This window comes from Actinia tenebrosa, unplaced genomic scaffold, assembly GCF_029948245.1.
Source record: "Actinia tenebrosa isolate PJP-AT-01 unplaced genomic scaffold, QUT_ActTen_1.0 PGA_scaffold5__44_contigs__length_20552954, whole genome shotgun sequence".
Taxonomy (NCBI): Eukaryota; Metazoa; Cnidaria; class Anthozoa; order Actiniaria; family Actiniidae; genus Actinia; species Actinia tenebrosa.
Window position 1 is genome coordinate 14,170,176 of NW_028292582.1, and position 121,896 is coordinate 14,292,071.

The 121,896-nt window shown below is 37.2% G+C and overlaps 10 protein-coding genes and 1 long non-coding RNA gene across 13 annotated transcripts in view; 3 read left to right on the plus strand and 8 right to left on the minus strand.

Moving 5' to 3' along the window:
* LOC116297081 (KH homology domain-containing protein 4) overlaps positions 1–7,006 on the plus strand; it is a 12,468-nt gene extending 5,462 nt beyond the window's left edge. The window contains exons 12-21 of the mRNA XM_031705230.2: positions 354–423; positions 1,040–1,062; positions 1,235–1,342; positions 1,828–1,894; positions 2,778–2,944; positions 3,043–3,086; positions 3,764–3,824; positions 3,966–4,016; positions 4,412–4,685; positions 5,735–7,006. Coding sequence (XP_031561090.2) covers positions 354–423; positions 1,040–1,062; positions 1,235–1,342; positions 1,828–1,894; positions 2,778–2,944; positions 3,043–3,086; positions 3,764–3,824; positions 3,966–4,016; positions 4,412–4,685; positions 5,735–5,982 — 1,113 coding nt within the window. The 3' untranslated portion in view covers positions 5,983–7,006. The remainder of the gene's footprint in view (positions 1–353; positions 424–1,039; positions 1,063–1,234; positions 1,343–1,827; positions 1,895–2,777; positions 2,945–3,042; positions 3,087–3,763; positions 3,825–3,965; positions 4,017–4,411; positions 4,686–5,734) is intronic.
* Positions 7,007–8,150: 1,144 nt separating this feature from the next.
* Positions 8,151–15,383, minus strand: LOC116297082 (kelch-like protein 20). 2 transcript variants are annotated; one of them, XM_089037396.1, is made up of 2 exons: positions 15,360–15,383; positions 8,151–11,539 (listed from the first exon to the last, which is right to left on the minus strand). In XM_089037396.1, the coding sequence occupies exon 2, from the start codon at positions 11,534–11,536 to the stop codon at positions 9,830–9,832; it is 1,707 nt and encodes a 568-aa protein (XP_088893522.1). In that variant the 5' UTR covers positions 11,537–11,539; positions 15,360–15,383; the 3' UTR covers positions 8,151–9,829. The 2 variants fall into 2 exon arrangements, with proteins under 2 accessions (XP_088893522.1, XP_031561091.2); XM_031705231.2 differs by lacking the exon at positions 15,360–15,383 and having other exon boundaries at positions 8,151–11,947.
* Positions 15,384–21,128: 5,745 nt separating this feature from the next.
* Positions 21,129–25,405, plus strand: LOC116297088 (galanin receptor 2a-like). The gene has a single exon (XM_031705240.2). The coding sequence runs from the start codon at positions 21,723–21,725 to the stop codon at positions 22,833–22,835; it is 1,113 nt and encodes a 370-aa protein (XP_031561100.1). The 5' UTR covers positions 21,129–21,722; the 3' UTR covers positions 22,836–25,405.
* A 3,850-nt stretch (positions 25,406–29,255) lies between these two features.
* Positions 29,256–44,439, minus strand: LOC116297079 (gamma-aminobutyric acid receptor subunit rho-2-like). Its single transcript, XM_089038089.1, has 14 exons — positions 44,388–44,439; positions 43,585–43,652; positions 41,783–42,000; positions 41,211–41,293; positions 40,527–40,649; positions 39,550–39,866; positions 38,982–39,226; positions 37,491–37,603; positions 36,555–36,622; positions 34,508–34,725; positions 34,359–34,441; positions 33,961–34,083; positions 31,290–31,657; positions 29,256–30,204 (listed from the first exon to the last, which is right to left on the minus strand). Exons 1-14 carry the CDS (start codon positions 44,437–44,439, stop codon positions 29,956–29,958), a joined length of 2,328 nt encoding a protein of 775 aa, XP_088894215.1. The 3' UTR covers positions 29,256–29,955.
* A 3,961-nt stretch (positions 44,440–48,400) lies between these two features.
* Positions 48,401–64,227, plus strand: LOC116297077 (uncharacterized). The gene is made up of 19 exons (XM_089038090.1): positions 48,401–48,562; positions 48,646–48,774; positions 49,928–50,190; positions 50,579–50,657; positions 50,872–51,030; positions 52,399–52,727; positions 53,668–53,811; positions 55,380–55,443; positions 56,313–56,575; positions 57,020–57,098; positions 57,363–57,521; positions 58,132–58,457; positions 58,964–59,104; positions 59,522–59,579; positions 61,296–61,558; positions 61,733–61,811; positions 62,000–62,158; positions 62,461–62,789; positions 63,118–64,227. Exons 2-19 carry the CDS (start codon positions 48,720–48,722, stop codon positions 63,262–63,264), a joined length of 3,096 nt encoding a protein of 1,031 aa, XP_088894216.1. The 5' UTR covers positions 48,401–48,562; positions 48,646–48,719; the 3' UTR covers positions 63,265–64,227.
* Positions 64,228–66,977: 2,750 nt separating this feature from the next.
* Positions 66,978–69,307, minus strand: LOC116297092 (gamma-aminobutyric acid receptor subunit rho-1-like). The gene is made up of 4 exons (XM_089038092.1): positions 69,226–69,307; positions 68,847–68,957; positions 67,515–67,789; positions 66,978–67,235 (listed from the first exon to the last, which is right to left on the minus strand). The coding sequence occupies exons 1-4, from the start codon at positions 69,305–69,307 to the stop codon at positions 66,978–66,980; spliced, it is 726 nt and encodes a 241-aa protein (XP_088894218.1).
* Positions 69,308–72,554: 3,247 nt separating this feature from the next.
* On the minus strand, positions 72,555–76,119 carry LOC116297075 (uncharacterized). Its single transcript, XR_016121423.1, has 4 exons — positions 76,080–76,119; positions 75,310–75,425; positions 73,890–73,957; positions 72,555–72,778 (listed from the first exon to the last, which is right to left on the minus strand). It is a non-coding gene; the product is annotated as an uncharacterized LOC116297075 (long non-coding RNA).
* A 1,621-nt stretch (positions 76,120–77,740) lies between these two features.
* On the minus strand, positions 77,741–81,868 carry LOC116297085 (gamma-aminobutyric acid receptor subunit rho-2-like). Its single transcript, XM_031705235.1, has 8 exons — positions 81,726–81,868; positions 81,064–81,176; positions 80,298–80,365; positions 79,769–79,983; positions 79,204–79,286; positions 78,850–78,972; positions 78,152–78,507; positions 77,741–77,985 (listed from the first exon to the last, which is right to left on the minus strand). The coding sequence occupies exons 1-8, from the start codon at positions 81,812–81,814 to the stop codon at positions 77,761–77,763; spliced, it is 1,272 nt and encodes a 423-aa protein (XP_031561095.1). The 5' UTR covers positions 81,815–81,868; the 3' UTR covers positions 77,741–77,760.
* Positions 81,869–84,993: 3,125 nt separating this feature from the next.
* LOC116297073 (galanin receptor type 1-like) lies at positions 84,994–86,347 on the minus strand. The gene has a single exon (XM_031705222.1). It carries the CDS (start codon positions 86,241–86,243, stop codon positions 85,095–85,097), a length of 1,149 nt encoding a protein of 382 aa, XP_031561082.1. The 5' UTR covers positions 86,244–86,347; the 3' UTR covers positions 84,994–85,094.
* A 5,580-nt stretch (positions 86,348–91,927) lies between these two features.
* LOC116297083 (QRFP-like peptide receptor) lies at positions 91,928–112,259 on the minus strand. Its single transcript, XM_031705232.2, has 2 exons — positions 112,181–112,259; positions 91,928–93,845 (listed from the first exon to the last, which is right to left on the minus strand). Exon 2 carries the CDS (start codon positions 93,808–93,810, stop codon positions 92,779–92,781), a length of 1,032 nt encoding a protein of 343 aa, XP_031561092.2. The 5' UTR covers positions 93,811–93,845; positions 112,181–112,259; the 3' UTR covers positions 91,928–92,778.
* Positions 112,260–114,732: 2,473 nt separating this feature from the next.
* LOC116297093 (somatostatin receptor type 5) lies at positions 114,733–118,948 on the minus strand. 2 transcript variants are annotated; one of them, XM_031705250.2, is made up of 2 exons: positions 118,696–118,948; positions 114,733–116,453 (listed from the first exon to the last, which is right to left on the minus strand). In XM_031705250.2, exon 2 carries the CDS (start codon positions 116,120–116,122, stop codon positions 114,974–114,976), a length of 1,149 nt encoding a protein of 382 aa, XP_031561110.2. In that variant the 5' UTR covers positions 116,123–116,453; positions 118,696–118,948; the 3' UTR covers positions 114,733–114,973. The 2 variants fall into 2 exon arrangements, with proteins under 2 accessions (XP_031561110.2, XP_031561107.2); XM_031705247.2 differs by having other exon boundaries at positions 118,593–118,948.
* Between the last annotated feature and the right edge of the window lie 2,948 nt (positions 118,949–121,896).

Sequence of the window (121,896 nt, forward strand, 5' to 3'; positions counted from 1 at the left end):
ATAATTCTTCCAACCAATTCAACTTACTTAATCTAATGAAGAAATAGAAAATGCGTGTGTATGCTACCTGTATGCTTCATGGTGATTGGCAGAGCACGAGAGAAGTGTTAGGAGAAGCACAACGTGTAGTGCAGTGCTTCTCGACACTTCTCGAGTGTTCTGTCAATCCCCAAGTGCTTTATAAAGCCACACAGCACAGCAAGCAAGTTTTTTATTTCTTTTATAAAATACAAAGGGCAAGTGCGTGCTGTGTGCTCTCATAAAGCATGCGCTCCCAACCAATTAGAATGCAAGATTCATGATTATAAATATGTCATTAGAGTAGTGCTCACTTGTCTACTTATAAACTATAGGTCAACCAGGAATATCAAACTTTTGAGCAAATGAAGAGAGGAATACCCCCTGGTTATCCACCCCACCCAGGTAAATAAATACAATACAATGTGTTCCAAATATGGATGGCTTTATCAGTTGGCTGTGTTTAAGTATTCACACCATTTATTATGCCATCCTACAATATTTCCTATGCAGACAATACTTTATGCACCCAGTACAGTAGGTGTGTAATATGCTTACTGCAAACAATACTCTATATATTTAAGCAAATGGCATTCCTTTATTACGACATGTAATTTGATAACCTAAGTGGAAATTGATCAAGAAAAATCTAAAATTAATGGCAAAAATAACAGCTGACACTCCCCCGTCATGATGACCAGCCAAATTAGTTTTAGCTCAGTCATGCGGCCTTATTTCTGGCCAATGTTACTGATCAAAATTAACAGCAAGACAAAGATTTGACCAGACACAAGGTCCAATGGACTACTTTGACGAAAGCTCGGAACATATTTATTAAATCTATGGTTGATAAGACAAATTATTATGAATGTAACAACAACCAACAAGGAACTATTTGATATGATGGCAATCTTGGATCACAAGGCATTTGGGTCGTCTAGGGGGCAAATCAATCATATAAATCTTATAATTGAGGTATGACTAGCTTATTCTGAATTTGATTTCCTTTATATTTTTCCAGGGTATCTACAGCCTGGATACATGGTGAGGATTGAGATTTAAATGCAATAGACCTTTTTAGCTTTGTATACAAATTGTTACATCCACCCCTGTCTCTGTGGAAATAATAGAGAAAGTATTTCCATTGCAAGTTATATCAGAGGTATATATCTTTAAAATGGTAACTATCATAGTAATGTTATATCTCTGTCGGCAGCCATATTCTTATCCACCTGGAATACACCCACCTCAACCTGGCTATCCTCCTCAACCAGTTGGTCCACCAGCACCCCATTATGGCCATCCCCTTCCAGTTCCTCCACAGGTAAGTATGAGGTTATGCATTTATTTTCCCTGTGTTGGCAGCCTTGCATCTTTCTCATAAGTAGGAGATATATAGCAATGGAATAATTTCTTTATCTTTGTTGTTGTAACCTTGGCCGTGAAAATAATTTTGAGTACATAGAGGATATTACATGGGCACGTGGAGATAAATTAATCTTCGAGTGTTAAAAAGATCTCTCACGAGTTGTGCGTAGCGAACGAGTGAGAGATTTTCAACACGAGAAGATAAAATTCCTATCTCCTAGCGGCCATGTAATATTCTGTTTATTATATAATTATCAATGAAGTATGTTTTGGCTTTTTCAGGCAATTCTTTCCTTGTATTTTTGAAGCATCGCAATGGTGTTATTTTCACGTGTGAAGATATCAATTTTTTGAAATAGAGAAAAATAGATATTTCATTGGTAATTATATAATAAATATGCATACTGACATCCTTCTGATTTTGTTGAATTGCTTTTGTAGCCACCAATACCACCACATCGACCAATGATACCTCCTCCAGGGTATGGAGCTCCTCCTTATCAACAAGGTACAAAAATTGCTGCCTCGTAGTCTTAATGGAAATAGTTAAATGTGCATACACTGGGTGTTATAGGCTTTTTCAGTTTTTTTTTTTGTTCCCAAACATAAATTTTATTTTCACAAAAATAAAACCTATGACCAAGAAGCACTAGAGCAAGACAGTCTCTAGCAACCATGGTATTATATGCATTATAAAATAACTAAGATATAATGTGTGCTCTGATCGGTCAATTACTGTTTCATATAACTCAACATAGATCATGAGGAAATGACGTCAGCAATGCAAGCAATGTTTTGTTTGTTTCTTATGTTTTTTTATTATTTCTTTTGAGTTAATCGTCAGTTACAGCATACACTCAATTGAAGAATTGTTGTCGGGTTCAGAAACATAGAACATAGAAGCTGAGACTGAAATGGCACATGGGAAGTACGTTAATTAGATGCATGCTGTGACCGGCGACCCGTGGCATCATCCACTGTTTTCAATACGCGTTTGGCATTCTAAAAATTATAATATAATTATGTCAATTCCCTTGTGCCATTTCAGTCAATGATTCTTCAATTGTGTGTATCTTAGTAATTTTATAAAAGAGTCATGCTTCTCCTAGCACTTCTCTCTGACTCACGCAATTTCCCGCGTGCTTGTATAACTCAACATAGCACGTGCGCTCGTTTTTTATCTCTTCATGATTGCATAAGTGGCTTTCTTTTATGTCTTTAATTTTTTGTATATGAGAGTTTTTTTACTTAATCATATATTTGTAATTTATGCAATGTAAGTTCTCAGTAAACGAATCTACTGTATCTATCTATCTATCTATCTAGAGCTATATGATCTATACACATATTCACAATCTTGCATAGCTCACTTAATTGCTATTTCTTGACAGCTCCTCCCTACCCAGAGCCGCCAATGCCTACTGCACCACCACAGAATGTTGGGCCGTCACCATATCCTCCTTCAAATGTTCTTTATCCTCCAAGACCTGATTTGCCTTCTGCAGCCTATAATAGTCCTCAGCAATCAGCACCTCCAGAGAATCAACCTTGTCCACTGGTTAGTGACTCTATACATTAATAATATTCATTGCTTTTATGCATAGAAAATGTCAAGACAAACAATATCCTTATTTGTGTTATATCTAAATTTTACAGCCACCTACAGAAAAAGAACCAAGTATTACTAATTTTAACGTGAGGTAACTTTACATATATGCTACATATTTACTGGCCAGGAGGTCCAGATAGGGAAAAACTGTGCCTAAGGTATTGAGCATACAGTATAAACCAAGGCAGTTTGGCCAAGATTCGTTTTTAACAGAGAGCACAGTCATTCCCTATCCTGTCCAACTTTAAGCCAATAAATAAAATTTGTCTTGTTCCTATTTAGTTTTCCACTTGTCTTGCAATTATTGTTTTGTTGTTTAACAATCTGTGCACAAGCTTTGATGGTGTAAGGCTTACGTGGGGATACCAGACTGCAGGCAGAGATAAGAAATAGTGCATGCACACACAGCCATTCAGAACGCACGCTTTTTAGAATACTTGACCGTGGAAAAAATAATATCTTCAATTTTCTAATTCATAATTATAGTTGATTTTATTAGGGAAGTATGGGTGGTGCATCGATGAGAGCACTTGTCTCTCACCAATCGAACTAGTTTTATTCTCAGACTCAGTGGTGTATGGGAGTAGTGTTGTGTGTGGCCAGGTTCTGTCTTGTCCCTCGAGGGATTTTCTCCAGGTACTCTGGTTTTCCTCACTCCGCAGAGTAAATTCTAATTTGACCTATGATGGCCACAATGAAAATTACCCTAGTATCTACAAAACTGTATAGTTTTGTATATCTTTTCTGATTTAATTTATCTTCAAATAGAGACCAAGTGGCACCTCCAGTTAATCCACAGCCAGAGCCTCGCAAGCGTCGGTTCAAAGAAGTATGTAATGTTCAATACAGTTGATGAATACAGTATATTGTTAATAATCATACTGTATGACGGAGACCTGTACTTACTTGCTGTTATTTTTCTATTTTCTCCTCCTGTTGTCCTCTTGTTCTTCAAACACTTTTCATCTAGGTACCTCACAGTGAGTCTCAGCAGTTATCCCAGCCCAGGACATCTATGAAGGTGCTTCTTTATTTCTACGCTATTAATATAACCACCAATAAAATAAGACATATTCTTTGTGCATATTTGAAGCTTTTTGTTGCATTGGTAGAGACAATAATTCACAGCTGCTCTTTTGAGCTATTAAAATATTTGAAATTGCTTCAAATGGAACACTAGATCTACAGTATTAGATATACAACAGATCTTCCTAGACTTACATGTATATTTTCAAACACTGTAAGGTTCTTTTGTTCTGCTGATTGGGATTTGTATCTCCACAGAGTTACTTGGTCAAAGACATTGGTGTTACTAACCATTCTTGTTTCCAGGTCTTCCTATAGTTACTGTTTTATTCATTTGTTGACATGTGCTTGTATTTTTCTTTTGGTCTGCTGACAATGCATTTGTTATAGGAGTCTAGCAGAGAAGCATTTTATTTAGGTATCAACAAAGACCAGAAATTTCCACATCCTGATCTTCCTCAACAATTTCCAAAGAAAGATGATATTGCTTCAATGCCACCACCACTACCACACCCTGGAGCACCCATATCACAGAAGCTACAACAACCTAAGATACTAAAAGACTTTAAAAAACCACTGGGATTGGCCAAGCCATTCACACCACCCCTCCCCCCTAAAGTAATTATTGGAAAACAGCAAAGTGCTCAAAAGTCCAGCATACCAGGTAAGTAATAAAACCTGAATAGAAAAGTGCAAATTGGTCCAGTTTAGTTGTGCAATATATGTACATTGTACAGTGTATTTTTTATAAACAATTATTATAATAATTATAATTAATAAAGTTATAATTAAAAATTATTATAATCTTTGTTATGTTTATTATAGAAACATACTTTTTTGTATCTTACCATACACTTAAATCCAAAATGGCGTAGGACTGGTTGAAAACGAGGCATCCAGGGCCAAACTTACAAATTTACAGTATTTTCTTATAATTTGATGCTGCAAAATTGTCGCGTTCGTAAAAGTAAGAAGAAAAGAAAGACAGAACAAGTGAACAAGTGTATACTTTGCATTGACACTATGTTATTTCTTTGCATTTGGCCCTGGATGCCTGGTTTTCATGTAACACACTCGGCCGTGCGCCATTTTGGACTTAGGTGTATAGCAACCCTGTATAAAATGAATGTGCTCCAAGTTTATTGTAGCTTATAGTAATAGTAAACAATATAGAAATCAGTGTTGGTAGGGTATTACAGTGCAACTACTATAACTGGTGCCACCTAGACTGCGAAAACCAATCAAATAATAGACAGTAAGTTACAGTGCATGTAACATCAGGGTCAAATTATCATTCTCCTGCAATCTAGGTTACTGATTGACTCAACTATCCAAAGTTGGAATACATTGTTTTCATTCTACATTTTGATTGGCTAACTGTGTAAGTGGCCCCAGTTATTGTAGTTGCACTGTAGTAGGTTTTTGTAAGAATGTTGGTAGCATGTTGGTTGTTGGTAGGTCATCTGTATGACGTTGGCTTATGACCTACTGACACTGATTTGGGGGTCGTATTCTTTACTATTACTGCACACACAAATATCAAAATGTACAACAGTTTTTGCTAATGACTGTTATCTGTTCTTTTTCATGTCACTTGCTCTGCTGCTGTCTGTGGACCCGATCTCACTGGTGATATAATTATAATTGCCTTTCATTCATTATTATCTTTGCTTGCTCTATTTTCTTTCTCCTCTGTGTGGTACATAATGTTAGGTACCAAGAAACATGGATTGTCTTCCTCAGCAGATAACCCTGAGCCCAAGAAAGCAAAAAAAGAAGTGCCAAAGGAAGTATCTTCCTTTTCGGCAATAGGTTCTTTAGTAGCTTATGAAGGAGATTCATCGGAAGAAGAAGAAGAAGAAAAACAACAGAAGCCAGTAATTAATAGTAAACAAGATGAAACTAGGTCTACTTCAAGGACTAAAAAACAAAATCTTCCATTCTGGGCAGTTCGAAATTAGTCACATTTCATATTCTATGTTTGTGTTTGTAATCAGTGTGAGTTTCCAATTGTGGTGTGTGTTGTAACTGTCCTGGTGAAGTAGTGCCGCATATCTTCATTTTTGTCTTTGTTCGTATATCTAGTTTGTTTCTCATGTTCTTGATGTTCTGTGCTTTCTGCTTTAAACTCTAAAACACTTACCAACAGTGACAACAAAGTGTTGCCTCTGACCATCAGTTCATACCATACAACCATTGCACCATATGGATGTATAAGATAATTACAGTGGTATGAAAGTGGTGGATGATACATGTACATACATATCATAGCTCTGTTCATACTTGTATATGACATCCATTGGTTAAATCCTATCCATAATATCACATGGTTTTGGTAGGTCCATCGATGATGGTGCCAGAGCCTCTGCACCATTGCTTTTCTAGTCAGGGCAAAATAATGGCTGGTCTTTGGACAATTTCCAGACAAAACTGAGTGTTTTCCAGTCAAATCTTTGCCTTGCCCATCATTTTGACTGGCAAAAAAACAAAAACAAAAAACAAAAAAAAAACAACAAAAACAAAACAACAAAACAACAACAACAACAACAACAAAAAACCCCAGAAAAACAACAGCTGACCAAGCTAAACCTCATTTGTCCAGTTTGACATCATGACTGGTGTCTTACTAGCCATTATTTTAACCCTCTTAGTTGTAATGGTGTTGATGATGATGATGGTAGTGGTGGTGATGATGATGATGATGATGATGATGAATGTACATATGGAATAATAGAATGTTATTACATTGGCAAGTAGTGGGCTTTTTGTAAGCTTTGTTACATTTCAAATTGTAAAATACCGACCACAAAGGGGGTGGGGTAAATAACATTTTAATTTTGAAATTCGAAAACTTTTTTTTTTTTTTCAATTGGCTTCAAATTTTACTTTTGGTAATTTTAAATACAAAAGTTGCAGCATATATTGAAAAAAAACCATACTACTGTACATAACTATTACTGTAATAAAATATACCATAATTATGAACTATTTCATGTTTTTTATGTCTTTAGAATAATTTTTTTATCTTAAACAAAGTGTCATGCACCATTTAAAATTTATGTACATTGGACCCGACTCTTAAAAGTGAGTGATTCGATAGTGAAAGCCAATAGACCCTTTTTGAATTCCAAATTACTGCTGTGTTTCTTGATTACAGACTCATTTGCACAGTGCTAGCCTCGAGTTTGTGCAGAATATTCATGTTACAGTCAAGGTCCGTCGAGTTTCAAAATGTTCGTATTGTTGAAGTTGTGCATTCTTTACTTTTCTGTTGGTATTTGTGAATATTTAGACACTGATACAAGGCTAACCCTGTGCAAATGAGTCTGTAATCAAGGAACACAGCAGTAATTTGGAATTCGAAACTGGTCTATTGCACCATAAGCCAAAGATAGGTGTATTAAAATTAATGAATTTGTTAGCCATTATAAAGCACTTTATTGTATACCATTTTTAACTTGTGGATACGTCAAGCGTAGAAACGAGTTATTGTGAGGGGTCTGATTTTTAAAGGTAGCAAGAAAGTGAAAGTTCTGGAACAAATGTTTATGTATAAAATGTTATATAAAAGGAAATACCAGAAAAATTTAAACATGTATTCATACTATGTATATGATAGCATTCATAATGATTTGTTCAAAAATTAAGGAAAAAACCTTATCTTTATCTCACACTACACTAAAAGATCTTATAAATAATTTGTCTCAATACAGATGGGTTGAATTGTTTCTTTATGAAAATCCACTTGGAAATCAGACCTTCAATCTCCTTAATTAATGACAAGCGTTGAGAGACAAATCAATTAAGACTGTCTATAACTACTTCCAAATGCCATAAGTAGACAATTTACAGATAAACCAAATATTCTAAAATAAGGTCAATTTTATTACTTCTAATTTGAAAGGAAGTATTTGATCAAATATTCAGTCTAAATAATTAGGATGTCCAACATTAAATTCACTTATCTTTTTTACACTGTTTTGCCAAAATAATACCTGTCTATTCCTAATAAAAATTTTGATTAAATTTTCTTAAATGACCCTTGGAGCAGAAGCTGTTTTCTTTCTCAAAGGCTGCAATACGAAATATAGTTGAATAATGATATAAATGGGATTGAACACAATCAAAATAGAATATATTCAATGTTTATTGTTCTGTATACAGTATAAAGGATTATCCTTCAGTCACATTCCAGTCTTTACTGGAGTCAAATATTTTTGAGATTACCATGTTTAATACAATAATATAAATTACTTATAATGTGCAGTAGCTGTACTAAATGATTGCTATTATGTTTCTTTTTGCCTTAAATATGTCCAAACACATCAAATAATGCTTGGCCGAATTCTATTTAGCAGTTAGAGTTAAGGTTTCCTATGCGTCTACTAGTTATATAGACAAAAATAATATTTAATAAATATAATTTGAAATCCTTTTAAAGAATATTGCCATCTGAAAAAATGGAAAAAAAATAATTAAACATTTATGTAATAAACATTGATAACATGACATTAATTTGGTGCATTCAAGAACCATAAATCTAAATGGAACCAATAATTGTTTAAAAATATTTTCTATATTTTTATTATTATGCCTTATTATACTGATTGGCTCATATTTTTTTATATTGGGGCTAGTAATTGCACTCTACAAAGGTTGAAAATGGTGTTATTGTAATAAGACCATTAAAGTGGATAAATAGGTCTAAATAGTAAAAAAAGGTATAAAATGCCATCTAAACTTACTCAAAAGTGCATTACATGGTTATAATAATCAACACTGTTTTAAACAGATAGAGTCCATTAGTGCCACGCGGTCCACATACTCTCTTCACTGTTTTAAACATGTAAATATCATTTATACTGTGTATTTACAACCAGGTGATTTGTCTTCTCAGCTCAAACCAATTAGCCAATCAACAGACATTTTTTTTGTAGCTCAGAATTTATAGTTCCAGGTTTTCAACTCAAAAGCTTTTACTTGAAAATGAAGAAAAGAAACTCGAATTAGATTTTAGAAGTAGCATATTTAGTCGTTGGTGGAATTAATATTTCATTTTTTTGTTACTAAAGGTTATAGAGAATACTTGGAAATTTTTGCTGAGACAAACAATGCATGGTGCACTTAGATTCCAAATAACTTGCATGCACATCTGCATTGAACATTTTCCAGTATCAAATATTGTCTATCAAAGTGGCTAAGATTATAGAGCTAAGAAGGTCATTCCTTAAAGTGATTGAAGATTGCTTGGCTAATATTCAGTGAGGGATTTTGAGCTCTTAGAGTGATTTTACTTGGCACAGGAAACAATATTGTATGATTAATGACTAACAGTCAAAGTAAGTAAAACAAAGCAATGCTTCTATGTACCTATTACATTGACTATTCTTTCATGGGCAAAGGAAAATCTCTGCCTTTAGTCTACAAGTTGGCCAACTGATTTGAAAAATCAGTTTAGCTAAGGGCCAGTTTAGAAAGAAACAATTCTAGTCATGCCAAGGGTATAATTGCCCACATAACCATTCTTGTGCAATATATGCCAACAAAATCTTTAATGAGACAGTTGACATTGACTGGAGTACAGGGCTTAAAATGATGGTACATATGTTGCCAGGTGTGACAAACCGGCCAAATAATATATTAGTTTTAACTCGGCTGTACCTGGTCTCTGGCTTACAATACTCATCAAAATGACCCACGAAGTAAAGATTTGGCAGGACAAGTTCCAATCCTTAAGCCCTGGAGTATTGTAAAATATCTATTAAGCTGTTATAATACCTGTATGTCTATATTTAAAGTCGGCATAATTTACATAAGTCTTAAAGCCACACAACCAAAATTACATCTGGAGTTCACGGTACCCACAACAGTCCATGCATTTTGGTCCTTGTCATAATACTCAATGCTATTTACGACTCTACCACCTACTACATATATAAGGTCATTGACAACAGCTACTCCTAGGCACCGTCGACCATTATTCATACTGGCAACTGAATGGCTCCATGTGTTAGTTACAGCATCGTACACCTCAACACTATTGCTATAAGATTCTCTGTTGTCAGAGCCACCAATAGCATAAAGATAGTCATCAAGCACTGCAACACCTAAGCTCCAGCGGGCAGTTGACATGGGTGCAATGGCCTCCCATCGGTTGTTAACTGAGTCATAGCATTCTGCAGTGTCGAGAGGTGCCCAAAGGTGATCAAGTCCACCGACAGCATACACTTTGCCTCGAAACACAGCAACCCCAGGGTAGTATCTTGCAGATGTCATCAGTGGAAGGGATTCCCATGACATTGTTTCTGGGTCAAACCTCTTGGCACACATGCTACTGTGTCCTCCCAGAACATAGATGTACCCCTCTGACTCACAGACACCTGCCCACTTACACTGGACATCTGGTCCATTGGCAACCTGGATCCAACTGTTGGATATTGGATCATACTTGCCTACCTTGTACCGACTGACTGTATACAGCTCATCATTCACCACAACTACTCTGAAGTAATCCTCTCTAGATACATGTGCAACACTCATACCAGCCACGATTGTCCATTCTAGTGTATCAACATTGAAACACTGAACACTGCTCAGTTTCTGACCATTAGACCATCCCCCAATCACATAGATCTCTTCTGAAGCCATACGAGGCCTGACTCTGAAATTATCAACTTTGGAAGAGGAATTACTCTCAATGAAAGACTGATAAATCCTGGCTTCTCGAATTAACTCTTTACAGACAGTATTCTCGCGTATCAATCTCCTTACAATGTCATTATCCACAAGAAAGTTCAGATTCATCAGAGGAAATCTAATATACTGCATTATGTCGCCAACATAGGCCTTACGGTTGTGGAAGTCGTGGTTTAACCACTGCCACGCAGCGTCAAATACAATTTCTTCTGCTTGCACTTTCAATGTGTCATCCCTGATGAAAGCTCTGAGATCTTGATATGGTAACAATTTGAATTCTTCCTCTTGGAAAACGTTTTGAAAGTTCCATAAAATGAATCGCTTTGCGTGGTCACACAGACCGTCAAGACAGAAGAGTTTGGCGAGAGAATGTAACCCCAAGCAATTGGAAAGCGACATATTCCTTCGTAGAAATGTCTCGCAGTGATCCACAAGGGACTCGAGGCGAAGAACAACGCATACTTTCAAAATATCTTCAACTGTATCGACGTCTATCTTCAAATAAGATGTGTAAAAATAGTCGATCACCGCTCCCAAGGCTTCTGCTGCCATGTCCTTCAGTTGGATACACTCTTCATTTGCCTCCGAGAAACCAGACAGAAACATTGCTCGAAAGTATGGACTACTTGCTGCTAAAATAGCCCTGTGGGCTGTAATAGTTGTCTTCTCAACTACAAGGTTGACATCACAAAGTTCTGTGTTCTTCCTCATGGAGTTTAACACTTCCAAAGTATCTTTCGATAGACAATCGTCGATGATCTCGACCGAACTGGTGTCGCTGTTGAGTTTCGTTACTTGTTCGGAAATTTCTGCGGCCATTTTTAACGATCAAATCCATAGCCGTGCCAGAAGCACAACGACAAATGAAAGTATGTTGGTCCTTTGTGAAGTAATCTTTGTTGTGTCACAAAAGCCGGGTCTTGTTGTCAACAATCCGGGGCCTGGGTTCTAGTCTTGTCTTTGCATTTGAGTCTGAAAATTGAATTCTTTAAGTATATAATATTTTACTTAGCTTTGTGTTTAGAGAATCGAACAGCATTTCTTCCTATTTACTCCCAGCAAAGCCAAGTTATTGATGATTCAGAACTGCGAATAAGCCCGTAACTTTCCAACACGTGATCAGCTTGTGTTGGGTAAGTTCAGTCCATATTATATTGTCTGTGATGGTATTTGACGGTAGGCGAGGGTAAAGAGGATATAGGGGCTATTCAATTACGTAAGGAGCAGCGCGGTGATATCCCTTACGTACACTGGAACATAGTTTAGTGAACACTTAATCTAATAACACCAACATGTTTTGTGCTGGCATGCACTCAGTCCGGCGGATAAGATTTCGCGTGTCAGTAAAGGTTTAACCGGGTCAAGTTAGCGGCTATTACGTACGATCAACGGGCGTAAAATAGGACGGAATTTATCTTCGAATAGTTCACAGGTTAGAATAGGCAAGGTTCCGGTGTTCCGCTCCGGTTACCACCCTAAAAGGTACGACACGGAGCAACCCGGCCTTTTCCAATCCACACCCTCCACCCCCAGGTGTTCTTTTTGGCTGCCGAAAGTGACTGTTCTACCCGGTGGCAAACTTCGTTGTCGTGTTCTTAAAAGGGGTATCAAAGCCGATTAGTTTCTGATAGTAAGCCCAGGTTTATATAGCCTGCCAACAGTTTGTGTTCGGATGCACGCAGACTAAGGTTTATTCCTTAAATTATCGTGTTAAAGGTATGTTGTTAGTAATTGGAGTCTAAAAAAATAAAAAGTACAAAAAAAAAAAAAAAAAAAAAAAAATTTTGCGGCTTCCGTTTCGAAAATAGTAGGAAAGTTGATAGCTGGGCATTTATGTTATCGCGTTGATAATAAAACCAATGGGTTAGTATATATTTAAAAGTGCGGGAGGTCATTTCTTGGATTATACCAAAACTTGTCTTTTCCCGTCCTGTGATGGCCCAGTGCCAAATGGACTAGTGATTAAACCTCCAATTAATGTTGTATAAAGGCGGATAAGTTCCAATAATAGACAAGAGTGGTGTGTTCATGTGTACGAGTTTGTATAACAACACAGCAGTCCACACAACATCCTGCTGAGTTAAAAGAATTAATCTATAAATTTTAAGCGTAGTTCCGTCGAAAAGGGGGTCCTGTCAGAGCATGCACAACTTGATTCCCAGAATATCAGCCCGATACCCGTTGGTCTTTAATCGATTTGCGCATTCCATATCATTCCGTAAAAAAACATCGCTATGAGATTCACATGTTATTAAAAAATAAACTGGTTGGCATTTTATCCCCACGGTTTGAAATCGTGATTGATCACAAGACGATCGTGACTTGCTCACGCCAAGAGCTATTAATGTATGCACTTTACGGGTAGCTTTTCTAGCCCCGATCAATAGTATTCGATTACAAAACGATATATTATGGTTTTCGTCATTTATTGTCGTGGTTATGAGCAACGACTGTCATGCCCCAAATATGAGAGGCGAGTGCACTACCGCTACACCACCTTTAAATTTTATTTTCTAATAGACGTGTCGATGAAAAAAACCTGCAAAAGCCTCTCGTTAAGCCTGGTGCAATGACAATCTGTACTGAGGCAGTATTGTGCAGACTCGCTGTTCTCTAATGGGTTCTTTGCCATAATCTGACTGAATTGTCTGATCCGTGAGAATGAAGGGGAGTGAATGAGAAGTTTCTCGAACAAATAAACATAATAATTAATAAGGATTTCAGAGTTCATTAACTCCAGTCGGATGATAGACTAATTTCAGTAATAATATCATTTCAGCCAGGTATTGATAGCAATAAAACTCTTCAACCGTTTATCCGTTAAACTCATCCGTGCTCTCTCTTAAAGCAATCGTATTATCTGCGCGCTTTTCAAGATATTCGCCTAACAAAGAACCCGCATTCAGACTTGGTATCCATATACATCTACAATGCATTGTGTCTAAATTATGTCTTATCATCTCGGAATATGTGAAATCTTTTACAGAAAATAATTGTCGGAGCCAAAGGTTATTCCAAGAATGAAAAAGTGTTAAAATTATTATTATCATAATTATTATTATTATTATCATTATTTATTATATATATTATATTATTTATTATTATTATATAATCATCGTTTGAGATCTTGAAAGCTGTAATTACATGCATTAGAGGCTCCCGCACTCCTTTTTATAAGAACAACGAAAGTGACTTTCTATTGGACTTTAGCATTAATACTAACCTTGCCGATATTAGATAATTTTAGACTTTTTTATAATGCTTGTTTTTCATTTTGTTTTTTTCTAGTTTTTTGTAAATAGTAACTTTTTCTCTTTAAATTTTCACAAAGTACATAATGTAAATATTCTTTTATTATTATTATTATTTTTTAATGATTTACAAACTTATTATTATTATTACATTATTGTTATTAAAATTTTATAGCCACTCTAAATCTATATGGTTCTTATTATCATAATAATAATAATAATTATTATTATCATTATTATTATTATTATTATCATCATCATCATCATCATCATCATTATTATTACTATTATTATTATTATTATTATTATTATTGTTATTATTATTATTATCATTATTGTACACACTAATGATCCGAGGTCAGTTTATAATGTATCATCGACTACAAACAACACTCGGGATATCATTCCAGCAATTATTGGATCTAGGAATGTCTATTGCTTTTGACTCCGAAAACCTTTTTTGGAATAGGCATATATCATGGTGTCATTCAACAAACGAACTACTCTTTCATCTGTATGCTATTTAAAGAAGATTCCTTGGAAGCTTTGAAATTCATTCAGTCTAACAAAGGGTCTAAAGCCCCGTTTACACTAGCGATTTTTGCGGCGATATTTGCATGCTGCGAATTTTTTGCGATTTTTTCCATAATAAATAATGGTAAAGAATTTACTTGTAAAGTTTTTTCAGGATACAAAGATTTTCCTAGACGAATGTCTCTTTTAAAGGATGACGCAAAAGATTTCATATTTCCGAAAATTGCCACAAAAATCGCCGCAAAAATCGCCACAAAAATCGCCAGCGTAAACGGGGCAAACGAAGCGGGAACTTAACTCCTGAACCAATATTGCAAAAGAATGAATGAATAAACATACGAACGAGCGAAGAGTCCGCAAACATGACCTAAAGGCGCTTCGCTTTTTTTCAGAAATATAAGAAACTCCCCCTGCGGCAAAAATAATGCATTTGAATACATTAGCGGTAAAAACTTGATAACAGTGAGAATGGAAAAAAAAAAAAAAAAAAAAAAAAAGATAAGACTCTAGAATCAAGTTGCACGTTTGGTTGTTCTTGAGTATTAATAAATTGAATGAGAGTTTCAATGACGAGAATATTTTGCAGGCGGATTATTTATTAACTCTCATCAGCTGTAGAGTTATCGAGCGCGTGTTGTTGCCTCACGCAACGGTCGACGATCATTTAACTGGAAGGACTCGTATTGATCTTACTATCGCGCAGTGCCGATCCTTTAAGCTCCAAGCATGGGGGCTTTCTATTTATTCCAGTTTGTATTTTGAAACCTGCTTCAAACATCTCTCATTAACAGTGCTGAATATACACAGCTGCGGCGAATGAAAATATATGATTAAATGATTTATATAGCGCTCCTATTACATGTGGATCATATGGATATGTGATCTAAGGTCCCATGTATACCGTTACCGTTCACATACTAAATGTTCAGAAAAAGGCGGGCCGATACAACCGATTAAAACTGACATTTTATAAACAAACAAAACAAAAACAAAAACAAAAACAAAAACAAAAACGAAAACGAAAACGAAAACGAAAACGAAAACGAAAACGAAAACGAAAACGAAAACGAACGAAACGAAAACGAAAACGAAAACGAAAACGAAACGAAAACGAAAACGAAAACGAAAACGAAAACGAACGAAAACGAAAACGAAAACGAAAACGAAAACGAAAACGAAACGAAAACTAAAACGAAAACGAAAACGAAAACGAAAACGAAAACGAAAACGAAAACGAAAACGAAAACGAAAACGAAAACGAAAACGAAAACGAAAACGAAAACAAAAAAACAAAAAACAAAAAAAACACGGAAAATATTCAAATCGTACGAAAAGAAAAGGAAAAAACAAATAAGAGGAAGAGTTATAAAATATTACTTGAACAAGCTGAAAGACGATAAAAACTGAGTATACGTACGATTACCAATAATACCGGGGAAAAATAAAAAATAAATAAAAAAAATTACAAAATGGACGGCAAAGGAAACAAAAGCACACCGTTTACTTCGGTGTTTAGTTCTTCAGTTTCCTTTGTCGATTTGGAAATTAGTTCTTAAGGTTATTTAGCTCTAAAGGAAGTGCATTAAAAAGGTTTAATGCCGTTTTACAGGATTCAATCAGGGGTTGATGGAGCATCAAGAGCATCTTCTGTATACATATTGTGAAATCTAGTTGGCACCTTTTGGAGTGCATTCACAAACTAAATCACCTCAAGGTAAGACCCTATGTCTTCATTTGGCCTCTTAATGGAAGGGAAAGAACGTGCTTATATGTTCTGCTAGTTAGCTCATATTGTTTCATTGTGAATAACCAGTCCTTTTCAGGGGCGGATCCAGCCAAAAATAAAAGAGAATGACACTACAAAAAAAAAAAAAAAAAAAAAAAAAAAAAAAAAAAACAAAAAAAAAAAAACAAAAAAAAAAAAATCAAAAATTGAAAAAATATATATATACTTTCTATTCCACTTCAAGAAACATAACCAACGTTCTGAAAGGGGTGGGGGGCTTTATCTCTTGCACCCCCTGGATCCGCCCCTGAAAAGGACTCGCAAATCCTTTAGTATCCAGTCCTATAAGTAAAGATGCATATACTAATATTCATTTTAAATTCAATTATTTTTGAGAACACGGGAATGAAAAAAGCGTAATTGATTTTAATGTAGAGCAGTGCTAGTAATACAATTAATGAATATCATAGCTGGCTAATAATGTGCTTAAATTAGTATAATACAACCGCTTCTGAATATTGTACTTCAGAGAAAACTGCGTGTTTTTAGTTGTTTCTGATTGGCTACTTAGAGTGCTGTAGACGTTCATTTTAGCACGTTCGCATTATCTCTAAAAAAATATTGAAATAAACTCCCGACTGTAGTTTAACTTGAATCTGCGTATCAGGTTTACTGGCAACCAACTGCAAACTACTTGTATAAACAAAACTAAGTAAATCAACTTAGTAAACGAGTAAATCTAGAACTTTGTGGGCAAACTTTAGGATTTGATAGTCGTCTAGCACAAATATGTGCAATAGTAGAGGACGACTTGGCAAACTTATTTAAAAAAAAAATGAATTCATGATTTCGGTTGAAAATGGAAATGAAAATTGAAAATGCCTACAATACAGCTAACCACAATTCATATCTGTAAGGGTTCCCTCGCCGGTATTTCGACTTTTCTATGGTAACGAAATCTTCAGATCTCCCGTTGCCAATATTCTGTCGTCGGCTTGTGTAAACTACAATCTCAGGAAGATCACAGTGTCTGACAGTGTTATTTTCCATGATGTAGCCATGTAGCCGCCATTTATATCATTACAGCAGACGATCTCTTTTTGTTCCTGACATTTTCCAATTCTTTTATCTGACAATTTCCCGCCTCTTTTTATGCTTTGTTTGACCGCGTCCACTTTAGTTCTGTCGTTCAAAGATACAATCGTGATCACATCGTTGTTTTAGTTAAAATCTTTATCCTTTCTTCCTTCCTTCCTTTCTTTCTTTCTTTCTTTCTTTCTTTCTTTCTTTCTTTCTTTCTTTCTTTCTTTCTTTCTTTCTTCAAGAATAATAACAAAAAGCAGCTACGATGTCAGATCTAGTGATATTTTAACTTCTTTAGGCTGGAAAAGCTTACAAAGAAGAAGAAAGGAGCATAAAGCAATAATGATGTTTAAGACTTTAAATGCACTTGCACCAAAATCTGTAAGGGAACTCTTTTATTTTCAAGAAAATACCTACGATCTTCGTGGTAGAGAGAAGTGCTTAAAGTTACCGAAACCCAGCACTGAGTTTTTAAAAAGAGCTCTCTCTTATGACGGTGCAAAAGTGTGGAACTCATTACCCCAAAGTGTCAGACTGTCCAATAATTTAAAATCTTTTAAGAGGAATCTTTCGTCTGTTGGTCCTTAACACTTTAATTACTATAATATTTTTGGGGGGTAGATGAGAATTTATTTCATAATTCTGTCTATATATTCTTAACGTTATTATTAATTTTTTATACATATTACCTATGAACTCGGTTTTCATGAAAACCAATTTGTACATTGATGAAATTTCCCGAGATTAAATAAAAGACATCTCTTTCTTTCTCTGGCGGGCGGGGGGGGGGGGAGAGAGAGGGGGGGAGCGGGAGGGAGGGGCGGGGGAGGGGGGGGCGGGAGGGAGGGCGGGAGGGAGGGAGGGGAGTGGGACGGGGAGGGAGTGCAGGGAGGGAGGGCGGGAGGGAGGGAGCGGGGGGGGCGAGGGGAGGAGGGAGGGCGGGAGGGAGGGAGGAGGCGGGTCGATGGGGGGCGGGTTTTGCTAGAGGCGCGGTCGGCGGGGGGAGTCTAGTTCTTTTCTAGTCTTTCGGTCTTCTTTTTTCTATCTTCTTTCTCTTTTTTCTCTCTTTTTTTCTCTCTTTCTCTCTCTCTCTCTCTCTCTCTTTCTTTCTTTCTTTCTTTCTTTCTTTCTTTCTCATTCCTATTTTTTAACACTTTCTCAGAACTGTCACCCTAAATGACTCTCGAAATAAAGTATCAATGATCCCTAATAAGTCATGGTATTTCACGGGATTTGAACTCTATCATATTGGTCTATGAAAACCAATACCCATGGCAAGTTCTTAAATTAAGGAGTAAAAATCTAAATATTTATGTAAAGAGCTCGTATCATTCCTAGAAATGCATAATGAAAAGAGTTTTATCGATAACTTCGGATTTAGGGTTTAATTCCTCGAATCTTGAGCTTAAATATATTTATGGAACATTCTAGTTGAGTTGACTATCATTGCATATATACTTGAACTACTACAGATTGAGGACTGGCGCGCTCAAACGCATCTGTATGTCTGTATGTGTTATCGTCGACATAGAAGTTGGCGGTATTCAAGATTTTGTTGAACAGGCTGCGTGTGGAAAAGAACCCTTTTCATATTAAATTTCATGCTATTAAGAAACACTTTGGAAAAACTATGATTTGAAAGTGTAGATTTATTTTATTTTATTTTATCAGCAAGAGAAAAAGAAAGATGGGCCAAAACCTGATGATAAAATTCGTACTTACTTTCCTTTCTTGTCGCCATCTGTCGGGTTTAGCTTAAGTTTTTATCTTGCCTCAAGGGTTCCCATACATTTATTAAGACTTTTGTTTCTTTATTCTTAGTTCCTTCAAGATGCACTATTGCGGAAATTGAAGCGAATGAGCGCAAAATTTTTCACAATAAACTTATTGGGAAATCTGTTTCATCTGGAAAATCGAAAAACGATGTCTTCAGGGACGTATTTACAAAGCTTTTTCTGTTAATGGATCCACGTATTTTTATCAGTGTTCATCAGATATTGTTGTATTGGTTTGTGATAATATTAAACAAAAATGACTCCATAAATTAGTTAAAAAACATAGTTTCCGGGAAAAAAAGTCGATTCCCGTCGAAGAAAAGAGATAGAATGAAATTTACTATCAAACGATTTCAAGTTATCGAAAAACGGTTGCTATGATAACTGTTGTCATAGCTACACGATCCAAAGATCTCTCCTGAAAAACACGCCATATTTCTTTTGAACGAATGCTACAAACTTGATTGATATGATAAAACTTCTAAGGCTATTCCGGAGCCTTGAGCTAGGGAAAAAAGGTGAATCTTATCATGCATGCTGACCCGAAGAAAATCGCCTAGATTTGAAGACAGCATCTGAGGTCGCATTTCAAAGCAGAATAGAAGGTTATTATCGGAGGTGTTGTGAGAAGATTTATCTAATTATGACTATTTCATAAGTAAATGGCAAAGTAGGTTCTCTTAGAGCGCATGAGTACTCGCATGGAGTGCCAGTTTCTATTGAATTTTTGCACTAGTAAATTCGGCCCCGGAAGCTTCGGCACTTGCCCACATTCACGAAGTTATATCTCATTTTCACGACTTGTCCTGTAAACATCAGTGTGCTAAAATCTGTTTCAGTTTTCATTCTACGTTTGACTCTGTCATGTGTTTACTTAACTTTTGATTTTATGCACTTCCGTATCATTGGAATTATATAATATTACAATATTAGACCACAGCTAGTTGCTGTTTATTTTGTTAGACCGATTTGTTCAAGCTTCAAAGAACTGAATGGCAGCTTCTCTGCGTGACTTCAGGATCCATTTTATTATTTTCCTTTATCAGTTATTCTTTTTCTTGTAAACAACTTACCCAACATCGGCAAATTGAACAAAAGTGTTGTTTTGTTGGAATAAAATTGTCTTTTTCGCGGTTCACGTTTGAAGTCTTAAGTTAATTTTCTTTGCATCTAGCTTTAAATTTTTGTTTTTACTTCGACATATCAATAAGCAAGGGTTTTCGAAATTGAGGTATAATATGTGATTAATGAGATTTTTAGAATTCTCCAATCCTTAAAAGTCAATTTGTAAGTGAAACAATGATTTTGGTTGCTTTGAAATCGCATCCAAATAATTATTGGCAGGCTTCGAGAAGGTACCACGCTTGTCGTGACTCACTGTAGTAAACATCATTTCAAGATGAACTGAATCTACTGTAAGCATGTTTGGTTTTTATTGGTCAGGTTTGTAAGGCCTCGATAATAAGACACAGAAGTCAGGATAGAACCTTGAAGTGCTTGCTAAGTGGATTTTTCTTCCCATCGCACACAAAATCAATAGATCTATATTCAAAGTATTTTGGCCACTAAAAGTCCCCTCTTCAGAATCGATCAAAAACAGTGACTTAACCTCCCCAGCGAAGCTAAAGGAGAATCAATTATTGATGGCTACTCTGAGCATCGTTAAAAGGTTTGAATTGTTTTTCCTCTCTAGCGTAAAATAATCCCCTTAGTTGACAAAAAGATTTCAACATGAAAAATGAAAAAAATCCATCAAACGACATCCATCCATCAAGGCTTGCGCAACTTACCGCTTGCCTTCGTCAAAACATTGAATTCAATTTTGGAAGGGAAAAAAAAAACACAAAAATTGCCGGAAACAGTTAATCTTTTAATTGTTGAAATCGATTTAAAAAGAGAAACGGTATAACAAAAGAATGAGATCCACAAAATTGACAGTTCCTGCCGAGGAGGCTCTTCAATATGTCGACTCGCCACCACTTTGATTAGTTAAATGGTCACGTGACAGGTGATTAACGCTTAAGCGGCATTTGCTTACAAACCAGTACAGTTCAATTCTAGAACATTTTCCTGTTAGGATTCCCTGGAGTTGTCGATCTGTGAGCGGTCCTCCTCGACGATCCCCCATGCACGTCATTATCCCATCGATAGTCAGGTATTTAAGACAAGTCGGCGAGTTCGTATAGTAAACAGCTTTTGGCATAGATGTGGGCGCACCACCAACATTTTCTCGAAAAATCGAGTTGAAATCATTAACTGTATACAAGATCAGACAGCAGAGGGTATTTAAGTGATATATAGTAAGCCGTCAAGGGAATAGGCACATTGCTGACCACGTAGTACTTATCGAGCTCGCTCTCTCTCTCTCTCTCTCTCTCTCTCTCTCTCTCTCTCTCTCTCTACCGCTCTACGTCCATCGTTATGGAAGTAAATCCCAAGAGAACCTAACACGGGTAAGAACAAATCAAGAACTTTTAACGCTAAGTATCGTCTGCCTCATTTCCACAGCACACGGATCTATCAGAAAAAGACAATTTGAAGATAGTAAAAACCTGACTTGAATATCTACACTCAACGCTTTCAAACTAGAACTGAAGAAAGTGACGTTTAACGATAAAACTATCTCTCAGCAAGAAATGAATGACACTAACGGTACGACACTAGTAGCGAACACCATCGAACATGAAGTCATTAAGGTGGTTTTCATTCTGGCTCTGTTATTTGGACTTGCTGGACATGGCTTGGTGTTACTAGTGGTGATCGGTAAAGGAACTCGACGAACAGCCAGCGATATGTTCATACTGAATCTCTCAGTATCAGACCTTGCATTTCTCATTCTCTCCCTAGCTATCAATAAAAGTATGTATGGTGGAACGTTCGAGTATTCCTTGTTCTACTGCAAGTTTGTGTGGCCAATGGTCACCGTCACTTTCTTTGCTAGTGTTTTTACGCTTACTTCCATGGCCCTTCACCGATGCTATGGCGTTCTGCTGCCGCTCAAAGAGAACCTAACAGCAAAACAAGCCATGCTGTGGGCAGGTTGTATATGGGTGATGTCGTTAGCAACAACTCTGCCATTGATCGTTATCACAGATCTAAATGAGAAAAAGTTTTGCAACGAGACATGGAGTGAATCAAGCTCGAAGACTTACACCGTCTTGTTGCTTCTTCTCCAGTACCTCATTCCTCTTTTCATCATCGCACTTGCCTACATACAGATCGTTCGTTGCTTAAGGCACAGGAAAATACCTGGTACCTTGCTAGACAAATACGGGCAAGTTGTTTCACAATCTGCACGCAGAGAAAACATTCAAATCATTAAAACTGTCGCTGTTATCGTCATTCTCTTCGCGGTCTGTATGTTTCCCCACCAATTGGCAGCCGTGCTGTTCTACTTTGGCAATGATGCACAAAAACAACAAGGTTTGTCTCTCATGAATTATTCGACGATTTTCCAATACATCCATAGCTGCCTTAATCCCATAGTTTATGGCATCATCACCCACCAATTTCGCAAGGAGTACAAAAAATACCTTCTGATGTTGGTTTGCTGCTGCAGATATAAAAGATTTACGAATTACAGGGCCGGCAGTTACACCAAATCAAGATCGACCTTAAAGTCCACCTTTAAGAAGCATGACACCGAGCAGAATATGCAAAACGCCAGTTCTTTTAGCCTCATTAAAAACAAGCCTAGAAAGTCCGATGAAACTGAGGGTTCGCAAGTCATCGAGGATACCAAGATTTAAGTGGGTATTACACTTCACCCTATAAACCTTTCTCCAAGAGGGTGCATACTACTGAAGACGAGTACGAATATATATTTAAATGTAGATGACCCATGAGGAATTATTGAGGTAACATAATTTAGCAGCATTAGTGCTGCAGATACCCTACCCCATATAGAGGGTGGAACTAAATACAACACGACCAAGCGGTGTTCTATGTGTGATATGTACAAACACCATAAAGAAATACAGACAAAAACCGAGCTATTTGTGTGCTGTATATACTGAGAGAGTGGCATGCCCCATACCAGGGAGTGGAACTTATTAATAATATATTATAACTGAATACGCTAGCTGTGCGCTGTATGTTCCAGAGATGTCCCGTTGGCATCAACAAGACAACGACATGTACTAGCTGAGTAGCTAGTAAAGATACCGGAGACATGCCCTGTAGGGATAATACATCAGCAGACAGCAAGATCTAGCCGAGTGCCGTAAGCACCGGAGACACACTATGACAATGTGAGAGCGATTTGGCGACAACATAATTTAAGTTATTTTAGTCCGACTGGATGTTTACAAAATAATCCAATTTTCTTCTTATTCGTTCAAGGAAATAATTATCTCTGGCCCTAAAGTAGGCCATCAAATATCACTATCTACAGCGCAAAGCTACTGAGGTACGACATTCAAGTTTCCTTTTTTTCAGTAGGCACACCATTTTTTTTTCAGTCATAATTCGCCCTTTAAACATCAAATATATTACATCAGCACTCAAAACCATGTTTCATGGCCTCAAAATGTCATACTTTTATATGTCATTAATTTAAAACTCGTAAATACTTAGTTCTCTCTTGAAGTTCAGTTAGTGTGTCGATATAAATCATATGCTGTTCTTTCGGCTGTTTACTATGATTTATGTAATCAGCTCATCTGGGAAAAAGAACTCTCTACTGTATTTGCCCACATTTAGGGCAAACCTCAGATAACAGTGAAGAGGTATGCTTTTGATTTAGATGTCACCCGACACTCTCCTAGATGCAGGTGGACTTAAATACACACACGTACTCAAGAGTCTTCACTTGTCATATAAAAACAAATAGAAAAATGCACTACTTAGGACGAAAATAGCCGGGGAAAAAATCACATTTTCTTAAGAAACAAGTCTGAGCCTATAGGCTTTTTTTATTGTCATTAGTGAAGAGCGGTGTCGCCATCAATCGAAAAAAGAAATGGTTTAATGCTTTCAAAGGGTAAATCCTCAAAACACGTACTGAGGCTGAGTAAGTCCGGTCCAAAAGACTGGTAAATGGGTCAGGAAGATTGTAAATAGAAAAATCAGATCTCTATTTATCCTTGCTTTGTTTTGTTTGACAAAGAGGAGACAAATGCTAATGAATGAAAAGCATACCTCCCACACTTAACCATAATTAAGAAGAAAAACAGCAACGCTGAGATATATATATTCATATTTAAAGATATTGAAATAATTAGTATATAAGAAATGTAGAAATCAATGAAATTCAGTACCTGAACAAGTTTATTTCAATGTTCTGTATATAGCTACAGCGTGTCTCGTATCTAAGCCAAACCTGATTTAGCCCAGATATAGACCTTGAAAAAGTCAATGTAGTTTATTTCAATGCTAGCTTAACATATAGCTATTGTGTGTCTTGCATTGTATCTTACCATACCGATTAGCCAAAAAATAGACTTTCTTGATATATTGGGTTAAAATGTACTGTAAAATGATGTACATAATGAAAGTGTAATCAGATATGTACGTGCTAAGCTTGCTAAGAATCCAAGCAAATCCCGAGACCGTCACTTAAGAGGGGTTATTGACTGTCAAGTAGGATTTGACTCTGACAATGATAAACCATGAAATTAGGCTTTATTGTATACAGAGATGCACAAAATAATCAAATATATAAACACTGAAGGCAACTATTTACATATGTATAATAATATTAGTAGTCACAATCCTGTAGATGGTACAACTGGGCAGGTGCAATGTAATCATTTACATCAAAAAATTAAGAAGTAAAAACAGTCCTTGTAAAGACCTTATGTCATTGGTTTGCAAGATACTGCGAATCAGCTATTAAGATATTAAGACAATATAACATGGACAAGATATTTGATTGTTAATAAATATTAATAGTGTTGTAGTTCCTGTATAATATTCACAGAAGAGAAAAAAAACAGTCCCTTAATCCGTCTTTATTAAATAGTCTATTATAAAGATAATATTTACAGTTGGTGATTCTGTGTGTGAATTAAAATCTACTATTGACAAAAGCTAAAACAGTCGTTGTTAATCTTTCTTTATTAAAGAAAACTGGATATGTGAGCCAGGGCGTCTTGTACTGTTAACCACCACACTTCAAAACCTTACAAAAAATGAAGTGAATTGCCTAGAACTGTGCCCTATAAATGAACGCGTGTGTACTTGTGGCTTGGGCCACGAAAACTGTATGGCACTTGCTCGTCAAAGACTCTCACTAATTGAGGAATTGTTGTTTCTAAGTTTATTATTTTCCTTTTTTGGAGTCATTAGATATAATAAAATTAAGTTTTAAATGGTTTAAGACCACCCGTTTTTTTTATTGAATGAAGGGGACTTTTTACCATCAGCTTTCGTTTTACCTTTTGGCATACTTTATTTACTACTTCAGTTGGCATTTGGATACAGAAAATCCAAGGATCTTAGTAACTGAATTTATCAGTCTCCAAATATTACAATCTAAATCTGAATTTGGCCTTTCCGTCTTTGAGATGAAATTCATCAGATACAATACAATATGATAGAAATCTTTTCTTTGTAATCTTTCCCCCTTTACAATTTTTTGCTCTCTTTTCTTTATTTCCGTCCTCAGTAATCTTTTGCAAATGATTCTTTTTATTCGATTTCTCCTTTCCATTTATTCATTTTCCATATCTGCTTGACCTTAAAATTAGATCATCGTATAAACCAAAAGCAATAAAGTTTACATCCAAAACTGATGTTAATCGCCCTCTGGGCTATTGTCTTTCACTCATGTTCCCCCTCTCTTTAACATAACATCCCTTTTTTAATCAAATTAATGGATCAACAGGAACCAAACAAACTCGGCACCTTACCAAGCCACACAACTGCAGTCATACAATAATAACAAGATAATATAAACATCTTGGATAATAAGAGTCCTAAGGATTCTAATCCTACGACAATCGTAGAATATTTTAAAAAATAGAGCTAAAAGAAAAAAGATAAATAGATAGCTAGTGTTTTTTTTTAACTTCAAACGAAAAATGTCCGCGATATTTATCATCTGTGAAAAGAGTCGTGATTGTCCTGAGGATTTGTGATTTCTTCCCAGTCGTGCTGAGTGTCACACACCGCAACGGAAGATATGCAAAAGCTTTAAATAAAACCTAATGAACTTGTCGTCATCTGTATTGAGTACTACTAAAACATATTTGGTGGACCTGACCACTCTTAACCTGCCCACCACTTTTATATATATTGTCTTATACGAATTCTAGATCTAAAAAACCAATGGAAAACATTTATACTTTTGAATGTTCTTTTTTATTCATAGCTGTGTGATCATACTCTGTGCCCATGAAGAAGTCATAAATCTTACCGCCCACTTCTATCAGCCTTAACTTAAACTAAATTAATCGTGGAACTTCATGACGTCACTGGAGTATGTCCAAATTCACGCAATTCTATTTTAATCTTTAGATACGACGGCTTATAAGCTGAAATCGCTGCATTAACACTCTTAACATGTCTTATGGTCTCTTATTGGTAATGTAAGTGCTTGGGACTTATCTATCTAAAATCCATGCGATAAAACATCCTTGCAGATTGTATTTTCCGCCACTATTCCTGTTTCCAGTCAATAAGGCTGTATTTAGGCCCGTAGCGCTATTCATGACATCATTAATTTCTACTTATCTACACTAAAAAGATACGGAAGTAAAGAATTATGTTATATATAGCGCATCTAAGGATACTATTTCTTTCTGACTGACGAAGAGAAGCGCACGTCGAAGGATAGTTTAGATATTGATTGTAGAAAAACGATTCACCGACATGACATTAATGTAACAATAGACTTGTCATGAAGTCTACAATGATTGATCTGCGCGTAAAGTCCACCGACAAATTTTAATTTCATTTTTGAGTGTGCTATATTTATTGCACTTTTTCTCTTTAAGTATGAGACTAGCATTGAGGCTGTGATTTAATGCACGACACAGGAACAGGTTTTTGTCTTAATAATATTGGTATATAATTAAAGCTGACCAACGCCCATCCTTAGTACAATGGGTAATGGTGCCGTAATGGTATTCAACATTTGGTCAATGCGGTTTCAAGTAAACTAAACTCCCCAAACCAGTAGCACATTCCCAATGTACGTAAGATAAAATACTAGATTCTTACTCTCCTGGATAAATAAAATCCATTGTTTTGTCTTCCAAATTGAACTTCCATGTGGAAAAGGAGTCTAAAAACTGAAGTCTTTTGTCTGACAAGAGTGTCATTTGTAAGAATGGTGCTTATTCGCAATCCTGCTTGGATTGTCAGGATTAAACCCAACTTAAAACCACTTGATCTTTATTTCGGGTGCTATTGACCTGTTTTCAAGAAACATCATTCTGGCAGCGTCTGTGATATAAATTTACGCGGGCTTTCTCAACTTACGTCTCCTCCGTCCAGTATAAGGTCTTGAATATTGAACACGTTATTTTCATGGGCATGATGTTATACATATCTCAAAAAGGGCAAACAATATTTTCAAAAACACACATCTTCATATGTGTCTTTGCAATGCCGACCTCAATACGATACTTGCAACTACGGTATGTACTATCGGAACCGGGTAATTTTTAAAAGTACCTATAGGTATACATTTGTCAATGTTAGACTATTCTTGATTAAATCTTAGAGCCGTGTCCAACCGTCTACAAGTGGCCGTGTGCGGCGGAAACCAGTTGACGCCATTCTTCTTTAAACAGGATGCTTTAGAGGAGAAACTGTTAAAACAGAGACAATTGAAATAAGTGGCGCTCTTCGTATCAAGGGAAACGACTTCTCAATCCTTTGATAATCAAAGTTTTTATTTTTGAAAATCATTCAGCCTCGGGATTTTGTCATGTTGTGTACATTCAGAACAGATTATTAGATAATGAAGAAAACGATCAAAACGAATAACTTCCTGCAGGACACGAGATAAGAGATTCAATTGCTATTATGAAACACTATCTATTTTGTTTTTCTTTCTCAATGATATTTACATCATTAACTTCCAGATTGAGCATAAGCGAGTCGGATTAAAAAAGTTGCCGAGCAATGGTCTGGGTACGAGATGCGCGGGCAAAGAACTTACGTTTCTATTACGTCATAAATAGTTACGTTATAGCAGTTAACTCATGTTTACTGACAAAAACGTCTTAGCCAAGAAAATATGGAAAGATTTTGGGTTTGTCTAGTTTTTTTATTTATATTAACAGAAGGTAAGCTATACGTAGCCAATAGCCATTTTGCAACAAGCAGTCACGTGCTGATATATGACTTTAATAACGAATCAATTCAGCTCCAAGGTCCCTTGGGAAACGCTCCGCTGGATTGCATAAACAAACTTTAAACTGCTTCGTTTCTTGAAATCGAAAGCATCTTATAAGGGGAAAAGGGTATTTTTGAAAAGGTTTTTTGAAACCTTTAAATAAAGGAAGTCCGAATGTTTTTACCATCCAGTAACAATCATGTGTTAATCTATTGCAAAAAACCTATTTCTCTACCAGATAGAATTAGACTATGATTTGCTCGCACTTAATTAATGTACATGTGTTGATTGGCTGTGCAATACTTTTTGCACTAAACACAGGTACAGTGTCGTGTAAGTCGTCGTTAAGCTAACCATGGGGGCGCCATTCCTCGCGCGGTACCAACGTTTACTTTCTTTGAAAATAAAAGCCTTATAGTTCAATACGCCAGTGTTAGCTCATCCTGACGATACGGGGAGGGGGAAATTAAATTATTCCAGTTGGCTGATTGGCTTCCACATGGAAAAAGTCCATTACTTTTCTTTTTCTCTTAGTATCAAGTCTTCAGTGCCATAAATGCCCACCTCACGAACATCTCAGTGCCAAGGCCTGCCTCGCGGGACCACCCGAGGAATGTCCATCACACGATACTGGATGCTTCTTCGAGTATGATAAGATGGACATACGTTTAGGATGCGGACGGGATTGGGCCCAACCCTCGGGATGTTACGGGACTGTTTGTATCACATGGTGTTATGGCGACCTTTGTAATAAGGACTTGTTAAGACAAGCTCCGTTTGAAACTGATCTGGACGATCTACCGAAAACAGACAGCCCTGGCATTCTGCCTTATGATTGGCTTGACACACTATTTGGTGCTGCTTCGAGTACGAAATGTTCAAATAGGGTGACAATTCTGTTTATTATTGTCTCTGTAATAGCAACTATGTTCTTGTGCTAACTATCCTAACGGCTCTGTATTCTGACAAAATAGAATAGAATAGAATATCCTGATAACTGTTGACAACAATTTTCACAAGTCTTTACTGATCATGTATCAGCCATGTTACAGTCGATGAACATGCAGTACTGATAAAGCTGCCTGTAGCTGAACAGACTTGAAATAGCGCTGCCGAGGAAGAAAGCAAGCATGGGTTTATTGCACTGAAAAAGTCTTTTCTTTCGAGAAAAACTAGCTTGACAGAACAAAAGATAATTTACATGATCCCTAAGTGTATAATTGACCTGGAGTAGGCCTTGCACTGTTCATTGTTATCTACATCAGTTCTTTAAGAATACTAATTCTGAGCCGCGTTGGAGCGTATAAAGCATGTATGTACTATTAAATCTATACAAGTTAAAAGCTTTAAGTATATTTTCCTCGTAACAAGATCAATTGCTGCACAAATAGATTTTGAGTATATACCGATAAGCAAAGTGTCTAAATACGTCTTATACGTAATGCACTATTTATAGCGAAAGCGTTACATTTACGATTACAAATAGTCTACCCTTAAATATTTGATCCAATTGATCGGTTCATGGCATTTGCGTTTCTCATTATCTCAGCTCGCTGCATGAAGACTCGATCTTTTTAACTTATTTACAAATGTCTTCCAAAATAATAGGCCTGAAAAACAATGAAAGCTAGTGGGAACAAAACACGAGATATCTTGTCAACAACAAGAGACTGATCTTTCTCTGTGGCTTCTTCAGCGTCCATCTTGTTCTCATTATGATCAGCGCTCTTAGACGATGCTTCTTGCTCTAGATTGTTTCTGGGACTTTCCGTCATAATTTCTTGGCTTGGTGATATTTCTTGGCCATAGCAGTGGATGTCCTGCAACTCAAACTATGAAGAAACATAAGGCAAGCACAGCACTGAGAAAATGGACCTTTACCTTTTACCTTTACCTTAATGTTTTCCCATTTCAGACAAAGTATCATTCTCTTGAGAATAAGATTCTTTTTTTGAATTGTATCCATATTCATGTCTTCTCATGTGTAACCGTTGAATAAATAAATGATACTCTAGGGAATGACACGAGGTCTGAAGTGAGACAACATCGCGTCCAAGTTAAAGAGGTCATTCTAGGTTATTGCGCATCGAAAAATGCAAAGCTAAATAACCAAGGTTCCCTATTATTCTTAGCTTGGTTAATGGCTCAGCATCATTAAGGCATGGCTCTCAGATGAAAAACTGATTAGCTATATCATAGCCAGTTTTCTACGAATCTTCCCCAAACTTGGCAAGTTAAGGTCTTTTGTGAAAAGAAGGAACCTTAGAGCCTTGGTTACCATGGAAACTAAGTCACGTGACCACAAGACCGCCATCTTGGATTTTTGAACAAGCCGTTTGTAAACGTACCGAAACATCTTTAAAAGTCATGAAAACGCAGATTACTATTCATATTTACAATGCCTATATGGATCTAATTTGATATCTTGGAAATTATTTTAAGTTTAATTTTTAGAATATTTTCTATTTTTTCCAAAAAATTAAAAATATTATAAAAATTAAACTTAATATAATTTCCAAGATATCCAATTAGATCCATATAGGTATGGCAAATATAAAAAGGAATATGGATTTTCAGGACTTTTGAAGTAGTTTCAATACATTTACAAACGATTTGTTTAAAAAATCCAAGATGGCGGCCTTGTGGTCAGGTGACCTGGTTTCCATGGTAACATATATGCGGTAATTGCTTGCCTTGAAGAATTACTACTACGAGCCAAATTTGGGAAAGATTCATAGTAAACTGTCAAAGATATGAATAAATAATTGATTTTCCATCACTTCCTCAAAAGAGCCATGCCTTAATGGTGCTGAGGGGGAACGAAAAATGAAGCAAAAGTCATAAGCTATGTCAGGATTTCCCATTTATTTATTTTAATGTTTATCCAACCAAACTTTGAACTCGTTCTTTATTTTACCTCCAATTTGGTGGCTTTGGTTTTCTTTTTTACTTTTTTCAATTTTCTCACATCTGAGCGGAAGTTGTAGACCACTACATTCTCCAACAACCCCATGAAGATGAAGATGAAGGTGGCCAAAAGATATTGATCAGCTGCCTTGATGTAACTGACACGAGGCATGTTACTATTGATGTACTGGGACAAGAACACTTCTGTTAACAAGGTAGTGATGCTTAGAGCCATGCGGTCACCGATCTCGTAACGATCCATCCAGAATGGCAACCATGATACGACTGCACACAGAATGCAGGGGAAGAAAAACTGCATAATGAAGTAACCAAGACGACGGTGAACGGTAATGGAGAATGAAAGGAAACTCCAATCCACTGGACAGAATTCCGAAAGGAAACAAGTTTAATAATTTCTTTTTAAAGTGACGTCATGGCCGCCATGTTGGATAATAAAGTTATCATCCAACATGGCCGCCATGTCTTTTCGTTTGTTTCTCAAAAAAAACAAACAACAAAACAACAACAACAACAACAAAAAATAAATAAATAAAATAGAAGGCCTTTACTTAAGGGAGCCATTTCTCTTCCCACAACTCAGCACTTAGGTAGTTTTCTATAGCTTTAGCCAAAATGGCTGCTTCATAAGAAAAGTTTATTAACGAGACATTTATCCTTCTAATTATAGTCATGGGCGGATCCAGGATTTTTTCAAAGGGGGGGTTGTAGTATTGATTGAGGTGGTGGAGAGATATAGCAGACCAAAGGGTTAGGGAGACATGGTTTCAAGCCAGTTAAATGTCATAATCGTTACTGAGGTCAAAAAATGTGTAATAGCCATTTGTAGTAATAAAATGTAAGTATGTGATATATATATAGTAATAATCTAAATACACTTATTTCAATAAAGTTAGTCACCAAAAACCTAGAAAGCTGAGATCACTGAGCATCATGGGAAACTTTTCATACCAAAAAAGCGTATATATACAAAGCTTTTTTGATACAAACTGCAGCTCGATGTTGCTCAGAAGAGGTGAGACTGTAACCGGTAAGAGATTCACAAGTCCATGAACAGTTATCAAGCGGTTGAACGTTTAAAACAAATCTACCCATAATCCTTGTCGGTCTCAGCTTTATAGCTTTTCAGGTGACTAACTTTATTGGAATAAGTGCATCATCAAGGAGTGAGACGTTAAAAAGTCTTCTAGCTAGGATGAACTTTGATGAACGACTTGCATACTTCATCTGTGGGGCATCTGACATCGTAATGCATTGCCATTAAAGCTGGGTCAGACAGACCATGGTTGTTCCGACATGACTGATCTGGAATAGGTCTTTATCCTTCTCATTAGGGAGAAGGATCGCCCTGCCTCAGCATTTGATATCGGTAAAGTGCAGGCAATTACAAGGAGGCTGTGGATGTTTAGGAAGGAATCTTCATTACACACAGCAAGCTTCTCGAGGAGGTTGTCTGGAAGAGTATCTCTCTGAGTAGTACCTTGCCATAACACCTGCCATCTTTGAAGTACACTCTTGAGGGACTTTGCAAATGGCATATCTGCCTCCCATTTCATCCTACCTGCATCCTACCTCCTCTGTGAGGTTCGGGTTCTTGCTGACAATTACAGATGGTATCAGTGACAGAAGATTTTGTGCATGACGTCCTTCGTCAGTAGTGGAAACCGCTCTTTCATCTGACTTACAAGAGAATCGAGAAGTGGAATTGCAATGGCTCTTTTATAATAGACTTCAGGACTTTCGCTTGGTGTGTTATTTCGGAACCTTCGAGGTGCTGTTTTCTTTGGGACAGACTCAGTGACTCCTACATTTGCTGCCAAATCTTTTATGTCACTATACCACGCTGCCAATCTATCATCTACAGCATTTCTGGTATCCTGGAGACTTCTGATAACATCGTCAACCATTTTGTAAGCCTCGTATACGTCTTGATCTCTTTTCTGAAGTTTGGAGGCAACGGCTTTGACATAATCCAATACGTTCTTTGTTGTAATAAAAGTACCAACAGTCATAAATAAAGACAGGGACGATTTGAGTCCATGAGCTTTAACAGTTGTATCTCTATCCCAGTCCCATTCTCCAGTAGATGAACATAGATCTGGGTACTCATTTGGAGAAACAATAGCATCTAGAAATAACACAACAATCTCATATAGTTCCAGAAACGTGTCAAAGCATGTATGTCTCTCAACCCATCGTGTTTTGCAGAGCTCTGGAAGCTTCTTTCGTGCACAGTCGGGAAGATACTTTGAAAGGACAAGCTCAAATAGCTTCTGTCTCTTTGGGGTATTTTTAAGGAATAGGTAGACTTCATTTATGACGCCTATAAGGTTTCGTACTTCTTAAACTTGATGCTGCGATGGAGAGGTTAAGGCAGTGACAATGGCAATGTGTATATAATGTTTTAATAATACCCCCAAAACCCAACCCTAGATCCGCCACTGTATAGGTTACATCACATAGTAATAGACAAAACTGACTGCTCCAGTGATTTGCCGTCATGACTAACTGATTGGAATTTTGTCAATGTTTTGCGGGGAATACACGCTGCGATTTGTCGATTCGAAATAATCGGGAAGCAAATCGTGCGTGTAACTTAGAACCTGACGGGACGCGAGAGCTAGACAGGCCTTATGTAACCCACTCATGACTATCACCATTACCTTTGCCGTAGGCATGGATTTCACTGGTATTATTTTCACTCTTCACCACATATCCTGCCATTTCGTTGTAAACCATCGAGCCTTTCTCCCACTTCAGAGTCAGCTGCTCAGCCATATATCTATCTGTAAAAGAAATCCCATTCAAGTCACATTATTTAAGTAATATGATGACACCCACTACTTTGTTGGGTTACTTACAGCGATAGATACCCACATCTAGTATCTGCATGATTATCCATTGGGTTACTTACAGCTATAGATATCTATATTTAGTATCTGGTTATCCATTGGGTTACTTACAGCTATAGATATCTATATTTAGTATCTGGTTATCCATTGGGTTACTTACAGCTATAGATATCTATATTTAGTATCTGGCTATCCATTGGGTTACTTACAGCTACTGATATCTATTTTTAGTATCTGGTTATCCATTGGGTAGTTTAAGAAATTCATCTTCGCCAAAGCAGTGACTGACATCCTACATGAAATAAATACTCTTGGTAACAAACCTTTGGATATAAATCAACAACAAGTATTCAAATACCTGTACGAATAGCTTATCTTTCCGTTTGCGTAGACCTTAGCTGAATAGGTATTGGTTTCGATAGAGACTTTTCTAGCGTTAAGGATGTAGGTATCAGGTAGCCATAGCTTGTTTAGGTGTTCACCACGGAGGATGAGAAAAGAATCATTGTTGTCTTTGTCAAAGGCAACGCGAGGATCCTCCCAGATGTGAGTGAAGTACACAGTGGTCTGAAACTCCTGTTAAAGAAATAAATGAATATGGTGACAAGGGCGTAGTCAGGGGACAGGGCCCCACCTTTGTGGCAACAAAATGGCGGCTAAAATCCTTGCTACGCCATGACGATGATGTATTGCTATTTCCTTGCAGGGTACACTAGGAGAGAAGATGTCTTACGAGACTAACCAGTTGGCTAAGGTTACTGCAGGTGGAGTCGTGGGTTCGATCTCTGGCCGGACTATCACAAGGGGTCTCCCGATAACCCTTTTCAATGCCTTCCTAAGGTGTTTCAGTGCCTTTGCAACTAAGCCTTTTCTTGTTTTCTTAGCTGAAACCATCAGATTTTTACACCGTATGTTGGACTAGGATGAAAGTAAAGTACGTTTATCATGAACATCCATGAAAAAGATGGAAATATTATTGAAACTCTTATCAATCCGGATGATGTAGGACTAGTTATTTATCATATGTCAATACGCATGTTCGCTTGGGATTCTTCTATCCAGAACTGATATTTTAAATATTCTCATAACTCGTTTTCATTTATTTTTGTTATTCATTTAGGACCATACTTCCAGACATCGAGTGCTGAAGCGTCGTATGGCAGCGCGAAGCATTTACGGCTACGCCGGAGATTTCGACCCCGACACCGCTATCCCTGGATTTACAGACTGATCAGGAAGCTCGGCCGAAGCCTAAGGGAGAGGTTAGTCGGCCCCTAGGCCGTAGATGATTAACCCCTTGCTATGACCAGCAGACCCAAAATGTCGCTTGTGTCAATAATGGCTAGTTACGCATGGTCACTCTTTTCCATGTGGGACGCGTTTAAAAAAATATATAGCTACGACGTTAAATCAAAATTAAGATTCTGTAGACACGAGTGACATTTATTGCAAATTTATAGTAGAAACGTCTTCATGTTATCGTAAAAATATGTATATTTGACTTTCAAACATGTCTGACGAGTGGTCTTCACTCAAAATGCCAAAACTTAGCGTCCTTGCTTGAAACTTAAGGGTAATTCTTTCATATTGTGTTTGCTAATACAATATCTTGGTCTGACGACAAATGTATACTCGCGAATCCTGTATACTAAGAGAAAAAGATATTAATTTAATTCTCACTAAAATTTCTCTATTTTTATGGAAAATGAGATAAAAGGCACGCATACGCTAATGTTTTTCTCTTGTGTTGGTTCAGTACGTTTCAGTCTTATCCTTTGTCAAAGAAAACATATTTCAAAAAAAATAAAAAATAAAAAAAATAAAAAAATAAAAAAATAAAAAAAAGTTGAAAAGGTTTCAAAAACAATTTGAGTTCATTTTGGACACTGAGTTTCTTTTATTTCGCAAAACAAGGGTTTCAAATGTTCTTGTGATGCGATTCAATCAATGAAAATGAAACAGTTGAAATGTTTGATTACTCTACATGTTCTTCACCATATAGTGTGAATGGATATCAATATATTCGCCTGCAAAATCAAAAGGTATTTTATTTGGAAGTATTTTTTTAATCGTTACTATAATGACGCTGATTCCGCTGCAATTTTTTAAAACATGCAAACTTTCATTACAGTTAACAACAGATGTGAAATACGATAGATCCTGAGGACAAAAGGAGTATAACCAATCATTTGTCAAGCTTGAGTCAGACAAAAACTACTAGGAACGACCTAAAGCTGTTAGGGACAAAACATTAGATTATTGAAGGAAGGGGGTGCGTAATTCCAAAAACAATATTTAGCTAGCGTGCGAATAAGATAAAACATCTGGTGTGGAGGGAGGTAATTATTCGATCACGAATAGTGTAATTGCGCGCGCACGCAACCAATTTGTTTCCAAAGTCTTACCATGTTTTCTTCTGATATGTGGCTAATTGCTTCAATCTCAAAAAAGATTCCTATTTCCACTGGCTTAACTGAAAACATCAAAGTAAAAAGAAAAGGTGCATCGTTTGTAGATCTGCATTTGATTTAGAATGACATTTGCCCGAAGTTTCTGAGATTTAAATAAAAATGAAACAGCCACTATGTTGGCTGATCTAGCAAGACAATCTCAGTAGGGAGAATTTTTTCTAAATCGTCAACCAAACCGTAGGCTATGATTTTACTACAGAGTTTTACATTGAAAGATTTTTATTTGATAACGTCACGAAAAGACCTGTGGCGCGTTATCATTAATAACTCAAAAAAATTTATATGGTAAAAAATTCATAATTCATAATTCATAAAAGCTAAAGTGTTTAGCAAAATACTTGTTCCTTGTCATATGAAACATAACGTAAATAATGAGCGTTTCATTATATTAAGTTTTGAAAAATTCACGGTTAATTAAAACTATAGCCATCATGATTTTTAATTTCGGGTGTCAACTTATAAGTCTGTATCTAATCTTAGAATGCTGATTTCTACTGCTTGGCATTCTCTCAAAACCCTATGGAGCCAGCTTAACATGCGCCGCAAGATACAACAACAATGATGCTTTGTTAACGTTTAGATCTACCGGTTTATTTATACATATATATATATATATTTCAATCACGACAATGTTTACAGTTTGTTTTTGGACACGTAGAGATAAGGAGTAATTTAGAGTTTGCGGGGAAAATGGCTTAAACAATTTAACAAAACTCTTTCCAACTCAAACTATTAATTTGGGATCAACAGATGTAATTTCTCTTTCCGTCATGAACGATTGAAAAATCCTTACCAGAAATCTAATCAGATGGTACAAATGAACTCATTTCCATCTAAAATCTCATTACTAATATTGTTGTGTCTACTTACCTCTGTAGTAGGGTCTTTCGAGTTTATCATAGTTTTGGAAGATTCCATCCACTATTTGTGACACTTGTTTGGGTTCTATTTTTTTTAGGTATTCCTCGGTCTTGTATTCATCTCTGAGGGTCATGCGAAGAAACAACGCCAAGCGAAAACGCCAATGCATTTTGTAATCAATAAAAAACCTAGTTCCCTGAAATAACTTTCTTAACCGTCTTGCTTAGCATTTAAGTAAAAAATACTGGTACGCTTCAGGTTTTAATACGTAGACTAAATTTAAGACAAATTTAATTCGAGACTAAATTCAAAGAAAAACGAACAAAGATTTATGTTAATAAATGCGAAACTTTAATTTTCCGACGCTACTTACTCGGTTTTTCCTTGACTTTGACAACAGCCGAGAAGAAAATACAAACTCATCAACATAAGAACGAAAAGTTTTTGAAGACTTCTCCACACTTTGCAATTCATTGTGACCGCGTACGTCTGTTGACTGCCTACCCTCCTGTCTCTTCTGGGCCAAACCAATATTTCTATATAGTTAAATAAAAACGTTACCTTTGTGGTATTAATGAGATTCAAGGATTCTAATAAATATAGCTATATTAAGGTGGCTGCCTACTATAGAAAAATGAAGTTACTGCGCACGCTCTTATACGAAACAAAGATGACGTCATCATTTGAGCCCACGATTGGCAGCCATCATGAATTTTATTGTTTTCATTAAGACATTATGGGATGCCGAGGGGGAAAATTTATAAACTGCACAGCTGTCAGGGTGTCTTTTTATAGATCTTTACGCTTTTTATTGAGAAGCACATATAAAAAACAATTGAATATAATGGTAGTTGGAGAAAAAAAGCGAGACACCAAGACTTCAAATTATTGGAAAAAGTAACTCCTCCACTCTGTGCTTTTGCGTTTGCCCCCTTGTCATCCCATAATTCAAGATGGTCGCCGTATCAGTAAAAGGGTCTATCTTTAACGATAAGAAAGAGTCACTAAAAGTAGAATATACTGACAACTGTTAACAACATATTTTGCAAGTCTTTATTGAGCATATTACAGAGCCGTTTTACAGTCGATGCTACATAAAGTATATAACAGACTTGAAATAGCGCTGCCGAGGAGCAAAGCAAGCATGGGCTTATTGCACTGACTAAGTCTTTTCTTTCGAGAAAAACTAGCTTGACAGAACAAGATAATTCACACGATCCCTAGTAAGTGTATAGTTGACCTGGAGTAGGCCTTGCACTGTTCATTGTTATCAGTTCACATCAGTTCTTTAAGAATACTAATTTTGAGCCGCGTTGGAGCGTATAAAGCATGTATGTACTATTAAATCTACACAAGTTAAAAGCTTTAAGTATATATTTTCCTCGTAACAAGAACAATAGCTGCACAAATAGATTTCGAGTATATATACCGATAAGTCATGTCCTTTGTGTTTCTCATTGTCTCAGCTCGCCGAAGACTCGAAAATTTTAGCTTATTTACAAATGTCTTCCAAAATAGTAGGCCTGAAAAACAATGAAAGCTAGTGGGAACAAAACACGAGATATCTTGTCAACAACAAGAGACTGATCTTTCTCTGTAGTTTCTTCAGCGTCCATCTTGTTCCCATTATGATCAGCGCTCTTAGACGATGCTTCTTCCTCTAGATTGTTTCTGGGACTTTCCGTCATAATTTCTTGGCTTGGTGATATTTCTTGGCCATAGCAGTAGATGTCTTGCAACTCAAACTATGAAGAAACATAAGGCAAAAACAGCAGAAAACAGACCTTTATAATTTGCTTTAATGTTTTCAGACCACTTGCCATTCACTAGAGAATGAGATTCTTTGTTTAAAGGTATCCATATTCATGTATGTTGTCATGTGCAACCGTTAAACAAAGAAATGATACTCTTCGGAATGACACGTGATCTAAAATGGAAAAATAGGGTGGCGCTTTGAGACGCACATATGATGCGCTGTGTAAAGATTTCCCGCTAAACTTTGAAGTTCTTTAATTTACCTCCAATTTTGTGGCTTTGGTTTTCTTTTTTACTTTTTTAATTTTCTCACGTCTGAGCGGAAGTTGTAGACCACCACATTCTCCAACAACCCCATGAAGATGAAGATGAAGGTGGCCAAAAGATATTGATCAGCTGCCTTGATGTAACTGACACGAGGCATGTTACTATTGATGTACTGGGACAAGAACACTTCTGTTAACAAGGTAGTGATGCTTAGAGCCATGCGGTCACCAATCTCGTAACGATCCATCCAGAATGGCAACCATGATACGACTGCACACAGAATGCAGGGGAAGAAAAACTGCATGATGAAGTAACCAAGGCGACGGCGAACGGTAATGGAAAATGAAAGGAAACTCCAATCCTCTAGATAGATATGAAAAAAAGTTTAATCACTTCATTTAAAAGTAACGTCATGGTCGCCATTTTGGATATCCAAGTTATCGTCCTACATGGCCACCGTATTTTTTCATTTGATTTGAAAATGGATAAAAATTGGAAATGACGTTAAACTTAGTTAAAAGTTTCTGTATGGTCCCAATAGTAGCCCCATAGTAGCCCCACATTTTCTTCACAGTAAAATGTATTGGATAAAAATTATCAATTTTATTTAGCATCTAAATTGTGAGTAAATGACGTAATTGACGTCAACCCTATTGTGCTTTTCTCTTTTAACCCAAAATTTCTCAACTTCAAGTGGCTCCAAGGCAAAAATGTTCACTAATCTGGTTTACATAATCATAATTGAGTCAAATTATCCACAAATACTTCAATTATTTGGACTTTGAAAAATTGGGGCGTTTTCATCCCAGTGCTGCTTTACAAAATGATACAAAGATTAGAGATGCGCATCCATACTAAATTCAGACATTTTCAGTCTTCCTACAACTCAGCAAAATGGCTACCTCATACGAAAAGCCCAGGAACTAGACAAACATCATCCTAATTATAGATTTCATTAACAAAGAATTGGGACGACTAATTGCACAGCCTAGATGGACTAACTATCATTACTATCACCATTACCTATACCGTCGGTATGGATTTCGCTGATTTTATTTTCACTCTTCACCACGTATCCTGCCATTTCGTTGTGAACCATCGAGCCTTTCTTCCACCTCAGTGTTAACTGATCAGCCGTGTAGCTATCTGTAAAAGAAATGCATTCAGGTCACATTGTTGGAGTAAAATGTTGACACCCACTTTGTTGGGTTACTTACAGCTATAGATATCTATATTTAGTATCTGGCTATCCCTTGGGTTACTTACAGCTATAGATATTTATATTTAGTATCTGGCTATCCATTAGGTTACTTACAGCTATAGATATTTATATTTAGTATCTGGTTATCCATTAGGTTACTTACAGCTGTAGATATCTATATTTAGTATCTGGTTATCCATTAGGTTACTTACAGCTGCAGATATCTATATTTAGTATCTGGTTATCCATTGGGTTACTTACAGCTATAGATATCTATATTTAGTATCTGGTTGTCCATTGGGTTACTTACAGCTATAGATATCTATATCTAGTATCTGGTTATTCATTGGGTTACTTACAGCTGTAGATATCTATATTTAGTATCTGGTTATCCATTGGGTTACTTACAGCTGTAGATATCTATATTTAGTATCTGGTTGTCCATTGGGTTACTTACAGCTATAGATATCTATATTAAGTATCTGGTTATCCATTGGGTTATTTACAGCTATAGATATCTATATTTAGTATCTGGTTATCCATTGGGTAGTTTAAGAAATTCATCTTCGCCAAAGCAATGGTTGACAACCTACAGGAAATAACAATCATTCTTAGGCCCTCTCCACACGTATCCGCAAATTTGTGTATCCGCAAATTTTTTTTGCAGATACGGGTTATGTCCACACGTGTCCGGAAATTTTTGTATCCGTATCCGGAAATTTTCGAAAACGGTCTCCAGAGTGGAAATTTTCGAATACGTTCCGAACACGTATACGTGTGGACGGTCGTAGCCGCAAGTTTTCGAATACGCTGACGTAAACACGATTTTGCTTATGCTCAATAAGAAAAACTATCCGTCAAAGGGACTAGGCACTAGCGTGCATGAGGGCGGACCAAGAAATTTCCGGATACGTGTGGACAGTGAAAACGATTCGAAAACGATTCGAATACGCTGCGTGTGGACGAGAACATTTTCGTAACCGAAAAAAAAATTGCGGATACAAAAATTTCCGTATACGTGTGGACGGGCCTTAGTAATAAAACCTTGGATGTAAATCAACGACACGTATTTACATACCTGTAGGAATAGTTTATTGTTCCGTTTGCATATACCTTAGCTGAATAAGTATTGGCTTCGATAGAGACTTTCCTAGCGTTAAGGATGTAGGTATCAGGAAGCCATAACTTGTTTAGGTGTTCACCACGGAGGATGAGAAAAGAATCATTGTTGTCTTTGTCAAAGGCAACGCGAGGATCCTCCCAGATGTGAGTGAAGTACACAGTGGCCTGAAACTCCTGGTGAATAAATAAATATTTTACTGCTGATTCCTGGTAGGGTCTACCAGAAGAGAAGATGTCTTATCCAACAGGGTAGTAGGTTTGATTTCTGGCCGGGCCATCACGGGGTGTCTCACGATACTGAGAACCGCCGAGGAGAAGGAGTTCGCCTTCGTAACTAAGCTTGTATTGATTTTTCTGACCTAAGTACACTTTCATTTTAAATTGGCAAATTATTAGTTCTACCATAGCTGGTACGATCAGATTTTATTGTCATACTTGTATGTCATTTTTAGATTAAATCTATTCAAGATCGTGAGGAGGGATGTGGGATTAGGGAGGGATATCACTCACTACGAATCAGGTATCACAGAAGAGGGATCAGGATCTTATGAATACACAGGGATCAAGGGCCGAATATTTATGGGATCAGGGATCAAAGTTTTCTGTACATCTTTGGGATCAATCACACAAGAAACAGTCCCTCATCACGATCCTGTATGTCATTTTTAAATTAAAGATTAAAATATCTAGGGAACTTTTGTGAACAGTTTAATTACAGGATCTTCTTGAAAATCAGTACTGGAGGTGATTTTGGAGCTCACTGAGAATTTTTCACTGAGTTCCCTCTGTCTATATTCCATTAGTTTCATTATTCATCAGTATTGGCATATCGTTATTCTATTTAGAAGGAAGGTGAAGAAGCTTCCTAAAATAATTTTTTTTTACACCAGATGTTGGACTAGGAAGAAAGCGGTAATGTTCGATCATCATCAGTTCATTAAGGACGGAAATCTTGAAACTCTTATCGATCAGGGGAATAATCATTTATTTGCGATGTGCCAGTACGCATTTTCGCTGGGGATTGTTATTGTCTTTTTCGATTTTCCCGAAATTATCTATACCGCAAGTTGTCATCTTCTTAGGATACTATAAATCAAATAAACTTTAATTTGGATATTTTCGTTTATATATATTTCTTTTATTTATTAATTTAGGACCATACTTCCAGACATCGAGTGCTGAACCGTCGTATGGCAGCGCGAAGCATTTACGGCTACGCCGGAGATTTCGACCCCGACACCGCTATCCCTGGATTTACAGACTGATCAGGAAGCTCGGCCGAAGCCTAAGGGAGAGGTTAGTCGGCCCCTAGACCGTAGATGATTAACCCCTTGCTATGACCAGCAGACCCGATAAGTCGATCTTTTCGACTATGTCTTAACATTCATTGTCACTCTGTTCCATGTGGGATGCCTAAAATCAAAATTGAGGTCTAATATTTTTATGTTATCTTCTGTAAAAAATTTTTTTCAAAAAATTCCAGTCAACTTTGTAAGCACTAGAGGTGTTATTTCGCTTTTTCAAATATTCAACTTTAGAAAAACAAGGGTTTTAAACATAATACCTCGTAATTCAGTGATCAAAAATGAAACAGATTGAAACATTTGATTATTTCATATGTTGTTCACAATAAGCGTAAATATCAGTGTAAAACATCAGGTGTGGAAAAAGGTCATTATATTAAGAAAATGTTTTTAAACATTTAAAATTAAAATTAAAACAAAATTAAAATTTGTTTTCAAAGCTAGTCATGCTTACCATGTTTTCTTCTGATACGTGGCTGATTGCTTGAATGCCCATTAAGATTCCTATTTCCACTGCCTTAACTGGAATGGCATTATTAAAAAAGGTGTAGAACTGTACTTAGAATGGCATTTGCCTATCAAAAAGTTAGTATTTCGTTCTTGGTCCGCAACCACATAACTTAAAACTCTTAAGCCCCGTTTACACTAGCGATTTTTGCGGCGATTTTTGCTGCGATTATTTTTTGCGATTTTGTCCATAATAAATAATGGTAAAGAATTTACTTGTAAAGTTTTTTTTCAGCATACCAAGATTTTCCTAGACGAATGTCTCTTTTGAAGGATGAGACAAAATATTTCATATTCCCGAAAATTGCCACAAAAATCGCAGCAAAAATCGCCGCAAAAATCGCTAGTGTAAACGGGGCTTAGAGATATAACCAACAGTGAAACAGCCGCCATGCTGGTCGTCAACCAACATTGCGGCTATGACATAACATGCACCCCAAGATACAATAACTGCCAATGTTTTTTTTTAGCTCGACCGGTTTATTTATTTATTTATTTTTGAAATACGTCAATGTTTACAATTCGTTTTGGATCCCAAGAGAAGAGCGGAGTAATTTTGAAATTTGCGTGAGAAAATGACTTTTTAAAACTATTCAACAAAACCGTTCTTTCCAATTCAAACTAATTGGGATCAACAGATGTTATTTTTCTCGTTACATTCAAAGCTTTTTATTAAAACCCCTATCAGATGGTGCAGATTAAGTTATATTCACGATGAAAAATCTCATTAATATTGTTATATTTACTTACCTCTGTAGTACGGTCTTTTGAGTTTATCGTAGTTTTGAAAGATTTCATCCATTATTTGTGACACTTGTTCGGGTTCTTTTAATTGTAGATATTCTTCCTCGGTCCAGTAGTCATCTCTGAGGATGCGAAGAAATAATACTAATACAAAAACGCCGATGCATAATCATTGAAACCCTTACTAGTTTTCTGGAATGACTTGCTTTACCTTCCCTAGATATTTTGGTACCTTTTGTTCGTCTCAAGAAAAAAATCCTTGAAGCTTTTTTAGTAAGAAAATACTGGTAAGCCTTTCAAGTTTCAAAAGTAGATATTCGAGACTAAATCTAAAGAACAAAGAACCGATTTATATGCTAATGGTTGTGAAACTTTCCCGTCGCTACTTACTCGGTATTTCCTTGACTTTGACAACAGCCGAAAACAAAATGCAAACTCATCAACACAAGAACGAAAAGTTTTTGAAGACATCTCCACACTTTGCAATTCATTGTGACAGCGTACGTCTGTTAACTGCCTACTTTCCTGTATCTTTTAGCCCAAACCAATATTTCTATAGTTAGTAATAATGAGATTCAAGGATTCTAATCAATATAGCTATATTAAGGTGGCTGCCTACTATAGAAAAATGAAGTTACTGTGCACGCTCTTATACGAAACGAAGATGACGTCATCATTTGAGCCCACGATATGGCAGCCATCATGATTTCTATTGTTTTCATTAAGACATTATGGGATGCCGAGGGGGTAACTATTGGAAAATGTATAGACTGCGCAGCAGTCAGGGTGTCTTTTTATAGAACTTTACGCTTTTCAATGAGAAGCACATCTAAAAATCAACTGAATTTGCAGGTAGCTGGAACAATATGCGATGACCAATACTTTAAATTATTGGAAAATGTAACTCCTCCACTCTGTGCTTTGTATAAATTTTCGGCGTTTACCCCCTAGTGATCCCATAATTCAAGATGGCCGCCGTATCAGTAAAAAGGCCTATACTTAACGATAAGAAAGAGTCACTAAAATTGGCTCCAAGAAACAGGATAAATGTTTCATTTCTAAACCGATCATCAATACTTTTAATCTTTATGGAAAATTAAGTGTTTTCTGTTGAAATCTAATCTGGACTCCCGGGCCCAGTGCAAGCCTGTAGTTAGATCTACATCTAATACATTTTACCTAGTCGTTAAAATCTTTAGATATCACAACAAATAATTGTAGATCATAGGCGCCATCCCAAAAACCTGGTTTAGCGTAAACTCATAGAATAGAATATACTGACAACTGTTGACAACAATTTTCAAGTCTTTACTGATCATATATAAGCCTTGTTACAGTCGATGCTAAATGAAGTATATAGCTGCCCGTAGCTGAACAGACTTGAAATAGTGCTGCCGAGGAGCAAAGCAAGCATGGGTTTATTGCACTGAACAGGTCTTTTTCTTTCGAGAAAAACTAGCTTGACAGAACAAGATAATTCACACGATCCCTAAGTATATAATTGACCTGGAGAAGGCCTTGCACTGTTCATTGTTATCTACATCAGTTCATTACGTCCTAACTCCTTGATTTATCAGCAGCATCGATCGGCATCGATTATCAGCGAAAAGATCGAAAAAAAGCAAAGTATAAATAAATTCTCCCTACGTGCCGTCTTATTCAAACTGACTAATGTTCGCGCGCGATTGATTAAAATCTGACAGTTGCAATACTCGCGCGCGCTAAAATGACGATAGAGTGTTTTGATACTCTCATCAAACATGGTTTTTGACCAATCATAGCGCGCGTAGTATCCCAATTATTTTATAATTAACAGATCAAAAACAGTTTTCCGTGTTTGATACTCTGATCAAAACACGCGGGATGTTGAGAGAACACGAGAGGAGCGTAGCTTCACACATCTTCTCGAGTTTTCTCCCAACATCCCAAGAAAACTGTTTTTGATTTGCTTTGTAAAATAACAAACTCGCGAAAAGATCGAAAAAATGCAAATTTAAGTAAATTCTCCCTACCTGCCGTCTTATTCAAACTGACCAATGTGCGCGCGCGATAGATTAAAATCTGACAGTTGCAATAGCGTGTTTTGATAATTTCATCAAACATGGTTTTTGACCAATCATAGCGCGCGTAGTATCCCAATTATTTTATAAATACAAATATACAATTGAATTAAAATAAACCAATTAATAAATAATAACAATCGTGTTTGGGTGTGCGTGGCTGTCGAAATAGTAAAAACTTTCGAGTCGACAGCCACACAAAATAGTAAATTTACAAGTGCTAGTGGACAAGATAGCAGATCTATTTACGAGTTTATCTGAATAATAAATGTTTAACTAGGTAAATATATAAACATACATAAAAAGCATATACATACATATATACATTATTTTTATATGAAAGAATGAATAAAGAGGGAAAAAATCACGAACTTAGAGTTAGAATTATATCTCAAATCTGTGTTGAAATCAAGATAGATTTTAAATTGAACTTGGAAAGTTTTATCGATTTGACATTTTTAATATCAATTGGAATTTCCTCCCAAATCTTACTTTTGACAGATTGGAATGTAAATCTGCCATAATTTGTGCGAGTAGGTGGAGGGACAAGGTTACAAGATGAAGCATATCTTGTATTATATTGATGTTGATGTTTTGCCCAAGTAATATGGCCCAAGAATATTTGTGGTAATTTGAGGCTAAAGGAACCGTAAGGTTTTCAAAGTTAGACCCGAGGCAATTTAAGTTATAATTTCATTCAGTAGCTCCAGAGAGTAACACACACACAAATAGCCGCAGAAAAGCGTCGAAGGTGACAAATGTGAACGGCAACTAGCGACAAGACATAACAAGAACGAGAAATAAAGAGGAAGACGAATATTGAAAGTGAAATAGTTTAGTTTTTTTCCACAGGACGAATTTTGTTTGGTTAAAAGATATTGTTTGACCCTTTTTTTGAAACAGTATGTAGACATTTGTTTGAATTCAGGGGGTAGATCCTGCCAAAAAATCGTTGCTATTTAGTGAGGATTCAAGATGGAGAATGGTATTTCAGCGTTTGTTTTATGCAAGAATATTCGAGGAAACACTTGATATTTCTTTTAGTCTAAATATGTAAATGTGTAAATGTGTAAATGCCTCTTTTCGGTGGACAACATTAATGACATTGACTGTATATTAAGTAAAAAATATATTACTTCCAGGATTTTTGAACATTTAAGTAAAAGCATTAAAAAAATTTTCTTTTTTATTATTCAAACAAATATTTTATATAATATTATCCCCAAGAGCGATTTACATCGATCCATCTACTACTTTTACACAACAAATAACAAGCAAGCGACGTGGAAATGAGGGGGAAATAGTGCAAAGTTTATTAAGATGCAAAAGTACAACCAAACGATAATTGCAACATCATTTTAAACTTTTATAGCAGTTCTTAAAAAAGCATGGGTTTTATTTTTGTCGCAAATCGCCAGAAGAAGGTTATGACGAAGAGAAAACCAGAAATGGAAACCGGTATGATGACCCTACGCTATTCCTGTCCTGTCTTAAATCGCAAAATAAGATTTGCTTAAAAATTTGAAGATTTTCGTTTGCTTGAAAAAGAAGCACCTGTCATAGATCGATGCAGTCTTCTCCTTTAATTAGGATTTACTCATGTGGATTTTAATTATTTACTCATGTGGATTTTAATTGAAGTATTTGATGTCTTTATAGAAGGCGCAAGATCTGCAATGGTGTTAATTAGGTCAATGAAAAGAACTAACAGGTTGACGTATTTTAGTTGGTTCGTTTTAGATCTCATAGATCTCATTCTTTAGTGGGGAATTCTTAGCTGTTACTAGTAAATGGCAAATAATTTCCAGCAAAAGCCTGGGAAAACAATATTTGCCTTTTATTGCGAATTGAGGTTGAGATTTACTAGTTCAGCCGATTGATAACAAGCAATAGAATACTCTCTGGTTGATAGCACATGATTGGCAGTGTTAGCCTGTCATTGTAGGTTGGTAATGAGATTCATTCCTGACAGTTAATTGATACCAAGCAATAGAATCCTATTTGTTTGTGAACATCACTGCGGGCAAGTCATTCAGCAGATCAATATTACTATATCAAAAGGAGGTAAGTTCCAAGAAAATACAACAAGATAGCGCGCAATAATAGCAAGGCAAGACAAAAGTGAGTACAAATACACGGTGCTATTTGCACAAAAATACAGATTATTTTAATAATTAATCAGTTTTGCGCTTTTTATTTAAAAGGAAATTGTTATGTTAATGTGGAAGTGGTCTCGCTAGTTAGCGAAAAGTGTTCAAGTCTTACCTACGCGAAAAAAATGCATTTGGACTCCCTTATTCTGTTCATAACTGGACTTTCTACACTTGTTAAAGGTAAATTTCAAATATTTTTATAGATTGGTACTTTTTATTCGTTTAGTTTTCTTATTATTTCTGTTGCTATGGATTTGTTTTGCCTTTTTTACTACTATTCTCGTTAAGTGCGACCCGCGAAGCTTGATGATTTCTCGTTCGTTTTCGTCTAGCATTTCGACGGCCCTGGCGTCATTCAAATAACTGAAATGGAAAAAAACGATAACTTGAGGGATATGTTAGACTGAAGTTATCGTTTCTTTCTTTCTTTCTTTCTTTCTTTCTTTCTTTCTTTCTTTCTTTCTTTCTTTCTTTCTTTCTTTCTTTCTTTCTTTCTTTCTTTCTTTCTTTCTTTTTCTGTTTTTGTTTTGTTTTTAATGTTTTTTCTTTCTTATATTTTCCTATCTTCATTAGAAGAATTAGTTTTCTAAATTCAGTTCCAAACTTTGCTCCACTTTTGTCTATCTTTTCGTCCTTTTTAAAATTTCTTTGCAATTCTATCACATCATGAAAAAGGATCCTTCACAAGCTTTAAAGAAGTCTACACCTGTCCCCGCTTCACCTATTTTCTTACGTCCCTTGTGTTTGAGAACATATATTATCCTGCAAAAAGAAGAATATCTTCACAAGCCTTCTTCCAATATACCGTAGAAAGTAGTGTACATAATAGGATCCGTCCCCGCTTGCCCAGGACACGAAATCATCTCTCGCAAACTCGCAAAATGCGGGTGAAATTTTGCATTTAGCGACTGACCAAAAATTTAACCAGCTAAGTTTTGCGAGTATGACCACAGTCCAGAAATTGAAGGACTGAAAAGTTAAGAACCCAAATCGAGTAAAGTTTGTTATTCACTTCGTCCGATCGCTAGTGACTTTGACACTTTTGCTTATGAGAACAAAACTTACTAGCAAGGTTTTGCCCTGTTACCTACTTTCGTGTGTCTCCAAGTGTGTGAGGACATATTTTAACCTGCAATATGAAGAATTTCTTCACAAGCTCTCTTACAATATAGAAGTAGTGTACATGAGAGGTTCTGTCCCCGCTTCTTCTACTTTACCGTACGTGGCCCCTAGTGTGTGAGGATTTATATATTTATATTGCTTTGAAAACAAACTCTTTACACTTTCTTTCGATGTTTTTCTTTCAATATTTGCATTTTCCCTCCTTACACAGGTGATGGTGGTTGTAAGGTGCTTGACTATCTTGACTGTAACAAAAACAAGACCTTCACTGATCACCTCATCAGGTCTTTCAGAATCTTAGCACCCGGATTAGAGGATTGTCAGCACAAATGTTATCTTGAAGACAAATGTGTGTCGTACAACCTGGGTCCAGTAGAAGGAATGGCGAGAACATGTGAACTGAATGACGCTGATCACGTGTCAGACCCAGATCACGTGGTATCTAAGAAAGGCTTTGAATACTGTCCAATCAAAGTAAGGCATCTATCAGCTGTTTGTTTCTTTGTTCTATTATTTTGGTTTCTAGACAGGCTTCGTCCTTGCGTCATTGTTCTTCGTTGTTGCAGGGGACACGGAGAGGGAGGGACTAGATTGGGGGTGGGGGCTTGGTACTTGCTAATATCCAATAAATTTCGCAATCAAAGCCGTCTTCCCACTTTTACCCTTTTCCATACTCGTCTCATATTTTGCAATCATGCCCCCCCCCCCCCCCATCACCACCACCACACACAGTTTGAGTTCTTCACGGTTGTTGTTGCATTCCCAATTCCTCTTTTTTGCTCTATCATTCATTTCATTTTTTCCACACTATTCCTTGTCAATAGTTCTTAACAGTTCTTATGTCGTTATTTCCTTCCATCAGAACCCCTGTTCTTCCAGTCCTTGTCCTTCCAATCAATGGTGTGCACCTGACTTCTATAGGGACACGTTCAAGTGCAACTGTAGGTTACCTATCTACTTCTCTGCTTATCTAGGAACTAGTTAGATTTCCAAGTTATCTGTTCCTAATACATGCATACGCCAAAATAACCTTCCTACCTAACAAAACTACCTACAGGCAGACATAATAACCTGCTTGCCTGATTGCATTTCTGCTTCTCTTTCGGTCTACCTAACTAACTACTTACAACCCTCTTCTTGCTTTGAATCATCCAGATGGACGGTTGACCCAGTGGGGTCCATGGTCTACATGCCGTTGTCCTTTAGTTCGTTACCGTGGTTGTATCACCCCCATGAACACCAGTGCTCCACTTTTGTGTGAAGGATCGAAGATGGAGGAAGAAAAGAAGTGCAAATCAGTCACCGATATCTCAGGTAAAAAAACACATTCTGAGCATCTTTATCAATGTTACCATGATTTGATGTTGGGTAGACATGTAAGGAAAATCTGGACATGATGATAGTCCAGACTCGTGCCTAGTCGCTCTTACTCTTACACGCGTCGTCGTCGTGCTTATTAATTGCCTTCTTATATTCTTTTGCGATCTATAGCAGAAAAACGCGTAATTGTCGACTGGCTACGAGTCTGATTAGAGTCTGTGTGCAATAGTCCCCTACACGGTTCCTCTGCCATATTGAATAGATTACAATAATGAACATTGAAAGGAGACTGCCGCTGAGTTACATATTTACAAACTGAACTGAACTGAACAGCAAAGTTGAAAGAGAAAACGGAAAACGCTTCATAACATCTGCCGGGACAATAGAAGATACTGCGTTGTCTTGCAATCCACAGAACACTATTCTCACTATGGAATTTGCCCACGAAAAGCCCCAAAAACGAGATTTTTCACATCAACGCTTATTTGCATGAGTCTCGGGTCCTCATGATATGAATTCGTTCACCCTGCTTCTTATATGAGCGTCCCCGTTCTCTCTGGAGTCGCGCATTTTAGCTCGTTTGCGGGAAACAAGAAGTAAGGAAAAAACTCCCAGCCCCTCCCCACAGTGATGAATGACCATAGTCACATAAAAACCATTAAGCTAGTCGCTCGCGAAGCCTCGAGCCGATTTCTTCCCATGACTTATTCCATTGGTGCCTAGGGCTTTGTGGACGAATTCCCATAGTGAAAATATATAACCAAATAACTTCATTATGATAATGTATTCAATATGGCAGAGAAACTCGGCATGGGACTATTCAGTCAAACAAATAGGGTGTCAAATATAGAAATTGGACTTTCAAAATCTAATTAACTATTATTAAACTCGTGGTGAGGTAAGTCGCGTGGTGCAGTAGGAATCATGAAATGAGGCTAGTGCAAAATGAGTTTTATACCTGACCGGTGACTCCTCAGTGGAGAGTTGGCAAACAACTCTCCGCGTTATCGAAGTTAAAAATTAGTACATTCACTTTCTTTGAAGTGAGCTTTAAATATCGAGAATGGAGACAATAATCCATATAAAGCCATTGTATTCAAATGATTTTATCAAATCTTGATGCTTTTTTTATTTTAAGTATATTTTGACAGGACTGAGCACATTCGTTCTTGATTCGCGCCAAATTTGAGTAAATTCAGTACACTAGAAAAAATAAAATCGGTTTTTGTTTTTTTCCCGCGCGAGACGAAACCAATTTTCTTGCACGGGAAAACAAATCAGCGAATCAAATCCGAGCGCTTATTTTTTTAAAAAGTTTCTTGGGATTCAATTCTGTTCTGAGATAATTTTCATTGCATTTAGGTTGTTCTGGGCCTCTTGGAATGCAAGATGGAAAGATACAAGACAATCAAATTTCAGCTTCGTCGACGTATTCCGGACCGCATTGCTATCCCCGTTACGGCCGTCTTTATAAAACTCCGAAATCTACTTGGGACGGAGGGTGGTGCGCAAAACATAATAGAATTGGCGAGTACATGCAGATAGACTTGGGGACAATGAAATGGGTGACAAAGATCGCCACACAAGGGAGAAACGCTAAAACTAACCAGTGGGTAAAGGAGTACACTTTGTCCTTCACAAACAATACCATCACTTGGCAAGACTACAGAGGGGATGAAAACTGCACGAAGGTAAGAGCAAAGACATTTTAAAACTACGTAATTGTTAAGTTGCGCGGTCAACACGGTGCCTGTCACCTCTGTAGTCGTAGCTCCAATGAATGCCGGCAAAAGTGTGGCTTGTGTTAAGACATGCGCATCATGTTTTTCTGTCCCGACGTCACTTCCTGCGTGATCGACTTAAGCCTGGTTCACATATCGCAGACGATCGCAGAATCCTCTCAACCGAGAATCTCAAATCGAACGTTCACATATGATCGCAGCCGATCGCCGGCGGTCTGTTGACACCTGAGTCCGAATTATCACTCAGCGGTTAAACAAAGTACCATGCAGATTCAACGTGGACTACTCTTGTTAACCTTACTTAAACAAAGAATCGCTGGCAAATCAAAAAAGAAACGTTCGACTTTATGATCGTGAATACTTCATCAGGGGAGTCATCACTATGAAGAACAGGACGTGCAATCTTATAAAATATAGTCCAAACGACAGTTGTTTACTTGCCTATATGGCTTACAAACGTAAATTAGTATATATAATCATGTGGTGATACTTTTGAACCAGCTATATCTGAAAAAACATTTTTAAAAAAGTTTTTTTTTTTGCTTGTGAAAATCAAATATTAACATGTGTTTTATGGAAAACTGAGCATTCAAACTGACCAATCTCACAATCGCAGAATTTTGTTCACATCGTCTGCGATCGTCTGCGATCATTTGTTAAACAGTCCCGAAATGCAATACAATCTTGGCCTAATCTTTACAATACCTCGGGATGGCTAATCAAGTATTTCATTTACATATTTTTTGTTTTGCTCTTCTCGTCTATAGTACATCTATAACTTCAATGTTTCGACTTGATAATATTGCGTCCAATATGCTTTTTTTGTTTGTTTGTTTGAGGAAAAATCCCATTTTTGTTTAATTTTCCCTCATATTTTTATTTTTCACAGCGCTTCATTGGTAATACTGACCGCAACACAGTTGTGACGAACGAACTTCCAGTGCCTGTCAAGACACGATACGTTAGAATCCTGCCCCAAGCATGGAGTCGACACATATCGATGAGGATGGAACTGTATGGATGTGCGTCTGTATAAAACCACACGTATAATGCAATGAGTACCATACCCATCAAGACACGATACGTTAGAATCCTGCCCCAAGCATGGAGTAATCACATATCGATGAGGATGGAACTGTATGGATGTACATCTGTATAAAACCACATGCACAGCAATGAGTACCAACAGAATGACGGTACCCATCAACACACGATACATTAGATGGAGAGGACACATATCGATGAGGATGGAACTGTATCGATGTACATCTGTATACAACCACACGCACAGCAATGAGCACCAACAGACTGACGGTACCCATCAACACACGATACATTAGATGGAGAGGACACATATCGATGAAGGTTGAATTGTATGGATGTACATCTGTATACAACCACATGTACAGCAATGAGTACCAACAGACTTTTATTGCAAATGAAACTTGTCAGTAGTGAGGCAAGTTTCACAAGTGGGCTTTATTTTCAAAATATCGTTTATCAAATTTCAAAATTCTTCAGGAGTTCATAATCATTCATATACCAGACTTTTTCAGTGGGTTTTGTAAAAAGTAAAATTTAATTGCACTTTGAAAATTAAAGGATAATAGATAATTGCTCGCGTATCTTTACTGATTTTCTTCTAAAAATTATTCGATTTAAAAGCAAAATAAGAAGGAACGAACAAACAAATATATAAATGAATAAATCCTCTTTCAGTTGTCGTTAACAACCAGAGCCGTTTTCTATTTACAAGTTTATGAAAATGTTCGAGGTAAACAAACAGGTGTCTCAAGAAGAGGTATCTTCTTTTTGTCCTACCTTTACCTATATCCCTTGGTTTAAATCAAATTCTAAATTCCAATTAATTCTTTAGGATTTAATTTAGATTTGAGCTTGTCTTTGTTGTGATAGCCGCAAGCGGTGATCCAACAATGAAAGTAATCTTTATGTTCCGAGCTCTCAGAGAACTTCTTATTTTGAAAATTATTCTAATTTATACCATTTTTGGAGAGATTTTGCTTTGCAGAGTAGTCTAGAATGCAAAGCATATGTTTATGATATTGTACTGCATGTAACTAAGAGTTTATTGTGACAATAAACCATTAAATTACTCATTTGAAATACTATTCTAACCATTTTTCGTATAACTTAAAGCCTAACACATACTGTGTGTCAAGTTCTTTCCTTTCCTTTCCTTTCCTTTCCTTTCCTTTCCTTTCCCTTCCCTTCCCTTTCCTTCCTTTTCTTTTCTTTTCTTTTCTTTTCTTTTCTTTCTTTTCCTTTCCTTTCCTTTCCTTTCCCCTTCAAAAACGTCGTTTTTGGATTTACTTATTAACAATGCAGATTTGTTCAGTCGTGCACTTTGTACATCTATTGTTTTGCTAGATTTTCATCTAGAAACACAGCAAAACAGAGTTGTCATAGTTGTAACAGTTCTAGAAGAACACTTGAAGAAGTTGAAAACAAAAGAAGAAGAATAACAAGCATCAATTTTTAAATATTTTCAAAAGTATCTCCTTTTTAGCTGTGTATATTCTCAAGTTTGTATCACATTTGAAGTAATCGTGAAGAAAGGCAAAGTATTTGAGTTTTGCTTAGGGTTTCAAAATGGAGTGGATATTGGTCTTATTTACTGGTCTAACACTGATTAAATTAGCTAAAGGTAAGTACTCCTGTAAGGCTTTTAAATGTAATTTAATGTTTACAAAAGATAATGGATTTCTTTAGAAAGATTGAACACTTTAAGTTACAGATAAAATTGTGGCCTATAAAATTCAAACGATTCAGAGAGACCAAACAAATTCTGCTCATATGATACTAGGTCCGGTTCTAATCAAACCCGAGACCCCAGACGTGAGAGGCGAGAGTCTACCGTTATCCCAGCCTTGACCCTAACATTTTTGCAGTGCTTTTTCAATTCGTGAGTATTCTGACAAATTCACGACACTATAAATGTCAAAGGAGATTTGCCTTCAAAGACTGTATTGTATTCACGTCAGTGTGTTTCAGTCAGAGTTCTCATGGCAATGAAAAAAGCTGCCATATGGGGCTCACTCTCTTTAAGCCGAAGTTCTTGTTTCTTTTTTTTTAGCGGATCCCATTTCAAAACTGAATATGATGGGGGAGGGGGGTATGGATGTATTGTAAAATTCATGAATAATTGATAAGGGTTCAAGCAATCCAGCTTTTGAAATCGGGTCACATAAATATCATGTAAACCAGATACAAACCTTACAATGAAAATGCTAATTACATACAACCACAAGTGAATGTATACTGTTTTGATATTTAGCATTATCAGCATATGAATTCATGATGTCCATAAAGAATTATGAATTATTAGTTAATTTCACCAGTTCTTTTGGCTCGTGATTGTTTTGTTGTATAGCCGATACATCACAGCCGCTCATGTTGTAAACATTACTTACTAAGTTTGCAATAAAAATACCAAGGCAAAGAACTCGGTTATATCAGTCTCATGATATTACTTTCGTAATAATTTGTTACTATAAACGTTTACCTTACAAACAGGTGATGGTGGTTGTAAGGTGCTTGACTATCTTGACTGTAGGAAAAACAAGATCTTCACTGGTCACCTCATCAGGTCTTTCAGAATCTTAGCACCCGGATTAGAGGATTGTCAGCACAAATGTTATCTTGAAGACAAATGTGTGTCGTACAACCTGGGTCCAGTAGAAGGAATGGCGAGAACATGTGAACTGAATGACGCTGACCACGTGTCAGACCCAGATCACGTGGTATCAAACAAAGGCTTTGAATACTGTCCAATCAAGGTAACGAAACTTAACACCCGGTTGTTTGTTTTCTTTGCTCTATTATTTTTTTTACTGGACAGGCCGGTTTCGTCTTTGTTACAGGGATTGTGGAGGAGGGAACCGAATGGACTTACTTGCGATACGGCTTGGGTAATTGTAGCCCCACAGTTCTTGCTAATATCCACTGCATTTTACAGTCGTCAAAGCCCTATTCCCTCTTTCACCCTTTCTCATACTCGTCTCGTCTTATTTTTTCGAATCTGCCTCACCCCCCCCTCCTTCTCCACCCAGCGTAACACCAAAACACAAACACGTTTTAAGGGGGTGCAACACGGAACAGCAGCCTTGTGTTACATTCTCGTTCTGTGTTTTGTTCTTTGTTCATTTCATCATTTCCTAACTACTTCCTGTGAATAGTTTTTTATGTTATTTACGTTATTTTGCGTTATTTTCTTCCATCAGAACCCCTGTTCTTCCAGCCCTTGTCCTTCCAATCAATGGTGTGCACCTGACTTCTATTGGGACACGTTCAAGTGCAGCTGTAAGTTACCTATCTACTTCTCTGCTCATCTAGAGTGCAAACTATATATCCGTGAAATAGGACTAACTAATTAGTTCGAAATAGCACCAATGAATTACCAATACTTATCTGCCTGCCTCCTTGCCTCCTTGCCTCCTTGCCTCCTTGCCTCCTTGCCTCCTTGCCTCCTTGCCTCCTTGCCTCCTTGCCTCCTTGCCTCCTTGCCTCCTTGCCTCCTTGCCAAACTACTAACAACTCTTCTTGTTCTTGCTTTGAATCATCCAGATGGAAGGTTGACCCAGTGGGGCCCATGGTCTCCATGTCGTTGTCCTCTAGTTCGTTACCGTGGTTGTATCACCCCCATGAACACCAGTGCTCCACTTTTGTGTGAAGGATCGAAGTTGGAGGAAGAGAAGAAGTGCAAATCAGTCACAGATATCTCAGGTAAAAAAGCACATTTTGAGCATCTTTATCAATGTTACCATGATTTGATGTTAGGTTACGGATAGAAGGAAAATCTAGACATGACTATAGTCCAGATTCTAAAGTGGCTGACTACTTTAATTTGGTAAATAATAAACAGAAAATTGAAAATTGAAACTTTTTTAACCTGAAATTTAATGCTGATTTCAAAAATGCAAAGAAAAATGGGTTTCCCGAGCTTGTTTTTGAGAGAATCACTCCGGAATCATATGCGTTCGTACAATATTGGAAGCAAAATAGCGAAAATCAAGCTCTATACAAAAAAAAAAAAAAAAACAAAACCAAAACTAAGGAAGAAACATGAGTAATTTTCTCCGAACACGTAACTTATATTACACTATATTTATAAAATAGTGATAAAAGTTGCTTTAATAAGCTATTGTAAGACAATGGAAAAACTTTTTCGTTCAGGTTCTACGGTGCACAAAAGAATTTTTGGCGAGACGAATGGGGAAACAAATCACTGGATGTAATCCGAGCCCTTATTTTCTCGAGGAAAAACGAAGGAATTTTGATTTACTGCAAGTTTATTGAGATTTAGTATTCCTTTTATTGTTCTTCTTGCATTTAGGTTGTTCTGGGCCTCTTGGAATGCAGGATGGGACGATACAAGACAATCAAATATCGGCCTCGTCGCGATTACACAGCAGGTGTGATCCCTCTAACGGCCGTCTTTACAAAACCCCGAGATTATATTTGGATGGGGGGTGGTGCGCAAAATATAACAGAATTGGCGAGTACATGCAGATAGACTTGGGGACAATGAAATGGGTGACAAAGATCGCCACACAAGGGAGAAACACTGCAAGTAAGCAGTGGGTGAAGGAGTACACTTTGTCCTTCACAAACGATACCATCACTTGGCAAGACTACAGAGGGGATGAAAACTGCACGAAGGTAAGAGCAAAGACATTTTTAAACTGCGTAATTGTTAAGTTGCGCGGTCAACATGGTGCCTGTCACCTCTGTAATTGCAGTTCCAATTAATGCCGGCAAAAGTGTGGCTTGTGTAGACATGCGCATCATGTTTTTCTGTCCCGACGTCACCTCCTGCGTGATCGACTCAATATTAGCCGTTCCGAGGTTGAAGAAAAAACTGGGTCGACTTAGCATTGCAGTGCATTGTGGGGCTGTTCTAGGGAACATATTTCTAACATGGCAGCTATTTTCTCCACTAAAACAACCCCAAAATGCACTGCTATGCAATCTCGACCCAATTTTTCTTCAACTTCGGAGTGGCTTTGTTTTTCTCTTCTCGTTTATAGTATCTATAATTTAACAAAATGTTTCGACAAAATTGGGTAAAATATATATATGAGCATATGTTTAGCGTAGTACGCTGTTAAATCAGAAAATATCCCATTAAACGTTTTAATTTTCCCTCATATTTTCATTTTTCACAGCGTTTCATTGGTAATACTGACATAAACACAGTTGTGACGCACGAACTTCCCGTGCCCGTCAAGACACGATACGTTAGCATTCTACCACAGGCATGGAAGGGTCGCATAGCGATGAGGGTTGAACTGTATGGATGTGCTTCTGTATGAAACCACACGCACAGCAATGAGTACCAACAGACTGACGGTACCCATCAAGACACGATACATTAGATGAAGAGGACACATATCGATGAGGGTTGAACTGTATGGATGTCCTTCTGTATACAACCACATGCACAGCAATGAGTACCAACAAACTATTCGTGCAAATGAAACTTGTCAATAATGAGGCACGTTTCACGAGCAAATGTGTGTTTTATCTAAAAAATAGTGTTTTTCAGATTTTAATTCATTGAGAGTTTGTAATTCAAATATCAAGTTTTTTTGGGTGTTAAAAGTTAAAATTCGCAACTTTGAAAATAAAGAATAAAATATAGAACGGGTAATTTTAATGGTTTAGTGTTACATGGAATTTTTAGTTACATGCATTACAATATAAACATATTGTTTGCATGTTAGACCACTGCAAAGGAATTGCTAACTGTCTCGTTTAGCCTATCGGTATTACAGCTGGCTTGTACCAATTTTCTGTATTTATGTATTTAAGTATATGTAATTTTGCGATTTTGGTACTAAATAAAGATTGATTGATTGACGGATGGCCAAAAACACTCAAAATTGGCATAAACTAAAATGATTAAAAAAAAGAAGTTCACTTCGTAGTCAAAGGGCTCGGAACATAGAGATTGCTTTTATTGTTGGATCACCGCGTGCGACTATCACAACAAAGACAAGCTATAATCTAATTAAAAGGCCAAAGAATGAATTGGAATTGATAAGTTGATTTAAACCAAAGGAACTAGGTGATGGTGTACCAAAATAAGAGACTATTCTGACCGTTTTTCGGAAAACGTTTAGCGTCATACATACTTTGTGTCAAGTTCTAATTACATTCTTATAAATCTAGCCTAAGCGTTATACTTTTCTTTCTTTTCCAAAAACGTCGTTCTTGGTTTTACTTACTGAATGTAGATTTGTTAGTGAAGTCTTCCACTTCGTTTATTTTCATTATCGTAGAAACAAAACAAAAGTCGTCATAGTTGTAACAGTTCTAGAACCACATGAAGAAGTTGAAAACAAAAGAAGAAGAATAACAAGAATCAATTATTAATTATTTTCAAAAGTATCTCCTTTTTAGCTGTGTATATTCTCAAGTTTGTATAACATTTGACTGAAGTAATCGTGAAGAAAGACAAAGAATTTGAGTTTTGCTTAGGATTACAAAATGGAGTGGATATTGCTCTTATTTACTGGTCTAACATTGATTAAATTAGCTAGAGGTAAGTACTCCTGTAAGGCTTTTAAATGTTATTTCACTTTTACAAAAAATTATGAATTTATTTCATTTTAAAAATGGTTAACCACTTTAGGATACAGATGAAAGTGTGGCCTTTAAAATTAAAACAATTCATCTGCGGTCGAGACGACTTCCCTGTCAAGTTCGATGAAGATCTGGTTGAGTAAAATAGTCCGGACATAAAAATTTCAATCTTCAACCTTAAATTTTTTTTAGCAAAGCCTGAATCAGTGTCGGCTGATCTATGTCAGGGCACGGCTAAATCACAGATCGCTCCCTAAAACACCCTCTGGGCTGATCAAACTCATGTCACGGCATTGCTAACTCTCAGATCAAACCCTGAAACAACCTCTTTGCTGATCAAAGCAGGGCACAGTTAACTCGCACATCGATCCGGTTACGGCTAACCCTTCGTAGATTTTGGGGAGGGACAAAAATCCCAAGGAAAACTCTCGAATCAAGGGAAAGAACTAACAAACCCTTCTAATGTGATAACAAATCAAGAAATCGAACCAGAGGTGAGAGGCGAGTGCTCGATCGTTACCCTACCCCTGATTCCCTTAATTTTTTGCAGCTTTTTTTCAAAAATCGTGTGCATTGTCACAAATGTACGACACTATAAATTTCAAAGGAGATTTGTCTCCAAAGATTGTATTGTATTCACGTGTGTTCCAGCCGGTGGTCTTATGGCAATGTAATTTACAGGTGGTATATTTTCAAAGCTTCTTGTTTCTACTTTTTCGTTTTATTGGTTATCAATTCTTTTCGAAAATATATAATGTTATACATAATCAAGCTTAATCAAGACTGAATATGAGCAAAAAACGCATTACTAAGTTTGCAATAAAAATACCAAGGCAAAGAACTCGGTTATATCAGTCTCATGATATTACTTTCGTAATAATTTGTTACTATAAACGTTTACCTTACAAACAGGTGATGGTGGTTGTAAGGTGCTTGACTATCTTGACTGTAGGAAAAACAAGATCTTCACTGGTCACCTCATCAGGTCTTTCAGAATCTTAGCACCCGGATTAGAGGATTGCCAGCACAAATGTTATCTTAAAGACAAATGTGTGTCGTACAACCTGGGTCCAGTAGAAGGAATGGCGAGAACATGTGAACTGAATGACGCTGATCACGTGTCAAACCCAGATCACGTGGTATCTAAGAAAGGCTTTGAATACTGTCCAATCAAGGTAAAACCACTTGTTTGTCCATCCCCTCCCCCACCACAAAAGCAAACACTTTTTAGAGTGCCACAAGGAAAACGGTCCTTGTGTTACATTATTCGTTCTGTTTCCTTCATTTTAATAATTTCACGCTACTTCCTGTTAAAAGTTCTTATGCATGTCGTTATTTCCTTCCTTCAGAACCACTGTTCTTCCAATCCTTGTCCTTCCAATCAGTGGTGTGCACCTGACTTCTATTGGGGCACGTTCAAGTGCAGCTGTAAGTTACCTATCTATTTCTCTACTCGCCTACCAACCTACCATAGTTAGTACCCTAGTTATCTATTCCAAATAATGTTAATCTATAACCTACCATCCTATAACCTACCTGCCGGCTTGCATTTCTGCTTCTCTTTCGGTCTACCTAACTAACTACTTACAACCCTCTTCTTGCTTTGAATCATCCAGATGGAAGGTTGACCCAGTGGGGTCCATGGTCTCCATGTCGTTGTCCTCTAGTTCGTTACCGTGGTTGTATCACCCCCATGAACACCAGTGCTCCACTTTTGTGTGAAGGATCGAAGATGGAGGAAGAGAAGAAATGCAAAACTTTCACCGATATCTCAGGTAAAAAAGCACATTCTGAGCATCTTTATAAATGTTACCATGATTTGATGTTGGGTAGACATGTAAGGAAAATCTGTACATGAGGATAACCAGACTCCTGCCCAGTCGCTCTTACACGTACTCGTGCTGTGTTACCTCGTGTGGAGCCAGATCTGCTCCCATACTCATATAATGGTACAGTGAGAACGATAGTAGATTATTACTTCTTTCAAATATTTTATTGCTGCAGTAACTTAAATTTACAAAAGTATTGTGCCCAGTAGTGTGAATAAATCACGAACATTTCTTTGGCTTGCATTTAGGTTGTTCCGATCCTCTTGGAATGCAAGACGGAAAGATACAAGACAATCAAATTTCAGCCTCGTCGACGTATCATGTCGGATATTGCAGTCCCTCTCACGGCCGTCTTTACGAAACCCCGAATTTTATTTGGGACGGGGGGTGGTGCGCAAAACAAAATAGAATTGGCGAGTACATGCAGATAGACTTGGGGACAATGAAATGGGTGACAAAGATCGCCACACAAGGGAGAAACGTTAAACGAAACCAGTGGGTGAAGGAGTACACTTTGTCCTTCTCAAACGATACCATCACTTGGCAAGACTACAGAGGGGATGAAAACTGCACAAAGGTAATAGCAAAGACATTTTAAAACTACGTAATTGTTAAGTTGCGCCCTCAACATGGTGACGACGCAGCTTCAAACACATGTCGGTAAAATTACGGTAAGATTAAATCATTATGTTTTTCTGCTCTGTCACTCCCTTTGTGATCAACTTCATATAAAGTATTTTATTTACACTGTTTTTTTTTACTGTTGTCGTTTATAGTATCTATAATTGAAATGTTTCGACTTGATCAAATGGTGTCCAATATATATGAGCATAGCTAAGTACGCTGGTAAATGAAAAAAATTCACATAACTGTTTAATTTTCCCTCATGTTTTTATTTTTGACAGCGCTTCATTGGTAATACTGACATAAACACAGTTGTGACGCATGAACTTCCGGTGCCCGTCAAGACACGATACGTTAGAATCCTGCCCATAGCATGGAGTAGACACATATCGATGAGGATGGAACTGTATGGATGTACATCTGTATAAAACCACACGTAGTGCAATGAGCACCAACAGACTGACGTTACCCATCAACACACGATACATTAGGTGGAGAGGACACATATCGATGAAGGTTGAACTGTATGGATGTACATCTGTATAAAACCACATGCACAGCAATAAGTACCAACAAACTGACGGTAACCATCAAGACACAAAACATTAGATGGAGAGGACACATATCGATGAGGATAGAACTGTATGGATGTACATCTGTATACAACCACATGCACAGCAATGAGTACCAACAGACTGACCGTACCTATCAAGACACGATACATTAGATAGAGAGGACACATATCGATGAAGGTTGAACTGTATGGATGTACATCTGTATACAACCACATGCACAGCAATGAGCACCAACAGACTGACGTTACCCATCAACACACGATATATTAGATGGAGAGGACACATATCGATGAAGGTTGAACTGTATGGATGTACATCTGTATACAACCACATGTACAGCAATGAGTACCAACAGACTGACGGTACCTATCAAGATACGATACATTAGATAGAGAGGACACATATCGATGAAGGTTGAACTGTATGGATGTACATCTGTATACAACCACATGCACAGCAATGAGCACCAACAGACTGACGTTACCCATCAACACACGATACATTAGATGGAGAGGACACATATCGATGAAGGTTGAACTGTATGGATGTACATCTGTATACAACCACATGTACGGCAATGAGTACCAACAGACTGACGGTACCCATCAAGACACGATACATTAGATGGAGAGGACACATATCGATGAAGGTTGAACTGTATGGATGTACATCTGTATACAACCACACGCACAGCAATGAGTACCAACAGACTATTATTGCAAATGAAACTTGTCAATAATGAGGCAGGTGTCACGAGCAAATGTGTGTTTTATCAAAAAAAAATAGTGTTTTCCACATTTTAATTCATTGAGAGTTTGTAATTCAAATACCAAGTTTTTGGGTGTTAAAAGTTAAAATTTGCACTTTGAAAATAAAGTATATAATATAAAACGGGTAATTTTAATGGTTTAGTGCTACATGGAATTCTTAGTTACATGCTTTACAATATTCATTATACAGCTTCTCATTAATCCCATATAGGTAAATGTCAAGGGCGGATCCAGGAGGGTGGGGGCAAGGGGGGCTGAAGCCACACCTCCCTTTAGCAGAAAAAAACGATGCTTTTTTATATTGTTTTCTGTTGTGTTGACGGAAGAAACTCAATTAGCCTCCCCTAAACTCAATTAGCCCCCCCCCCAAACTTTTGGCTGGATCCGCCCTTGAATGTCCAATTATTTTCTTAATTGGAAAGGTCTTGTTGATATGGGATTAATTAGGCAGCTATATAATTAATAGGTAATGGGGTTTCATGCTCCCCAATCAAGAAATAATTAGACTCGAAAAATTCTTTTGACTGCCAAACTGGACTCGGCCTACGGCCTCATCCAATTTTGGAAGTGGACCCTCGGAATTTTCCTCTTCTAATCATTTCTTAATTGGACAGTATGGAGTCCTATTACATATACAAACATATTGTTTGCATGTTAGACCACTGCAAAGGAATTGCTAACTGTCTCGTTTAGCCTATTGGTAGTACAGCTGGCTTGTACCAATTTTCTGTATTTTTGTATTTTAGTATATGTAATTTTGCGATGTTGGTACTAAATAAAAATTGATTGATTGACGGATGGCCAAAAACACTCAAAATTGGCATAAATTAAAATGATTAAAAAAAAAAAAAAGAAGTTCACTGCGCAGTCAAAGGGCTCGGAACAAAGAGATTACAATTGTTGGATCACCGCGTGCGACTATCACAACGAAGACAAGCTACAATCTAATTAAAAGGCCAAAGAATGAATTGGAATTGATAAGCTGATTTAAACCAAAGGAACTAGGTGATGGTGTACCAAAATAAGAGACTATTCTAACCGTTTTTTCGGAAAACGTTTAGCGTCATACATGCTTTGTGTCAAGTCCTCCAGCATACATTGTAATAAATCTAGCCTAAGCGTTATTCTTTTCTTTCTTTTCCAAAAACGTCGTTCTTGGGTTTACTTACTGAATGTAGATTTGTTAGTGAAGTCTTCCACTTCATTTATTTTCATTATGTAGAAACAAAACAAGAGTCGTCATAGTTGTAACAGTTCTAGAACCACATGAAGAAGTTGAAAACAAAAGAAGAAAAATAACAAGAATCTATTTTTGATTATTTTCAAAAGTATCTCCTTTTTAGCTGTGTATATTCTCAAGTTTGAAGATATCACAATTGAAGTAATCGTGAAGAAGATATAAAGTAATTGAGTTTCGCTTAGGGTTAAAAAATGGATATTGCTATTATTTACTGGTCTAACACTGATTAAATTAGCTAAAAGGTAAGTACTCCTATAAGGCTTTTAACTGTGTTATATCATTCTGATATAGCTTAGATAGTACGCGCGCTCTGATTGGCTGAAAACCTATGCTCTATTTGGCCGGTAAAGACATGGTTTTAGATTGACACCTTTTTTACAAAAATGTTTTCTTACTTTTCCACTATATCCTTACTTCAGGCTTCGAGAAAAAATGGAAAAAGACTTTCTACTCTTTGATGTGTCTCTTAACTTAGAAGCTGAAGCTTCAGGTTTTGCAACGATAACAAGCCTAACGAGCTAAGACGGCGAATTAACAGATCAAAAACAGTTTTCCGTGTTTGATGCTCTGATCAAAACACGCGGGATGTTGAGAGAACACGAGAGGAGCGTAGGAAACTACGACGCGTAGCGTCATAAGAACTTAGTCTCTATCGCTTTTATGACATAGCAGAAGATATTTTAAGATTATTAAATCGTTTTATCGTCTGATCAAATTTGCAATTCTCCACACTTTGGCAAATAAGCGAATCACATATATTCGTCGTACCTTTTCTCATTCACTGGAAAGACGAGTCTGACAAATTAGTTTTCACGAAAATGTCTTGAAAAAATTCACGAAAAGGATGTAAACATAAAAATTCTACAAAAAGGTTTGGAAAATCCGACTGAATATAAGAACAAGTGACATAAATAATAAAGTGTACTGTAATAGCAACTATGTTCTTGTACTAACTATCCTAACGGCTCTGTATTCTGACAGAAAATAGAATATAATATCCTGACAACTGTTGAAAACAATTTTCAAGTCTTTACTGATCATATATAAGCCATTGTTACAGTCGATGCCACATGAAGTATGTAAATGCCTGTAGCAGAACAGACTTGAAATAGCGCTGCTGAAGTGCAGCGCAAGCATGAGCTTATTGCACTGAACAGGTCTTTTCCTTTCGAGAAAAACTAGCTTGACAGAACAAGATAATTCACATGATCCCTAAGTGTATAATTGACCTGGAGAAGGCCTTGCACTGTTCATTGTTATCTACATCAGTTCTTTAAGAATACTAATTTTGAAGCATGTATGTACTATTAAATCTATACAAGTTAAAAGCTTTAAGTATATTTTCCTCGTAACAAGATCAATTGCTGCACAAGTAGAGAGAGAATATACCGATAATCAAAGTGTCTAAATACCTTATACGTAATGGACTATTTAATGCGAAAGCGTTACATTTACGATTGCAAAAACGCTACCCTTGAAATATTTGATCCACTTGATCGGTTCATGGCATTTGCGTTTCTCATTATCTCAGCTAGCTGCATTAAGACTCGATCTTTTTAGCTTATTTGCAAATGTCTTCCAAAATAATAGGCCTGAAAAACAATGAAAGCTAGTGGGAACAAAACACGGGATATCTTGTCAACAACAAGAGACTGATCTTTCTCTGTGGCTTCTTCAGCGTCCATCTTGTTCTCATTATGATCAGCGCTATTGGACGATGCTTCTTGCTCTAGATTGTTTCTGGGACTTTCCGTCATAATTTCTTGGCTTGGTGATATTTCTTGGCCATAGCAGTAGATGTCCTGCAACTCAAACTATGAAGAAACATAAGGCAAGCACAGCAGAAAACAGACTTTTATAATTTGTCTTATTGTTTTCCTATTTCAGACCACGTGTCATTCTCTTGAGAATAAGATTCTTTGTTTAAAGGTATCCATATTCATGTTGTTATGTGCATCTGTTAAACAAAGAAATGATACTCTTGGGAATGACACGCGGTCTGAAATGGAAAAATAGGGTGGCGCTTTGAGACGCACATATGATGCGCTACGTAAAGATTTCCCGCTAAACTTTGAATGCGTTTTGTACTTTACCTCCAATTTGGTGGCTTTGGTTTTCTTTTTTACTTTTTTCAATTTTCTCACGTCTGAGCGGAAGTTGTAGACCACTACATTCTCCAACAACCCCATGAAGATGAAGATGAAGGTGGCCAAAAGATATTGATCAGCTGCTTTGATGTAACTGACACAAGGCATGTTACTATTGATGTACTGGGACAAGAACACTTCTGTTAACAAGGTAGTGATGCTTAGAGCCATGCGGTCACCGATCTCGTAACGATCCATCCAGAATGGCAACCATGATACGACTGCACACAGAATGCAGGGAAAGAAAAACTGCATGATGAAGTAACCAAGGCGACGGCGAACGGTAATGGAAAATGAAAGGAAATTCCAATCCCCTTGACAGAAAAGAAACACATTGTATCACTTCTTTGGTGGCTTTAAGGTAACGTCGTGGCCGCCATATTGGATTATAACGTTATTATCCAACATGGCCGCCATGTCTTTTTGTTTGATTTTTAAATGATACAAAGATTAGAGATGCGCATGCGTACTAATAGACCTTTACTGTAAAGGTAATGTTTTCTTCCCAGTGCCTCGTCATTTAAGGTGACTTCTTATAGTTTTGAGCTTTAGAGGAATAGGAATAGGAATTATTTTATAGCAAACACAAACCTATATCTTGATAACCGTTAGGCTAGCCTTATTAAACACTATGAATTTAGGATCACTTTTTTGTGAAAATGATCACGTGAACAGTTACCATAGCAACGAGTTTGTCGTGGTCAACCCCTTTTAAGTTGTGTACTATAATAGTTAGTTTTGTTACCTATCAAATAACAGCAGTTTATTAAAATGTGGATTTTTCGAAATATAAAGTTTTCTGTATTCCCAGTATATTTTATATCGCGTCAGTTGCCTTATTATTCTACGAAGAAAAAATGTAAAAAGTTGAATGAGTTTTCTAATGTTCTAGCCAAAATCAAAATGGCTGCCTCATAAGAAAAGTCCATTAATTAGACATCCATCATCCTAATTATATATTACATCACATAACAACAGACAAGGCTGACTGTTCCTGTGATTTGCCTTAATATCTAACTGATCGAAATTTTGTCAATGTTCTGCGGGGAATGCTGCGTGATTTGTCGGTTCGAAACAACCGGGAAGCAAATCGTGTGTAGTTTGGAGCCCCATTCAAAAACCTTGAATCGACCCGATTCACAAAATCTGTGAATTTTAATAAACACACAGATTTTCTCATTTCGACCCAAATTTTCACAGAGTATATAATTCAAAACGAATGATTTGCTTCTCGATAAATTCTGGCGAAGAATCGGTCCGACAAATCGCAGCGTCTACCTATAATTTGCTTGGTTTCATTTTCACTCTTCACCACATAACCTGCCATTTCGTTGTAAACCATCGAGCCTTTCTTCCACTTCAGAGTCAGCTGCTCAGCCAAGTAGCTATCTGTAAAAGGAATCCCATTCAAGTCACATTATTAAAGTAATATGATGACACCCAATTTGTTGGGTTACTTACAGCTATAGATATCTATATTTTGTATCTGGTTATGCATTGGGTTACTTACAGCTATAGATATCTATATTTAGTATCTGGCTATCCATTGGGTTACTTACAGCTATATATATCTATATTTAGTATCTGGTTTTCCATTGGGTTACTTACAGCTATAGATATCTATATTTAGTATCTGGCTATCCATTGGGTTACTTACAGCTACTGATATCTATTTTTAGTATCTGGTTATCCATTGGGTAGTTTGCGAAATTCATTTTCGCCAAAGCAGTGACTGACATCCTACATGAAATAAACACTCTTAGTAACAAAACTTCAAATGTCAATCAGCAACAATTGTTTTGAAATACCTGTACGAATATGTTATATCTCCGTTCCCAAAGACTTCTGCTGAATAAGTAGCGGTTTCAACAGAGAGTTTTCTAGCGTTAATGATGTAGGTATCAGGTAGCCATAGCTTGTTTAGGTGTTCACCACGGAGGATGAGAAAAGAACCATTATTGTCTTTGTCAAAGGCAACGCGAGGATCCTTCCAGTATTGTGTGAAGTACACAGTGGCCCCAAACTCCTGTTACAGTGCATTTCACATTACTTTACCACGGCGGGTTCGGAAGTTCGTTCGGAAGTTCCCAAGTTGGCAACTAACTTCGGAACTTCGAGTGAACAAAGTTCAGTTAACCGTGAACTGTTTACATCTATATTTTCAAAATTTTGCTGAAATTGTATCTTAAAAAACCTCAAATGTTCCAAAACTCATATCAAAACAGGTCAATAAGGTAAATACATTGTATCGTGATAAAATCCAACTTGGAAATTAAGTTTGTAAAGTATTTCCGACGAGTTTCTGAATTCAAGATGTTATGAATTTCAAAGAGCACGCTGGAATTTCATTTTGAAGCTCCGAAGTTCGTTGCCAACTTGGAAACTTCCGAACCTACTTCCCTGTAAGTGAGTAAGGCCCAGGTCAGACGCCGTAATTCACATGAGGCGAACCTAATTGTAGTTTGGATCGACTTATGGAATTAGATCGACTGGGTTGAGTCAAACGTCGAACTTATTACGAGTATTTACAGTCGTACCAAAAACAATAATGTTTGAGTGGTCAGCGGCAAACGCATCATAATGATGGCGTCTGCCATGGCAGCTCGCCGGATATTGCTAATAAAAAAATTTTTGAATTCAAGAAGAAGACGGGCTACCATCAAAAAAGCATCATACTTTTGCAAAAAAGAAGGGTGGCACTGCTACGTGTATGCTTTGTTTCTGCTCTTCTTCTGCTTTCGCGAAATGAAACGGACGTACGTGAAAGAGCATGTAAACGCTTTGCACGTAATTTTGGTTGGTTTGAAATTGTCTGGAACAATTATTCAGATGACGGTTTAAGAAAACATTCAGGGTTTCCAGGGGAACATTCCTTTACATTACATCATCCGCCATCTTCGAAGAATGCTCAAGTGCGCATGCGCTTTAGTGATGGTTAATGAAAACGGGGCCAAAACATGCATTAACATAATTAATGCATTTGGATCGGCCCATGTGAGGTACGACGTTTGACCCGAAGTCGATCTTCAGTCGTTCTTCACGACTGACCTAATCGTGAAGAACGACTTAGTCGGTCCAAATTGAATCAGTCGAACTTAATTGGGTCAGACGTCGTACTTCACATGACCTTATTGCCCTGTATTAGGTTCGGCTCATGTGAATTACGGCGTCTGACCTGGGCCTTATGGTACTCGTTTTTTTAAAAATTCATTTATGAATTTAGGACCATACTCCCAGACATCGAGTGCTGAACCGTTATTTGATTATGATTTTAAGTTGGCAAATTATTAGTTCTACCATAGCTGGTACGATCAGATTTTATTGTTATACTTGTATGTCATTTTTAGATTAAATTTATTCAAGATCGTGAGGAGAGATGTGGGATTAGGGATATCACTCACTACGAATCAGGTATCACAGAAGAGGGATCAGGATCTTATGAATACATTCAGGATCAAGGGCCAAATATTTATGGGATCAGGGATCAAAGTTTTCTGTACATCTTTGGGATCAATCACACAAAAAACAGTCCCTCATCACGATCCTGTATGTCATTTTAAAATTAAATAAAGATTAAAATGATTTTTAAGCTCAGAATGTTTTACTGAGTTCCCTCTGTCTATATTCCATTCCATTCCGAAATTCAAAGGAAGACTGGTGCCGAATCCCCGCCGCTTGGAATTCTGGGGCGGAATTTAGGGACGCAAGATGGCAGCTTGAGAGAAAGTATGGGGAAATACAACTGATGCGTTCCGAATTGTACAAATAACTGGAGAAATTCTCCTGGGTTGAAGTTCCATGCACTTCCGGGAGATCCTAAGGTTCTTAGGGAATACAAACGGCTGATAAGAAACGATAATCTCAGAGTATCCTCGACGAGCACAAAGATATGTGGTAAACACTTTCCAGGAGGAGAGAGATGTAGTCGTACTCAGTTGCCATCGATATTCACCTGGTCTAAGACCGTACATAAACGACGTAAATTTGTCAAAAATGAAGTACCAAAGAAAAGTAAAACACCAGGGAGTTCCACTTCAACAGTTATAGAATCGACAGTAACTTCCATAAACATGGACGATCAACATATCTTCGAAGAAAGAAAGTGTTTACCACATATCTTTGTGCTTGTCGAAGATACTCTGAGATTATCGTTTCTTATCAACCGTTTGTATTCCCTAAGAACCTTAGAATATCCCAGAAGTGCATGGAACTTCAAACCAGGAGAATTTCTCCGGTTATTTGTACAATTCAGAACGCAACCGTTGTATTTCCCCATACTTTCTCTCAAGCTGTCATCTTGCGTCCCTAAATTCCGCCCCAGAATTCCAAGCGGCGTGGATTCGGCCCAGTCTTCCTTTGAATTTCGGAATGGGGACACGATCCTGTGTGTCATTTTTAAATTAAAGATTAAAATCTCTATTTCGCTTTGGTCAAGCTAGTCTCCCTCGAATCCGTTTTTAGGGGGAACTTTAGTGAACAGTTTAATTATAGAGCTCAAACAATTAATCCGTGAAACACTAATTACTAAATAGTACAAAATAGTGCTAATTAAACAATAGAAAACAATGGAATGTGCATAAAATTGTGCTACTTAGTATTACTAAAGTTTCACGGATTTACTGTGGTCACTCTAGGATCTTTTTTGAAAATCAGTCAGACTGGAGGTGATTTTGGGGCTCAGAATTTTTTACTGAGTTCCCCTTGTGTATATTCAAAAAAATAAAAAGGAATAAATAAAAAATAAATCTTGAAACTCTTATCGATCAGGGGAATAATCATTTATTTGCGATGTGCTAGTACGCATGTTCGTATGTTCGCATGGGGTTGCTATTGTCTTTTCGATTTTCCCGAACTTATCTATGCAAGCTTTCATCTTCTTAGGATACTATAAATCAAATAAATTTTAATTTGGATATTTTTGTTTATATTTTTCTTTTCTTTATTCATTTAGGACCATACTTCCAGACATCGAGTGCTGAAGCGTCGTATGGCAGCGCGAAGCATTTACGGCTACGCCGGAGATTTCGACCCCGACACCGCTATCCCTGGATTTACAGACTGATCAGGAAGCTCGGCCGAAGCCTAAGGGAGAGGTTAGTCGGCGCCTAGACCGTAGATGATTAACCCCTTGCTATGACCAGCAGACCCGATAAGTCGATTATTTCTGCCATGTCTTAACATCCATTGTCTCTCTGTTCCATGTGGGATGCCTAAAATCAAAATTGAGGTCCAATATTTTAAATTTTATTTTGCAAAAAAAAAAAAAAAAAAAAAAAAAAGATTAGTTTAACCGTGACATAAAACCAAAATTGAGGGTCGGTATATTTGTCTTGTCCTTTCTAAAAGAAGACATTTCCAAAAAAAGAATCATTGAAATTTAAAAGGTTTCAAAAAAAGGTTTTGGAGACTGCATGTGTTTCTTTCGCTTTTTTTAAATTTCCAACTTTGAAAAACGAGAGTTTCTAATGTTCTTAATCGGTCAAAATGAAACAGTTGAAATGTTTGATTACTCAATATATTGGCTTCTTCGCGCATTTGGAAAATCAAAAGATTTTTTTTTAAATGACGATTTCTGGTAAATAAGCGAAAATAAATGCAAACTGGCAATCATATAGTACAGCAACTGATATAAAAATCTGATAATCGATCCTGTTAACTAAAGGAAGAACTTATCACTTGCTAATCTAAAAACGAGATCAGAAAAACTAGTAGGAACCACCTTAAAGCCGCAGACCTTTTCAGTGGTGGCTCGGATGATCTCGATAAAGCCTGTCCTAACCCTTCTACCTTTTGATCGACATCAAGCTATCGCCTGTAAAAAGATTGGTTTACATCGTTTGTTTGATGGTAATTTCTACTTTTCCGTAGGCGTGCGAATAAGATAAAACATCTGGTGTGGAGGGAGGTAATTATTCGATCGCGAAGTGTGTAATTGCGCGCGCATGCAACCAGTTTGTTTTCAAAGTCTTACCGACACGAGTGAAAAACGTCTGCGCATGCTCTGAATCCGTATGCAAATTAGTCAAAACGTAAATTAAAAGTTTTAAAGTTTTATGCCTATTTAAAGTAAATTTGACTTTCAAACATGCCTGATAGATTGGACTTCACAAAATGCCAAAACTATGCTTGAAACTTAAGGCTAATTCTTTCATATTGTGTTTGTTAATACAGTATCTTGGTCTGACAAAAGTATACTCTCGAACTTTTTTGTATTCTTGGAGGAAACAAACATTTATTTTCTCACTCAAACTCTTCAAAATTTTTAGAAAACGTGCTGAAGTGCACGCGTGCGCAAACGTTTTTCTCTAGTGTCAGTCTTACCATGTTTTCTTCTGATATGTGGCTGATTGCTTCTATCCCCATATATATTGCTATTTCCACTGGCTTTACTGGAATGATCAAAGAAAAAAGAAAAGATGCATCATTTGTAGAATTTTGAATTTGCGTAAAAAAATGGCTTTAACAATAGCTTTATATTTTACTAATATGACGGCCATCTTGAATTCTATTTTCTATTCTGGCGGAAAAAATCGCAAGTAAAATGCCCTTCAAGCAGGTAAAAATAATCTCTTTTTTATTAGTTTGAATCCTTAAATACTAAATTTGATTCGCTTTTTGTACTTCGCCGATATTGTGATTGTATTTCTATTGTCTGTTGGGGACTTTAGAAGTTGAAAAGTTATGATAGAATACCTGAACGTTGAGGCGGAGCGAAAATTCAAGGTGCAAAATATGAAAGAAAGTTCTAGTTTTAATAGTCAAACTTTTAATTAATTTACCTTTTCTCGATGGACAATGTATTTTGGCAAGCTTTACCGTATTAAATAAGTGAAAAATCATTTTAGTACCTTTTGTTTTCAAAAAAAAATTTCATGGTTAGAGACCCATGTATGGGAGATGTGATCTCTTACATAATATTCTCTTGCCTGACATCAAAAATACATTATTAGGTGAAAGGTTTTTCAGTGCTTCACTCTAATATTAGGAGCATTCAGAAAAACTTTGGTAAATTGAATGAGCTTCTTTATGATGTTAACTATTGACTATCAGGGGAAAATTACTCCACTGGCTATTCATTCCTATTTCAACCTTCTCTACAAAGGAGCAGGTGGAGTAGGCATTTACTGTCAAAACTCTTTGAAATTTCATATTAGGGATGATTTGAATCATTGTACTTTGTGAATGTGAGGAACTCTGAATAGAAAATGAACACCATCTCAACAAAATGTTTTGTTTGGCATTCTTTACAAAAAGTTATTTTTCTTTATTACGGTTTAAAAATTCTTATTATAAATCCAATCAGATGGTACAAATGAACAAGTTAACATAATTGTGAGTGCATTTTCTTTTTTTCAACTCGTTCCCGTATCGCGTAAAAAACTAGTAAGAGCCCCGTCAATTAGCCTTTTAGCGGTGTTATTTGTAATTTTATTTTTGAGTCGCGTTTGCCGTTTGCCGATTTTCCAACAGTTGTTTTTCAAAGTATCTTTCTCTTGTTTGCTCAAAAATCGTCAATGAAACGTCAAAATCTTTCTAAACAGAACGACGCCAAAATTTTGTCTACCGATTTTGGAGAAAATCTATCTAGTCCAAGTTGTGCGGCAAGATCTAGACAGGCCTAAAAACTAAAAATTCAAAAATATTGGAGTTTTTTGACTCGCAATTAACTCGCATTTATATTGAGTGAGGTTAAGTTATATTCACGATGAAAAATCTCATTAATATTGTTGTGTCTACTTACCTCTGTAGTACGGTCTTTTGAGTTTATCATAGTTTTTGAAGATTCCATCCACTATTTGTGACACTTGTTCGGGTTCTATTTTTCTTAGGTATTCCCCCACGGTCATGTTTTCGTTTCTGAGGATGCGAAAAAAAAAAATTAGAGACCTTTAGAACGACGTCCTTGCTAGGGCCCGCAAACCAGTCAAACTGCGCGCAGTTCGAAGTCATGCGTTTTCCCTCAAACTTTTGACATTTAGCAAGGCATAACGGTCATAACGAAGTGTTGCTGGAAGAGCCGCCATATTGAATTTCATTGATTCTGAGTGTTTCTCCATGTTTGCGGGCGTGTTTCTTGCCTCGAATCCCTAGCAGTCAGCGATAAGCCTATTCAGCAAGGCATAACGAAGTGTTGCTGGAAGAGCCGCAATAGAGAATTCAATTGATGCTGAGTGTTGTCAGTCGTTTCCGGGTGTGTTTCTGGTTCTCATCCCTTTTGTTTAGAGGGATTGCGGTAAACCTGTTGCTAAAGGTCTCTATGACTAATATAAAAACGCCACTGAATGAATTTTTTAATTATTGAAAACCTAGTTCCCTGAAACTACTTGCTTAACCTTCTCTTGGTATTTCGTAGGAGTTTTTGTTTGTCTCACGAAAAAAAACCTTGAAGCTTTTTAGTAAAAAAATACTGGTAAGCTTCAGGTTTCAAAAAGGTAGATATTCGAGACTAAATCTAAAGAAAAAAGAACAGATTTATGCTAATAGTTGTGAAACTTTCCCGTCGCTACTTACTCGGTATTTCCTTGACTTTGACAACAGCCGAGAAGAAAATACAAACTCATCAACATAAGAATGAAAAGTTTTTGAAGACTTCTCCACACTTTGCAATTCATTGTGACCGCGTACGTCTGTTGACTGCCTACCCTCCTGTCTCTTTTGGCCCAAACCAATATTTGTATTATAGTTTAATAAAAACGTTACCTTTGCAGCATTAATGAGATTCAAAAATTCTAGTAATTGCCGGTTTTCAAATATTCCCAACGGGGTGGGAAATAACAAAAGACAAGGCGGCCATGTTTGATGATATAACACAAGAAATTATTTTGTTCAATTCATCCAAGATGCCGACTATGTGTAAACGAAGAATAAATAAAGCTACTACTAACTTAATCGATGTCATCAAATTTGATGAAAAGGGGCCTAATATTTTTTTGAGACGTCTTTTATTTTTTTTAAAAAAATAAGAGATATTTGTTTCCAAGTAATTACATTGAAAAAAGGTGGATATACTAAGTTATTGGATTCTTGCAATATACGTATATAGTAATGATGAAAACTTACTAGTAAGTAAGTTTAGTTAGTACGTTTTTTTCATCTTTTCACGGTGTATAATTTACCTTTTCATCATTACTGTTTCATTAGAAACACCGACGCAGCTCACACTAGTTTTTAGCTAGTTATATCTTCAATATACATATATACATTGTTTTGACTTAACACTGTCTTCAAATTTGATGAAACGGGGTTTAATAATTTTTTTGGAAATCTTTTATTTGAAGAGATATTTGTTTAATAGTAATAGCATTGAAAAAAGTTTTTGGATTAAGTTATTAGACTGTTGATATACGTCTTTGTTTGATAAACTTTTAGCTATCAATGATCTTGCAGTTCTGTGTCCTTTTATATAACTTTACGATTATTCTTGAGAAGCACATCTAAAAAAGAAATCGAATTTGCTGGTAGCTGGAACAATATGCGAAACACCAAGACTTCAAATTATTCGAAAACGTAACCCCTCTACTCTGTGCTTTATATAAATTTTCGGCGTTTGCCCCCTTGGCATCCCATAATTCAAGATGGCCGCCGTATCAGTAAAAAGGCCCATTTTTAACGATAAGAAAGAGTCACTAAAAGTGTCTCCAAGAAACATGATAAATGTTTCATTTCTAAACCGATCATCAATACTGTGAATATGTATGAAGTGTTTGTGATGAAATCTAAGCGTTGGACTCCCCGCTGTTTCCTCGATTAATTTTAGTTTATAGGCGGCCTCCCGAAAACCTGGTTTAACTTCAACTCATCGTTCTAGTTTTATTGCCGGCCCATTTTATCCATTCACAATGCAGTTCAATAGACCTCTTTAGCTTGGGCGCTTGTTTTTCTGTTTCAGACCAGGTGTCATTCCTTTTTCATTTGCACTCAAACAAAAAAAATGACACTCAAGGGAATGACACGTGGTCGACTGAAATGGGTAAAACATTACGCTCAAACTAAAGAGGTCTTTTTTTTTTTTTTGGAAATGCAAGACAATGAATTTCATTATTCAAAGTCGGTAAAATGAGAGTAAAATTCTATTGTTTTCACATTCAAATTGAACCTATTTGAACTGTATTAGAAATTCTGGCAGAGTTTCTCTATCTCAATGGCCAGTAAAAATGAGCATTGACCGTACATGAAGTGGCCTTGATGTGCTTTATTTACAAGTGTGTACTATAAAATATATTGCTACAAGCGTAAGATAACTAAGAGGAAAAAGAACGCGAGAGATTTTGTCAACAAGAAGAGAACGATCTGGTTTGGCTTCAACTTCTTTGTGCATCATGTCTATCTTATTGGTTCCCTCATTGTTGTCTTCTGTAGTTACTTGGATGGGATTTTCATTCGTTACTTCTTGGCAAAGGTTGTTGGTAAATGCCTGCTGCGTTGAAAAGAAAAAGAATCATTCTAATAATTCCATGTTTTCGACTCTAAGTTAGAAATTTTGGTTACATATACATAATTGGACATTGGGTGGGAAAATTTTGGTGCCCAAGTAAATGAATGCAAGGTAACAGCGTGGTGTTGCTTAGCAATGTGATACTGACCTTGAAGGAAGGCATTTCACCTTGTTCCTTTTCTTTAGTGTCTTCTCGTACAGCATACACGATCACGTGTTCCATTAAGGCCAAGAAAATGAAGATGAAGGTAGTGAGAATGAATTCATCAGCCGCCTTGATGTAACTGACATGAGGCATGGCACTGTTGATGTACTGAGACAAGAACACTTCTGTTAACAAGGTAGTGATACCTAGGGACACGCGGTCACCGATCTCGTAACGATCCATCCAGAATGGCAGCCATGATACGACTGCACACAGAATGCAGGGGAAGTAGAATTGCATGATGAAGTAACCAAGGCGACGGGCTATGGTTATCGATAGTAACAGGTAACTGTATTCACCTGCGTGTTATAAAAAAAGAATTATTGACGTGTTAATGATAAAAAATTAATGGATGATAAATGCATGCACACACTCTACTGAATAGTCCCTTATCTCATTTGATGGTAAATACGTACCGCTGTGTTTTACGACTGAAACTCATCTGCACAGGCTTGGCTTTGCTTAGGAGCAAGTCAATTGCAAAATTCCGTACTTATTAGAGGATCTTCCTCCAGGTTCTCCAGTTTTCCTCCTTCCCCAAAATTCATCTCATAAATCATCATCATCATCATCACTATCACCATCATGATTATGATCATCATTATCATCATCATCATCATCATAAATTTATTTTCACTCACCACTATAGTAAACTTCAGAGCCTTCCTTCATTTCATATCTGTGTACGATGAAACCCACGACGTCTGCATAGTTCACGGAACCGTTAATATTTGTGTACTTGATCTTGTCAGTCGTGTATCTATCTATAAGGAAAAACACGGTTACAGGATCAATGTCACTTTTGTGAAGGTATAGGAATTGCCTGAGAAAATTCCTGAGAAAATTCCTGAGAAAATTCCTTGAATAAAGGAATATACCTAACTACATGTCAGGTAATGAGCCCAGGACCTTGGTGAGAGACTAGTGCGATACTGCCGCTACCCCAACCTCGATTCCTAAGGATACTGTTTTTAAAGAAGTCTTAAAAGACTTACAGCTGAATAATTGAATATGAAGAGTTTGATGATCCATGGGATAATCATAGAAATGCATCGTTGACATAACAGTTACAAAAGCCCTGGAAAATAAGTACATTATATGAAAGTTGATCGAGTTCTTCTGTTGACTTCTTCCAGTCCCCCCACAGAAATCATCAGTTTCTATTCTGTGGTAGTGCACCTGTCATCGTCAGAGTATCTCTGCAACCTTTCCTGGATGGGGTGGTATTCCATCTCACGTTACCCACCTCGATCCCCATCCCACGCCCTGTAGTTGTTAGTCATCCTGCCCGATGATTCAGGAGTGAGTTAGTGTTAGAGTAACGATTTTTGCCCGTTATTTGTCCATCATAACCACCATTTTTTGTGGTAAACATATATCTTTCCTGTGCTCTGCAGGTTTTCTCACTCCGTAAAAATCACCTAACGTAACCTAATCTAGCTTGGACTACTTGAGCCGCTGATTTTGAAGACTAGACTGAGCAATCGACTCCATGTCATAAATTACTGATGTAAGTAATGACATATACATTACATGACGGGCAAGTATTTTTTAAAATACCTGTATGCGTAATCTACGGTGCCGTTAGCATATAGCATCACAGTGTTAGTTTTGGCATCGACTTCAATTTTTCTAGCATTTTGGATAAATGTATCAGGGAGCCATATCTTGTCAATTATTTCTCCGCTCAGGAACATGGCAGAATTGGCTGTTTTGTTAATTGCCAAGCGAGGATCGATCCATCTTTGAACGATATCAACACTCATCTGGAACTCCTGTCATAAGTAGAAATATATATACACATAGTAATTAATAAACGTATACCGGATCTATTGTATATTCAACTTCATTTTGTGCGTGCGACCGTGCCGTTGTATGCCGTGCAGTGGTATGCCATATAGTGCTATCGTGTTGTGCCGTGCCGTGCCGTGCCGTATCGTGGCGTGCCATGCCATACCGTGCCACTGCCGCGCCGTGCCATGCCATGCCGTGCCATGCCGTGCCGAGGTGTGCCGTGCCGAGGTGGGCCGTGCCGTGCTGTTTCAGAATATTTCTTGATAGACGAAAAGAAAAGTGACGACTCACTCACCATGTCTTCTTCAGACACGTGGTTCACGGAGATGATCAAGAATCGTACACCTATCTGCACAGGTTTGCCTACAAACATATAAAACATATAGAGATCTTGAGTACAAACACTAAGCGTGCAACCTAAATAGTACTAAATAGCGCTAAATTATGCTAGATTTCAAATGCCCATGAAAAGGCATATGTTTGTTTCAACGTTTTCCTTTGCGTTTTTGTACAGTTTAGCGAACTCGATACAGTTTACCGAGCTTACTAATTCGTACAGTTTCTTGGATATATGGTATGTACTATTATTTGTATTCTAATTATTGCACGCTTTCAGTGCTTGTACTCCATTGGTTCATATTTATTTCCTAAAGAAATTGATGCACATTTGTATGCTGTTGTGTTATGCTGTTGCGTTATGGCGCTGGCGGAGTCCCAGAGAAAGACAAAGAATCATAATTCATGAATTAGGAGTATTCTGCCTAATTCAGTGTCTTCAGTGACCAATAAAGGGATCCAACTAGTTTCCCCTTAACAAGTAAGAAAACTTTATATAGAAAGGAATAAGGCAGAGTGCATACAATATACCCTTGAAAAAGTTAACTAACAATATCGTACAAATTAGTGCAGAGTTTTGTAGGTCTACAAACTACTGAGGTCTACTGAGCTTTCTAATTTGTGCAATTGTGCAATTTTTTGCCAAGTTTTTCACGGACATATGGTATGAACTCTTCCAAAAAACAAAACAAATATGTATTTATATAAGATCATTATTATCGTACCACCAATGAAGGGCCTCTCATATTTGTCATAATCCTTCAAGATTCGATTCAATATCGGCGTAACATTGACCGTTTCTTCCACTCTAACTCTCGCGTCTCTTGTCCCATTGTTTCTGTAGCATAAAAACCAGTATCAGACCGTCAGCAAGAACAGTTTGATTGCGGAGTTTCCGAGAGGACAGACGTAAAAACTAGATTTGTTTTCACTGACGAATACTGGGAAACTTACCGTCACGGTAAGTCTTCCAGTGTTCGTCAGTGAAAACAAATTTAGTAATATCTTATTTGAACACTTAGATGTAAAGGGCTAGCCATGCATCTACTATACTAAAATATTCATTGTGGAAATATCGCTTCCCAATTAAATCAATGAAAATTCAAAACATCTAATTTATTATAAATTTTCCGTCCTAAAACAAGTTACTAGATAAAATAGTAATAGTAAGTTTTGAGGTTTTAGACACGTAATTTCCAAAAGGCATTAAGTTCTGGCTTTGCTAGATGAAATGTTTGAACTTTTTTTGTGTATCTTCCAATAAAAGACTTTGCAGACAGTAAAATTTCACAAGACAATCGGTGTACTTCTTTCCAAGAACGATGAAGATATTAAAGCTCTAAACTAAGTGTCGCTTATTTTTAAATACGTACTTTAAAATACTTACACACTTGAACAGAGAGTCAGTTGAAAAATACCAAGATTCATCAGAAAACTATTGAGTAATGCCGACTTGATGCCCATCATCTTGTACATTTGACTTTCATTTATCTGAGAATATTAGCGTCTGACTTGCAGACAATCTGTTACCTTTTGATATAATCCGAAGTAGGTAATCGTGCCAAGTAATTAGCGAGAAAGTCTTGCTATTCGTCAGAGAAGACTCAATATAAACACACCATTTGAATATTGATCATAAATTTGCCCAGGTGTCTCAATTCATCAGAAATAAAATAAAACTAAGTCCTTAATATAAACCTTCCTCGTTCAGGAGCACCTACGTGGTTATTTTGAAAAAAAAATTTTTTCTAGCACATCAGATTAAAAAGATTTTGAGCAGACATTTAGAGACTGAAGAGTTACGAGACATAATTGTGTATTCAAGTTTTTCCCCTCTGTTTCCTCTCTGTTATCAAAATGTTTTTGGCAATTGCTTTCAGAAGTTTAAAAACCTAAAGCTCTCCATAATTTTGCCATTCTTAAAGCGCATGCTCGATTGTGAGTGCAATTATAGTTTCTTTTATTTCAAATCTCCAATACAAAATCTATCCAAAAATTTAAATCCCCTAGCAACAACCTTATAAACAAATCTACAATTCTTCGATTGTACATTCCATTTAACAAAAGATTTCTCATTTTTAATAGCATCTATGGTTAAAGGCACCAAAATGGCCGCCATGTTTTTAGTCTTTTGACTCTCTTAAGGATGCTTGACCAACCCATCAATAGAAAAAGTGACACGTACGTTTTCTGGTAAATGCGTTTGCCTAGCTCTAATCTCACACAAACTAGTCTCTTTTGCAGCCGTTCTTAGTGTCGGTCCCAAACTCCCTCCCCACTAAAGGCCGATTACTGTATGGGGCTGACACTAAGAAGGCCCACACTCGTACCCAGTCGCTTCTCTTGTCTTATTGATCTCACGCTGTGGTTGATGGGAAGGATTTAGTGAGTTCCCGGTGCATCAGGGGAAGGACGGAAGACCCAAAAGCCACCGCGCACAAAAAAAGTTCCCAAAAGCCACCGCGCGCAAAAAACCCCTGAAACAAATGACGACTGGGTACGAGTCTGAAGAAAGACCTGCAAAGAAGACTAATTTGTGAATCAGTGGTGGTACACCGGAAAGTTCATCGGAAGTACCGTGCTTCCCTGCTTGTGTGGTCTAGTGATATTTTATTTCATGATAGTAATTGCCTCCCTCCTTTATGAGCAAAACTGCTGTTATTAATACAATGAAATGACTGTGTTGCATAAGGGATTCGAAAAGAGCGAAATGAAATTTTTTTCATGACCGTTTTCCCTTTTTTATTTTACTTTTATTTTTCTCTCTTCATCTTTTTTCTTTCTTTCTTTTTTAATTTTTAATCATTATTCTTTAAATACAAGAATTTATTACCATGAATATCTTTCTTTTGTGAAAATAACAACATTCTTTTTCAAAAACAGTTAATCTTAAAATATCGGACCAGAGGAATTGTGGTTCAGTTTCAGTAAACTCGTATTTGTACGAGATATCGTAATAAGGCGACCATGACTGGTAAAATCTACAGTATATAAAATACCCCGCAAAGATGTCAAATCGTAAGGTTAAAGTCGCCCAGCACCTTTTGGCTTCAGTATGATCACCTGTCTTGATGGATGATGGCGGCAATTAGAACAACATTCAAATGGGGTTTCTTTGACATCACACAGTATAGTTAATTAACGGTTTATTAAATGGTTCCATTAATGGAAACCTGGCAAATATGCCCGCATCATATTCGATATAGTTTATTATTCACCTGTTTTAATATATTAGACCTGGTAATATAAGCTCATTATATTTACTTAGAGATATTACTCTGTGTTCTTGGCACGAAACATCCTTCAACAACGTCTAGATAAGTAGCCCGCACGTCTCAAGCATTCTAAACTCTGTAATTCTTTTTTCTTCACTTCTCAAGCTCTAACAAGCGATTAAAATAAGTAAGCTGAATCCTTCATCGACGGCTATTTTTGATAAATATTCATGTTGGCAAACAAAAAGTAGAGCCTAATTCCTCGTTTAATTATTCTTCCAATCCACCATTTATGCTAGCCCTATTTAGTATTTTTTTTATGATGTTAAGTGACTAGATGATTTAATTAGTTCCTCCAAAACAATAGAAATTTTTTTTATCCATGAGTGCTCGTGATTAGTCTTGTCCTTTTTCGTTTCTTCCTCTTGAATTTCACCTCAAAATGGAAGCGTTGATAAAGCTTTGACCTCGCAAAAAGAAAGAGTCAGCCTTCAAGTCTAGCGACGCGTAATTGAGAGAATTATCAGAATTCTACAACTCTATCCTTATATAGGAAACATAAGAAAAACTAAACTTCTAATTTCAGAAACACTTAATATTTATGGCAGGTTTTATAAAATGCTTTGGTGCCCATCTTTTTAATTAGATTTAATGCGATGGAGCCAAAACAGTTGAAGGAAAATACAAGGTAAAATTAATTTCGTTGCGAATTGTACAGATACTGTTCAAATCTCTTTATATTTGCCTTGTTGATTAAAAACACATGCGTGCTTTCAGAAGATTTCTTGCGCTGTTTATAATCTTTTCATAAAGCATTGTATGAAGTCCTTAATGCATTTTAGATCACCATATTTCAACTTCCTTTAAACAATGATATCCAATGGCTGGATGGAATTGACAACAGCTGTAGAAAACCTATTTCATGCATTATAAACCTTTTTTCCTTCTTTTTTCTCCCCTCATTTATTGTTATATCAATTCATTTTATATTGGAATATTAATTTACATAAGTAATCTAAATTATTTTCCGGATAGATTTCATAAAATACATTTTGGATCATTTTTTCCTTTCTCTCTCTCTCTCTCTCTTTTCTCATTTATTGTTATCAAATCATTTTATATTGGAATGTCACTTAACATAAGTATTTTTTCAATATTTTGCAAATAAATTTCGTAAAGCAGGTAATGTTTACACAGTTCGCGAACAGAAAAAGCTATAGTACGTGTTAACAGCTGCAGGATAGGCTTCTAGTATCACTGTCACAGTAATATTAATATCTGAATATTCACATCATCTGAAGGGATTTTAACATTACAATATCACCTTATCAGTAAACCTAATATTAAGAACTTAACTGAGACGTTTACACCTAGGTAGTTGCTTTATTTTACATTGCAGTAATATTTTCCGTAAACTATTAGATTTTATTGGCAAAGGTATCATTTTAAGTTCATTTAATAAAACATTCTCTAAAGATGCGTTGGCTAGCTACGGTGGGACCTGACTTAAATCCGTGGTTTCGATGTTAACCTTTTTCATGTCATCCCTCAATCTCCTTGTTCTCAATTATTCTAACACCATCGTCGCTTCTCACTTGACGATAATGGTTTGACGAAAGTGAAACTTGAACTGTTTTCACTTCTGATTCGGATTTCTTCCATAAAGATGAGCTTAGGCCATCGTCTTCGCGAAGTTCAATCCCATCGCTTCTCTCTACATTTTGGCCTAAATTCTGTTTCTTTCTACAGTTTTTGCAACATAGGATGTTTAGGACTAATCTTTTATAATCGTTCTTAAATTGTTTCAGGAAAGCACCATATATAATGGGGTTAATACAGCTGTGTGCGATTGTCAAAATAGCCGCTGTACTATACACATTTATTACAATCATGTTCCTTTTCAGTTGAGAAAAGGTCATCAAAAGTAATGACACACGGTAGGGCAACATGCAGACAAGAAACAAGGCAGTGATGAGAACAAGCGTTTTGATAACTGCTACATTTTCTTCTCTGTTCGTTACATTTCTTATGTTTCCCTTTGAGTCTGTTGTAAATCTCGGAGACTGTGTTCTTAGTAAAGCAATACCCATCTTTACATATGATATCATAATCAGGACGAAAGGGATCGCGAACCGTACGACGAATAAACCAACCATGTAAGCTTTCTTATGAAAGGGGTATTTCCATCGTATGTAGCATTTATTTCGCTTAGGCATAGCATTCACGATCTTCGGAAAAGATATAGCAATGCTGAGGAACCAAATTCCTAAGATCGTTAAACTTGCCATTTTGACTGTCATTTCTTGTCGAAATGGGTGGGTTATAGTGAAGCACCTCTGGATCGCCATTACGGCAAGCGTGAATATGGTTCCCCCAAGGGCAACGGTTATGATAGGCGCCATGAACTTACAAATGAAGGCTGTAGGCTTGAACGGCGCCAGACGAATGTAGATAGCAAACGGCAGAAACACTAAAAGTAAGAGCAAGTCAGATAGCGTTAAGTTCATAATGAACACATCGTTAGCCGTTAGTCGTCGTCGTCTTCTTGTAGCAATGGAACACAAGACCAGTCCATTGCCGATGACTCCAATAACAAGTGTTACAAGATATATGTAGATTTCCATTTCGTGTGATATGAGCCTATAAGGCGTAGATGGTCTTTGCATGACTCGATGGGTACTGTTATTCATTCTAGTCTTCTTGACAAGCTTTTCCTTAATCGAAAACCCCTTTTGCTGCGGATACGTTCGCAGAGCAGTTACCTCAATAGAAATGGTATAGACTCACAGCTTGGAATGAGATTTTATATAGAAACATCAGTGATATCAATGACATATGGTCGTGAATTTGCATCTAATGAATTTATGTATCTAGAATGACTGAGCAATTGGTTTCAGCTCTGCAGGCGTTAGGCCCAGGCTAATTATATTTGGTAATGATTGTCTTGGGCGCGCGCCTCAAATTACCAGGAGACTTTAAGTCTAAACCATTGATATAAGATTGAGAATCCAAAGGATAAGCAGCCCTTTGTTTACAATTGACGAATCTCAAGAAAAAGCAATTACAAGCTAGATTTGCAGGCTTAAGGAATTAGATGTACATATTTAGAGAGCTGTAAGTTGTGGCACTTTAGAGAGAGACTGCCGGGGACTAGTGAAAACAATCTTCGATCTTTATATAAAGCCTTTGTTCAGAGGACTCGATCTGATGTCGCAGCCTATTTAATAATAGTTGTCAATTTATGCCATCTTCTAACGTTGAACACATTTGAACGTGTTTGAATTCAGGCTAAAGATTTGTTCATCTGTTTTGGACTATGCGGTGACGATATCAAGGCAAAAAAGTCATTCTTGGTCCGACGCTAGCTTAGAGCGATTCTAAGATTGATCCCAGTAGCTAAAACCTATTTGGAACATCAATTACTAAAAAAAGCTACAGGATAAATTCGAAAACCACTAAAATGAATCTGGTAAGATATTCCCTGACTACTGATGATCAACCAAAGAATAGCCTTAGGCTTGCTCAACGTTGTTATGAAAACATGTATTGTAAAACCTTTAGGTTTTTTTTCTTTTGCTTTAATTTTCGCTTGGTTTTTAAATGAATTTTCTTTTTTTCGTATAACAACTCGTGATTCTACTACGACTAAAGGAAATGAATGTCTTTATACGTCTATTAAAAGAAGGAATACAAAAATCATTAATATACATATACATATATATATTCTTTTCATCTTGAACAGTCCTTATTGTCAATAGATCGGTTCATTCATTGAGTGTTTTTTTGGTGACATCCATATGAGTACATGTTTTTTTATTTTATTTTGGTTTATATTTTAAGGTGTTTTTGTGTGAACTGCGACATTTCGGTATAAACTGACGCCAATAATAAAAGGTTTGAAACACGCAATGTTATGATCTTTTCTAGGACTTGGTTATATCATTACTAACATGCTTAAACACTTAAGATTAGATCTCCTTCTGTCGCCGTCATTTCGCCAAGATTTGTTGACGTTTTGTTAAGCGAATTTTCTAGCTCGTGATTGTGTGGGAAATCGCTTTCCTTTCGTGGATTTATACTTCCTGGATATTCTAGCTTTTATTGCTCTTTGCAATTCGATATTCTACTTCTGTTTAGAATCGCTTTAGCCACAGGTGATAAATATGGGGGAAGCACAGTGGAGTGACGCGTAATGTTTCATACATTAACGTCAGAAATAGAATATAGAATCCTCAAATATTCTAATCATAAACAACTAAAAATATCGATTCTCTAACAATCTAAGGTGTCATGTTTAACTGGCTTACCACAAAAACACTAGAGAACTAGTGTCAAAATAAATATGAATACCAAATATATAAAACAAAAACCTAAGCCTATTCAGTAGAATCGTGATTTCAGTCGATGCATTTTTGATATTAATAGCATAAAACAAAAACACCTTTAGCCAGTTGCGACATTATGTTTATGTAAATCTTTATTCGTAAAGGTTAAAGTTCTATATTTTGACTTCGTTGTAGTAGTAAGTAATACGTAGATGGTGGCTGTATTTGAATGTATATAGCAGATGGGAATTATTTCTATTAGTCAATCCAATCATTGGTTTGTTCAGTTCACCCCACGAATACTCATGCAAGATTCCATTAATTGTTCTGACCGATTGGTCTTGGACAGTTGGTGGTAATCTTGAGCACAATCACTTTGATTATAATTTATATTTTTTTCCGTAGCTGTCGGGCATTTTTCATTTCCCTTAATATCATGTGTATCAATGTCATTGTGTGTTCAGTGCTTCAGTAAAAACGAATATGTTAAAATATTACAAAATCGATCGGCTAACATTAACTTCCTTGTTTGCTTGGCGCTATAGAATTTTTGTTTGTTTTAATAGTAGTCCGACTCTCCTGAGCTTCGAGAGTTTTCTCGGGGTTCTCCGGTTTTCCTCCCTCCACAGAAATCAACTTCCAAATTCTAATTTGATCTATAGCGATTGCCTTGTAAAATGGGTCTTTCGCCTGTAAGACTTTCCATCCACCTCAGAGTAAAGTTTAAATTAATAAAATCTATAACAAACCTGACCTGCTTATAACCTTATTCATCTTTTTGTCTTTCTAGTTTTTCTTTTAATATAATGAGAAACGTCGTCTACTTTTGTACATATATATTTTTATTTTTTACAATTTTAATTAAGAACTAAAAATTGCAGTTTTTTATAATGAAATTAAGAGGACATTTTTTTTCAATAGCGAGCAATAATGGCGAAAAGCGTATGAGTTTTGATCCCAATTTTCGTTTTGGGTTAACACTCAAAACCTTTTTTAAACAATTAGAAACTGATGTACTATGATAAAATGCTTGTTTGAAGTGGTATTTTCAATTGTACAAAGATGTTTTGCTGCATTTGTGTTAGAATGTTGCTTTGTCAGGCTTTTTTATAGAAAATATATGGGAAATAAGCAAATGAAGGCCTAAACCTCATTTTCGATTCAAATTTTTGCTTTGGGTTTAACACTTTGATTCCACTTTCATCGGTCATCTCCACTTCCAAACAAGTTAAACTTTCTGAATGAATACCAAGATTTTAGCCTTATACAACAGCCTTTCTTCAAGAAAATGGTTTTTGGCGCTCACCGCTTGAATACGAAAAGAATTCCCTCTTAATATCAAAGAATCTTCTTATTCGTAAACTTTTTGTCCCATTAATTATTTAATACCTGAAGATAAGAGAATTCTGAAATCAGAGACGTTCAAAGAAGTCAACAAACACAACGGCTTCCTACAAAGAAATTCCGAGTAATTCATGAGCTTACATTCGCGCAAATCCTGTTAGGATATCTGATTCTATTTAGTATCAGAACTGAATTTATTTTAACAACTTCCTTTTATTCAAATGAATATTAATAAAAAAGTAGGACTTTTTAATGATGATAAGGACGACAGATGAAATCAGTCTCCCAACGCGTGGGAAATGGATAAATAAATCAGTTTATAAGATTATAAGACTGAATTATGGCCAAGGTTAAATGTAACATCTGTATCAATAATACCTTTTTACATTTAATTATTAGTATTAATCAAAGATCAAGTGTCTTGGCTACTAGTTGTCGTGTTATCTTGAATTGTCTGCATAGCTATTAATAACGTCCATGGTTGAACGTGGAAACAGTTCAACAAGATATCAAGATAGAGTCCACGTCTGCATTCATCAGTCTTGGAAATCACTCTAAATCCAAATTTACTTGAAAGCTTTTTATGTGATTTTCCATGTTGAGATTTTCGTTTCTATTGTTTTAGCGTTGCGAGATCGAGAAGTTCCGTTTGCAACAACCACCAAAATATCGTCACCTTATTTCAACAAAAGTGATTGCCATGATCATCATTATCACGATCATCATCCCCATCACCATCCCCATCACTGCTATCCTCATCGCGATCATCATCATCCCCATCACTGCTATCATCATCGCCATCATCATCCCCATCACTGCTATCATCATCGCCATCATCATCGCCATCACTGCTATCATCATCGCCATCATCATCCCCATCACTGCTATCCTCATCGCCATCACCATCCCCATCACTGATATACTCATCGCCATCATCATCCCTATCACTGCTATTATCATCGCCATCATCATCCCCATCACTGCTATCATCATCACTGTCCCCTTTCGTCATCATCCACTACAAGTCCTTTAATCCGCCACTTGCCACATTTTCCCCAAAGGCTCAGCAAGGGCGGATCCAGGAAGGGGGGGGGGGGGGTAAAGTAGATCTGAAACCCCCCTTCAGCAGAAAAACAAAACAAAACTGAAGAACTAGATGCCCTTTTAAATTGTTTTCCGTTGTGTTGACGGAAGAAACTCAATTAGCCCCCTCCCCCCCTTCCCAAAACTCAATTAGCCCCCTCCCTAAAATTTTGGCTGGATCCGCCCTTGCTCAGGGGTTTCATATTTTCCACACATACAAAAATAAATATTACAAAGATGAGACTATGATTAATGTTAAGTGGAGGGTGCAAAAGGCATAACCCAAAAGGGTTGAATATGTTAGTATTAAAAGGAAAATGTGCCGATACAATCTTCTCTTTCCTTTGCACATTAGTCGGGTCTAGATCAGGTAGGCCAAGATAAACACGAGAGACGCGAAGTTAACGTCTTCACATCAACGAGTGGTATCGGTTATGAGCAAAAACGTCCTGGAAGATAATATCTTAGTTCGTGCAAAAAATGTGATTTTGTTGTTAATGGAGCGCAAATCCATTAGCTAGTTATTAATGTTCTATTATACTTGTAGATATAGATAATATACGTACGTCCACAATATATGATACTAGCAGGAAACATTAGCAACGGTTAAGCACTTGCTGAAAACAAGCATTAATATCAGAAATACGTCAAAGCACTTTGTTATAGTTTAGTTTGTTAATCACGATAGGAGACATGGTAGGTAAAAAGTGAGTCAAATAGACATCAAGGATTTTTTCATCCGTTTAATTATCATTCTTCGCTACATGAAGCTATTTTTGAAATCCAGTCTCTAATTGTCCTCAGCATGATTAAGGCATGGCTCTCAGATGAAAAACTGTTTGGCTATATCATAGCCAGTTTTCTACGAATCTTACCCAAACTTGGCAAGTTAATGTCTTTTGTGAAAAGAAGGAACCTTAGAGCCTTGGTTACCATGGAAACTAAGTCACGTGACCACAAGGCCGCCATCTTGGATTTTTAAACAAATCGTTTGTAGTCGTATTGAAACTACTTCAAAAGTCCTGAAAATCCATATTCCTTTTTATATTTGTAATACCTATATGGATCTAATTGGATATCTTGGAAATTATATTAAGTTTAATTTCTAGAATATTTTCTGTATTTTCCAAAAAATTAAAAATATTCTAAAAATTAAACTTAATATAATTTCCAAGATATCCAATTAGATCCATATAGGTATTGCAAATATAAAAAGGAATATGGATTTTCAGGACATTTGAAGTAGTTTCAATACGACTACAAACGATTTGTTTAAAAAATCCAAGATGGCGGCCTTGTGGTCACGTGACCTGGTTTCCATGGTAACAGATATGCGGTAATTGCTTGCCTTGAAGAATTACTACTACGAGCCAAATTTGGGAAAGATTCGTAGTAAACTGTCAAAGATATGAATAAATAGCTGATTTTCCATCACTTCCTCAAAAGAGCCATGCCTTAATGGTGTTGAGTCCTGTCACTATTATTACGCTTTTTTATTTCGATGATTACCTTGATGATTATGATTATGATTGATGCATGGTGGTGATGATGATACATGATGATGATGATTGATACATGGTGGTGATGATTGATGCATGGTGATGATGATTGATGCATAGTGGTGATGATGATGATGATACATGATGATGATGATTGATACATGGTGGTGATGATGATGATACATGGTGATATGATTGATACATGATGATATGATTGATGCATGGTGGTGATGATTGATGCATGGTGATGATGATTGATACATGATGATATGATTGATGCATGGTGGTGATGATTGATGCATGGTGATGATGATTGATGCATGGTGATGATGATTGATACATGATGATATGATTGATACATGGTGGTGATGATTATGATTGATGCATGATGATGATTGATACATGATGATATGATTGATGCATGGTGATGATGATTGATGCATGGTGGTGATGATTGATGCATGGTGATGATGATTGATGCATGATGATGATGATTGATACATGATGATATGATTGATGCATGGTGATGATGATTGATACATGATGATATGATTGATGCATGATGGTGATGATTGATGCATGGTGATGATGATTGATGCATGGTGATGATGATTGATGCATGGTGATGATGATTGATACATGATGATATGATTGATGCATGGTGATGATGATTGATGCATGGTGATGATGATTGATACATGGTGGTGATGATTGATGCATGGTGATGATGATTGATGCATAGTAGTGATGATGATGATGATGCATGATGATGATGATTGATACATGATGATATGATTGATGCATGGTGATGATGATTGATGCATGGTGATGATGATTGATGCATGATGATGATGATGATGATAATTGATGCATGATGATGATGATGATGATTGATGCATAGTGGTAATGATGGTTTCATCTTCTACTAAAAGGGGCATCATTTCAAATAAAGTCGTTTCTTTTCTGTCTTTATCTCACAATACCGTTCTGTTGTCAAGCTGAGCAACATCTCCACCGGATGCTTCCCCATTTTCATGGCATCTCGCATGTGTTGAATGATTTGGCAGCTGAGTTAAATCGTCGCAGGTACTAGGATCGACACGACCTGTTGAGCTCCACTTGCAGCAGGCACAGCAAAACGTTTTGAGATACTTAATGTATTCTTGCCTGTAATACCTTCTCGATATAGCATATATGAGTGGATTCACGCACGTGTGAAGGTTCTGGATAATGGGACTTATTCGTAATATGGATTTACCTTTTTGTTTTTCTTCTTCGTCTCCGAACTGAAGCAAGGTCCAGCCTGTTTGATGTGGAGTCGTACACACTGCGAACAACAACACAATTGCAGCAACGGTTTTCACAATCTTGATGTTTTCGATTCGATTTCTTTTCTGGTTTGAAGCGCTGTTTTCTGTTTGAGGTGGTTTATTGTGATAGAGAAAGAAGCCAAGCCTGGTGTAAGCAATCGTGATGAGCAACAATGGAATGATGCATTTTGCTAAAAGTAAAAATATGATGTAAGCGTCTTTGTACTTTCGAGATTTCCATGTTCCCTCGCAACGACCTCGTGTAGATACAGATGCTACGATAATAGCAGGTAGCGATGTCATAAAAGAAAGAGCCCACACAATAAGTATCCAGATATACGCGTACATGAACTTCATCTTGGGGCGGTACGGATGAACAATGACGTAACATCGATAGATGGACATTGCGGTTATGGTAAACAAGCCAAGGCAAAAGAACATGGTTACGAGGGGTCGGACTGTCGAACAATAGAGCAACGAATGCGGTGCTATAGCCAGAACTCTCATCACGTCACCAGGAATACTCATTAATATGAACATGACATCAGCAATGGCAAGATTAATTATGAAGACATCATTGACGTTCTTTTGGTTTTTGTTCGATATGACTGCGATAACGAGGCTGTTGCCAAGGCCACCAAAGATTAAAGCAAAGACGTCAAAGCCAAGCTGAAGCTGATTGATGGTAGCGGACATCTCAGCCTATATTTCTGTTCAGGTATTCGATGGGCCTAAGTAAGTAAGACGTCAATTTACCATCATTTATCATCAAGGGAAGCGTAAGTATTTATTGAGGGGATGGGGGCTGGGTTCCCAGTAAACTTTTTTAAGTGGTTGTACGCCTCTCCCATCTCACTCAGTAAAAATTCATGATTATAAAATTAGCCTGCGTTGCATCCGGAATTTTCTTTGTTACTGGTTTACGAAGCCAATTTCGGATGCCAAGCAGGCTTATTAAAAGTCAACAATAGAAGGAAACAACTTGTCAAAAAAAAAAAAAAAAAAGATGACCCTTTAAAATGTTTAGATTATTACTGATGATCCTCTCCTCTAAAGCCCAAGCCCTCCCCCCCCCCCCCCGATCCCCCCTAAAGCCCAAGCCCTCATCCCCCCTCCCCCCAATAAAAAACGTCCCTTAGTTCCCAATGCAAAGTCTATTTTTGTGCTGGGCCTATGGGCACAGTACATTTGTTTTTGGTGAGTTAGGTATGATCGGAATTTAGTGTTACGAATGCCATTGGTGGACCTCGTCATGATTGACATTGGTGAAACACGAGGTGAAAATGCATGTTGAGATCTGTAAGATCGGGACACGGAGGAGGTGAAAGAGGTTGAACATATGTGGTTTTCGTGGTAAGAGTGCCTTAATCCAACTTACTTTAAACTTAATTAATTTGGTAGTTCTAAGCAGATAATTAGAAACTGGAGCTAAATTAGAAACTTTAAGTGCGATTTTTGTTTTTTGATACAACTCGAATTAGTTACGTAAACAAAAGATTGTAAATGGACAGGCCAGGAATTTCTACTGCGTCATTGATGTAAAATAGTACTGTTATGAGAGAGAAAATTAATGTTTTTACAGACTAAGCTAGACATCAGATTTCTAATTACTATTTCTTATCGTATGAAAACAAGATAAAGAACGATCAATTAGTTATTGAAAATATCGATATAAGATTTCAGTAAGGCTGCCATCACGCACGAGTTTAGATGATGGTATGCTTTGAATTTACAAGTAAACCACTTAGCTCCTCCCATTAGCATGTACACCTATGGTTACACCCTAAACACTCTTTACCCCTTTGCTTAGTTATTTTAGCACTATTCTTTTAAATCTTATGATATATATATTCCTCGTAGACCTTTCTATACATTTACCATATATTCACATAATATCTTTAGTTTAAGTTATGTTTAGTTCTATGATTTTCACTCGTATTATTCTTAATAAGATATCACACTCAGGAATTTACTATTTCCATTAGCCAATCAAGGCACAGCGATGATATCATATTGATTGTAGAATGACACCTGTCATGAAGTTATTATAAATAGAGCTCATGTAATTAGTTTTAGTCAGAGTGAAGAGAAAGTGGAATAAAGATCCCGTAGCTCGTACCGAGAGCGGTCCATCCCATAACAGTACTCGCACGAGTTTTATATTATTTTATTAGCAAGAAAAATGATATTAGGTTTGATTAGCAAAACATATTTATTTCTAGTCGAATATTTTTATGACAAAAACGTATTTCATGCCGTAAGCTTGAATGGGGGCGGGCCAGGAATTTCTACTGCGTCATTGATCTAAAATAGTACTATTGGTATTTACTAAAACAAGGAACGACCTAAAACCACCTGAAACGACCTGAAACGACCTGAAACGACCTGAAACTATCTTGAAACCACCTGAAACCAGCCAAAACATTGAATCTCCATCGAGTTTGCCGTCCAGTTTGTGTATTTTATTGACTTTTATCGATCGATCGAGTGTTTGTTTTCCTTGGAAGGGATGTACTTCATGGTAGAATGTCATATAGTCGCTCATACGTATAGTCTCCAATAGAAGTATTCCACACTTATACCTCACTTTTCCCTTGCTATGATTACCTGTTCCTAGCTATGATCAACCGTCCCTACCTATGATCAACTGTTCCTAGCTATGATCAATTGTCACTAGCCATGATCAACTATCCCTTAGCTATGATCAACTATCCCTAGCTATTTTCAACTATCTCTTACTATTTTCAACTGCTCCTAGCTGTCATCAACTGTCCCTAGCTATTTTCAACTATCCCTAGCTGTCATCAACTGTCCCTAGCTATGATTACAATTTGAACATTTTTCACTTACTTTAACGTGTAAATTTGTTTAACTTAACATTGGCCTATCTAGGGGGCTCAGGGGTGCCTGTGACCCCATTTTCAAAGCCAAAGATAAATCATCTGACCGTTGATGCAGTATGTGATATGATGTCATAGTGACAATTAGGTATGTTGTGACCCCCAGCCCCCCCCCCCCCCCCCCCCCCCCCACATGACAGATCCTGGATAAGCCCCTGCTTAACGTAATTCAGCCATGTTGCCTGCAAGTTTTTAAGTTCATTAAACTATATAAGGGGAAATTAATCTATATATAGGTACGGGAAACCATTAGTAGAAAATGGTGAAAATAGCTAGGGATAGTTGATCATAGGTAGGGACGGTTGATCATAGCTAGGAACAGGTAATCGTAGCGAGGGAGAGGTGAGGTATAAGTGTGGAATACTTCTATGGGAGAGTATACGTAGCGACTATATGACATTCTACCATGAAGTACATCCCTTCCAAGGAAAACAAACACTTGATTGATCTATAAAAGTCAAGAAAATGCACAAACTGGACGACAAACTCGATGGAGATTCAATGTTTTGGCTGGTTTCAGGTGGTTTCAAGATGGTTTCAGGTCGTTTCAGGTCGTTTTAGGTGGTTTCAGGTGGTTTCAGGCCGTTCCTTGTTTTAGTAACAGTACCCGCACGAGTTATATGTTATTGTATTAACTAAAGTAATGATTTTTGTTTTGGTTAGCTAAACGCATCTATTTCTAGTCGAATATATTTATGAAAAAGGGATTTTCATGCCGAAACCTTCAACGAGTGGGTGGACGAGGAATTTACTGCGTCATAATTTACATAAAAGAGTACTCACACGAGTTTTGTGTTAGTTTATTTATAGTTCCTTTCACGTTTTCCGACGCCATATTGTTTGGGTGGCAAATTTACTTAGAAGTGTAGGGAAAGAGAAAGTGTACGTTTTTCGTAATATTTCCATTCTGAGGTTACCCTGCGAGCAAAATCTCCTTTACCTTCCCCCGAGTGAGAGAAAGGAAAGAGTCTTCTTTCCTTTCTCTCACTCGGGGGAAGGTAAAGGAGACTCTGCTCGCAGGGTATTCTGAGGTAAATTTTCGCGGAAACCAAACTTTTTCTGTAGATGGAGAATCTTCTGTTCAATAATGTTTTGTGTGGTGTTTTTGAGCCGAAGGAGCCACCATAACACTGGTTCTCAGAGAGACGGAGGCTTGCTTTGGGGTTTGCGACCAAGACTCATTTATGCTGGTTCAATTTGACTGTAAAAAAATATTCAAACCGAATCCACGGACTTTCTTCTGTCTTACAATGACTAAATCCCAAATAGTCTTCTACTCTGTTAAAAGTATCCAATGTGCCCAGCACATTTGACACGTTTTCCCGTGTCAAAACTTGTTATTATTAGCAATATATATTGCTTGGACAATTTCCTATGGATAATTATCTTGCTGTCAATTATCTTGCTGTCAATTATCTTGCTGTCATTAACCTTGGGATAGTTTTATTGCAGTTCTTTTAATTACTTCCAAAGACGGAGCGTTTTTATTATTATTATTATTATTAAAAACTGAAGTACTGATGTCAGAGAAACCTGAATACAGTAAAGATTTAATGGTTAATTTTGTCTCTTTCTCGCCATGACATTAATGTCAGTAATAACTACCGGACAAAATATTCATTTCCACTGACTCGAGAGCACACGTCGCGTCCAAGACCACTTTTTGTCAGTACCAACTGGAACATTAAAGGGTTATTGCTGCTTGGATAGTTATTATTAAAAATCGAATTATGTTTCTTCAAGCAAATTTTTCTCGGGGAAAAAATTCTTCAATAATTTTAGCAATGTCTTCGCGTAAACCTGATGGATGTCCGATAATCACTTCATTTTGTTTATTTTTTCTTTATGTTTGTCGTTTTAAATTTTTTTATTTACTCATGATCATTTTTTATTCATTCATTCATTCATTCATACTGCTGTAATACCACAATACTTCTCTCGCCTATCTTGAAAACCAGATGATTTTTGATGTAACCAAGCCTTCGATAAAAGACATCGTACGAGTAACCGCGCCTTTACAATTTTGTATACACGTGTCCAGAGATATTTGTATCCGTATCCGGAAATTTTCGAAAACGGTCTCCAGACTGGAAATTTTCGAATACGCTCCGAATACGGATGCGCGTGGACGGTCGTATCCGCAAATTTTCGAATACGCTGACGTAAACACGATTTTGCGCATGTTCAATAAGAAAAACTATCTGTCAAAGGGACTAGGGACTAGCGTGCATCAGGGCGGATCAAGAAATTTCCGGATACGTGTGGACAGTGAAAACGATTCGAAAACGATTCGAATACGCTGCGTGTGGACGCGAACATTTTCGTATCCGCAAAAAAAAAAAAAAAAAAAAAAAAAAATTGCGGATACAGAAATTTCCGGATACGCGTGTGGACGGGGCCTAAAAAACGCTTTTTTAGCAAGATCAGCACATAAGAAAACTACCAACCTGCACATACACTTATTTCAATAAAGTTAGTCACCTGAAAAGCTACAAAGCTGAGACCGGCAAGGATTTCGGGTAGATGCATTTTACATATTTTAACCGCTTGATAACTGTTGATGGACTTGAGATCTTCCCCCAGTTACGAGTTCACCTCCTCTGAGCATCCTCAACTGCTGCAGTTTGTGTCAAAAGCTTTACTTGTTGAATATGAAATATTTCCCATGATTCTCAGCGATCACAGCTTTCTAGGTTTTTGGTGACTAACTTTATTGAAATGAGTATATATCGAAAGCTTGTTTTACACGTACTCTCAACAAATCTAGATAAAAGTTGAATCGAAAGGTACTCTAGTATAAGTAACACCTTGTTTTTTTAAGAAAAAGAAGGAATACATTGATTGATTTTATAGTGGACTTTGGGCTCCCTGTGGAGACCCACTCCCCGCAAGGGGTTACTGGGAGATTTAGTCGTGCTCGATACGTTTTATGTACGTCAAACATAAAGTAAAGTTTACCATTTCACACGAAGTTTAGGTTTATTTTATTGGTGTCTACAATTTATTAGGAAGAGAACATGGCCTTAGTCTTGATAATTTACCATGACATGCTGATATTTATTTACAGCCAATGCAATACTCTAACTTGGTTAAGTATTGAGCACATGAGTTACTCATGCGCGGCAACTCCAACCTCGGCTTGGAACGTGATCAAACGGAACTGTAAAGTTTACAGTCCCGTTCAGTGATCACGTTCCAAGCCGAGGTTGGAGTTGCCGCGCATAATAAAAAGTATACTTCATTAGTGGCCAATTTTTTGTTGCATACCGTAAGAGACCATGGTCTCTTGTTAGAAGCGGTGAATGAGGAGGCTGTCGATTGAACCAATCATGAAGCACGGCGGCTTAACGCCATCTTATTTGAGTTGGTTCTTCACCAATCAAAATGCAGACTTTCTTACAGGTAAATTGATACTTAATGACCTCAGTCTCAGCGAACTAAGAAAAAAGCGAACGTTTTCCGCCTAAATTACATTTTTGTTAAAGTAAAAAAGAAAGGAATGAAAAATAGTCCCATGCTTTAAACAATATGATTGACTATAAACACTGTGCTCAACACTTCTAAAGCTTGTATAACGTCGTATAACAAGTTATATTGGCCAAATATATATTTGAAATGTTCAAGCTAAAAACTAAGTTTGCCTTAAGCCATCAATCGTTTTCATTAAAATTTTGAAATATAAATATAAAAAAAGATTAATGAAATAAAGGGCGAATATATTTTTTGTAATATGTAGTAATTTCTAAATTTCATTCAAATATGAAATATTAAAACGTTTGAGAATTTTTTTTTTTGATTTGTGTTTTTTGTCGAATGAGCAAAACTGCTTTTCATGAAAAGTATAAAGCCATAGTCAAGCCATCAAAAATCAACCCGACGGATTACCAATATTTCTTAAGTATGGTGCTCCGCTCAGGTCCGCTATAAAGTTTATAGTATAGTACTGGCTTTCTAGGTAACAACCATCTCCTCCCCCCCCCCCCCCCCCCCCCCACACACACACACACACAAAATGGAATTAGGGCCTACTAATTAGCAATTAGTCCTCGAGCCCGAATGGACCGATTGACCAATAGGCCAAGAGGGCGTTAGGACTAATTGTTTTAGTCAAATCCAGCTAGTCGGTAAAAAAATTTATAGACACAAACGAGTTTTGAATTTAAGTTAAATTCAAGGTTTTAGTTTTCAAAGCCGGCACATCGCTACTGGTAGTGTATAATTTATAGTCAAGTAGTAGCTCATCCAACGCAGGATTAATGATTTGGATTTAACTAATGTTAATTAGTCTGTTTGATGGGTTTAGCGACTTCACTCTATGATTATCAAGTACAAATTCGGTAGTCTTTATTAAAGACGCTATTTTCGAAAACATAATGATTGTCTCAACGTTAACGTAGCTTAATTGCCAGATAGAGACGCATAAATAGCGTCTACGCAATCATTTGAATCATTCAAGGGTAGTTACTACATGGTGCAACATCCTATTCTTAGGCTCAGGCTCATTCTCAGACTTATCAACTGCTGAAACTCATTCAGAAGAACGACCCGAGATGTATTCCAACACTGACAGAACAAGAAAGTTAAAAAACAGATCCCCATCCATGTTGGAGTTAACTGATTTCTTTGTTGAGAGAAACAGGAGGATCTTTTATGGCGAGGAAGGACATTCAATGACGGACCGAGGGCAAGCAGTAGCCAGTACTCCAGTGTCAAATAGCAAGACAAACCGGATCTGGTCAAGCAGAAGTCGAGAATTTCTAGTGATGAATCAAAATGACTTTCATCATGAAGTTTTAGCTGGAGGTCGGGAAGAAAAGCAATGCTGCTGTCACCGTCACTGCCAAAGTGATGGTGTTTATGGATCCCCACCGAAAAAGAAGTCAATCGCAGAGACCAAGCAATCCGACGGGACTGTGAAGAAGTCTTCTGGGAAAACAGAAAATCAGTCTTCGAAGAAGATTAAAGGGAGAATGCAGAAAAAGTTAGAAGAACCAATACAACAAATTGGTAAAATGATGCCCTCGACAACGTTTGGGCAAGACCAGCCAGAAAATGGAACCTTGAATGGCAGGCCAAGAATGCCCTCGACAACGTTTGGGCAAGATCATCCAGAAAATGGAACCTTGACTGGCAGGCCAAGAATGCCCTCGACAACGTTTGGGAAAGACCGGTCAGAAAATGGAACCTTGACTGGCAGGCCAAGAATGCCCTCGGCAACGTTTGGGAAAGACCAGCCAGAAAATGGAGCCTTGACTGGCAGACCAAGAATGCCCTCGGCAACGTTTGGGAAAGACCAGCCAGAAAATGGAGCCTTGACTAGCAGGCCAAGATTGCCCTCGGCAACGTTTGGGCAAGACCAGCAAGAAAATGGAGCCTTGACTGGCAGGCCAAGATTGCCCTCGGCAACGTTTGGGAAAGACCAGCCAGAAAATGGAACCCTGACTGGCAGGCCAAGATTCCCCTCGATAACGTCTGGGCAAGACCAGCCAGAAAATGAGCAGCAGTAAGGGGGACTCGCGGTCACCCCTCGGAATTACACGGATATTCCCCGTGCTCACGTAACAGCGTCCGAGTCGGGTATTACCCGCGCGCTGATTCCCTTACTGCTGCTAGTTGTCGAAACGATGGGTACCGTAAATGGAGGTTAAGATATTTTGTTGGATATACGATGCATGAATGTAAAAAGTTCACCAATGACTTCTGTATAATTTGTCTAAGACCCAAAGTTAACATACCCAAGCCCAAGGGTTTCTGGTGTTGTGGTAAGAAAATGCAAATAGAAGACGACACGTCAGCACAGTGTTACGAATGTGGTAAGAATATTCGTAATGCCGTACCAAATGCTACCAGAGAGCAGTATTACGCCAATGGAGGTCGTAAGAAAACACCTTATTAGAAGAGTGTATGGATTGTCCGCGCCTCGACAACCATGTTTCGACTACCTTTTCTACTGGTAGGCACAAAGTAGTATTTTTTTGTGTCCTCTGCGCTGGTAGCAAGCACCAGAAATGTCCATAGGGAAGTAGGTGGAGGCGAAATGCCTCTCCATGGTAGCAAGGGCCCCAAGAAATGCTATCGCGTAATATATATTTCAAAAGTGTCTCAGAATGTTAACAATAAGGTTAAATCTTTGTTAAGGATACCTGGAAACTATTTCAAAGAGTGTCTCAGAATGTTGACAATAAGGTTAAATCTTTGTTAAGTATATATGGAAACTATTTCAAAAGTGTCTCAGAATGTTAACAATAAGGTTAAATCTTTGTTAAGTATATATGGAAACTATTTCAAAGAGTGTCTCAGAATGTTAACAATAAGGTTAAATCTTTGTTAAGTATATATGGAAACTATTTCAAAAGTGTCTTAACAAAGATTTAACCTTATTGTCAACATTCTAAGACACTCTTTGGAATAGTTTCCAGGTATCCTTAACAAAGATTTAACCTTATTGTCAACATTCTAAGACACTCTTTGGAATAGTTTCCGTGGTGTCTTAACAAAGATTTAACCTATGGAAGAGTGTATGGATTGTCAGTGCCTCGACTACCTTTTTTTGTGTTCCCAAAAGAGTGTATGCATGTTCCCAAAGATGTGCTATGGGAGTGTAACTACCTTTCTTTGTGTCCCCGAAGATGTCGATCCGTATTTCTGGGCGCAAAGAGTTCGAAAATACATTCCTATTTTTCTTTGTTGTCTGCTAGCAAAACAACACGAAATATAGAGACCTACTATGGAGGAACGATCCGTTCCCTACCTTTGCCGTGGTAGTTGCAACAAAGTCGCCACGTGGCCTGGTATTCGAACTTCCCGTATTGTCTTTTGCGCTCGGTAGAGACCTTCTAGAATTTCCAGCAGCATTTGTATTGTCCGTTGTTTTCCTAGCATGTATGCAGCTATACCCGTGGCTATGTACAAATACATGCTATATCTGTGGACAAACAGGTATCTACCATATGGATCCATAGGGTATTCCATGGACAAACATAGGGTATGTTCCGTATCTACCTACATATATGGCCACACCCAAGATACTATCCAAAGAGGAGATCGCAGACCTTTTGGAAGACAGGAAGAATGGAATGGGGCTACAAAAGGTAGCCAAGAAGTACGGTGTGGGTATTCCCAAAATACGCAGGATAGAGCAGGAAAACAATGCGACGCCTGCAATTCCAGAAACGCCACCCACGACAGATTTGCAGAAGCATTTTCTAGAAGTGCAGGATTCCTTTGCCATTGTTTTGGACGACCTAGGAAAAGCAAAGGAGGAATTGCTGGCCGAACTTGCAACCACAAAAAAAGAATTGCTAGACCGCGTGGACGATCTAGAAAAGCTTCGTGCGGAGCTGTCGTCCAAGATACAACCACCTGGTAGCGACGAGGATGGCTACTACAGCGAGGAAAACCTAGAGGACGAAGTGGAGGAAATATCCACGAAGATAGACTGGCAAATAGCCGGGAATATAGTATTTGCCATCTTTGGCATTGGAGCATTGCTTTGGGCGCGCATGCAGCAACCAGTGGAAAAGGTTGTCTACTACGAACGTCCGGGGCCTTCCGAACGGCCACAGAGGCCTTCTAAGATTCCGGAGATGGAGTAGAAAGGGCGTCTACCAGATCGACGCCCTTTGCGGACACGTGCACCAATCTATCCTTTCTTTTGTTTGCGGTGGTCTTTTCCCTGCCTATTTTGCAGTACAAAGGCGGCGGAGATGTCCAGTCTATTTTTTGCGCCTGCAGAAAGTGTCCCCAAACGGGCGTGGTTGCATGTTCTACCGTGCAGCCCTCCAATACGCATTGGGAGCATCGGGGGGATAGGAATAGGATGGTCCTTTCTTTGCCCCTGTATGTGGCTTTTGCGTAGCGCCAGCATTGGTATTCGCCCGGCTGCATGCGCAAAGCCTGCGTGCATTCTTTGTTGGGTGGCGCCGGCACTTCTAGTAGCTTTCCTGGATTCCGGGGTATCGAATGGTCTATTTTCCTAGCCAATTCGTAGTACGTATCCAAACCGGGTCCTTCGGGCACGAAGACAGTGGCTATGTTGTTTTCCCACTCCACCAATATTTCTTCTCCAGGTATGGCAGTGCGTATGTTGCCGTTGGCTTCGAACTTCCCGACTGCAAATGCATCCAGCAACGCATCCACAGCCCATGCTACGGAAGTTTCTTTTGCCCCCCTGCGCAAAGCTACTCGGTGCCCTTTGGCAGGCCAAGCGGCATCTACGTTTTTGGGTACTGCGTATCCTAGTATTTTGTAGTCCCCTGCGGGTATTTCTTGCATTCGATGTATTTTGCGAGGCACGGAATCCTCTAGAAAGCGCTTGGCTGCGTCCTCTCCAAAGAACAATTTGCGTAGATTGTCTGTCCTTCTGGAAATCCTATCCAATAGTTTCCTATATTTTTCCAACTCTTTTTCTATGGCTTTCCTGTCTTCTTCCTTTTGCCGCAGGATGGACTGCCTTTGCTCCGACAGTTCTGCGTGGTATCTTTTCGTGGCTTCGACCCACTCGTCGCCTTCCAAATCGTCCCGTATGTCTTCCAAGCGCTGCTGTCGTTTTCTTTTGGACAGGAAGGATATTCTGCGGTCCGTAGGCACTTCCAAAATGCCAAAGGCGCTCTTTTCTACTCCGATCCTTTGCGCCTTCTTTGTGCGCCATATCCACTCCACGTGTTCGCTCGTAGGCAGGAAGTCTGCGATAGTAGGAGCATTCGCATGCACGCGGGTGGGAAACTTGGACTCCGCCAATACGGTAGGACTATCTTTCGTGTAGCAGCGCAGCGGCAGTATTTCCACCGGATCCAATTCTCCTACGTCTATGCGTAATATGGGACATCTGCGCAGACCGAACTCTGCTATGGTCCAAAGTACGCACTGCTCCCACTTTTCGTTGCCCCGCACGCGCACACCGGCTATTCTTCCTGTTCCCACATGGCAGTACCAAGCTAGGAATATTTCTCCCGTTTCCTCGCAGCAAATGCAGCAGCATCTGTCTAGGAGTTCGGCAAGTGCCAACCCCATGTTTTTTGGCGGCTGCACCACGAATATGTCTTCTAGCGGCGCTATGGTTTCCACGATGGCATTGGTGTGTTCTTTGGAGAAATCCCTGCTGTAGATGGATATTTCCACGCGGGTACAACCTCTTTTCTGCACATCGGGGTGCAGGAAAGTTCTACGCAGGTGGTCGTTTGGGCAATCCACATATTCGGCAAGCTTTGCGCCTACTGGGTTTTGCACTTCTCCAGCCTCGAAGTTCGACACTATCTTGTTGTATATTTTCGTCCGTTTGCCCTTTTCTACCCAAGTACAAACATGGTTGCCCACCGAGTGCGTGTTGTCCAGTATGGTGCCTTCGCGCCAACCAGCTTCCCCTTGTTCTTTGTAGCCCATTTGCCGCAGGCGGCGCACCAAGCTCTTGCGGTCCAAAGTGCCGGAGAAATCCTGCGTGTAGTCCACGGAATAGATTCCATATCCGTGCGCTTGCAGCAAAGTGGCAAACTTGGCAATGCCTTTCTCTACGGCTTCTATGGACAATTCGGAGGTGTCTACTTTGGCTACAAAGGTGGCTGCGTGTTCGCCGTGCAGGCTATTCCACTTGTTGGACAAATGGGACACGCGCTCTACTATGTTTCCTTTTCTGCACGTGTGCGCCATGTTGGTCGGTAGGAACATTCCAAACGCTTCTGTGGCTGCAATGGATATCTTGGATACTATTGCCTTTGCATTTCTACACACCCGCCCATACAAATCTTGTTCTGCGACGAACCCATACACAAACACATCGTCTACGAATGGCGGCAATCCTCCTAGCGGCTGCAAACTGGTAGTACCTTCGTTTCCACGCAAGTAGTCGCATTTGGATATGTCCGGTAGTAGGTTTCCGTCGTGGGCATTGTCCAGCAGCAAATGCGCCAACAGCCTACTCTTCGCTCGTATGCCCATCTCTTGCAATGTTGTCGAAATAGTCTTTTGGGAGTCCATCTCTATATATAGAGGGAGAAGCAAATACTACGAATGTGGCCTTTGTTGGACAACGCACATCTTTTGGAAAAACAATCCATACACTCTTCTAGGCGTCCCAGATATCTTTTGGGACACGGATTGGCATCTTTTGGGACACGGATTGGCATCTTTTGGGACACGGATTGGCATCTTTTGGGACACGAATTGGCATCTTTTGGGACACGAAAAAAAGGTAGTCGAAACATGGTTGTCGAGGCACTGACAATCCATACACTCTTCTAATCCATTCGCCGTCTAAATACTTTATGAAAGTTAACTCCAAACGGTAGTCGCCTTCAGGCATCAACTTAATTATCCTTTCTGCTCTTTCTTCCGTCATCGTCTCATCTGTATTTCCCTCCATAAACGTTGTGAAGGCAAAGTCGACATCCAAGCGGTCCAACGCCTGAGTCCTAAGTTTGCGCACAGTTTTGTTCTGAATGCTCGTGATGGTGTCCATCTATATCTAAGGAATATTTTATCCTCCGTTTGCGATATCTTTAATCCCCAACACAGCAGCAGTAAGGGACTCAGCGCGCAACACATACCTGCCTACGGGTAATTCCCGCTGCGGACGCTAGTGCATAAACACGGGTAATCCCCGGCGTATTCCGAACAGCAATCGCGAGTCCCCCTTACTGCTGCTAAATGGAACCTTGACTGGTAGGCCAAGATTGCCCTCGGCAACGTTTGGGAAAGACCAGCCAGAAAATGGAACCCTGACTGGCAGGCCAAGATTCCCCTCGATAACGTCTGGGCAAGACCAGCCAGAAAATGGAACCTTGACTGGTAGGCCAAGAAAGCTTGTGGATCCAAAGAAGAGAATCATGAACAACATGAGAAATAGCATCCGTAGGCTGACAACCACAGTTTTCATAAGCGAAAATTCAGAGAGCGCTGTGCAGCGTCCATATGGTAGAGCAGCACTAGCTGACGGTTGCATTGACGTGAATGACAGAAGAAGAAAAACAGCGGTTTTTGATTCCTCTGTTGAATCAGTGGCGGAGATGATGCGATTTCGTGTCATGATGAAACGGATAGGAGAACAACAATAGCTAATTTTTGTTTTACAAAAATTGAAATCTTTTGTAATATATAGTCAGTTAGTAGAATCTTATTTCATGAGAAAGTTGACGATGATAAAGAGCTTTCAATGAAAGATTGACCCGGATTTTTCGGCTGTTCGAACTGCCTTTTCTCTATGTTAAACGTTTTCCCTGGCAAATGATATTTAAAATTTATGATTTTTGTTTTGTTTCCTAATTTTTGAGTGGAGATTGCTTTGTGAAAAGTGCTTTTAATAAAGGATCAGATACCCATTGACTTTCATCATAGTTAACTATGCTTTCATGACTGTATATCAACATATTCATGGTTGAAAATATAAACTTCTTCAGATGCTTTCATTACTATTTACAATATATATTATTCATCGTTTTCTTTAATTTTTTCTTTATTTCATTTTTTATGTTTCCTATCTTGATTATAGCTTTTTAGTTAAGAAAAAACTCGTTGAATAAATTTTTTTCAAATATCCCTATTTTTTGATCGACAAGAATAAGATTAGTTATTCTAGGTAACCAATAACGTTATTCATTTTTTAATGAATTAATTGATGTTATATATCCAAATTGCATTTGTTATAAATTAACTATTTTAGTATAACTTTAGACTTCAATATAGAGTTTCTCGCGCTGTGATTGGTTGATATATATTTACAATATATTCGCCGACAGCATTCACTGCTCCACTGATGATTAGGATTTCCAAAGTTTGTCAGAGTAAAAGTAATACTAAAACGTTTTTAACCCTGAATTTCGACTTTTCTCTGATATTCAAGTCTAAAATTATACTAAAAAGAAAGGTATTTTAATGTAAACGCTTTATCACAGGTAACCCGGTAAAAATATTTCGATGTTTCAGTGATTATGGTGAATATTCCACCGATAACCTTCGGCGAATAATTGTTGAATTCTTGCAATATCTAATCTTGTACGTAATTGTATATTATTTGAATGAACAAAGTCCTAATTAAAAGACTCCTTTACCTTGTGTTATGCCTCATTTTAGTGTCAAATTCACGAACGCCAACGGTAAAGTAAAGAATGAACGACTTCAGCTTCCCAAATGTTAATACTTTCGAAAAAAAGTCTAAATTTCGCACATCCTCCCCAGTAATTCAAAGAAATGGCGTGGTTTTAGTATTTTCTAGCTTAACGGGTTTTCTATGACAATATTTCTCTAGTACGCTATTATATATATTACTGATTCTATAATAAATCCAGTCAAGAGCAACAGAGAATATGAAAATGCATTATTTTAAAATATTTTGGCAAAATCTTACAAATTTTGTTACAGCTCTTTCAAGAGTAACAACTACTGACAATAGACATTGGTTGTTATATAAAGCAATCAGTTATAACTTTTACTCAATCAAATACATCCACAATACTCTTGAACAAGAGAATTTAAGACTGGAAATGTTCAAAATGCCCGCTATTCTTTCCGACGAACGTTCTGTTGGCGCAGGCAAAAATTCGGGAAAACATGATTCAAAAGGTCTATGACTTTTTTTTAAATGTTCTTGGACCCAATGGATGTATGTAAAAAAGCTTTTGAAGTCTTGTCTGTTTTTTGGCGTGTGACAAAGGTGGCAGAAAAAAGCACAAAACTTTTGGGGAATTTTCTCTACACAAGCTTAACTAGCTTAACTGCGCATGATTGAAGAGGTATTGCTTGAAGAGGTAAGAGAGAAAACGGGACACTCCCATACCAAATATGGCAAAAAAATTGGAAAATTGTCTCTAACAGAGACTGTCTTTAAAAACCTACGTATGCTTGAAAAGGCAAGAGAGAAAATAGGATACTCCCATACCAAATATGGATAGACGTTTGGAAAATTGTCTCTTACAGAGACTGTCTTAAAATAACTGCGTATGCTTTAGAAGGAAAGAGAGAAAATAGGACACTCCCATACCAAATATGGATAGACGTTTGGAAAATTGTCTCTTACAGAGACTGTCTTAAAATAACTGCGTATGCTTGAGAGGGAAAGAGAGAAAATAGGACACTCCCATACCAAATATGGCTAAAAGTTTGGAAATTTTTCTCTAACAGAGACTGTCTTTAAATAAGTGCGCATACTTAAAAAGGCAACGAGAGAGAACGTAGAACACTCCCATACCAAATATGGATAAACTTTAGTCGTATGTTGGCAAGATGTTCTTGAAAAATATACTACTTTTTCTTATCAAAAATTATTAATAGTGATTGGTATGCTACTTATTGATTTTTTTTTGAAATCACAAATCACTGTACAAAAGGAAAAAAAATGTTTTTGATCAAATAATTTTTGATGTTCTATTCTTAAAAGAAAATCCAATGGGTCCGAGTGCAGTTTGAAAAAAAAAGGATTGCAATTTAAAGCAAGTGCAATTTGAAATTCTTAATTTTAAACTGAACTAGTGGTATTTCATTTCAAACTGCACGAGATTTGATTTTCAATACAAAACGTTAAATAAGTTTCAAAATGACAACTAGTGTTTTACGATAGCATCAATCCCATGAAAAATTAACTGGTCTTTCTTAAAAATATAATATAAGTTTCAAAATAGCAACTAGTGTTTGACGCTAGCAATAATCTCGATAAACAAACTGCTAATTCCAAAAAAACATTACGTAAGTTTCAAAATAACAACTATTAATTAATTAACCATATCTGATTGATGTACACCTAATTGCAACTACGTTGTCGTATGAAAATAAAGAAGAACAAAATGATACTTAGGAATTAATCAGAGATAATTTATTTTAATTCTAAAGCGCACTAGATTGCTGAGGAAAAAATGTGTTTTATTATAATGTACCAACAAACTATAAATTTCGGCTGTGTGCTGGTGCGGGTGTACCCTTTGTTGGAGCGTTTGCTTAGTGAGTGACAATGTCTAGTAATCTGCCCAAGACACCCGAAAGGAAAAAAGGTAAAGAACTTTTGATGCTCGAACTCGCAGAATATTTCAGGCAGAGGAATCAAGTGATTTTCGGTTATGGAGATGATAGGTCGGTTAACTACAAACATGAGAGACCCGATGTCCCCGAAGAGCGCCCAAGAGCAAGGTCAGCAGAAGACTGGAGGACTGCGTCCTCTAGAAATATGCCCCAACACAGTTCTACAAACAGTGACACAATTTATATCAAGTCATTAGTTTCGAAATCGGTTCAGACCGACATAACGGCCTTTATCGGCGGAGAAAACGATGATACCAGGGTCGTCTTTCCTGAGGAGTCGACGGAATTCGAATATGTCCAGAAACGCTCCAAGACAAAGAAAAAACAAAGAGGTAAAAACGACCAAGGTGACAGCCAAAGAAGAGCGCCCCCAGAAGCTCAAGGAAGGGCCTGAAAACGACCGGCTATACTAGAAATGAGAAATAAATCGAGCAAGATGAAAGAAATATTAATTTTTTATTTCAGACGTATAAATACCATATTCTACAATTAGACTATCGAGATTGCTTAGTTTTTAGTTACATTGGGCACTTTTCGATACGCTCAGTGTATATGTCTACCGACTGTACCTCAGTACTGCTGAACCATTTTTTTTTTTAATCATTATTTTATGAAGTTAAAGAAATTTTTGGATCCAATTTTAAAGATTCAGAGTCTGCACAGTCTCGGTATCGGTCAGCCAACTATAAAAAAACTAGCCCTAAACTATATCTTTACATGTAATTCCAATAAATTTTATTCTTATCATTGATTCTTCATTAATTTGTACTTCACTTTGTAATAATATAATGATTATTAATTATGTGTGAATAACTAAAGTTTCAAGCATGGTACATCTTTTGTTGTTGTTGAAAATTTACGAGTATTGATCGACATGTATTCTTTGTAAGATTTAATTCAAATGTTTTCAAAGATTTATATATTCCATGCGCTCTCAATGCAATTGGTAGTGAAATTTATTGTAAATAATCTAACATTGCAGCATCAATTTAATGAAGTTTTCGTTCACCAAAAATAAACTGTAATAACTTTTGAACAGACTGCTGAACAGGCTGCTAACTTTCTGCTGAGCGAATGTTTCAAAGGTGAGCTTTGGCAGTACTTTACTAATTTTTCAATGCATTACCATTTTTCCCCTCTTGACTATGATCATGTTGTACGTCGATAATTTACATGCTGAAATAAAGAGAACTTAAGCAATAATACTATTTCTTTCTTTCTTTATTCATTCATGCATTCATTCATCCATCCATCCATCCATCCATCCATTCATTCATTCATTCATTCATTCATTCATTCATTCATTCAATTAATTATTCATTTATTCATTCATTCATTCATTATTTATTTTCTTTTTCTTTTTTTTGAAAACGGAAGTTTTTCATCAAAAAGAAATGTGTGAATCTATTATTGGCATTTCTATAGAGTAGAATTATGTTTCGCTGAAATTCGAATAGTTATTATTTTTTTATCCGATTGAATACCAAGTACATACGGATGTCATTTAATGCTTAAATCAATATTAAGACGCAAGCGAAAAGAATATTTCCTGATTGTCGTACGCTGTTTTTCTTTGGCAATTGGTAAAGTATTCTCGGTTTACGCATCAATGATAAAATAATAATGAAATAACAGAATACCATACGATTATAAATTTCTAGTTTTGCCCGAATTTCTTTCAATTAAGAATAGAGAACTTTCAGCTTGGACAGTAAAAAGCGCTTGGGGAAAATAATTTGTTACAACAATTGCAACAAAAATAGACAAAAAATCTGATAAATATTATCGGCATAGATAGATAGATTTTGCTTTCTCTAAAAGCTTACTGAATCCCAAATGTCAAGTATTTATTTTGCTTGATATTTTTTCCACTTTCTTGTTTTCATTATCACTTGTTTCGCTTGTTTTTAATCATTCCACTTTTTTGTCGCAAAGAAGGGGCGGAAAAGATTCGAAGATCTGCGGTTTTTTTTTTCAGTGTTCCTATTCCTACTTCGTAAAGATATTTTTCTGTGTGTTATAGGAATCATTTTGTTATCAAAATTAAAAAGAACAGTCTGCAGTGCTCTGTATTTTACATTTGCCTTGATCCATAGTACCGTAGAACAAAAGTCACTAGCTAATCCGAGTTGTTTCAAGATGTTTCAAAGTATTTCATCACTTACCAGTTTATCGATCTCTTGTTATTTTGTTGCTGCTATACTGTGGGTATCAAACGCCTTCCCTTGCCTGCTCTAATACCTTCAATAGTGCAAGCATATGCTGGCAGCTGCTTCTGAAGGCTTTCAAAAATCGCACCCGACTGACAACAGATCAGCCTATGTTTGCCTTAGTTGACACCTTCCCACCAAATCAATCAAATTTCACGATCATTTTAAAGACATAGTTTGCACTGTGACATGACTACTGAAAAGTATCTTATAATCGTTGTTAGATTTTGTTTGATTGTAGTAACACATATGCATGCCATATTAATCTAATTTCACTATTAAAAGAACGTTTTCATGTTTAAGGTTTCTTTGTATGTAGGTGTCGTTAAATAATTAGGTAATGTAATGTAGGTAATCTCTATATATTTAATGTTTTCCAAGCTTTTGGATCTGAGATCTATCATCAGGGAATACGGTGTTACAAGTGAAAAACATCAGTGTAGCCGTATTTTCATTTAACCATAACTTGTGATAATATAAGATTATATATAATTTATTTTTTTCTACTCATAGAATAGTACTATATTACTTTCCTTCTTAGATTGAGTGTGTGGGAAGAAGGAGAGGAAAAGAGACGCGTCCACAGGAATCCCAAAACGCTCGTCTTTACTGAGTCTGGAGGTAGGGTAAAGTGGGATGTTGGCAGTCTCATTTCTCATAAAAAAAATAAAAGTTAAAATATCTGGGTTTTTTTTCGCCAAGAGATAAGCTGATTGAGAGTCTCATGATGCTGCAATAGTATGGTGTCGCGAAGTCCATTTCCACATTTTCCCTAATAGTCTCAACGCAGAATTGCGGAAACTCCCCAGGGCCACGACAAAAGGAAAGCAATTTCCAAATGAAAAAGTCTGGAACACTTTACTGAAAACATACATGTGCAAGTGTTGGCAAATATTTGACAAAAGGCAAACAGTGTCAAACGGTTTTCAACAAGACATAAGAAATTCGTCATGAGCTCTGCTGAAGCTGTTTCAAGTACAGTTTGCACTATGACAACTTTCTTGAGTTCATTTCGTATGATTGCATAACCGCACCTTCACGGAAGAAAAACTGATAACATCTTTTTTAAACCACATGAGAATGAGAATGCTTGTCTCGGTCACGATCACGCCACAGCGCGTCCGTACCGTGAGATTTTCAAAGTCGTACATTTGAAATTTAGTCTTGAGTGATGACGCACGCATTATATTCGTTTTTGCACTAGTTTGTTTATGTTACACAAAGCAATTTATCCCGTGCATCACATACAAATAGTATCATATTTGGAACCTTTTCACACCCAGTTAATAATATTTACTACAAACGCCCTAAAAATTACCCTAAAATGTTGCGGGCTGTTCTCAACCAACAAAATCACGTTATTATTACATCCTGCTTTTTTTCATTTCGTATAAAAACATTCATTTTAGCAATTTTTGCGCTGTCACTCTGAAGTTTAAAACAAAACTGTCAAACAATACAAATACTCTGATCTAGCTTTATTTTTCATAATCTTTATTTCAATTTTTTTCGCGTTGTTAAACTATTGCTTCTAGATTCCGAGATTTCATAATTACCGTTGTAGGGGATATTTTTGTTTTAGCCAAGGACTATGTATTATGGTATTATAACTTTAATTGAAGTGCTCACAGGAAATTGATTCCCTTTCAATTATAAACATGTTACCGAGGAAAAGTCGGTCTTACTGTGTCGCTTTCTTTTACGAATTATCCTTTTAATTAAAACCTGCGAGTAAACTTTTTTATCTAAGCCAAGCGGAAAAACTCGTTTTTTTTATCATTAGGCATGAAAGAAAATTCCAGCGATACCTAGATAACTGACAGGTGAAGTGGTAGCGGTTGAGTGAGAATATTAGCGGCATAAAAGTCGTCTTACATCATTAGGAAAATGTAAAATTGGTAAGCGAAAAAGAAAAAGGAAAAAAAAAAAATGAAGGAAAAAAAAAAAAAAAAAAAAAAAAAAAAAAAAGAAAAAATAGAAAACTCATTGATATTTATATTCCTGGCTGAGAAATGAAGGTGTAACTTTGACAGTATAATTTTTGCATGTGAAAATCCACTCAGTGTGCAAAAGCGTTACAACTTGCTTCATGTCATTTTGGTAAATTTTTTATTGTTCTTACTAGAATTATTGTCTATTATATTCTTTTAAATATTTAAAATCAGTAGCTTTTACGAACTAATAAATTCCCAGACGATAGCTAATATAGAATAAAACTCATAGCCTGAGTTTTTCACTGTTGTATAACGACGTTTTCTTGATGATTTCATTGCTTATAAGGTATCTTGAACGATATGGTACTAGTATTGAGATCCAAGGTATCTTGAACGATATGTTACTAGTCTTGAGATCCATTAAACACTTGAATATATCGGATGATACAAAATGTTGCAAGTCATGCAATATATAACATCAGTACCGAAAGGGGATGGGAGGGCAATAAATTAGGCCAGCTGGTATCACGGAGGGAAGCGAATCCCTTAAGTATTTTTAAACATCATCCCCCCCCCCCCTTGATCCCCTGATACTTTGATCTCTACAGGGTTTTGCTATAGTGACTGCTTCGCCTAACATCCAATATATTTCTAACACTTACGTTTTTACAAGTCGCTTAAAATAAAGAGGTAAAGGTAAAATGCCAGTTGATTCCAATTCGTCTCACTGAATGTCATTATTTATTTTTCAATCGATTCATTTAAAATAAAACAGGCTCAAATGCTTCCACACTTGTCGACTCATATCTTTTTCTTATGCATTACTGTTCTTTTTAAACTTGGTCTGGCAAATACCCTTGTATTGTTTAGTTATCAATAGTTCTGTCTCTACTCGTGGTTTATTTGCATACACTGAGGAAGTCCCACTTACAGGACGAGATGATTTTTGTGTTGGATCTCTTTCTACTAGCTTGGTTTCAGGTTTTGGTGATGTTGTGCCAGTTTTGCTCCTTCTACTCGCATTTTCGTGTTCGTAGCATTCAGGAAAACCTTCTAGTTTGACACAACAAAGACACTTCCTGGCATCATCTCTGAACTGTGATATCATTAACCCGTAAACGAGTGGATTAGAACAGCTATGAAGATAGGTGAGAATGGGGGAAAACTTGATCAGTATTTGGACTGATGGATCATGTTCTAGTCGGCCAAAGTCTATCAACAGCCAAGCAATCTCGTGCGGCAGCATTAGAAGAGCAAAAAGCACAACGATAACAGCTAGAGTCCTCATAATTTGAATGTTTCTCTGTCTTATTCTCAAAGCTATTATCTGAGCTGTTTTGTTATCGTCCGTTGAAGGTGGTTTCTTATGGTTTAACTGTATTCCTATGTGAACATAGGCTATTGCAATGATGCATAGAGGTGCAATGTACTGAAGGACACAAAGTGCAGCAGTGTACGCCAATCGATACCTCCTTTCAGGCCAATCTTCTTGACACGCATCAGGAGCTGATTGAGCGACGACCGAGAGAGGAAGCACACATAAAATTGAAAACATCCAAAGAAGGATGATCCAAAACATAACGATTCTCCCTCTGATCGGTGGCCTGTTGTGGTGCTTCATGATGTAACATCTTCCTACAGCCATCGACGTCAAAGTAAAGATACTTAAAGAAAAGGCAAATGTAGTCAATGGATAAATGAGCTTACAGTAAATCTCTGTAAATGGAAACATAGTCATTTCGACGTAAATGTCGGCCGGCAAACACAAGATGAAAAGTAAATCGGCAATTGCGAGATTAAGCAGAAAGTAATCGTGAAACGTTCGCTTCTGGCCTCTTGCACGTACCACAATAATAACGAGGAGGTTGCCAAATGAACCAAAAAGAAAGATTGTGATGTAAAGTACCAGGCGAACTACTTTTGTTGCGGACATCGCTTGGTCTTCTAAAGTGTCATTCCTCATAGTCGATGATGAGACAAGTGCTGATGAAATTCCTTGTTTTTTCCCAGTTCAAAAGCTTAGCTGGTAAAACTGATGTGCTGCAGATGACACAGTTTTCTTGAGCAGAATATTTATCTTGCCTCATACATGGAAATACTGCCACTCAGAGAAGTTATTGAAGAGTACTTGAACAGAATGAGCCGAGATAACTGACAGCTTATGCAGTGAATTGAATACACCAAACAATTCGGTTACTGATTCTTATGTATTCTCCTTGATTACAAATTTCACCTAAATCTCATCTTCTTCGCATCCAATGTAAATAGCAATATTTATGACACCAACAGCAGCACTGAAATGAGACAAACATCAAATGTCACCTGGAATCCTACATTTACAATTGAAATATGACTGTATAAATTGAATAGATAGGCTGGCTATGCCTGTCAACCAATCACTATTTATCATTACCCTCCCTTTGTTGCCGTGCTTACGCTGTTTCTTGCTCATTTATCTTGGTGATTGACAAATGAGAGTCAACAAATCGTTAACTATAGGCTAATTAGTCAATTGACGCAATGTTTTTCTTCCTTATCGCAAACGAACCAATCCCGTTCCCTAGTACCGACAAATGTCATCAAACAAGGGTCTATAGTTATGACATTTTTCCTGTTAGCAACAAATTATTTCATGTGTACAGAGCCTAGTAGATCTTCGATTGCCCTAGAGATAATCTTACCATATATTCAACCGTTATCTAATAAATTTATTGTTGGCATAAGCGGACCTTTGTGTAATTGATAAAGAAAAAATGCCAAAAAATAAGCTTCAGAAAAAAATCTACGCACTCTTTCATGCTTTTTTTTTTTTCTTGACGATAATTCCCATGAATAATATTTCAGACGACTTATGGAAATTTTGACCAAAAATCTTCGCATCTTGTTATTAGTAAGGAACCAAATTCTTAAATGGTTTTTCACCTCCGACAGAAATGTCAAAATCCACCTGTCAAGCAGCTTGGACAATTACGTACAGCAACAACTCCGCGGAGAATCTTCAAGCTGCGCTTGGTTTGTGCACTAGGCACAATACCTAGCCAAACTAGGGAAAGGCTTCAGTTTTAGCTATGGTACAAAATATATATTAATAATTGATCACAGTGACGAATCAGGATTCGCATCTTGTTTTTTCAAAGTCGGTAGATCATAATGATCAAATCAGTAAAACCTCCAAGGAAGCATTCCTCATTAATATCTAACGAGCCAACAGTGGTGTTAAAAACAATTTGTTTTCACAAATTATACATCGACATTGGCCATAACATATTCAATATATATCCTATTTCCAATATTTGTTTTTATACCATTATATATATCAGAGTGTTAGTATATTGGTATTGGAATGAACTGAAAAAAGAAGTATAGAAAAAATAAAAATAAAAATAAAAAAAGAAAGAAAGAAAGAAAGCTTAAAAAAACGCTGAATAAATACAAAGAAATAGTGGCCGTTAATTTGGAATATAAAATATGAAAAGAAAGAAAAGAAGAAAAAAAAAAAAAGAAAGAAAACTCATAGAAAAAGGAAGAAAGAATTAAGGAAGGAAGGAGGAAAAATAGAAAAAAGAAAGAGAAAGAAGATAATGTCGCGACATTTGTCACATTCCCGGGCATTAATTGTGATTCAGTTCTTTACGATTCCGTCTACTGATTAAGCCGCAATTGTTTGACAATTATATTAACACAAACCCACATTGCAATATTTTGACAAGACATTTTATGCCCCCAAGAACATGACTCATTTTTCCGACTTTACAACATGGTAAACGTGGGCGAGAGACAAAACGGAAAAAGGGCACGCGTTCAGTGATGTTACAGAAATTACAATCAGGTTTATGATAGCTATCGACTTCGATCAGAAGCAAGCATAGCAAATATGGATCACCAAGGGTTGAACTACAATGAGCCAGAGAGAAATTGCGTCCATCATATATATTTGTCAACTCGACTACACGAAGTCGTTCTGACATGTCGCTAGACATACAATACGAAATGTTTCAGGTGGCGCATTTTGTAAAAAGGATTTATATATTCGCAAGGCATTTGTTAAAATGGAATACTATCCAATTGAGGGAAAGCAGCGGATAGAGTTGCTTGTTGGTTCTTCTCGGATCATTCTCCGATTTTCCTCCTTCCGCGCAAAAAAATCAACTTATAAATTCGTTAAAGCGCGCATGTTATCATATCTGAAATATGCGCATAACAATTATCAGAGTTTAGTTTTTAGTATTTTGCTGGTTCATCTCAGTAACAGTTTCCTGAGTAGCACACAACGTACATATAGATAGTACTATAGTTTGTGCTCTAGGCTATATGGCACTACATCTTATTAAGACGGCAAAAGATTGGGTTAGTATAGGAAATGAAACCAACTATGTACAATATTACGAACATTATAATAAAGAGTTCGTTTTCGAACAGATAAAAAGGCGTACCTCAGATTCAAAACAAGTGTTTGTTCACGGCTTCTTTTTTCTTCAACTTGTGCCGCTTCCTTTGCCTTGTGCTTTACTGTTACCAATATTAAGAATATTTTACCTGATATGTATCTTGTCGGACCAGGGAAGCTCCTATCTGCGACTCAAACTTACGATCTCTTTAAATCAATTTTTTAAAAGTACATTTTCTCAGCAAGCAGTCGGTAATGATGTACAAAAGCTCAATTATCTCAAGTGACATTAACAAAAACATGTTAAAATCCTTCTTCCAACTCCTAGTTCTTCTTTTTACCCAAAGTACCAAAGTGGCAACACAATACCACAGCAGGTCAATCTAAAAAAACAGCTAACGAACAGTCATTACACTTGGAGTGATAAACAAATGAAATGCATGCTTATATACCATTCGTTGTCGATCGGTATTATTATAAATACCACTTCGTCATCACTAATAGCTTGACTGGCTGCCGGAGATATTACGCGGACAGATAAAGTTGAAGACTTTGAAAGCTTTAAGTGCGTGAATCATAATCATCAGAATAAAAAGACTTGAACCCTTCCATACATGTGGTTAAATATTTGTATGCTTTAATTGTATTGTATGGATCTATTATAGCATTACAAGTCGCCTGAATGTCTGGAGTTAGGTTAAGAAGTTAGTGCATCATTTTCGTCCCTTGCTCTCGATTCTCATCATTAAATATACTTTTAAATTTACGGCTCCCTATACAAACGCCTGTAGCTTAGTAAGCATTTCACACTTGTTCTTCATGCACGAGATGAACGAGAACAAGCTAAAAACTAATGCTAATTAATGGGAATTAGCAGTCGTAATTCTTAAGAAAAGTAGTTCTTCGTCGATTGAAGTTTGAAAGTAGATAGTTTTTCGAGAGTGGAAGACAGGAGAACCCGGATAAAAACCCTCGAAGCACAGGAGAGAACTAAATAAATAACTTTCACGTAAGACACCGAGTCCAGGAATCGAATTCAGGTGATAATTGTACTTACTTGATCATTGCATGGGCTAACCACTAATGAAAGTACATCTTATTTCTCGTATATTGGTTAATTGGCGCTTTTGTAAAAGTATATTGTACTTTGACAAACATAATTAAGTTCAGAAAAACCCGAAGAGAATATCTTTCTGCCACAAGACAAGACGTACGGTTTATTCCTGCCGTGCAGCCACGCTGACCAGGATTGGGTTGCTCGCGTTAATATTAGACAAGTTATGTTGTGTGTGTATATTACAAACAGTCAGCCCGGTGTGATGATAAGTGAGATCAGACAGTACGGGGGGGAAGTCTGTTATTTATTGCCGATTATACAGTGAGTTCCATCGTCTTTGAGGATCTTATTTGAACCCACAAGAATTGGTAAGACTGTTGTGATATCCCTGCCTGTATTCCATCCATCTCGTCTCATCCATCCCTCCATCCCTCCCTCCCTCCCTCCCTCCCTCCCTCCCTCCTTCCATCCATCCATTCCATCTAAGAGTATTTCTTTGATTGATTGCTTGTTCTTGACCAAAAAATCTATTTACATTATTTATTTAAGCATTTACTCAGTCGATTGATTTTATTCATCCTCTTCACTTCTCTTGTTGATTAGTCTATTTAATCCAAAAAAATTTTTTTCCCTCTGATCGGATTATCCATACGCCGTGATGGACATCATTTGTTATCAATCTGCCACATTATTCCCTATACATTCATTCTGATCATAAAACGAGGTTTGATAGAACAGGAGACGATGTCATGAATAAAGATATCAAATACGTAGGGTAGATCAATAACTATCGGTATTATGACCATCGGTTTAACTTGTTTTGTGTAAAATATCTTCCGGCGAACTGCTATCGCTCGAAGAGTTAAAACAACACGTACAACATAATTTTTGAGTAGGAGTCGTCGTTTTCTTAAAAAGTCATACAAAAGAAATTTTTAGAAAGACTACATCTGTGTAGGTTTTTATCGAAGATTTTTAGCTGGGTGTCTTTTAAATATGTGAAGTGGGCGACTTTTATATTAAAAAAATTATGTTGTACGTCTTATTTATTAGGATGGTAAGCGGTGCGTGATAGAGAAATACGTAATAACCTTCTTGGAGGATGAAGACCTGAGTACTGACCATGCAAAACAGCACAGCCAACTAAATAAGGCAAATTGAACATTACTCATTGACTCCTTGGTCTGAATTTGTTTTACGAGGACTGTCGACTAAGGTTTTGTTCGTCAGCGTTGTCATAGTTTTAGTCATTGTTGTTGTAAAATTTGTTGCTGTTGCTGTTGCTGCTGTTGCTGTTGCTGTTGCTGCTGTTGCTGTTGCTGTTGTTGCTGTTTGCTGTTGCGTGGCTGTTGCTGTTGCTGTTGCTGTTGCTGTTGCTGTTGCTGTTGCTGTTGCTGTTGCTGTTGCTGTTGCTGTTGCTGTTGCTGTTGCTGTTGCTGTTGCTGTTGCTGTTGCTGTTGCTGTTGTTGTTGTTGTTTGTGCTGTTGCTGTTGCTGTTGCTGTTGCTGTTGCTGTTGCTGTTGCTGTTGCTGTTGCTGTTGCTGTTGCTGTTGCTGTTGCTGTTGCTGTTGCTGTTGCTGTTGCTGTTGCTGTTGCTGTTGCTGTTGCTGTTGCTGTTGCTGTTGCTGTTGCTGTTGCTGTTGCTGTTGCTGTTGCTGTTGCTGTTGCTGTTGCTGTTGCTGTTGCTGTTGCTGTTGCTGTTGCTGTTGCTGTTGCTGTTGCTGTTGCTGTTGCTGTTGCTGTTGCTGTTGCTGTTGCTGTTGCTGTTGCTGTTGCTGTTGCTGTTGCTGTTGCTGTTGCTGTTGCTGTTGCTGTTGCTGTTGCTGTTGCTGTTGCTGTTGCTGTTGCTGTTGCTGTTGCTGTTGCTGTTGCTGTTGCTGTTGCTGTGAAAGAGCGGCACGAACCCTTTATTAGATTTGATAAATTTCCGTTACCACTAGTTTCTTTTCTCAGTCAGTCATTCGATTTTGGACCATTTTCACACCTCAGTTGAAAACACATATGCGATATATATGCGCTCCTGTTTCGTCATTTTGTAATGATGTTTAGTGATCAATATATATCAGATTACTTCGTACCACAAAAAGGGAAAAATATCCATTTACTCCTTATAAAGCCGGCTGATAAAGCTAGAATTAGAATGATCTTACGAACAAATTTAGACTCCACCTCAATGAGAACTAGTATATTGAGACATCAATAATGCATCACCTTGTCAAGAAAAGTGTATAAGATGAACCATCCAATATTACTCTGGTTGATCAGGGAATATATACATACAAGAGAAAATAAA

Coding starts and splice junctions, on each gene's coding strand:
- LOC116297088 (XM_031705240.2), top strand. CDS start 21,723: ATGAATGACACTAACGGTACGACACTAGTAGCGAACACCATCGAACAT.
- LOC116297079 (XM_089038089.1), bottom strand. CDS start 44,439: ATGGATGAAATCTTTCAAAACTACGATAAACTCAAAAGACCGTACTAC. Junction 39,867..40,526: donor AATCCATACCGACGGTATAG/GTAATGGTGATA, acceptor ATATCTATCTAG/AGGATTGGAGTTTCCTTTCA. Junction 39,227..39,549: donor TCTACAACTTCCGCTCAGAC/GTGAGAAAATTA, acceptor GTTTCTTCATAG/TTTGAGTTGCAAGACATCTA.
- LOC116297082 (XM_089037396.1), bottom strand. CDS start 11,536: ATGGCCGCAGAAATTTCCGAACAAGTAACGAAACTCAACAGCGACACC.
- LOC116297093 (XM_031705250.2), bottom strand. CDS start 116,122: ATGAGGAATGACACTTTAGAAGACCAAGCGATGTCCGCAACAAAAGTA.
- LOC116297085 (XM_031705235.1), bottom strand. CDS start 81,814: ATGTACAAGATGATGGGCATCAAGTCGGCATTACTCAATAGTTTTCTG. Junction 80,366..81,063: donor TGAGAGGCCCTTCATTGGTG/GTACGATAATAA, acceptor ATATGTTTGTAG/GCAAACCTGTGCAGATAGGT. Junction 79,984..80,297: donor ACGTGTCTGAAGAAGACATG/GTGAGTGAGTCG, acceptor TACTTATGACAG/GAGTTCCAGATGAGTGTTGA.
- LOC116297092 (XM_089038092.1), bottom strand. CDS start 69,307: ATGTCAGTCACTGCTTTGGCGAAAATGAATTTCGCAAACTACCCAATG. Junction 68,958..69,225: donor AAAAATAGATATCAGTAGCT/GTAAGTAACCCA, acceptor TTCCTTTTACAG/ATAGCTACTTGGCTGAGCAG. Junction 67,790..68,846: donor TGAAACCAAGCAAATTATAG/GTAGACGCTGCG, acceptor TTCTGTGTGCAG/TCGTATCATGGTTGCCATTC.
- LOC116297077 (XM_089038090.1), top strand. CDS start 48,720: ATGCATTTGGACTCCCTTATTCTGTTCATAACTGGACTTTCTACACTT. Junction 52,728..53,667: donor GGGATGAAAACTGCACGAAG/GTAAGAGCAAAG, acceptor TATTTTTCACAG/CGCTTCATTGGTAATACTGA. Junction 59,105..59,521: donor AACTGTATGGATGTGCTTCT/GTATGAAACCAC, acceptor TTTGCATGTTAG/ACCACTGCAAAGGAATTGCT.
- LOC116297083 (XM_031705232.2), bottom strand. CDS start 93,810: ATGTCCGCTACCATCAATCAGCTTCAGCTTGGCTTTGACGTCTTTGCT.
- LOC116297073 (XM_031705222.1), bottom strand. CDS start 86,243: ATGAATAACAGTACCCATCGAGTCATGCAAAGACCATCTACGCCTTAT.